Here is a 144,179-nt window from a genome sequence, read left to right as displayed (position 1 = left end):
TAAGGATATTAATTATTATTATGTGTAACGTTTTTTAGCATGCGAATTCTAAATGATCAGTGTTTTATATTTTACTTATGTAGCTAATAACGCTTTTATTTTTCTTAATTTCGCTTCTTAATCCGCCACTGGTCTGTCGCCACATATGCGGAAAGCAAAATACTGCATAGAGCGTGCCAAAACAAACAAATACTACGAGTATAAAGGGCCTATTCCGTCTATTGGCGCGGAGAAATGCAAACGAAAACACTCGCGCTGAGCCTGTCAGATCCATTGCGCCAAACGAAAGGTTAAAATAATAAAAAAGACTACGCACAATGGAGTAACACTCCCCAGATTGAATCTCTAACATATCCATCGATCGGTTGAAATGAGATAACTGTCTACCTCTGCCGCCTGGGAAGGTGGCCGTTTTACTGCATAAGAATTTCATCGCGTGGAATGTAAGATGTGTAAGATTTCGCCAGCTAGTATTACTACCGCTTATATTTATCTGCTTAGAAACTAAGCCCCATTATTTACCTCCAGCGCTGTAGTTGGGCCGGTACGGCGTACCCCCTAAAATGCAAACTCCATATAAGCGTACCGGTTATAATACCTTCGCGGCCGGATGTATAATACATGTTCAGCTGTTGGAATTTTTGGTGAGTACCGCCTAATTTTTTTTCCAACTACAGCACAGCACCTCTCTCGCGAAATGAGCCCTGAGAAGAGGACGGATGCAATGAAATCAAATGTGAGGGTGGAGGCAATCGTGCTTAGAATGTCGTTAGATGATATTTTCATGCGCCGATACCAATGCGAAGAAATTATTGCATTTGTGAGCGTCGCAATATTTACCAGTAAATCGGTTTATTACCAGCCATTTGCGATGAAACTTTAACTGTGTGAATTGAAACATATGAACGTAGAAATCCTATCGCTTTTATGAATTTTCTTAGCAGTTAATACGCTATGTTTACTTCCCGAGTGAAATGAAACAATGCGGGCTGAGGGGAACACGGCAATAAACTAATCTGCGATGGGGACGGAGGAATCGTGTGCAGAAATGCGGGAGAAGAAATCTTCGTTGGACAGTGTGTAATCCTCTGGAGTGTGGCTTGGGGGCAGGAGTGGCGACATGGACCTCATGCATTGAGAGATGTGCATGGGAGAGATGAGATAATTTTATTTATGTACATTATGTTATACAAAGTTAACAAAGTATTTTCGAACAAGAATTAGGTCCGTATTCATAGTCGACCCTGTAGGGCCAACCGACCCTGGATACGTCATCAGCCCCTACATAAACCGATCTCGCCCTACATATGGCCGATTTTGGAACTAAACGAGCCCTACTTGATGTAGGGTACCCGAACCAGCCCTACACCCTACAAAAACATGGCGTCCAAATTCGTCAGCTGATAACTTTGATTAAAGAATCTACGTTGTAATGCATACTAAGCGAGACGAGCTCACCCGAAATATTTTAAAATGTGCGGAAACATAGCAGAAAGGTAATAACACTACCACATTACAGCCACCAAGTTAAATAAATTATAAAATTGACTTACCTAACACGAAAAACACAGCGGTATACATGAACCTTGTTTCTACGAATACATAATAATATTTTTCACGTTTGGCACTTGGTATACTTTTGGGAAACAAATACTTCGTTTATGTATAACCGTAGAAAACTTATTTTCATGCCACTATTAGCCACATAATGAATTTAACTACGGAAGGTGAAAGCGAATGACGAACCTTGATGATGCAACGTAAGTTCCCACGTCAATATTTGCTCCGTACTTATTACTATTTTGTACAAACCGCTTTTAAAGTAATTTAAAGACAATAAGGTTCTACTTTTGGCTCGATATGAGCGTATTCGTAGCGATAATTAAGGTACCGACACGACCTGACGGACGACACTGGTTGTTTATTTACCTTGATCCGTTGCCCTAACAATGCGCCCGAAAATTATGGGACGTCTTTTCTTATAATTAGTTTCATAGTTATATGAAGGGTCGACTGAGAAACGCATATAGGGGCCTTTTTTATGTAGGGTAGACTAAGAATACGGACCTTAAGCATGAATAGCATTAATAAGCATTTAAATCACAATTGATGTCGAAAAAACAGCAAACATATAGTGGTCAGCTGATATTGCTGAAGATATGTTGACTCCAACCGGAGGAGATGCTGGAAGAGACGGCGCGCCGTTTGGAGGAACCTATAGTAAGAGAGTTGCAGATGTCGACAGGGAGCTCGTTCCATAAATAATCCGTAGAGAGTTGGAAAGATTGCCGATAGGTGTCAGTACGAAACTGGGGGATGTTAAGGCGTCGTGTCACAATAGGGTAGTTTCCTTCATCAAAAAAAACGAAAGGCATTGATGGCGATTCGTCACCCACCGGTAAGGTATTCATAATATACAAATTATTTCGTTTTATAAATCCCAGTTTAGACGAATGGCAATGGTTAATTTTATCCTCATTTGAAAAAGGCCAGATAGGCGCCCATGCGATGTCACTCCGCGTGACGTCACAGGGACCTAGTTTATATGCGAGTAGACATGAGTTTTACAGCGTCTGAGATTACCAATGAATGCATGAGGCACAGGGCTCAGGGAATCATCTCTTAATAATCACCTATTAAAACTGCCTACGGTCGGAAAGTTTTCTTCGTTTGATAAGGTATTAATAATCCTTATTTAAGCCAAGCGCTACCAGCTAGCACGGCACTCTGCTACCTGCTAGCATCCTGCTTCGGATCAGCGCTCAAAGCCTCACCCCAATGTCACCTCACTTGCGGCAGCGGGAACCAGAACGACGTCACACGGGGTTTTCGCAGAATTCATACTTAGCCGTCGCGTTTTCGCGCGCTTGAAATTTTTCACTCTTCATGTAATCGCGAAAAATAGATATCGTCATTAAAAAATCTAAAAGCGTGAAATACGTACTTCAGGAGTAACGATCTTTCGATTTAAGCAATAAAAAAATAATAGGAAACCACCCTACTCGCTGCGGGCGCTCAGTGTGATGAGAGCTGAAGTGATTGGCCAGATAGGGGGGGTCCATCCCCCGCATTAATCTTGCAGAGCAGGCAGCAGCACATGTATTTACGACGACTATAAGGAGTGAGCCAGCTAAGCCGATCTCTGTAGGGCGACATTCTTTCATCTAAGAGGCAGCGAACGGAGAGAGGGAATCCGATACAGCGTTCTTTATCGGGAGCAATCGCGTTCCACGGTGATTCATGGGCTGCCCACTAGGGCGGATCGGAAAAATCGACATTTTTCTAATCCACCTGGCCCAATGAAAAAAAATTGTGGGACCGATCAAAAATAAGGCCTGAAAATTTTGAGATCTCTATGTGAACCCCTGACCCTCGCTCAAATGCAATTTAAGGGGGAAGGGTCAAAATTAAAAAAAATATAATATTTGATGGTCATTATAGATTTTGCCGAGATACTGCCCTTGTAAAACGCAAATTTCGTGTATTTTGACGTATCTGCCACCGTTTAGCCACATATTGCCTAACTTGAGTCAATGAAGAAAATATTCACAAGCCCACGCAGCGTCGCGGATACAAGAGTGGCAGGCAGATCCCGTTCCCTCCCCGCTCGCTTCTCCCCCTCCCACGCCTCGAGTATAGCAAAATTCATCCCGCGTGTGCTGCTAGGAGGGCGTTCATCTTTGATTATATAAATCGGAAGATGTGTCTCGGTAATTTCCGACCGCTAATCACCACTCTCACCCGCAATCCTTTCATTACAGATGCAGGAAATAATGAGAAAAGAGTGCACGTGAAATAAAATATACTCTGCCCGTCCACACTGAGCGTTTACAAAGGCTATAATCGCAGCGGAATTGGGGACTGCTCACGTGAACGCGATTCATCTTTCGTGCTAACCTTTCTTGCCCTACAGCGAGTTATTGAATTTTATCGCTGAAATCCTGAGATCAACAGGGTGGGATCCTAGTTCTCTCATAATCTAATAGCAGATTAAACATAACGATGGTTAATTTCTAACAACACGTATCTCAAAAATGGTAGCTTTTCAGGAGAGCAAAACAACTATTTTTTTACTTGTACACTGAAATTAAAAAACCAAAAGTTAATAAAACTGAAGAAGAAGCATTCACTTGCAGACAAAGAGTTTTATTTTGCTTGTATTTTATTTTTTTAATGTTATTACACTTTGTTTAAGATACCTGTCTCAAACCGACCGAATTTGAGATACGTGTTGTTAGAACTTAGCCATCGATAAAATGATTTTACTGAGAGATAAAATGATAGTGCTGTGCGAATAGGCCAGAAGTATAGCATAAAGGATTAGGATTATGGAACATACTGCAAGCGTTATAATAAAGCTCCACTGTGACGCAGGGATACGGGTGGCTAGCTTCAGAACACGCTTGATGCTTAAGTCTCGGGCAGCATTCTCAGATAATCTGAGCCGCTGGCGACCTAAATGACCTTTTGAGTGGCGGCCCGTAGCGCATATGGATCAGCCACTTGCCCTGATGGCGTCTTTCACGGTGAGCTTGCGAAGGGACGAGGAGGAAAGGCAAGGGGCACTATCCCGACTACGGGTGGCGGAACGGGTGGATGACCCGTGGATAAAGGCCTTCCACAACCGATCCTCCGAAGATTGATGTCTCTCATTTACGGTCAGCGTGGGCGTGTGGAGACGAGGGATGTGCCAGGGTGTGGGTGCGGTGATTGGTGCGGGGGTTGTCCGATTCAGTGGCGCAGCGAGGGGGTGGTTTTGGGGGTTAACCCCCCCCCCCCCCAGAGCTCGGAGAAATTGTTATGTTTTATCCATTTTACTTAATTGGATTGATATTACTAATAGAATAGTGTAAGGATTAATAAAATATCCTTCAGAAAGCCGTAAAACTCACCATTTTGAACCATTCATCTTAAAATTCTGCAATTTATTAATCTCGCACCTACCGCTTATCCTGGTGGGTAGTCCATACCCTCACACACCCCGGTATTAGTTGCACCTAACCCCCCCCAGCCTTAATTCCTAGCTGCACCCCCGGTCCCATTCACCCTCAGACGACACATTTTCCTCCATTACCGCTCCTTCCCCCGCGTCGCAATACATTTCTCTCCTTCCGCATCACCCGACCACACCTCACGCACCCCCATATTCTCCCGTGTTCTCATTCATTTTGAAAGTAACTTGTGTTACTCCAGAGAGTAACCTATTGATTTATTCCGTCACGAGGAATCGATAGGGAAGTTTCCTTTATCAAAGAAAACGAAAGGTATTGATTGCGATTCGTTACCCACCTTTAGTGTAATCATAACATACAAATTATTTCGTTTTAGAAATCCCAGTTTAGACGAATGGCAATGGTCAATTTAACCGCATTTGAAAAAGCCAGATTGGCGCCCATGCGATGCCACTCCACGTGACGTCACAGGGACCTAGTTTCTATACGAGTAGATAGGAGTTTTACATCGTCTGAGATTACCAATGCATGCATGAGGCACAGAGCTCAGGGAAACATGTCACAATAATCACCAATTAAAACTGCCTATGGTCGGAAAGTTTCCTTCGTTTGACAAGGTATTAACAGTCCTTATTTAATACAAGCGCTACCTGCCAGTAGCCTGCATCGGCGCATATATATCCTCGCCCAAAGGTCACCTCACACAGCGACCGCAGGCACCATAATGACGTCACACGGGCTTTTGCCGGCATTCATACTTAGCCGTAGCGTTTTCGCGCGCTAGAATATTTTCACTCTACATTTAATCGCGAAAAATAGATACCGTCATTTAAAACTGTAAAAGCGTGAAGTGCGTAATCCAGGGGTAATAATCTTTCCATTTAGGCAATAAAAAATAATAGGAAACCACGCTATTCAAAAAGTAAGAAAGTCAGGCATAGGCGCGAAGTAACTTTAGGAGATGTTCCCCTGCTGTAAATTCTACGTATTAAGTGCTTCGGAGATGAAATGAAGCAATTTTTACAAGGCTATGATGAAAGGTAGAAAGAGTGGAAGTTCAATATATGACCAGCGATATGAGGGCAAATAAAATCGGAAATGCTGGTAAAGATTAAATTCTATCTGGAAGTAGACAGGGCTATATACATTAGAAAGCTCGTCACCAGGTGATTCGCTAATAATTCCAGTGTAGCATTTTTATTGCAAAGTTTATAGCATGAATGTAATTTTAAACCGTTACTATCATCATTCGTCACATTCTTCCATATGTAATAATTTCTCAAAAAGAGATCTAAATCTAGCACCATTCCTATTCAATGTTGCTACCTGGAGGCATTGTGCATACCTACGCGTGTTTGATAGCAGTAAGTGCACGTCTTAATGCTGTAAAATTTTTTAAAAATCCAAAAACTCCAAATCATTCAAAGAGAAAACAATAGAGTTATGATACAAAGCACCATGAAGTACTCTGAGCCATGTTATTTTTTAATGTTTAACTTTACTCACTTTCTAAGACATGAAAAAAATAGATAAGTAACTTCTTTATTCCAATTCGCAGAGGTATGTGGAATAAAATGGATGATTTAGTGATATTATTGTGGCTGAAGCGAAGATAATTTCAAAAAATATTTGAAGAAAATAAGGGGTGAGGATGTAATGAGTAATTAGGGGTAAAGAGGGTGATCAAGAGAAATTTGAGACTTGGAACAAGACGGGAAAGAATTCGGTGTTTAGGGCATGATGGCGGGAGAGATATGTTGTGAATCAGATGTAAAGGGCATTCAATTTTGGTATTTAATACTTGAACATTGTTTTTCAAATCATTTACCTAAATCGGTAGAATACTGTCAGTTGTAATAACAAATAACGTGAAATTTTATTTTCACAAAACCTGAGGACAAAATTATTTCTAATGACTTGCCATTGCCGCGGTGTTGAAAGCAAAGAACAGCATTGAATGCTTAGTCCTTAAAACTAACAGTTACTACGTTGTAATTACCATACCTTTTCGTAAGGTAAAATCTATGGTCCTAGCAAAATGGAAGATTATTTACCGTTATTTTTCAACACATCGATCATACTTAGAACACGTTTCTTAATGCCAAAAATAGGTGTGTATATTATGAGCAATGATATCGCTTCTTGTGAGTGATGCATCAATGTCCTGGTGTGCAATCATATGATGGTGGTCTTATCATGCTTTTCTTGTAGCAGAGCTCTGAACAAATAAAGACAAACTTGGGAACATAGAATAAACACGCCCGAATGAGATATTACGGAGAGGAAATTGTTAATTTACCTAATTAAGACCTGAAAGCATCTGCTTACTTTACGCGGACGCCATAGAAACCCGATACGGCCGCTATGGCAATCGTGGAGTTCCGGTGGTAACGCTATCCTCACCACCCCTTTTCCTCACCCAACTAATTCGGCTAATTATCTCCCGAGAAGACACTCCGCCCTTGCATTTCGACGTCAACTTGTTGGTCGAGGAGAAAGGGGACGGGCGAGGACATTCGGATACGAGAGGGAGAGAGTAATGCCGAGGCGTTCATTGACGTAATGGAGACTACTACAATATCTTCAAGGATTACCGACAATTATTGACAAAGCAAAATCGGCCCCCTGTTGTTCATTAAACACATTAATGATCTCTGCTCCCGCATTAGCAGTAAAATACGTTTATTTTCTGACGACGCTTTCATCTTTCGCGAAATTAGTGATCACTCTGACTATGAAATTCTATCATCAGACTTAAACAACGTTCACCTGTGGAGCCAAGAGTGGGGACTCGAACTTAATCCAAGCAAATGCATGACGGTACATTTATAGCGGAATTCGTCCAACTCTAACCATGTTTATGCAGTGGATGGTATTAGCATAAGGCAACAGACGAAGTGAAGTACCTGGGAGTTACGATAGCCTCGAACCTCACGTGGGGAACACACATAAAGAATATTTGCGGCATAGCCCTGAAGAAATCAGGATTCGTCAAGCATATTGTGGGAAGATTTTCGGATGAGAAAGTAAAAGGAAGGTGCTATTTCGCACTCGTCCGACCGCACCTTGAATTTGCAGCGAGCGTATGGGATCCGGTGCAGAAATACTTAACCCGCGAACTGAATAAAATACAGCGTTAATTTCGCTCAGTCACTGGAAAGAAAGCGAGAGTGGCAAACGAGTGTGGAAGGAATCAAGGATGAGCAGGTGACGAGAAAGACGAGAAAAATCCGTTTTAATGTTATTCCATGGGACTGGTTGTTTTAATTGCTAGCTGCGTTCATGCAAGAAGACCCTTCAAATTTTTACGAGCATATTTTACAGAAACCATGGGCGTACCCAGCGAGGGGCAGCTGCCCCCCTAGAAGCAAAAATTGCATAAGTCTTTAAGCAAAATCAGCACTGAATTGAAACGATAGTATTCAACAAATTTTCATTAAACACACGAAAAATGATATGTATTAGTATAAGAAATGTAACTAAAATATTATAAATTAAAATGAAATGTATTAGTATAATTTAAGTAACATAAAACTTATTTCAAGTAAATAATATCATAAACTAACAAAGCGCTGCTATAATTTTCCTTAAATGTTGGTTTCATTCACCATTTCCATGCTAATATGTCACAACTTGGCTTGACCCCTCCACCCTAGACCATGGCATGCTCCCCCTAGACCATGGCTTTCCCTCCCCCCAGTTATGATCCTGAGTACGTCCTTGACATCAACGAAAGGCATGCACGCTAAGGTGAGCCAACAAATGACTTTTTTCAAGATCAAATTTGCCCTATACGGTAAAGTTTCCAACTTATATCAGGGTCTCACAATCAGATTCGATTTTTTTCAAAATTGAATTTTGTTAACCACTGCCGCCCGAGCCCTGCAGTATAAGAATTTGCTAAAATTCAGGCTGAATTTCGAGACTAACCCCTATGAACAAAAAGTGACCACAAGTAAGCTCCTTTTACCGATGAGCAATGGTGAATACAACATTCAAGATTATTTTTCCGTCGAATTACAGAAGACATGTATTCGTTATTATATGAACTTAAGACGATAAAAAGCCATATTCAATTTTCTTTCTATGGCCATACAAGCAAGTACAACAGTATGAAAACTATTACTACATTCTTTATATACACAAGGCCGACGAAATCAAACGCGAAATAAAATTTCAGCGGAATTCGAATTGTATTCTTGAGTCGAATTATGTCACCAGATTTGACAACAATTCTCACTACCACACCAGTGGCGCAGCGAGGGGGGGGGGGGTTTTGGGGGACAAAGCCCCCCTCACAGCCCAGAGAAACTTTTATACCTAATCCATCTTCTATATTATTTCTACTGTATATATACCTTTTTCTCAACTTATACGCAACCAAACTCTACAAATGATGTACCAAAATGAACAGAATTTATCAGAGAACATCCGACGGCATATCTTACTTCCTAAATATTACTATTGTTTCCTAAAATTGGTTTTTAAATAATTAAAAAAGCAAAAGAAACCGATATATATTCCTGAAGTTAACGGCGCAAAAACTGATACAATTGTTCATTTGCAACAATATCTCGCATTCTTTAAATAACTTTTATCAAAATGCGGCTGATTCCACATTCAAGTCTCCTGTTGATACGTAAGTATGAGTCATCATGTGCGTTTAACAGAGGATAGTGTAATTACTTCCAATGTTGTGTTTAAAGACCTCCAACCTCAATTTGTACATGAACATTCCAATTAAATTTGTACATAAGACCCTGCCTTTTTTTCTACATTTTAAAACTATCCCTCTGTGGACCAGCATTGAAAAGAGCGGGGGAAGCCCGCTGGGAGCGGGCGCAGCACGCTCGTTTTACTAAATTTGATTAATATACTTTTAGAAGAGTCTAAGGATTAATAAAATATCCCTCAGAAATCCATAAAACTCACCATTTTGAACCATTCATCTTAAGCATTTTCTGGGAGAGGGGCCTCACACCTCCCGCTTATCCTGGCGGATATACCCCACACCCAAGGTCTTGTTGTGCCTAAAAACCCCCATGGCTTAATCTCTAGCTGCGCCCCTGTACCACACAATAGACTAGAAATTTCCTCATAAGAGATTTATTTAACGAGAGATTAGGATATAGTATGGGGTGAGGAATTAGAGATAAGAAATGGAAAAAAGGAGATATTCGAACGCCAGTATTGATTTATTCATAGGTCTCCGTTCGTGCGTTATGTTTTTCCATTAATTACCTTTTGGGCGAATATAAATTGCGCAATAAGTCACCTGATATCCTTTTGTTTTCAATCGCAAACAAACTGGTTATTTTAATCACAACTAAAATACAACCATTGGCATGCAATTCTCACTTAAATTATTCTTTTTGTTCACTTAGATACTCATGCATAGGCCGTTTGCTGGCCCTTCATGGAGAAGATGTTCTGAGTAATCTCTTGATATTACATCGATCTCGTGATGCACTTTCAGAGTGTATACTCCTATGGGAATGGACCACTTGCACAACGTCACACTCCAGACCTGTCAGCGGGGCTGTGAGTGAAGAGCGGCGGCGAAGAAATTAGATCTTCAGCGGAGACAATGGGAGAGCAGGCCATTCCGATTGTCTTGGATGAAGGAGAGATGCGGGAGATATCGGCCGTCGCAGTTGGGAATTGGGGAAGCGGGGGGTGGAAATGTTATTACGTGGGATTGTGGTGGGGTAGGGGATGATATGGGTGAGTGGCAGTGGAGTAACTATGGGGAGGGGGGGATGATGGGGATAGATCCCCCCCAAAGCTTCATAAAATTTTACGGTACACTAACGGTTTTCCTGCTGTGATGATTTCCAGCAGAATTACGAGTTAAACTCAAATTTTAAGCGCCAAAATGATGTAAAATGTTTCTCCAGGCATGTCAGTTTTCAAAAATTTTCCCTTCGCCTGGGGAGAGGATGGGGGTAGCATCCCTCCCCAGACCCATCTATCCTCCCCCCCCCCCCCCAGGATATTCCTAGTTACGCCACTGGTGAGTGGGGTTGGTCGGACGTAGACGGAACAGTTGGCTCCTTCGAGAGGAGGGTGGAAATGCTATTGGAAGGCTTTTGTGTGGAAGGTGGTGGGGGATGGAGAGGATTGCTGTGCTTTGTGCGGCGCGGCGGCGAGGAGTATTGTATGCCCCCAAACCACCTACACTTTCCCAGGAAGCCGAATTCCTTTTCTCGTCGAAGAGAGTGAGATGGAAAAGAAAAAAAAGGAGCTGATGCACGAGCACTCTGCCCCACTTTGTGAATGATTCCAAGATATTCCCAGAAAAGTTTAGCAAAACTTTACGTTTAAGATAAGACTGAGCTCTTGGGCGGTAAGGCCGATCTCATACATTTTTGCGTGTTTTTCCGAAGAAGTGGACTTCTAAGCAAACTCAATCAACTCACGAATGCATAAACCGGAGAGGGAGAGAGAGAAAGAGAGAATTTCTTGCGGGTTCTCCCGATGCTTAAACTATTTCTTGGGGGTTCGATCCCCTTGCATCCTCGTATACATCGGCCTCGATGAGAAGCTATGTTTCCTTGGAATACTATAATTAACTTCATGACCACGAATTTTTCTTAATCTCCCTATTGAGTGTTTTCCCCTGAATTAAATACAATTTTATATTGGATAGCGACAATACCACAAAGATAAATGGTTTTCTCCGGCCTGAAGGAGAGCAAAGATCCCTCAAATTTGCCTAATCGGCTCTCATCAATCATCAAAGCTCAGGATCATTAAGCTCATCTGCCGATCGGGGTTTTGGTTGATTTAGAAAAAAAGCTATTTAATGGTAATGGAGAAAACCTGAGGATTATTTGTATGAAATCAATTGCTCACGAACAGTATCCTTGTCGAACAAAAATCCAGAGCTGATGACCATCGGAATACAGCGGGAATCAGCCAGATTCTGAGATCATCTGGCTGATAGACTGGGATCCCAAAATACCCAAAGCGAGCAAAAAAACTGCATATTGCTACACTGCTCCATAAAATAAAGGCAAGCCAATTTTTAAAAGACACTTTATTACATTGATCATTTTATACAATGATCGCATTTTATATGATGAGTTATATAATGATTTATTTCAGAATTTCGCTAATATGAATTTGTGGGTATGTACTTCAGTTTCCAACTCTTTACATTTTCTAAATTCACCATGCACTTGGGCGTTTTCCATTTTCATCTGAGCTTTTCGTAGCGGAGCAACTACCTTAAGCACTCTCGCTTGTGTTTACACCGAGTTGTATTCTGCATCACATTCCACATACCATGCACAATGTTAATGGGATATATATGCATGTTTTGGTTTAACAGTCCAAGAGCGAGCCACTATCACTAAATAGGAAAAACAACTGGCTAAGCATGACTCACATTCTGATTGAGATGCTGAGAAAGAAGCTTTTGACTGCTGAAAGTTCCAGAAAATTTTCCCGTGTGAGCGTTTCTTTTTATAATTTCCCTATTTAGTGATAGTATAGGGTAAGTATATAGTAATATACTTACTCTATGGTGAAAATAACTCGCTCTTTTATTGGACTATTGGTAACTGGACTATTATTACGTGCTACACGCATCATTCTTAGATATTATGGTTCATATTTTTGGGTGCATATTCGACCTATCCTGGCCACTTCCTACACAGCATGTATCCCCATCAAAAGTCCCTCCTACAATGCTTCATCTACTGAGGTCGATAGGGTCATCCTCTAGAGAGGTCTGAAGAGATGGATAGAAACACGAGGAATGGAGGGACGACGAGGAAATGCCACTGCATTACCCTGCCTTCCTCTGACCCTTGTTCTGGAAAGGGGAAGGCTGATACGAGATCGGCCCTCCAGAGCTCATGCCTCAATCGTCCTAGGACTGCCGAGATCGGGAGGAGGGGGGCGTCGCCATGGGGATTTGGGAGCATAACATGACATCCCAAACAGGGGGAGTTTTCTGCTGACCGAAAATTGCAACGCATCCGTAAAATGCAGCCGTTCGACCGAAGCCCCTCCCCCACTCTGAGACATACGAGTCTGATCCTTGCAGTTTTTCTACCCCATCCAAATTGTCACTCCAGCTTCAGATGCATTGTTGAGTTAACTTCTCGGTCTACCAGGATGTTTCTGCGTCAGAAGGCGTAAAGTGAGCACATAGCCTCGATTCGATCGTCTATTCGTTGTGACGCATTACTCGTCCAAAACTTAAGCAATTATTTCATGTGATGAAACTCTTTGAACTCATCTCTCTGGGTCTAGGCCGGGTGAGTGACTATAGTGCTGAATTTTGGCACCACTAAAGTCACTCAACCGGTGAAGAGCCTGGGATGAGTTCATCACTGCATTTCTCCGGGTTAGCAATAAATTTTACTTAATTACACTTTCAGCGAAATTGATTAGACCCTTTTCAACAAATTCTAACAATCCCAGCTTTTTACGTTATTTTCATCATGCAAAATTTCTTCCTATTTCACAGATTCGCTGTAATTTTTTAAAAATATTTTATAAATACCGTGAAAATTTCTTGTCGATAGTTTTGGTTTCAAATAATAAATACTTCACAAAAATGACGAAGCACAACCGATTCAGTGGAAGCCATGCGTTCTTTCTATCGATTTTCTCCCACTTAGAATGCTTTCGAAATGTTTTAATGCGCAATTATGATGTTTACTGGTGATGGAGTCCATGCTGAAGCTTCCTCAAACAATAAAAAATCTTTTTCGTGTATTTTTGGATGTCATCCACAATCCACGACGTTTTGGTTACAAGGAATGAGATTATAATTATTGATAGTTAATTAGTATTTATGAAAATTTAACCATTGATAGGATTGCTTTTTATGTAAATAAACATTCTTTTTGTCATGTTATTTTAAAAAATTGGGCTATGTCGCCGCGTCATTTTTCTGATGGCCCCAACAGTTCCCGACCGATGCTGGTCGCTTTTACGAGGGAATCTGATGAAGTAGGAATTTTTAATCATATATTAATGAAGTACCTGCGAAAGTTTTAACGAATGATTCATTATGCCTTTTCTCACAATAATGAGTTGCGAAAATTGTGCATTAAAGTTTACACAATGGAAAAAAGCTTGGAGAAAAACAATAAATTGAAAAATACTAAATTATGAGTTTTTTAATTGATGGCATGTGCAGCCGGTGTATAGCAACTAGGGTTTTTTCTCCACAATTACAAAATATATTGCTAATGAAATATCGTTTTATAATGTTACCCATATTTCTACTTAATATTTTAAACCCCGAAACACCTATGAGCCATACTCTTTACACACGTCAGAGCAGACGTAGAACGTTGAGAATTTATGAAAATAGGCCTAAAAAAACCTACGTGATACGCCGTATGCAAGAGACATGCGATTGACAATAATATTCTCCCCTCCATCTGCATCTCCCTGTCAATGTCGTTTCTAGATCCAACTTGATTGGGCATATAGCAATGCGCCCCTCTTTCCTCTTTCCCCCAGCTTTAGTCGTTTATTCGAAAGCCTTCAGGGAATTCCCCAATAACATCCTGCAATTTCCCCTTTTACTCGTCTCCCCATACAATGAAAATTTTTATTCCTTTTGCAACAATTAACACCTTTTCTGTCATGCCAGAACGTTTATCCAATCGAAGGCAGTGCAGGAGCGTGGTATGTATACAAGGAAAGATTGCTTTTCACGGATTATTAAAGAAAAATTCTGTCAACATTCCATCAGGTTTGACAGAATGAACGACAAAATTGTATTTCCAGCGAAAGAAAGTACCCCTACCACGAAGAATTTGAAGGTGGGATTGTGTGTAGCAATTTTCCGCGTCCTCTTTCGATCAATGAGAATTGATAAATCAAATTTAAGCACCTACTCTCTGAACAGGAAATCGATGATATAAATCAATATCCCAAATAATAAAAGACTAAAAGATTCACCTTATTCATAATTTACTACTCACTTGTATATGCATACGTATGCACTCATATACACATATTAATTTTATATGCTCATTCAGGTATCTTTAATTTGGACCGATAAAATTTTTTGTATTCTTCATTGCCAATAAAAAAATCTGTGATTCACCATTACAATGCAGCTACAGGGGAGCATTGTCCAATTTTCTCGTTGAATCGCTTTGGATTAATTCAATTTTATTCTCTGCCATGATGTATCACCATGACAAATAAGTATTAGAACTATACAAATTTAGAAGCAGGGAGGTAGCATACTCTACGTAATAGTTAGTTAGGAACTATCTATGTATTAGAGTATGTCCAATCACTTTGATTCATTTCTTTTCAACAAAATAAATTAAAAATAATAATGCATTTACTCTGGCGATATTGAGACTAAATTCCACTTCACCTTCAGATGGGCTCTCAGTCGATGCCTTTGCAAGGCCTTAAAAAATCCGACAAGTGCGATGTGACCTATGCAAAATAATTTCCACGCGTACCCTGAAAGAGCGAAATTCACTCGTTTTTCGGCCTACTATAGAATATGATCTACCTTCAATAATACAAACAAATTTCCGTTTTGAATCTCCGAGATGATGGGGTTTTCCCTGGACTTCTACCCTGAACATATGAAGGGTGAAGCCAATGGGCACATTGATTTTTAAGAAAGTTACGTCCAGAAAAATTGGGTGAATAAAGAAATACACAAAATCATGGTGGCCAACGGATAAGAGTGAGCCTCTGTATCGCGCTGACACCGATTGGAAAATCAAGTGCACTATTAAATACCGTCTAGTTGATCTCGTTCGCTCTCATTCCCTCATTTTCGTACTGGGCCAGAAAAAATCACATGTACCCTTCTTTGGCTTTTCAACCCCTCGTTTGAAATTCCCATGTATGTGGCTTAATCTCTATCCTACCAAATATCCAACCAAACTTTGAGTTAAAAAAACTGGGTTAGAACTACGGAGAAATTTCATTTTGAAACAATGAGAGAAGCAACTGATTATTACAATTTTACATTTTACGTTCTCCTCGCTACCGAATAGCGGCCCCTTACCCATTCCCCCTTTATTACTGCCTTATCGGAATACAACTCGAGAGCAATGTGAGTGAAAGGGAGTAGGCCGTATTTATTTATAAAAGGGAGCACTGTGAAGGGAAGGGACACTTCCAAAATACCTCATGTAAACCTACCTGAAACGGTAGAATACTTCAAAAATAACTTCAATCATCCTCACTAATAAAATGGTCGATAGCCTTGATCGACAGCTGATAGCCAAATAAATGTCTATGATGATCTAAGGACATCTATATTTACTTTTCCATTCTTACAAACGAAGAGAGTGACACCATGGTGGTCCGTGAACTCCACCCAATACTTCTGCAGTGACCCTCTTGACCTCATTCAAGCCGTTGGAGGTCGACTGGCAACTGGCAACATCGTCCATAACTTTGGCAACCTAAAATCCTTTGGTTAGTTATGACGGTTGTCCAGATAGTGAGGAAAAAACCGCGTAGAAATTAGACCCACGCATGACGCCATAGTTATGACGCTGAAAATACAGGTATGCGGACAGTACTATTGACTTAATTTTTCAAAACAAACAAGATTGATAAAATTTTATTTATGCTCCCAGATGATGGGATCAAAAATATTAACCTTTCTGCTATGCTATATTTCTTACCAATAAAAACTGTTCAAATAATCGTACAGTGTCGATATTTTCCACCAAAGCCATCAACATGAATGCATAAAAATTTGTTGCAGCCATTGCAATCATGGAAGAACAATTGAAAAATGGTACAATGATACTTAAATGGCTCAGATGGATCAGTGCTTGGGAGACACGCTCAGACTGGTAAATAATAACAGCGTTGAAGAAAAGTCGTCAGCAAAAAATAAATGGAAAAAGCGCAGTACCTACTTCAGATCTTTAATGTTGAACACTAATTCTGCATTTACTTAGAGAAAGGGAGACACAGGAAGGTAATATAAACATAATGTTATAATACAGCACATAGACACATAAATCATGAAAATAATCCACAACCAAAAAAAACTCAGGTTTAAAAAATTGTTTCAATAATTATATTCTATTGGTAAGTAAATTTGGAAGTATCCATTTATTTTAAACATAGTATCACATGCCATTATCATATGATTGAATAAAGTTTTTGAGAGCAGTTAAATTAACATGTGACTGAAACTTCCATTTGAATACCATTCCATTGATAGTGAAAAATAAATATGGTAGATACATTTCAAATTATAAAAGTCTATAAAAAAGCAATACCTTTTATTCGCCTGCTAATGGTAATAAGAAAATATTTTACAACAAAAAAATTTTAATGCCAAAATTGGAGCATACATAGGAACTGTAAAAGCCAGGAAAAAAAGTACAAAACTGAACAATTGAAATAATCATAAAACGTGTATCAAGCATAATAACTAAAATAATACACAAGGCAAACGATCCAAAAGGAAACATTAAAACAGAAAAAAAAAACAAAATCAAAATTAAAAATAAAAAGTACTTAGAACATGCATAGAATTAGACTAAAAAACTGTGACTATAGACCAACATATACTTTCAGATGACACTAAGATACCACACTGCTTTAGCCAGAAGAAAGTCTACTATCACCAATCAAGATACTAACAGCAATAAACAATTCATTCATATTAAAAATGGTATGGTATAGACTTTCCTCTGTTACTCCCCCTCCCCACGTAGAGGGAGCAGTTTGGATTTGAGGGGGAGGGAGGGTGGGTAGGGATTGATAGTGGAGGAAGGGACAGTTAGTGTTAGCACCACTACTAACACTACTACTACTACAGCTACTACTAATAAAGCAAGCACACAATTCACTCACTCACTCACACCAAGCAACATTCACACACCTACGGTGTACCCCATGATAATCGGAAGAACCCAACCATCGCAGCAGCCCCTCTAAGGTCGAAAACACTACGAACCTGAACTACGCATGGCGACGACCTAAGTGCTGAGTCAGTACAAATATTTTCCTGATAGATAAGCTACGCATATAGACGACCTACGAATCCTGACAGATTCTTTCCTACTCTCCTGCCTAAATCTCCCATAAAGCTGTAAAAAAAACAACACATTACAATAAATAAATACAATCAAGCACAAAGCAATAAAATAGCACACACGCAAACAGTTCTTAGTCCACTGATGAAAAGAACACCACTCCAGGCCATCTGCTTCTTCAATTTCTTCAATCTTCGGCTCTTGAGATGAAGTTCCATGCACCTCTTCTCCAGTGCAACGTAGCCTTCACCAATATCACCTGTTGCAATGAAAAGCATCACTTTTACTCACGATGACACCATGTCGTCGAGGTTTTTCCTCGGCATAAATGTTAAAAATTATAATATCTCACGGAAGACAAGATTAGCAAGAACTGGATGAAGCTATTCAAATCAATTCATTCACTAATTAGTATACGCAAAATGATATATTTGAAGGTGACTGGAATTAATTGTACCTTAATTGAATTGAAAAGAATTTACGAATTTAATAATTTGTAGCTCAATTATCCAACTCAAATATTTTTTACATGTCCTTACATTAAAAAATGCCCAGTGATAATCTAGAGTTTGACTACAGAGTAGTAGTAGAGTAAGCAGTTGCGTTGCATTACATGATTGCTTTTATGATTGAGAGAACCTTTTGTCTGGGGGTAGGCCAGATTTCATATTAATGTCACACCAAAAAATTGCCAACAAATTATTCATAAAATTGACACATTTATAAATAGTGCATGAAATGAAGGAACTGTAAATGTTAATTTAATGTGATGTAAATCGAGAAAGAAGAAAGAATAGCATGATAATATAATCTCAATGAATATTTACAATATATTACAATGGACCTATTCGGAAACAAAAATGATTAACAATTTGTTTCATGATCAATTTCTGAAAAAGAAAATAACTCCTCACTTAGGAGTAGAAAACTTTTTAATGGTAGGCAATTCCATAATGAACATTTTACGATTACTGGCTCATAAGTTTTTACATCGAATATGAAAGGCAGTTAGCAAAGCAGCAATTAATCAAAACGCAATAATTTATACAAATTCAAAATCACATTTTTCCAACAATTGGTTTATTTTGCTATACTTTTGAAGGGAATAGTATTTTCTGCATCCATTTAAAGGCTCAAAATGTGTGTATTAGTTGAAAAGGAAATAAATTAATTCCTACCATGAAGTAATTCCGTTGAATCCGTTCTGAAGTCTTTCTAATCCAGAGCAGATCCGTTTTCTTCCGAATCAATTCCAGGAATGAGAATATAGTTGCAATTCAAACTGTGAAGAGAAAAATGCGTATGTTAACAGAAAATCCGCATTGCAAACGAGAAAAGACTGAACTAATAGTATTAAAAATCAAGTGAATGAGGCAGTTTCTTTAAAAAAATATGATAGATATATACAAGAGTTTGATATGGGAACTCAAGACAATTCCTCAAATACGCAAATATGATTACAAATTTTATTAATTTATCAAGATTCATCACTGTCTATTGACCTTGAATTGTGAAAATATGTTTCAAATATCGTCACTTTAACGTTAAAAACAAGCTTGAAATCCAAAGTAAAAAAGAAAACGTTTGCTCAAAATTAAACTACTTTCAGTTGAAAATTACTCGTTTATATAATTGATTTTATCCCATAAATGAGGTTTTTAATTTCACTGTGAGGTCTTACAACATATGAATGTGATTGAGAGTGGAATGTAATCTTACTGCAACGTGATGGCGCCATGAACGTATACGCAGATGCATGCTCTATGTCCTCTTCGACCGTCTTCTGCGTTCTCCTCGCCAAATCCGGGACTGACTTGTGCCTAGGGAGAGGTAGGATTAGTATGCACATACAAAAAAATAAAACCCTTGCCTAGCCTTACGTTACGTAAAACATTCGGCCCTAGAGGCCCAAATCAAAGCTAACGCTCTCATCATCTTCATGCTGTGGTCCTCTTCGAGCCCGTCTTCTGGCTTCTTTTCTTCAAATCCAGAGATACTTGGCTGTCTTCATTATCTTGTCCTCTTCTACTGTTTTCTTCTGCTCTTCAAAACCTGGGGAGAGGTAGGATTAGTAGGCACATACAAAAATAAAAAAACCCTTGCACTAAAAATCCCCAAAGCTTCGCATGCACTCCACGACAACATACAGGGGGTATCTTTGCACTCAAACTGAGTGAAAGACCCACTCCTGTACGCTGCAATGGATTAGCGTGCATGACAAAACCTTGGTTCAAAAGACTAAAATTAACGCACGCACGCAATCGCCTAGCCTTACGTTACGCAAGTTATTCGGCCCAAACAGCCTAAATCAAAGCTAACGCTCGCATTTTCTTCTTGTCTTGGTCTTCGTCGTTGTCTGGTCTTCCGTCTTCTCTTCTTCAAATCCAGAGGTGACTTTGCTGTCTTCTTTGCCTTGTCCCCTTCTACTGTTGTCTTCTGATCTTCAAACCTGGGGAGAGGTAGGATTAGTAGGCACATACAAAAATAAAAAAACCCTTGCACTAAAAATCCCCAAAGCCTCGCATGCACTCCACGACAACATACAGGGGGTATCTTTGCACTCAAACCGAGTGAAAGACCCACTTCTGTACGCTGCAATGGAATAGCGTGCATGACAAAACCTTGGTTCAAAAGACTAAAATTAACGCACGCACGCAATCGCCTAGCCTTACGTTACGCAAGTTATTCGGCCCAAACAGCCCAAATCAAAGCTAACACTCGCATTTTCTTCTTTTCTTGGTCTTCGTCGGTGTCCTCCGTCTTCTATTCTTCAAATCCAGAGGTGAGTTCGCTGTCTTCATTATCTTGTCCTCTTCTACTGCTGTCTTCTGCTCTTCAAAACCTGGGGAGAGGTAGGATTAGTAGGCACATACAAAAATAAAAAAAACCCTTGCACTAAAAATCCCCAAAGCCTCGCATACACACCACTACAACATACAGGGGGCACCTTTGCACTTAAACCAAGTGAAAGTCCCATTCCTGTACGCTGCAATGGATTAGCGTGGATACAAAACTTTGGTTCAAAAGGCTAAAATTAACGCACGCACGCAATCGCCTAGGCTTATGTTACGCAAATTATTCGGCCCAAACAGCCCAAATCAAAGCTAACACACGCATTATCCTCTTGTCTTGGTCCTCTTCGACCGTTGTCTTCTTTTCTTCAAATCCAGCGATGACTTGAATCTGTGGAGAGGTAGGATTAGTATGCACATACAAAAATATACACAACACTTCCCTCCCAACCCTCCCCAAACACAACCGAAATGCAAAGGGCAAAACACAAAAAAGGGACCATTCACATGTACACACGCACGCACTCACACACCCCTACCTATTTTTTGAGCTCATTATCTAAATAAACCATACTATGGTTTATAAATACCATTTCATTGATGATTTTGGATCCATACCTCTAGCGCTATTTTCATCATTTTCTCAACCTTTTTTCTTGGCCAATGGGACTTGGGGATCTTTGGGACTTTAGTTCACGTGATTTGGTACCAGTTATCATAACCTTTCATTAGTTGCAACCATTTAACCATTCTTTACTCTTCGAGTCATTTTTGACTCTTTGTGTTCGTTTGATTGACGTGATCACTCATGGATATTTTATGTGCACTCATACCTTGATTCATACCATGTGTCGTTTGTGTGTAAACGTGAATAAATGTGTTAAAGACGCTCGCACGAAAGTATCACTCATTTGCCGAAAACGCCTAGCGAAGAACAGCCTAACTTCAAACCCCCGCCCCCTCATTGACGCCTTATCCCTGCCTTCTTCATCTATGCAGCTGATGACTTGAATTTCTTCATTTGGTGGTTTCACTCTTCCTTGTTCCGTAGACATTTTTACAACGCTTTCATTCTGTAAAGAAGAGAGAAGAGAATTCAAGTTAGATCGTAAATCACAAATTATCATTCACAAAATGTCTACATTACATTCGAACACAGTCTATTTCTCAAAAGATAAAGAATATGAATACATAGGAACCAAAATTTATGGATTGAGATAAATTATATTTATCCTGAAATTTAAAGAAAAATGCCCAAGATATAAATAAGGTATTTTACACATTAATTGAAATTAGGTCAATATTTAATCAATAGATGAAGTTTCATTCCCTCCGGTACAGTTCAAAGTTAATAACATAAAACGTCCTGTTCTCTTAATATTCCCGAGCATCGATCTTCTTTTCTCCGATAGGCAAAATTACCAATATTCAAGCCATATCCCATTACCACATCCCAATGGCCCGGTTTACATTCAAATTTGCTTTAATATCTGTATTATAGACAGTTCACCGCTGTCCTTTTGCGTAGGCTTGGTAATTATTTCCTTCAACATAGATATTAGGGCATAGAAAATTACTCTTCTTACGATATTCGAAAAAGATGGATATCACATCCAAAATTAATAAAAAAAGAAATGAGGAGTGTGGAGTAGTAAACCAAAAAATCATTATTTTGCGTTGGCGTCAGAAAAATTGCTGTTACGCCTACGGGCCGAGAGAAAAGTGAAGCGTTCAACAATTTACAATGAGAGGAAACTTGAGAATAACTAGAATTTGCAAGGTGCTCCTATTCTTCACTTTTATAAAGGCTTCTGTTATGAGCATGCTGAGGTAAACGATAACTCCATAGTCAAAAAAAATATTATTTTCAAATTATGATACGCGAAAAATTAATTAAATGATAATTAAATCATATCATTATTGTTGAGCCTCATTCAGTTTATCTATTCATGCACTTACTTTATGTCCGCGGATGACTTGATTTCTATGTTTTTTAAGCTTCTTTACTTATTCATGCTTCTTGTGGCATTTTCTCCGATGACCTTTGAAGAATGAGTTTAACTGTCGCAAATGTGTGTGAGAATGGGAATAATATGCTCAAAATTTTCGATCCGTTAATAGGAGAATTAGCAAATCCAGCTTCAAGTTTAAAGGAGGTTCATCGCGGAAATGCATGCGCTACTATGTCCAGGACGTCTTAAAATTATAAAACATTTCATTTATAAATTTATATTTTTCAATTATATAATCAACACCTTTCGCGGATGAGCTTAAAGCCACCGAGTGCGTCCACCGGGTTGCGGATGGTGGATCGACCTTTAGATACAGAGGTTAGCTGCGAGATAAGCTAGTTCTCTCGTCGAATAAGCATTCGTGGACAAAAAGCGGCGGTGTTGAGGGGGTATTGGGCTAGCTTTGGGTAAGGTAGACCATTTAAATGATACCAAAACCTGTGAAGATACCGTGACTTGGCTATGAAATTTGACTAAAAAACACTGCACAGCCTCATGCACAAACCCACAGGGAATGCAAAATTTATCGTGCAACGCCGTGAATAACTATTATGCATGGAAAAATAAATCCAATTTCAATTCTAAAATATCGGAACTTCAGAGTGAGGGAAACATTACCAGTTGAAAGATTTGAAACTGCATGCTCTGTGCTTCACGGGAATAAGCAGAATCTGAAAGATTGATCAGGCAACACTGAAAAGTAGGAAGACATTGCTTAATTTCTCTGGGATCGTCGAATGTCATGAAGTGGCCAGCAACTTACATTCGTCAAACTCAATAACGAAGTTTCTATTCACGTTGCAAATTAACCCAGAAAAAAAACTTCAATATCAATTTCAAAGAGACATAGTAGTTAATCGACTTCTTTACATGGCACTACCTCCCATTTGGTATGCCCCAACCTACTATCGCAGGAATAAAAAAAAACAAGTTTTTGTTTTGAAGAAGGGGAAATCTCTACACTCTGATTCTCAACTGAAAGGGGGAATGCAAAATGACAGTAGCAGAGAGACAAGGGTAGAGGCTCTCGAAATGTGGTGCATCGAAAGAATATTGACGATCAAATGCATCGGAGTGAGCGATACTGATGCCCTAAACGGAGTAGCAGAGAATGGTCACGTAAACCATGATGAGAAAGCGAAAAAACAGCAATGCCTTGAGAAATGATGGCCTGACTATCACAATCGTCGAGGGACTGGTAGATGGCAATGCCGGGAAAGGAAGACCTCGAATGAAATATATGGAACAAGCAAAAAGGTGAAAAAAAAATAGCTGATAGGTCCATTGAGTGGAGAGCTGCGTCAAACCAATCGTAAGATTGTTGACCAGTGATGATAATTTGGCTCTAATCGTAAAGTGAAACAATATGTGACTCAATAAAAATCGGTGGATTCACGAAATATTAACTTTAATATGATTAGAATATTTATTAATTAGCATTATAAATATATTATGAAATGAAACGCAGATAGACGGCTCGAAGAGCCTGTTCACCTGGCAATCAACTTTCCTGCTCACAAACGTGTGTGTCGTTACAATTACTGATCCGTATGGTATATTAAATTATAATTACCTGCGGATATATGCCTTCAGTGATAAAAAAAGAGTGATGAATAGGAACATAAAAATATTAGGTGCGTAACTACCGCGAATTATCTTCTCTTACATGAATAAAATTGATACAATGTTATTTATTGTTTATAATTTGGGAATGGGCTATTTTTTACCATACAAACTGCCTCTACGATGCTTCGAAGGTCGCACTAGAGTTGGGTGGGGAAACAAGCCAGCAGATCTTTCTCAAATAATAGTTACCATTTGTTGTTAGGCATTTGTTTCCAGGGAGGCGGACAAGGAGTCGAAAAATCTAAAACAAAACGGATCTTCCGCTAATTTTTCAGCCAATCGAAACGCACGGCCGCTAACAGCGATTGTGTGGCATTCAGAAAATTGTTGGTCGGGCGATCAGTGGATGCACAATAAGAAGTGCAAGGATAAGGTGCACAATTGATAGTAAAATACCTCTACATTTGATACTATATGACGATTACTTTTTGGTAAGTAAATAATGCGGAGTGAGAGCCGGCAGTGGCGCCGACTCCATGGGGCCCGAGGGGGCCCAACCCCCCTGAAAAATTGTGTGAGGAAAAAATGTGCCAGGCTTATCGATTTTCCCCGGAGTGTCCAGATCTCGATATTCGAGTTAACAGGGTTCTAATGTTGATCATATGACTCTTCTAAAATGCTTAAAAAACTTAAAACTCACTAATTATAAAATTTCGAGGGGCAAGATCCCCGGATTGGGCCCCCCCAATATTTTTTGTAAGTTGGCGTCCCTGAGAGCCTGTAATACCAATGAACTAGATCAATGAGTGGATTCACCATCTATATATTAAGCATTACAAATATTCATTAGAATTCCAACTTATGAGGCCTGTTAAGAAACTAAAACGTTACTCATGAGAGAAAAAATTTACACGTTCAAACACGCCGCGGGAAAAATTTCTATGGTAACCAAGATAAAAGGAAGCCTACCAAGTAGTGGAAAAAGGTAATTTATTCCTCCCTATTTAAGAGGCATAATTAATTCGTGCTTTTGGAAAAACGGACAGCTACCTTATGAAGGCCATAGAGGAATGTCTATATAATCCAAATAGTCCGTAGGAAAGGTGAGAAGGTGCAAAAACGATAAAGGTAAAACGAAAAAGGTAACGTCGTTGCACTTTTCACGCTCAGCATGCATCATTATGGAGTCAAGAGACTAGCTATCGTAATGGCTTTTTTTTCAGAATCATATATGCGCTATGAGGGATAGTTGCCAACTGATATCGGGGTCTTAGATCGGAATTTTTTCAAAATCTGTTATTTTTAACCACTGCCTAAGAGTCCTTAAGTTTTACATTTCTCAAAAATTCAGGCTGAATTTCGCGACCAATGCCTGTGGACAATTACTCGGTTAAGCTTCTTTTACCAGTATGCAATGATAAATACAGCATTCAAGATTATTTTGACGAAGTTTAAAGTTTATCTAAGGAATTATATGTTTATGCGATGGGTGAGAATGACTAACAAGTTTTGAGTGCATGCAACCTCTGTCCCACCAAAATGTCTGACTGCTTGTGGGCACTTTTGCCTTTTGGAAGCCTAATTTGCGATAAATTTATTACTTATTCAAATATTGTCCCTCTTTTAAATGTATCAATGATCCTTCATAGAGCAATAATAGCCTTAATGTAGCACAAAATTACGAAAGAAATAGTACGAGGCATATTCATAGAGTAAGTCGAGTTCAAGTTATTCTTGAATGCAAAAGGGTTGTCAGATGCTCAAATTCAGAAACAAAACAGCAATCGATGCAGTGGCGACGCTCATTTTCACCAAAACCGAAAATGTTACAGGAAACTCAGTACACATGTCGAAAATTGATGGCTGCCGTTTCAAGGAACATAAAAGGTGTTTAGTGAATTTTAAGGAACTTGGGAAAACAATTACAGCTGATGTGTACTGCAAAACAAACAGAGACGTGCGATTCAAAACAAACGACGCGAGAACCTGCTATCTTGCGTAATTCTCCTCCACGATAACGCGCGTCCTCACAATGCAGTCAAAACCAACAAGAAAATTCAAGATCTTTGGGAACTCTTTGACCACCCAACGTATAGTCGTGACATTGTACCAAACGACTACTAACTCTTCTTGCACATGAAACAGTGGCTCGGTGAACAATATTTCTATACCGAAGAGGAACCCAAGAACGGCGTTCCCAACTGGTTCAACTCTCAGGCGGCGAGTTTGTATGCAGAGGGGCTAGAGAAGCTGGTGCAGCGATAACAAAAATGCTTTTAAGTGAACGGCGATTATCTTGACAAGTGAACTAGGTTTGTAGCTAACTAAAAGTGCCAATGAAATGTGTTTCGTATCGGTATATTTTTTCCTGTGACCAAACGGCCTTTACTTTATAAATATGCCTTGTACAACTAAAATGTAAATTTCGGCAAACAAATGCATATGACAGGATTTATTCAGACTAAAAAATATTTCTCTCACTAAATTACTGCATAAAACGTATCTGCTGCTCTAACAGCTCTAGCACGCCTTAACATCAGTTCACTAGTTTTGTTAATATTCACGCGCTTACTTGAGGAAATTCAACTCCCATCAAGCATAACCATTTGGGCAGTTTACTGTAGAGTGAAATTCGACTATTCGACTGATTTGACCTTTTCCGCGTGATCCAACCACGCTTTACAGCCCCAAAACATTAGCTCGAAGCGCGATTACAAACAGCCAATGCTTCCTCCCACATTCCAAGCAAAATCTCCGCTAAGTTCGGCAGAGCTGAGGGAAGGGAAGTGTAGAGTCACCCGATCTCTTTCAATCTTGAAACTTTAGGCGTCTGAGTGTGTATTTCATCAGAAACATTGAGCAAATGATTCGGTTAACAGAAATATTGACCTATAATAGATTACCTCAAAATTTTCATTGTAAATCAGTAAGATTTGAAGTATTCCATTATCATCAAGGACCCGACGTTATTTCGAAGTCTTATAAATACTTGACCGTAGACTTTCTGCTGTAGCCCTACTTTCAGATTGTTATGATTCGTTACACTCGACCGATTTCATGCGAGAAAATATACCAATTTATTACATCTACAGTAAATTTTGGTCATTTTAAGTAGAAAATACTTTTTCAGATCAAGAAAGAGTTTTTCACTAGCCCGTGAATTATAGTGTTTGTCGATTATTGCCATTACATTTTGCAATATACATTTCCAATTAGCCGCCAGATTTTTACCGAAAATATGCGTCATAGAGAGAAAAATAATTCTCCAAACCGCTTTTTCTAGGCATTTACTTACGTAATTGATACTTCATTGAAATTAGCATTGAAACTTGCAGGAGGGCTAGTGTAGCAAACGATGTAGACAGAAAATAAAAGCAAATGATCCTAATTGTCGATAATAAATTCTTAGGAAGTACTTTGGGTTTGGAAAAGAAAGCTATCATCAAAGATTGCATTTAATCTAGATAAAATTCCGCTTAAATAGGTAACGGAAAATGTTCCAAAAAACAAGAGATGTATTCTAACATTAACATGGAAAATGTATCAGTCCATGAGACGAACCAAAGTTCATCTAGGATATTATATTTAGGATTATCTAGGATAGGATATTATATTTCAATAAACACGAAAAAAATCCAAGAAATAAAATTTATCCTCTCTTATTAACTAATAGAGCCGATTTCACTCAAGCTACTTTCCACCCCATTACATTTATGTAATCTTCAAAGTTCCAACAGAAAAAAATCATGATTAACAATTTTCCTGATTCTCAATTTTTGTGAGGCGTAGAATTTAAGAGAAATTTAAAGCTGAGCTCACATGCAACTATTTTAATTTTAACCATTATAACAATAATTATTAATTGACGGCTCCCCGTTTCCTTACAACTGAAGTATGTTAAGTGATTCCAATTCAATCAACGAGAAGCTAGTCCAAGAATTAAGATGTTGAGTAGGCCGTTGCAGTTCTGAATACACAACCAAAAATTAATTTCTGTAAAGTTTAAAGGTGGCTGAAAAATCCACTTGGCTTTGAGGAATTCTTAGGTGATATACATGTAAATGAGAGAGGAAGCATAGGCCGAGATTAATGACAGGTATGGGTATACCGAAAGAGGGGCTGGACGACGCGGAAAAGGTGTCCAGATGGCAATAAGAGATAATAGTTCGGCAATTAAATAAGTTCTTAAGAATCCAATAGTCATCCGGCATCCTCCGGACCTCATACGAGCCTACAATTAGTGAAAGTTCAAAGATAAGAAACATGTCCTCATAGCGTGTACACAACGAATCCTCCGCCTCTATGATTCGATCCGTAGAACTATTATACTACATAACAAACTACGTAGCATGATAGTTGAACCAATACATCACCGGAACTGTAGTGCCCTTGGGCGTTTCCATTCCCAAAATGTCGACTTTGTGTGAAAAAACCCCATGAGAGTAACCTCTATTCAAGGCGAGACGTGGGCGAAGCATTCTTCGGAGAATATGAGGAAGCATTTCGAAGTTGGGTCTATTACGTGATATCAAAACACGAGATTTATAATTACTTTCTCCGTCACATGGGGTTTGTGGTGAAGAAGAGTACAAAATGTTGGAAGACGAAAGCATTCAAGCAGTTCCAGAGAGTTTCAGACGATATTGAGATTTGTGTTAGGTATTTTTTTCTGCCAATGTAGCCGATCAAATGCGATACATTTTCACAAAAGGATGGAAACATGAAATGTGAGATCGCTTCGAACTTGCACAAAGCCAGAAAACTTAATTGAAATTCGAAGGATGATCCTCGAGGCATTAAGAATCAGCGAAATAAAATGGCATGAAATGGTAGAAGGAAATGAGTGGATGCTTCAGGATTATAAACGCAGGGTCGCCAAACGGTTACGCAAAAAATAAAGAAGGGATGATTAAAAATCAAATACTGTTCAATGAAGGGTTAGTTAAGGTGAACACAGGAACCAAAACCCAAAATTACTGCAAGCCTAAAACAAACTTTTAAAAGATTCAGAAGACCTCACCCTCCTGTGTGCTTGGCCTGAGTCCGGCAAGCGAGCGCGCGTGTTGATAATGGATAGGATGAGAGCTGCATGCTTGGTTTGAAATAACCCCCTGCTAAACACCACCCCCCCCCCCCTGGTGGTGTCTTGCACGGTACCACGTGTACGCAATATTAGCATACCACAGCCGAAGAAAACTCACTTAAGAGAAATTCCAGTGGACATAAGATAATTACATATATTGAATATATTCTACCAAAATAAATGAAAAGAAAAGACGAAAAAAGTATAAGCGACGACACATGCTATAACGTAATAGTAAGGTAGTGTCAACTAAAATAAAAAACTGATGAAAGCAGCAAAAAGCATTTAGCAAATAGAAATATTGAAGAAAACACGGTATCAAGTTGAATTTCTGGAGGCAGGGAATAATAAATTTGCACAGAATGTGACCGAGAAATGAGAGGAAGAGAATTAGGAATTTTGAGCACCTTTGGCTAAAAGAAGCAGCTAAAGAACTTATTGAGAGAAGGAAAATCGTCTTTGAAAAACTTAAAATGGATCACGCAGTCTTCGATCTCATTTAAGACACTACTAAGCACAAGTACACGAAAACTGAGGAATGTAAAAGGATAATAAGGAACGAGATTTGTCGTGAAGCCTGGGAGGCCAGAGAAACGTGGACTAGGAATACGAGGGTAGCCTTTTAATTGTCGGGTATAGAACGTTCCGTATCAACTAGCAACTATAAATGGTGTTTATAAACAACTTTTTGAGTTGGTTAATGCCCATGCAAAGTTTCATTAAGACCAGCAGATAGTTTTAAAACGGTGGCGTGTCGAAGTTCCCAAGTCGCTGGAAGAGATGGAATTTAGTCATGAACAGTACCGCAGTATAAGTTTCTATAACTTTCGATGAAGCTCCACCCAGCAAGAATGCGTAACTGAACTTTTTGTTGTGTTTGGCGAAGAAGCACCATCAAAGACAACCGTTTATCGCTGGTATGCAGAGTTTCAGCGAGGACGCTCTAGCCTCAGTGACGAACCGCGTGAAGGGCGACTAAAAACCGCCGTCACTCAAAAAAATGTGGATGCTGTGCGTAACATGATTATGGAAGATAATCATGTTACATACCATGAGATGTAGGCGTCATTGGACATCTCAGGGACCTCAGTTCAAAAGATCACAATTTAAGAACGGAGTGAGACGAAGTTGTATTATTTATCCCTTAATTTCAAAGTTAACAACTTGAAAAGACATTGATGAAATCAAATAAAAGCCGTCATGAGTCTTAAAGGCGAATATTTCATTCATGAGTAAAATTTAGCCGAGACTAAACAAAATTTAAAAAGTAAAGAGTATAGGACAAGGACCAATGTCATCTGGAAATCATAATCAAATATTAGAGTGTAGCAAAAGATAGGATGTCAAGAATAGCATAAATATTAGGAAACAAACATTGGAAGATGCCGACCAGTTATACTATTTGTGAAGCCCAATAACCAGCGATAGAAGAAGCAAGAAATAAATAATCAGTAGAATAGCCCAGGGGAAGAGATCTTATCAGAAAAATAATAGATCTACATTCTTGTAAGATCAGGATATTTGTTTGCCTATATGATATTAGCTTCATTATTAAATAAGGAAACGATTCATCTGAACTTAATATTGGGGTATGTTTCCCTATGGTACCTTGTGAATAAAGGACAACATCAGACGAGGAGAAACTGATGGCTTTCGGCTATTTGAAAATTCATCTACATCTACATCGAAATCTACATAAAAATTAAATGGATCGACCCAGTGTGAGGACTGTGGAATTCCTTGGAAGAGTGTGGTAGAATAGAAACCGTTTGAAAACGTAGTACAAGATAGACCAATATAATCGGACATAACTTGAAGCATTAATCTTGATGGCCTGATGAATTCAATGTAATATAGTTGTCAACATAGCTAGTTTATTTGCATGGTAGATGTTTGTGTCCTTAGCACTCTCCTAATTCCTGGTCATAAAGCATCTGTCCTGTGTCCGGCAAGCGAGCGCGTGTCTGGTCAAGGCTAAGAGGAGTATTACCTGCCAAGTATGGACCCACCCCGTGTCACACACCGTAGTAATGACTTGCACGATATAACGCGGTGGTAGATGAATCCAGTCAACGAAAGACAACTGGATGACAAAAGATCGGGATCGGATAACGTATTTAAGGAATCAGAAAGGAAGGGTATACGACCAAATTTGAGAGATTCTACCCCTGTCCACATTACATCACAAAATATTAAAATATATTCACTCAAAATTTAAGTGAGCTATATAACACTACCGTTTTTAATTTCTCCTAATTGCCTTCGTAGGCACCATAGCCACGTAGGATCAAACTAGTAAATCAGGTGAGTATTCGTAGAATAGAACACCTAAAAAATTGTAAAAAATGAAGTACCGTCCACTTAAAATAATATCACATTCTTGATAAGTTTTACGAACTGCATCGGTTTTCGATAACATGTAGCGACTAAGAGAGACAAGAGATACTCTACAAGATACAAGAGAAGATCTATGCAAGGGAATATTTGAAGATTTATCAAATAATTTCCATTAAGTGAATGGCATTTACTCACCGTATTCCGTTCGGCTTCCTCTTCTTCGCAACCGCATCGCAATGACTCATTGAACCCCTCCCTTATCACGAAATTGACCCGCTACCCCAAAATTACTCGTGCACCTGAAAAGCGAAAGTTCACATTAAAGGCTGGTAATACCTAAGAATTAAACGGTTACAGTTAACAGAGGGTAACTAAAGGATGGTGGTGAAGGTAAAGGCTAGAAAAAAATATCATACTAACGACCTCAAGGGTGAAATATGTGGAAAAATTCAATGCTAAATGAAGTGCTGTAAATCCAATTCCGATCGCCAATATTTTCTCTCTCATAGAAAACATATGGCCAACTACAACGGAGGTGTTTCTGAATGGTAGCAATATATCTGAATGAAATGAGTCGATTGCAGTTTCCTAGGCTGAAATATCAAGGCCTTTCTAAAATGCCTTTAGATACTATAAATACGTCAAAGATTAGCAACTCGCGATTCACGTAGCCACACTATAGCAATTTTAAAAGACGAATAAGGGTTGATAACTGGCAAACTAAGTTATCACAGATAGGATTGATTGATTTTTTTAATTTCAGGTTGTCTCATAGTCAATAGCAAAGCAGTGTGGCTGGCATGAAATGCACTGTTCCGAGTTTAATGTTACTTTTACATTGTAAAAAAATATCTAAGAACCGGAGAACTGGAAGTTAGCTACCGCAAAGATCATAATTCCTGTAATCAAACCGATTTTTATGATGTTCTTAGAAACACGATAAATGTCGAGTTGAACTTATATCAAAGGTCGACACACCATCACAGAATGCAATTTTCAGAAGTTAGACATATTACACTCGTAAATGAATACATGTGTATTCAGTCAAGGGGGCCAAACGAGTTGAATAATGGAGTATTCGTCAATTAAAATCGCGTTGGCGGCAATTAAAGAATGGCATTTAGTCCATTGTCGATATAATTTTCACAAAAGAAATTCACTTACTTCACTACAATACTTCGAAATTCACTGGGCAGAGAGTAAATACTTTCGACTTTAATCGGAGAGGATGCTTCCCTATCACTAGCGTTCTTTAAAAATCTACTCTAAAAGAAATTTTAACCAAGAGCCACATTCCTCAAATGTCATTAAAAGTTCGAGCTTTGACACTAAAGAAGTAATAAAAATCGTTAACTCAAAATAATAGTCACTCTGGTCACGATTACTTCATGAAGTTGAAGAAATAGTACTAGCAAATTATCCTCCAATTCAAAGAATTGAAAAGGCATTGAATATTATACAAAAATGCTTCACCAAAAGAATAGCGTAGGTACTCACCTCTTCACCCCAAGAGAGCTTGCCGCGAAGTGAAGTCCAGAGGAAGAGCGGGAACTTCCGACTCCGTCGGATGCATGACGAATGCCTGTGACGTCACGATATTTTCGAATCGATTTCTTTTTGAGACAATAAGAAAATCTAGGAACCGCTAAATACCTTAGAATTTAAGATTAATTTAAATTTTATCAATTTAAATCCATCCAGATTATATAAATTAATATGAAAAACAATATCGCGCGGAAAATCAATAATCGGCTTAACCAATGAGATTTGTTCCTAAGGAGGCGATGTAATGCAAAAATTGCGCCAAATTTCTTTAACGGGCAACGCCCACAACACACGTGGAACAATATTCTAGAATTTTCTCGTCTTCTGCGAAGGTCAGTACGACTACAGAATACGTCATCGCTTTACGAAAAAAGATAGATCGGACGAAACATTTCTCAACGGTCGGCATTCAACTGTCGTTTCCAATCCAACACCCCCTCCCCCTTTCCCTACTTACGAAGAAAACACAACACATCCCAGTCCCTCACTAGCCTTCCTTTCGGTAGTATCACATTTTTGCATATTTGAACTCTTCAAATTAATTTTCTAAACTTTTTCAGCCGTTTCTCTTGTTCGTTGAAGTCACCGTCTCATTCCGGGGAAGGAGGATGGAGAGCGTTAACCACAAGCTATCAACAGAAGTACAAAGAAGAAATTCAACAGTGTAGGCTGAGGTAAGTGAGAACATGTAATAGTATAGTGAACAGATATGGTAATTGTAATTTTGGTCAATTCACGTTTGTGCAAAAGCATTATCATGTCACTGATATAACTCATCACGTAAAATTATTGCATATAAGAGTGAGTAGCGGATATAGGCAGCGAATTGAGAATGCGGAGTTCGTGAGTGAAAAGCAGGGCCGGCCTTAGGGCGGGGCGACCGCCCCGGGCCCCGCGCTTTGGGGGACCCCGCGTTCGTGAAAAAAAATATACGATAGTTTTTAAAACGCAATTTCAACTATTACTGTATTGTTAAGTCCGTGCTAGACAAAAAATAATATTATGAAAAAGGAATAATAATGCAGTAATTTTTATTGTGCAATTGCGTTTGTCAGTACAGTACTGTGTCATGTGAGTGATAACAACGAGTGAGAGAACTTGACATGAGTGAGAGCGGGCACGGCTAGGGAGTTTGTAGATGGGGTATAGAGTTTAATATTTTAAGTGAAGGGCCCCGCACTGAAGGTTCGCCCCTAGCCCCGCACCTGCTAGGGCCGACCCTGGTGAAAAGAACATATTAATCCCATCATGCGATAATTGCATAAGTGAGAAGAATAACTTTGTTCGCATTAGTGCATAAAATGCTCCCCTTCACAATTCACTTCATAACCATTGATGCATCAAATTTATTTACGTTAGCATTATGAATACCTTACAAGTGAATGAAAGCCACCACATTGAGCATAAGTAGCCTACATTCAATTCAAGGATCGTAATCATCGCTTAGGAATCATACGGGCCAATTCTACGTCGGATCTATGCATTATTTCTGCAGTAAAGATACTATGAAACGGATATATTCAATCGATCTCCCAGCTTTATTCCAGCTGCGCTTGAGTTTTTTTCTATTTTCTCATAAGTGCTGCGCTAGGTTCGATCGCAGGTAAACTATCAAATGATATAAACGTATTATTTTTTTATCCTGTTAATTGGTCAAGCATTGAGGGTAAAACCGATACTGTGCCAAAATAGAACTTTCCGTACCAATAAAGATCTCCAATCTTCGAAAGGATGAATTCTATTAAATTCAATCAGCAATGTGATCATCTTCTTCTATTTTGCCTTACGTAACGCTAAGATTGCTAAGACCTATTCCATTTGTTCATTTGTAATAGCGTTAGTTAGGAGCTAGAAAACCTTTCTTGGTCTAAATAAAGAGTCATTAATCCTGAATAATTAAGCCATTAGTATTTCATCTAAACGTCGACGGAAGGGAAAACTCTTGAATGCAATATGAAATTGATGTAGTAGTATTAACTTTTTCTATTCATTTGCAGATCCGCTGCCCAGATACCCATGCCCGGGTGAGATAGTCCGATGCCGTCTTTGTTATGGATAAGGGATTGCTGAATGATTCATTGCAAGCAACAGTGGAGCCTCTATTACCGACTGAAGATATAATTTACCTGCGAAAGCTACTACTTCAAGGAAAATTTAAGGAGCGACCTATGGAATTGACTTCTTTCCGTGAAGACAGTCCAAATTCTTGGTCTTCATCGTCGAATCTTACAGTAGAGGTAAGTAATTTTATTATAATTTCATCATTAGAGTTGGTCATTTTGTCACGACTAACATTAAAAATCGTTAATTTTGTTAGCTGGATCAGTGAACTATAGTTTTGAAAAGGCATCTTGAGTAGGCTAAAACATGTTTTTAATAATTATAAATTTTTATTTGGTTTGTTTACTACTCTTTAACTATTATCAGTCACAATTAATTGTGCACTTTAAAACCCTCTAAGAAGTATGCCTATGAGAGGTTCATAGATTTTAATCAACGCGTTTTGTATGAAAATGTTTATGGATGTTTCACCGAAAATTCATACTGCCAAGTTTTCTTGTCAGTGTTGTGTAATTCAGTAATATTGGTCGTAGTCAACTAAAGTTGAAGTGAGAGCCTTTGTCCGCCGATATTTTCGAACCGATTTCTTTTTAAGACGACAAATTAAAAAATAGATACCGCTAAAGATCGTACAGTAGAGGTAATTTCATTTAAACTTTATCCATTAAATTACATTAATAAGTACGATGATATTAAATAGTATATAAAACTATATCGCGCGGAAAAACAATAGTTGGCTTAACCAATAAGATTCATTCATGAGAAGGCGTGATATTTCGATATTCGAAATATTTTGAGACCTTTAAGGTTGAGAGACGCTGACTAAATATTCGCCGAATACTTGAATATTCTGATGACAGTCACGATGAGTTTTAGAAATAACCTTGAAAGTTTTCTCATACTTACTTCAGCTCTAAAACGGCTTTGAAATTTACAATTACTTTGGACTACGTGAAAAAGCTAAAAAAATTGAGAGAGTCTTTGATAAACAAATTAAAGAAAAATATAGGGCAGGAATCTTGAGTTAACATTATATATGGCTCGTGTTGCCGGTGTACGGTTGACTGTATACAAAGGATCTATCGAAGGTGAATTCAATTAACAATTCAAGGGAATGCTTGATATGAATGGTGAAGCCTGATACTTGTGGAAGTATATTGTAGGATATGAAGTAAAGATAAATATTTGGATTCCTGAATCCCTGAAGACGATGGGCGAGTTGTTCATCGAAACGTTGGAAGGAGAAATGGAGGACCTGACCCGGTGTGAAACCCGAGAAAACTTCACTGCAAGATAAATATTTATTTATTACACTTTTCCACATACATATTGATTTAAAAATGAGTCAACATGTTTCACTGCACGTCAGTATCATCGGTTACTATGGGTACAGTGAATTACGTTGACTCAATTTCAAATTTACGTGGAAAAGTGCAAATTATCTTTACTTCATACCCTGAAAAAGAAAAGCTTCAGATTTTAGCAAGTAATATGTCGGGAAAGAGGTACAACCACGATTATAACCATAATCTACAAATTATATATTCGGACGAGCGTTATTGGCACGTCATTGTCCAAGTCATGTCATTCAGGTGAGAGGTAGATATTGGTGGTGACATCGCATAAAGTAGCGGTCAAATAGGGTCCTGCCCGCCGCGATCACTGCTTCACGTAAGTTTGAACGTTCATGTGTCAACATCGCATTGGGAAGGGGAAAAAGCTTATCCACTGCCGAAGACCAAATGCGTTTCTCACTCCAACCCGCTTCTTCCACGTGGTGACTCAGTTATTCTCATCTCTATCTCTCTAATTCCGCTCAATACATACTTCCTGAATAATTTTGCCAGCACATCAATTCGGAAAATCATAGCGATTGAAGGGCAAACCTAAGATCAAATCTTTTGCGAAAATTTCAGGTAGAATAATATTTGCCTGATGTTCAAGATATTTTAAGAAAGCCTAATTATTATAGTAGAAATGATCACTAGGATAAGATTAGGGACATAGACTACAAAACCGATAGATATAAGATGTCGTTTTTTCCGCGTAATACCTGCGACAGTTTAGCTCTATGTTACATTGATGTGGACTAGATAAATTAGGCTATGTATTTTAGATAACAATTTCCTATATTTCTTAATACTAGCTATCTGCATGCATTTCTTGGCATGTTACAATTCGTGCATGACTCTTTTATTAAGCTTACTTTTGGTTCTCTATTGTTGGCGTCACCCCGTGCCACACACCCTCGGGGTGGCTTGCACGGTACCTCTTTTGTTAGATGTAGATTTAACTAACATTTTATTGGAGTTTAAACTGAATAACGCATGATTATTGAACCGTGTAAGGTGTGAAATTGAAAGTATTATAATCTAGCTTAAGTCGAGCTTGTTAAAATTGGTGGGAGTGTCACAGGATAGTAAATGTGCAATAATTGTATTTAATATCTATTGACCTAATCTGAAAATCGTTTATTTTATTTATCCTGCTAACACTAGAATTGCATATAACAATAGAACCAGCATGCAAAAAAACTGTGGATTTTCAAAAAGACGCCACCCTGGATCAATGAATTCTCGTTCTCAACATAAAATTGGGAGCTAAAACTAAATTGTTTTAAATAATTTTCAACAAAAACGTTTTAGCTTAATATAGATCAAACTGCAAGAAGAGAAGACTCCCTACCTTTTATTTGCTCCCGGGTCCATGGACGGCAGAGCTCAGCTTTACAACAGCGATTCTCCAAAATACTTATATTCACCAACACTTCACATAGAACACGCAACTGACAAGGACTTTTTATGAACTATTGACACTTTCACTTCACCGCACAGCTGGATGATCTCTCGCAACAGGCGTTGAGTAACATAGCATGTAGCTTCTCATTACTTCCATGAGACATGCATACTTTGAGCAGTATGACCGATGATGATACTCCAAAGGTCAAGCCAAAAGCATGAAAGGGATCGTTGAAAGCTTGATGTTAGGCTTGTACTTTCATTTAATGGATTAAATGGATTATTCACCACACCTTTTGTAAGCTCTAAAATAAAAAAAAAACAAGAAATACCCTATAAGTTATAACACAAAAAATTATATTAAGGACACCTTTATTCACATGACAAGAAGGAAAAGTGACAGCGGAAATGCATGCAATGCACACCTATTTAAGCCATTTTTAAAGACCTAATTTCATTGCACTGTAACTGGTGCAAGTTCATGTAAATTTCCGCAAATGTTCTAATTGAACGAAAAATATGTGAATGCGTGAACCAAATTCTTGCGTTCATATACTAACTTGTTCGTGATAATATATCGCGTAACCAGACCTTGTTCCTGGAACCAGATATTGAAAATAGTTAACAAAACACGAAAAGTCTAAAACCAAGTAATAAACTATGATTTGATGCATAGAAATAGCATGGAATATTAGGTTATTAACAAGCGTTTAACTTACCAGTACTCTTCAGCGACAGATCGTCCACCTCTCGACGCTAACCGAACTACTGTGAGGCTAAGACTTCGCATGACAGAATGAGGAATGAGGGGATAAAGCCAAAGTGACGCACTTCTTCTTACTTACAGCACTGGAGGGGTGATGGAGGGTGAGGAGACACTAAGGATCGCAGGTTAGGTTGCCTAGCACAAATATCCCAAAGCAAAGTCAAAATTTTTGGCATGATTTTGAGTCATCATGAAGGCGGTCTGGACAGGTTCGGTTTGCGCGTCGCTGGGTGGAGTTGTGGTGAGGGGGAGGTACTCAAGAGCGTCGGGGAAGTGGGGAGGGGGAGGGAGAAGATACTAAGGGCCCTAAACACCTCTCGAGACGTCACATACCTACGTATTCTGCATTGTTCACTAATAAAGGTCACTTGCTCCACAGCAAATTTCATCATAAAAATAAAATAAGAGATAGACAGTAGAACAGATAGACACTAGTGAGACTGATCGAGCAGAGTTAGGGCTTATTGATAGGTTTGTAGACTTTAGCCTGGCCTGAATGATGATACATCTGTATAATACCCTGTGAACCACTTCAGTGGTGTTCGGCTGGGGTTGAGTATACGCCAACATGCAGCATGCGATGCACTACGTCTTCGTGGTCGTCTAAAGCGGTACTAACGTGGCTGTCTGTGCGGTTACTACGATAGATCAGATCATAAAAATAAATGAAAAGCTATGGAATGTACAACAGTTAGATTCATAATGTTGTTTTTTACGCGATCGATAAGAGACTACAATGACAGCGTTAGAACTTACTAATAGGTTAGTTTAGTTGTAATGTAGCCTACTAACATGTGTATTCAAAATGCATGTTTCTGAATTTGTTTAGTACCTCTCACAGTATGTTTTGCGTGATCTAGCTGACTGCCTTTAAATTAGTTGTCAAGTTTTGCCTTTCCATGAATATGTTAGTATAATTTGTTGGTATGCGTGACGTTTTTACGACCGAGTGGTGTTCATGTGTGAATCCTCTTGCATGCTTCAGGATTTCAGGATGATCGACCTCTCATTATGTTCGAGACTCCAACCATCCCCCTACCCACGGAAAATCTAAGAGAAAATAAATGTTCTTACGCGCGAGATGACTTCGACACCGCTTGAAATTCCTCCACCCAAACGCCTTTAATCGAAAGCGTACTTTTACTGCCTCGCTCGTTCCTCTCATGTAAAAGCACCCTTTCCACTCTAAAGGCACCACCCACACACCCTCTACCCCCCTGCTGCGGGATCGCTCCCCATCGTCCCTACCCTTCGCCAGGAGACCACCGCGCAATCCACTTCATTTGTTTTTCATCTGCCGTACTACGAGCGTAATGGGAGTGGGGGGGATGAAAGGGAAAGTTTGCCAGTTCGAGGGCGAGGGTACAGTTTCCACGGCGGGTGTCGGTGATCGAGCCACAGATTGAGCGGCTAATTAAGTTGTCGCGGGGCATTTTTGGATGGGGTGAAATGAGGAGTCAAGGGGAGAAAATGAGCATATGGAAGAAGTGTAGGGAATGGAAAAGCGAGGGATTCATAAGAGCAGGGGCGCAGCCAGGAATTGAGGCTGGGGGGGGGGGGTTAGATGCAACTAATACCGGTGTGTGTGGGGGTATGGAATACCCACCAGTGTAAGCAATAGGTGCGAGATAAATAAATTGCGGAATTTTAAGATAAATGGTTCAAAATGGTGAGTTATACGGCTTTCTGAGGGATAATTTATTAACCCGAAGAGCTTAGACTATTTTATTAGTACTTAATATCAATCCAATTAAGTAAAATGGATTAAATTTTCTGGGCTGTGGGGGGAGGGAGGTTTATCCCCCAAAGCCCCCCTCGCTGCGCCACTGCATAACTGCGCCACTGGGGGTGTGGGGAGATTTAAAACAAGAAGGAATAGGAGGGGAAGGTCAACTTCATCCCATTAAACAGTGTTTACCTTGCAATTACCGCCAGACTCCAGGGGTATAGAGCGGCACACTTCCATGAACAGTGGCACGTAGTCAGGTAGAGCTTGGTCATGCTACAGTCACTTCGTGGGGATCAACTTTTGAAAGTGACTATAACATATCAATGGCAAAGTCCTGACAACACGTATCTCAAATTCGGCCGGTTTAAGACAGGTATCCTAAACAAAGTGTAATAACATCAAAAAATAAAATATAAGCAAAGAACAACTCTTTATTTGCAAATGAACGCTTCTTTTTCAGTTTTATGAATTTTTGGTTGTTAATTTCAGTGTGCAAGTAAAAGAAATTAATCGTTTTTTTCCTCTCCTGAAAAGTTGCTATTTTTGAGATACGTGTTGTTAGGGTTATGTTACGTGTTGTTATTTGGGTATCATCGCAGGAAAATGAATTGCCTATGGCAGGGGAAATGATTTTTCGAGTCTACAATAGCAGCGGGGAGATAATAGTGCCCTTTATGCAAACACAATGCCCAGGGCCGGAGTTATGTCAGAGGGGGCAAATATCAGTCTGCCGCCCCCCTCCCCTGATCCCCCCTCGCTTCCTCCCTCCCCCACCACTTAAATATAATACATCTGTAAGGTATTTTTTGGAGATGCGGTAGTTAAAATTACACACACCGTATGTTCGCTATAAAGAAGTATTATTAATATTATTGTTTAATAATATATAAAATAATGATTATTGCTTAATAATTCGTTTAAACCTTTTGAGTACCAACCGATTTTCTTGGTACTGCCGTGAAGGTGCCAAGGCATTTTTGCTGATTTTGCAGTAGGTTAGGGAAAAAATTAGGTCTCAGAATAAAGGTATATGTTCAAAAACTTTAGGAAATCTTAATTATAAGTGGTTTTACCATTTTAATGTATTATTTGACCAATTTTTGGTAATATGAGTTAATTTTTATAATTTGAAGTAAATATTTAATGTTAAAATAAAATGAATATTTGCAATTGTATGATTAGTTAATTATCAGCATCTAAGAGTGACATTGCACGGCACTTCTCGCGAGAGATAGGAGGAGCGCGATAGCTGACGTTGTCCAGCTCTTTCCACAATTCCTTGTATTTTACTGAATTTTTATTACTTGTTTTTCCAGCCATTCACTTTCCACTTATTTATCCACTCTGTTATAATATAAAGACTATCCGTATTTAAATTAATATTACAAGAATATTTCAATACTTTTACCAAATTGATCACCGCTGTTAACTCCATTTTATTATTTGTGGTATTTTCTTCTCTACCACAATTGTCTTTTCTATAATCTTGAAATAATATGATAGGTGCCCATCCTCCCGCTCCGAGATCACCAGACCCCCTCCCCACCCGTGTATAATGTCACTTCTTTCTTACTCAAGGGTTAAAAATGATATAACTTTTTATAAATAACTTAATAAACCTGTGCCGCCACCTGAAATCTGCCGCCCGGGGCACGTGCCCCCTCTGCCCCACCCTGGCCTGACCAATGTTCAGGCCCAGAACTAGCCACCCCAGCCCATTCCAGCGTAATGCGACCAGCCCACATCGAAATTTCGATACCCATTCGCTCGGATTTCATATAATTTAGAAGGGCGAAATTACGTGTAAAACAATATCAAATCACTTAGCTGCTTGTTCATTGGGTTATTGCCTATCTGTCATCGTTATTGAAGCCGATTGGAACGTAGAAAGTTCATTGCGGTACTCCAAAAGTGTTCCGTAAAATAGTCAGAAAACTGTACCATGCTTAGAGAACAAGAAGCTTTCTTCATGGTACGGGGCCTCAGACGAATTCCCCCTCTCACTGAGAGGGATTGTGGGGGAATGCATCCGAAAAATAACTACAGAAATAAAATTATACTCACCGCCATCGACTGGAGACTATTTTTGGGGAGGTTTAGGAATTTCTCATGTCCTTATCTGCTTCGATGAATAACTCCCCGAAGAACAATGCACCTCAGTAGTCCTCCAATGAAGTTCCAACCATATATATATATATAAGAGTTCTCATTATCCCAACTCGCGAAGACGACGACACTGGAGAACGGCGCAGAGAAATAACGGGTGGGATTGACTACCTCGAAACCCATCCTCAGGCGAGAAAAAAATCTAGGAAATAAATGGCATTCCAACGTTCACTGGATCAAGCTACAACACACGAATATTCCAATTCTCACATCTCCTCACACCTTCTCGGTCACATTTAGAGGGGGGGGGGCTAGATGGCAATTTCCAAGTTATTCGAGAGTTCACTCACTGTCAGTTGACGTCTACCGTACCACTTCAAGGCCGTGGCGAATAGGGTGGGGTCTAGGGGTTCAGTCCAACCCCCCCGAAATGTTTGGGAGATAACAGTTTTAAAGGGTGCCAAAACCAACTAAATAATCCCCCAAATCCGTCTCAGGTTAGCCCCCCTAAATTTTTCGACTACGCCGTGGCTCTGCCCCCTTATCCTTACATCGCTTCGACAGTACGGACAGCACTGACTACGGTTCGGGCGCCCAGCGCATGTCAATCACTCGAGTAGAAATCGAACAGGTCCTCCATTCGCGTTAGCCGGCGCCGGTTAACTCGCGGGCAGTGTTACGCCGTCATGCCATGCCCCAGGCGTGGAATACCTTATCGCCTTGAGCATTACACACCGGGTTGGGCCAGAGCCACCTGGATATAGAAGGTCGCTGGCATGTGCCGTCACTGAATTTAGAGCCCTAGAGCATGGTGGAACTGTAGTAGCCGGGGTGCTGTCTGCGACGCTTGTTACGTCGCCGTAGTGCATGGATAACATAATACGAGGGTCGTTCAATAAGTCCTTGGAATCTCCAAGAAATTACTCTTCTAATATAAAAAATTAATTGACTAGAAAGTAGCACTCGTGACTTGTCAGCTGTTAAAGTTGCAGCTGTATCCATCCCATAGTTTCATTTCTGCTGCCGATTGTAGTGAACAACTTTCATTTGTTTTTAAAAATGGATAAAATTGAGTTTTATGCGGTGTTCAAACGCTTGATTTTGAAAGGGTTAACGCCGAAAGATATCAAAGCTAACTTGAATGAAGCTTATGGAAGATCTGCTCCTGTGTTTGAAACTATTTAAAATTGGGTAAAATAGTGAAAACGTGGCCGTACCTCCAAAAAATTTAGCATTGTTCCGGACGCTCTGTGGAAGTGTCTACTCCTAAAATGATTGACAAAATTCAAGACATGGTTTTAAGCGCTAGACGTATCAAAGTGCGCGATATAGGTAAGGCCACAGGCATATCGAAATGCACAATGGAATTAATTTTGCGCGGAAATGTGTGAAAAAAATATTGTCAAGATTGCTGCCGCGTTTTCTTACATCATTGAATAAACCAATCGTTTGGTTAACTCAAAGGCTGTTTTGGCGCCTTTCCTTCGCATCCTGAGGATTTCCGCACTAATTCATAAATTTTGATGAAATATGGATTCATCACTACAATACAGAGTCAAAATAACAGGCAAACAATGGAATTTTGAGGATCAACGGGCTCTTAAGCAGGCGAAGATGTTGAAATGGGCCGGTCAGGTAATAGCAACGATATTTTGGAATTTATGCGGATCATCAACAGCGATTAGTTGGAAAAGGGAAAAACGATAGCAGGAGAGTATTAGGCGTCGTTATTGGACCGGTTGATGTTTGCAATCAAGAGAAGCGCACTCATTTGAAGCAAAACAAATTCTTCCTTCAACAAGACAATGCACGGTTGCACTCCTGTTCAGAGTTAATAGCCAAAATTACAGATTTAAAGTTTCAATAGGGTAGTTTCCTTCATCAAAGAAAACGAAAGGCATTGATTGCGATTCGTTACCCAGCATTAGTGTATTCATAGTATACAAATTATATGGTTTTAGAAATTCCGGTTTAGACGAATGGCAATGGTCAATAGAGTGTTTGCATGGGTGAGGAATAAGCATGAAACCCTTTCCATTTAGTGCATACATGTTTGAAGTTCTCATATGGTTAATGAAAATTCCATGTGTTTTGTTATTAATTTATTATTTAAGTTTTAATAACCTTTGTTTTAGCATCGAAATTCTGGAGGGTAAAACGACCTGTAATTGGCTATTCGTTACGTGACGTCATCTCCCATATTATAGTTGCAAGCAGACGGGAGCATTGACGAATAACTAATATTTCACATATTTTACGTGATATTTCTTCATTTTTCTGCAAGTAAATTTGCAAAATGGAACCTGTTTTCGTTAAGGCTTCTTCAAATAACCTCACAGACGTTGACTCCTTCGTGATCGGTGTATACTGGTGTATACCTAGGGCCTATCTTCGTTTTTGTAAGGTCTGTAACTTCATTTTCTCCCGAGTTGGGAGAAAATAGACTCGTGAAGCGTTTAATCCAACAATTAAGTCTCTAACTCGATTGCATATAGACGATGAAGTAAAGAGTGAAGTGAGTTGTGAATGTAACATCTTCGAGGAATTTATTTCTTCCATGCTGGTTCAACCAACCGTACGCATTTCGATCAAAGGTATCTGACTATTGCGAAGGGGATATGTTTCATATTTGGACTAGTTGTGCATTAGGGATACATCGAACGCGTATTAATTTGCATTCGTTTGTTCGCTTCTAAGTTCTGTTTGATTTTATTACGTATTAAGCCTATTGCCAATTCATTTTGAGATTTAGCCTGTGCTTGTGCCTGTGTTTACTTTTCACGCATATTCGTTGCGCTTTTGTTCGTTATTGTTTTGGTCATATTTTGGTTACGGTAGGAGTGATAGTGAAATTCTAAGTTATTTGATGTTACAATAACTGGTTTAGCAATTTGTTTCAGACTATTCATTTAATTGTCTTCGCAATGTTAACGTGAAATAACGTAAACTGATTCTAAGTTGTTAGTGATGTGTGGGAAGTGAGATGTGAAGAATCCTTACGAATTTCAAGGAGTGCAAATTCTTTTAGTGTGGTGTGCCGAGTTATTGGAAAACCGATAATTATGCTTTATTAGTGTTACATAATAGTGTTTTATATTTATTGTGAGCCAAGTTCTTCATTGAAACAGTTGATTCGGCATATACTGATTATAAGTATCAAAAAGACAGCTCGTGAAATGTGTGCGTGGCAGTGCTATTTGTGAGATGATGAGCAATAAATAAGTACAAGTAAGGGTAGTTTTGCATAGTTTTTTATTCATTAACACCTCTAGTAAACTATTTTTCCCTATGTTTCCGCACTTTTATGCTGTCAATATTTGAAAATTTAAATGTAGGGAGGCAGGTTGTTGTGTTTCCTCAACTATAACATTTTAGGAGTAAACATATGTTACTAATTGCTCGCATGTAGGTATTTGCAATGCATCAAATTTGTACCATTTATACATTTACCGTAACGTTATTTTCTTTGCGATTCTTTACTGCATTGTAAATTCTTTAAATTTTCCTTTTCCACTCCAACATTGTTTATATCTGCTTTTCGAGTATAAATGCTTACAATACTGACGTTACCAATTATGTTTTTCCATAGTCATCAAGCATACATAATGAAAGTAAGCATCCGAAGTGAAAAAATATGCAATGTATATCATCAATGAATACACGGCCGTTTGTATACAAGAATAACTGCATCTCAAACATACATATGCTTCGGTATTACGCATTAGTCTCTCCTTTCTGAATGGAATAATAAACTCTTTTGTGTGTAATAATGGCATCGACTTAAGATCCCTCCTGGCGGCCAATAACCATTTCCGTCGTAGTTCAGGCTTATCGGGAACATCCACAAAAATCTTTTTCGGTGTAGAAACACGGGTGCTCCCACGTATCGGAACAAAACAATATTCATTCCGGAATTTTGTCCTACAAGCAATTAATCTATCTTCGCTCATGGCTACGAACTTAAAGAATTATTGTACGAAATATACCACTAATTTATAGTAGGACAGATGGTTTATTCCGTCAGATTCACCTCAGTGTTCGTAAACAACAATAAACAAGGTTTCCATTAATCGCAGGTGATCGGAGGAACTGCGGAACTGCAGTCAGTTGAGTATGGGGATTGACGTCACAAGCCGTCTAACATGGCGGCGGAGTGTTTTAAGCGCAACATTGATTTTGCAATGTTTATTTGTTAATAACAAATTCGCCCATGGTCGTACGACTGTAGGAATTGGAATTTTGCTTAATTAAACCAAACTGATATTTTTAACAGGCCTCACCAAAAACGTGCAAATACTCTATTTTAACCTCATTTGAAAAAGGCCAGATTGGCGCCCATGCGATTCCACTCCGCGTGACGTCACAGGGACCTAGTTTCTACACGATAGGATGGGAGTTTTACATCGTCTGAGATTACCAATGCATGCATGAGTCACAGAGCTCAGGGTAACATCTCTTAATAATCACTTATTAAAATTGTCTCAGGTCGGAAAGTTTCCTTCGTTTGATAAGGTAGTAATAATCCATATTTAAGCCAAGCGCTACCTGCTAGCAGGATACTCTGCTACCTGCTAGCAGCCTGCGTCGTATCAGCGCTCAAGCCTCGCCTCAAGGTCACCTCACAGGGCGGCAGTGGGAACCAGAAATACGTCACACGGACTTTTCCCATCATTCCTATTTAGCCGTCGCGTTTTCGCGCGCTTGAAATTTTTCAATTTTCATTAATCGCGAAAAATAGATATCGTCATTCGAAAATCTAAGAGCGTGAAATGCGTACTTCAGGAGTAATAATCATTCGATTTAGGCAATAAAACAAAAGGAAACCACCCTATTATTACAAAATCCACTGCATTCACAAGATTTTTGCCTCCGGCGACTTTTAATAATTTAAAAACTTGAAGAAATGGCTTTGCGGACAAAGGTTTGCGTCTAAGAAGGAAGTCATCGTCCGAATCAATGCCTTTTTTGAGGTTATCCCGAAATTCTACGTTTTGGACGGCTAAAAATGCTTGGAAAAATGCTTGAAAGATTTTATACTGCTAAAAGAAGACTGGGATGAAAAATATAAAACAATTAACAAAATATAATTTGTTTTTATAACTTTTTCTAAAGACTTGTTGAACGACCATCGTAGGTAGTGTAGATCCAGAGAGGGACTAAGGGGGTTACAGCCCACACCTTCGGGTATCCAATTAACTCTAGATAAAATCGTAATTTTGTTCGTAACCCCACTACCTCTGGGAGGTCACACCTCAGGCCTCCCCGGTCTCTGTCCGATCGAAATGGAAATTTTAGAACTTATAATTGGCCGAATAAATGAAATTCCTATGAAATGGTACGAGGTATGAAAAGCTTTTCGCAGTGCTAAAGAGATGCGAACGAGTAAGCCAAAACTTTTGGTACTTACCCCCTGATAGGATGCAGGATTTTTTCTGTGGTGGGGGAGGGGGCGCAAGGGTCTTAAGGCCGTATTACACGGTACACGGAATTGCGAAGGCGCAATCAAAATTGTGTCGTGTAAAGCGGTGAATTGCTAGAACACATGCGAGAATGCGTGGATGCGAGACGGATAAATAGCCCCTATTCTAATTTCGTTCATGCATTCGCGCAATTCCTGCCATTTCAGAAATTAATGCAGCTCTTACCTGCGCAATTCCGTGCTCCGTGTAAAACGGTTTTTAGAGACGTTTGGTCTTCTAATTTTTGGGACTAAAAACGACATGCAGCGATTAATGTACGAGATATAGTCTTTATTTTAATATAAAAGTTTCCACATTATTCACCTATTAAATCTTTCCTTTTCCCTCCCCACTTCGTCCCAGTAAATAAACGCATAAAAGACTATGGATGCCACGAGGCCCGCATGAAGCAGTTCGTTATGTGAATTTTTATCCTTCGGTTCATTTTGGGCCGCGAAATGTCACTGTTTCGTATATGTGAAGTATTAAAAGATCCCATCTTATGTTGAGATCCCATTATTATGTGTGAAGTCTAAACATATAGCTATGCTCCCTAAATGTATCGGGAGGGCCTTCTATCATGCACATTCGTCAGTAACTTAGTGAATACGTCTCCTCGATAAACAACTTTATCTGTTAAAAAAAATGGAATAATGACATCATCATATTAAACTCTGATCGTATTTATATAACTAAAAAGAAATATCCTATCTTGTCTTTATATAATTTAACTAAAGAACTTTATATACTAAATTATGATCCAACAATTATTACACCGGTATTGCATTTAACCATATTAATGACAACAAAGTCTTTTATATTGGGTGGTATTAGTGAATTAAGAGTCCTTAACCACACATAAGAAATATACACATTCTTTGAGCTTGCCTAACGCCATCTCTTTATGAAAAATAAAACAAAGTTCTCTTCCCAATGAATTGCATATCACTCTTACTCATCATAAGTCATCTCGAATAAAAATTTCACATCAACCGAACCTTCATAGTAAATAACTTTCTCTCGTGAAAGGAAATATTTGTAAAATGGAAATTAAGAGTTTAATAAACTTTTTTTTACACCTAATATTTTCGGTACATCAGAATTTAAAATCGACTTTCCCGATGCATGGATGACAAATTGACTTCAATGGTCGCGTCAACTTTGGCGTGGATATCGCGATTTGAGATGATAGACTCTAATTTACACAAGCAAGTTACCTCAATAAGATGAGTTTAAATAAGCGATCGTCGTATTTTACGAAACTTCAGATCACATGAAACGCACAAGAAAAAAAAACAGCAGAGGCATCACCAAATCATCATGAATCTCACGTATGTAATATGATTGCAGACACATTTACATCCTCCTCCGAGTGATATTTATCAAATGTTCTCAACATGATAGCGAATTATATTTAGAGAGCTATAGAAAGTGTAGAACAAATATTGTTATAAAATATTGACGTAAATGAGTTATGAATACCATTTTAGTTGTTATTTTTCATGTACGCACTTAAGCTTTGTTAACATAGATTACCAAGGTAACAAAAAATGAGCTACACTATATGTAAAGCATAATGTATTATTATTTTGGATGGTAGCCCCAAACAGGTTATCCTTCAAAGCTACCTAAAATTACTCAATTTTGCTGTTGTTATGTAATTTGTGTGTGGAGTAATAAAATCATTATTATCATTAATTTAACCCCATGAAATATCCCACATTGAAGCGGCACTAACCCAGAAGAGAATCCCAGAGTAATATCAACTTTACAAATGTTATAAAAGAAAATTGTCCAATGAAAGTAATTAGAATAGGAGCGATTTGTAGAATATTATATTATTATTAAGTTATTCGAGGGAGAGGCGGATTGAAGAAATTACGTCTAGGATAATTGAAGCAAAAAAAGGAAAAATTATTGAATTTTTTGCCATACCCCGAGCACTTCGCGACAAACGAAACAGCACCAAGCTCATATTTTGCTAGCCGTCGGACGCGGCATTCTTTAAAAATCAATTTTCTCAGGACGTTCGCCGAATTCCTTGTTTTTTTTCTAGGAGACTACAATCCTCCAAGTATCCCAGATATTCCCCGTTCTCTCGGTTTGTCTACACCCTGTTGATTGTTTCGTCACCGTCGGGGGACTGAAATGGAAAGGAAAAAGCGAGGCCGTTAATTGTATGATATACAGACCAGGACGCACGTAATCTCCACTCTCAGACGGATTACGCAAAGCGCAGGAAATGCTCTTTCAATGATTATCTTACGGGACAGGTCAATCGAGTTAAACTTTTATAATATTTTACACGCCTTATTTTAGGTGCAAATCGATTTCATTTGAAAAATCCATGCGCTCTGGAAAGCGTTAGTGTTATTTAAGACAGTTATTACCAGAATATAAATATTAAACGTCTTCGCTTTCTGCAAATTTCTTGTGAGGGAGTTGGAGAATAAATAACAATTAAACGTATTCGCACGGCTTGTTTATGGGCCACTGCTCTTTCATAAAAATATAAATTTAAATTCTATTCCAAAGGTAAAAATAACCGAGTAATGACATTTAAAAATCGTTCCGATGGGAGTATTTATTCGAACGACATGCTAATAAATTGGTTTAAATTACATACTACGCTTTGTGAGTCATTATTAGTAATTACATGATAGCTATGGTATTTTTTATGCAAAAACTTTAGATGCTAACAAAATATTAGCAGCCCAAATTACGTTCAATAAAAAAATCCCCAACTAGTATCCTCATAAGGATCCACACAAAAACAGGCGCACTAATTTAAAACAGGTGACAATCGAAATTCGGTTGTTCCGCCTAACACTTCTCGGATGCTAAGGGGAAAAAGGGAGCCTGTGAAATGTAACTACCTTCCTTAGCTCTTTGTTTCCATGCACTATTTTTCCATTTCCTTCATTTTTGAGAAGAATCACGTCTTCCTTCATGACATGAAATATTAAAAAAAAATAAAGGTGACGGTTATATCGAGGAATTTAAGCTCGACGATTTCCATGTGTAGCAATGATATGTAGTCTGATGCAGGGGCGCAGCTAAGAGTTAAGGCTAGGGGGGGGTTTTAGGCGCAACTAATATTAAGGGGTGTGGGGGTATTGCATATCCGCCAGGGTAAGCGGAATTTGCGGTGACCCTCCTTCAGAAAAAATTTAAGTTTGATGGTTCAAAATGGTGAGTTTTACGGCTTTCTGAGGGATACTTGCTGAATCCTTACACTATTCCATAAGTAATCCTAATCCAATTAGGTATTTCTCTAAGCTCTGGGGGGAGGGGTTTATCCCCCAAACCTCCCCCTTCGCTGAGCCATAGGTTTGATGCATCTTCTGTCACTTTCAGCGCCAGCCGCCAGGGAGCGTGGGAACCATCCAGCTTGGGTATTCTCACGAGAGAGCGGAATGAGGGGGTGGGGTGAGGGGTGCGCCTCGATGACAGTAACAGCCTAAATTCCTTGAGTAGGAGTGGTGGCTGTGTAGGGAGGCTGGATGAGGGGGGGTGGCGGCCGTTGACCTGAGGGGTGTGTCTCCGTAACAGCAACAGCCAGGATTCATTTTGCTGGCTTTGAAGGAGAGTAGGGAGATTAGGGGGGGTCTCGAGTGGCTCGGGGGGTGCCTCGGTAACAGTAACAGCAATAATTCCTTGAGCGGAGGGTTTGGGGCAGCATTGGGAGGGCTTCTCTAGAGATAAGCGAAATCGTTCTTTCCATGGATTCGATCTTTATTATTCAAGTCACTTGGGTGATTCCATTAACTGACTCAATCATTTCGATCGTTCAATCATTTTAATTGTTGAGATTTGATAGATTGAAATCCCTGATTTAATCAAGGAATCAAGCTGGGTTCACATGGATGCGGAAAGCGGACTGCGGAAAGACACCCAGCCAATCACAGGCGGTGGGCGGAGCTAGCTGAGATAGCTGTCCGCAAGAGGCGGAGCCATAGAGCATCTAGAGCAGCAGATGCTCTATGGGCGGAGCTAACCCTGCGGTACCATGCGGATAAAATTATTTGATATTTTCCTCGTTCCGCATGCGGAAGGTGATGTCATAAACAGTAGAAAGACGCCATCCGTCACAGTCAGCGCTCTTGGAAACACAAACAAGCGGTAAATTTCAAATGGAGGCAACTATGACGTTCGAAGAAAATTCCAATGAGCTCTTGGCTCAGCTGGTTGGAGAGATAAGGTGCTTGTGGGACCTGCAAGACCCAAAGCACCATGATATGTCCCACGTTAGGAAGGTGTGGCTTGAGTTTCTAACTAGAAGCATTTCTAACTCCTCCTCCATATCCTAAATATGAAATAATTCCACAAAAGAAACAAGCTTTAGAAGGCGTTTATGTGTACTGGGGCCGTATTCTGTAACTCCAAACCGATCGGTGCGGCACCGATTCGTCGGGTGCGACGTCACACCGACTCCCGGTAAGAAGTCGTGCGATTCTGTACGAACCCGATCGGTGCGGCACCGACGTGAGGGCGAGAGATCGTCGGTAGCCTTACCGACAGCAAAAAGGTGTCGGTACGGCCACCGACTAGTGGGTTTCATGAACGGTGGGTGCGCATTGTACGTTTTATTTTGTTTTTACCTCATCACCGAGTAAATAATGAGGTTTTCTGCAATGTTATATTTTTCTGCCCCTTCGAATACGCCTCTATGATTCACTGTGTCATCATCTATATTGATTACCTTGACAGAAATATAAGATAATGGTTAATAAACATGAGGTTTGCTAACATATAATGACTTTCTCTCATTTATGTTACCACTTTCACTCGCTTGTAATAGGCTTTATTTCTCTCTATCATCATTTTTTTGCTCCTTTGACATAAAAAATATATTTTTGATTAAATATGAGTTTTGCCGCAATGTTATCACTTTATATCACTCTGAATAGGCGACTGTTATTTCACTCAATCATCAATTGGCGTTTCTCTCTGCATAGAAATAAGATATTTTTATTTCAGTATGAAGTTTGCCACAACGGTATCAATTTCTTTCATTTGTAACAGGAAACTATATTTCATTTCATCGTCAGCCATTGATTCCCTTGACGATAAAAGAAGATATTTGTTAATAAGTATGAGATTTACCGCAATATTATCATTTTCTCTCACTTGGAATGCGCACTTATACATATGTATTTCACCCAATCACAATTTATTTACTTCCTCGTCATTACACTTCTTTTAATTACACCCAGCTCCATATTTTTATAACAATTTCCTAACTTGTTCCTCTAATATTACATTTGCATTTGAATCCTACGTTCACGTTCCATGGTATGTTATTTTCGTCTGCTACGGTGCCAATGGCATAACCTTCCGTTGATAACATTTAGACGGAACTTACATAATGGCAACTATATTACCAAATCAAGAATAAATAGCATTATACGGAACCAATATTTAAAAAAAGAAACTACGATCTCAAGGATAGTTTCAATAATTCATTCCAGCAACAACAATCTCCATCACATACAACTTTATTGTGATGTTGTAATATTGTTTCCTTCGATTCTGTAGGTACAGCATTACTACCACACATTATATAAGCATTGTTAACGACTTATCCAATATCGTTTATCTTAATCTAGCAATAAGTCGTAATTTCCGCAAATAAAAAGATTGAGAATGACGACAACAAACTGTGCCAATGAGTCTTCACTTGTTTTTACCCTTCTTTCATTGGTGGAGACACGTGAAACTTCGGATATATTCGGATTTTCCCTGTTTGGGAAGGAAGGGGAACCGTACCGACTGGTTTGATACCGACGACCATACTGAATCGCTGAATTAGCCATCGTCGATATGGAAACCGTCGTCGGTACGGAATGATGTGCTGTCGGTGGGCTGGGAAGGGAAACCGACCGGTGCGGTACCGACGAAATACAGAATACGGCCCCAGGTTACAGTACCTAAAAGACGTTGTTATGAATCCCATGGTCTTTTTTGTGCTTCAAAGATTGGGTAAGTTATGCAATATTGCAAAATTAATGCATGCACTAATGGGCCTCATTTAGTTTCACGTTAATTACGGCATAAGACGACTTTTTGACGAATAGTATCAAGTCTCAAATATCTCAAATACTATGATACAATTTGATTTCATATTGTAATACCTACCTTTTAGATTATAATCCTTCCAAAAAAAGGGCAGAGTTGACAGTGGTCAATTATGTTCCGTATACAGAAAAATCGTCGTCCAATAAATTGCAGAGTTAAAATAAACGTAATGAGATCGAACGGCAACCAACTAATTATTATATCAAATAGAGTAAATCCAAGAATGCAGGGTCGAAAATAGAGAGACTGAATTGCAGAATAGAATACTTATCGTCAGCGTTTCACGGCTTCAGAATCAAGTTTCCCGCAAATATGTTTCCGCACTCCGCAACCTTTCCGTGTCCATGTGAACTGCCGTCCGCTTTTCCGCAGCCTCCCCCACCCCCAGACCATTTTCCGCAGCGTTTCCGCTGTCCGCTTTCCGCACGCTTTCCGCTGCATGTGAACCCAGCTTCAGAAGAATGAATCCATTAAACCAATCTACACCGATCATAGACGGATGGTGACCTATCGACTGAAGTAAATGGGATGACTCTAGCCAATTATGATCGAGAGATTGCAGAAACTGATGCCAATAAACATCAGTAAACACACCATAGAAACTGTAATCACCTGCTAATTTTAAATATATCATCGCCTGAAACTAAGTGACGTAGGGAATTGATATTTATAAGACGCTGACATTTTTTAGTTGATATTTTTTTGGGGAGATAAACGAATTTAGTGAGAAATATGTTCTATGAAAACATTCATTCTTGAATTTGTAAAAGTATGTATGAGCAAAAAGTAATCAGATTTTGGATTTAGCATACCAAATTCAGTCAGTACAGTAGCGTAACTAGGGATAGGATGGCCGAGTGTGGCGACCACCCACCCCCAAGCAACGGGGTCCGGGAAAATTTTTGAAAAATGACATTTCTGGAAATACATTTCACATCATTTTGGCACGTAAGACTTAACTTCAAGCAGATGCAGTTATTGCATGACAAAAACAGATGATATTTTCAAATAATTTTTAAATTTCTGTGAGGCCTTGGGGGAGGGGGGGATCTATCTCCTTATCCCCCCCATAGTTACGCCACTGAATCCAATTGATTCGCCGCTAATACAGAACGGATACAAAAAATATATTGGGAACTGGGTGAACAAATGAAGCCTTTACCAATGAGCGGGTTTGGAAAGAAATAGGTCTTAAGCTGGACTCACCCTGCTACTTAGGAAGGAGAGATCATAATTTCAAAATTAATTAAAAAAAAAACAGAAAACTAAAATTTTGAAAAAATCATTCCTACATAGAGGAATAAAGGAGTGGGACGACCTAACTGAAGTTAATTTTAAGATCTTCCCTGCAAATGCGAATATGTTTACGAAGAAGTCATCACTTACGTAGTGGTTTAAAAGGGAGAGTGTGAAATTGGGTTAGTCGGGTCAATTTTCATTTGTTAGTTGTATTAAATTAGAATTAAAGTATTTAATGGATTGTTTGAAATTGGTATATTGGGACAATGTTAAATTCTTAGTAGTGTGAGATTAGAATTAATGTATTCTTTTTTACCATGGGCGTCTTTTCGGTTTCTAAACTTTGTGTTAGAGAGGTACATTTGTTATTTATGTGTATACATCTAATGCTGCAACTAGGCAATAGTTTACTTGCTGCAATGTGTCATAATAATAATAAGATATTATCTAGGATTATACGGAGGAACACATCACTTGACTCAATGAAAGCACAACGCCAGACATTTTCACACAAATTAATAAATACTAAGTATCAATCACTAAATAAACAGGAAGTCTGGCTGTTTTGATGATTGATGAAAACACCGAGTACAACGTAAGTAGCACTGATGGATGATCGAATTTTTTTGCGCAATTAATCATTAGCCATTTGATTCACTCGGTGATTCATTAATTTTGGCACTCTACCGGGGGGTTATAATTTTATAATATTTCGTGTATTTTATTAAGTTCTTACGGCAATCTAGGAATGAAATTTTGCGATGCCATATGTTCCGTTTTTTTCAACAATAATACCTAGTTTTCCTAATAAAGCTTGATTAATAAATACTAAATGCAGTAGACTCTCGGTCATACTTAGTTATACGATCGGCTTAGTCCGGACTCTCGATTATACTGATCAATGATCTTGAAGAATAAAAATTTATTTGCTGCGATATTTTGCAAATACAAACGAAAATACGTAACTTTAGGTTTTAGCGCCTACATTCTTCGTGCGGATATGCCCGCAATACACTTATGTTGTTCGTTTTGCAATCATAATGCGTTATTTGTCAAATCTAATCAACATTTGCAATGATTTAGGTAGCAATGACACTTGTTACACCTGAGGAGGGAGGGGAGTGTCACTGACTTCCACTAGGCAACAAACACTACTAGAATGCGCGCGCTTTGCTATTGCAGATGTAAACTTTGACTGCGGTGTTCGCGTTGCTTCTTGAATACAGTATGATTTAAAAATCAATAATTAAACATTTCTCACACATTTTAACAAAATCTGAAATACTCACATGCCTTTAGTTATATTGCAGAAGTCCATCCTTCTTTCCTTTTGTCCAGCAAAGTGATCAATTACACGTTCGTTGAAATCAGCGCCGGACAACAATTACTTTCCGATTAAACACATGGCAAGGGCACTAGTCTATAAATAAACAAGGGACTTAATAAACAAGGGACGACTCAAAATGGGCCGACGAAAAATACGACCAAAAAGAACAAGGTGCCTGGACAGAGAATTGGGATAATTTTTCCCTATATTTCCCTAAAACAAAAACGAGCACTGTTGATTAATACAAAATTGTCTTCTTGAATGTACACACAGCACTAAGAAACTTCTTAATCTGCAATTACGCATAGTTAACTCCTCGAAAATGATGTCTGAACTCATTTCACTCCGTTCTTTACGAGAGTCTTGCCGTTACCATAAGGACCTTAAGGACGACTCAAGGGAGATAGAAGTCGTGGTCCACTAATGCTGATTCAGCTGAGGGACGAATTTAAGGTCAGCAAAGCATTCAAGCAAGCAAAAGACGTCACGGACCATCTCCTTGAGTCTGAGATTCATATGTGGTAAACACACGAAACGCCAACGGGTCGCACTTGGAAGAACTATGTCTTCGTAATCACTGCCATGATATAATAGAATATAAATTCTACATCGTAAAAGAAGACGACTCTGAACCACAGATAGGAGCTGTAAGGATCTCCGCACTGATATGAACTCTTCGAAGCCACTTAAATCAGACCCAAGTGGACATTTTCCGTCAGGCAGCTACCGCTCTGCCGCTGAGGAATTAGGTGAACATGAACTAATAGAACGAGGACGGCTAGAAAAATGATGAACCTACACACAAAAGGTGCATTGTACGCGGAACTTCTTGACACTCATTAAATGACTCCATTTAAAGTCACGTTTTACGGTTTAAATCACGGGTAAAATGTTTAATCCTTCTCCCTATCACGCACGCACCTATTTCTTTAATTATAAATCAGTGGGGAATGTTAACTGATTTTTCCAACACTTTCGATGTATGCGACTGAAAAACACTTAGATTAATTAGATGTATAATTATAAATTAATGGACATTAATTTTTTTACTTTTTCAAATTTTTTGGAGGGGCGGCGTCCGAGAGTCCTTATGAGCAAGCCGCCACTGAAGTCTACTTACTTATAAGGTCTAAGACACTGGTAATTTTTTGAGGAGGTGGTTTGTTCCAACGTGGATAAAAAATTAATTCTATGGCCATTGACCGAAGTGGACTCTTATAAAAGGATACATTTGGATTTTCTTTCAACAATGGTCTGGAGGCAGACGCTGGAGAGCTTCGAAATAAGTGAAGAGCGAAAATCACGAAGGAGAAGAAGCAGAAGAATTTTTACACGATTTGTACCGTACAATAATTACAATATTCGTGAATTCTGCATGTTATTAATAGAGTGAGGACTGTTTGGCTGTGGCTTAGTATGGGGTGAACTATACCCTCACCTAACCGAACCAACCTTCGGGTCGAATCGCTGAGTGAGTGAAAAAGCGCTGTAAGTCTTGTAAGTTCCTTTCGGGAAATGCTGCGTGGAAAAAAATCATTTCCCGAAAGAAACTTAACGAGATAGATAGGAGAAGCTGCGAAAATCTTTAAACAAAAAAAGTACATCAGACAGTAATGTTTACTGAACGTCGCCCATCATTTTTCTGTAGAACAACCAACAAACTTCCGCGCACATAATGCTGAAATTCAGTGGTTTCTTAGCTCCTTCGTCGTCTCTTCCTACCCCTCCTGCTCCCCCATCCATCAGTCATTCTCCACTCTTTCCAACGTTTACGTCAAGGGTCTCCAACTCACGACCCGTCGCGTGGGTTGGAGACTCTTGACCTCTTGAAGTAAACCGTACATAAACCTTGACGTAAACATTGGAAAGAGTGGAGGATGACTGAGGGATGGAGAGCAGGGGAGGTAGGGAGAGACCCTTTCCTTCAAATCTTTGCTTTCTTTGCTGCGCCGGGATCTCGGAAGGGGAGAGAGGGTGGTGGGGGTCGCTGTTTCCTCCCCCTCCTCCACTGCTGAGCTCACCGCTGTCATAATTCTAGCGATTCTGGATATGAGTAGATCGCGAGTAAAGTAATATTTCGTATTCTCAATCGCTAGTCTATTCTGGCCATCCCAGAAAAAAGGAATACATATTAATTATCCACAAAGAAATCTAGCAGGATGAAAAAAGTCCACAAGATTATTATTTTAAATCCTATCGTAGAAATATCAATGCCTTTCCCTTGTAATAAAATTGTTTTTCTGCAGTGGGCCGATATTTTGACCTCGAAATCACATACAACGCACAATGAGCCATCAGTGGCATTTACCTGATAATTACAGTATTTACTGTGAAATAACTTACGTTACTAACCAAATATTAGCAGCTCAAATTAGGTTGATTAAGAAAATTTAATAGAATTCCCACAAGGATCCACTCAAAACAGGCGTACTAATTTCAAACAGATGACAGTCAAAATTCGGATGTCCCGGCCTGCGCAGCTCGGAGGCTAGGCTAGAAGGGAGCGTGCGAAATGTATATTCGGATACTGGATCTATACTTTTGACGCTAGTTATTGAATTCTTTCGTGAGAAGAATGACTTTATCCATTATAGGCCTGATTACACGGTACATTAACACGTTCGAGTATATGTCTAAATGTATGAACTCGAGAATGAACCCGAAAATGTATCGTGTGACCACCTGATTTGAACGAATGCATGAACGGAAAATAAAACCTGTTCTAATTTGGTTCATGCATTCGTACATGCAAGGGGGTAGGTATCCAGGATTTGTTTCTGGGGCACCAAGGTCTGACAGGCAAACGGTCTTCTTATATTCGGGATTGAACACAATATGCAAAAATTACTATGAGGAATATACTCTTGAATTTAATATAAAAGTTATTGATATGTATATATTTTTAACTTTTACATTAAAATATATTTTTTAACCCCCGAGCGGGCGCGCCTGATATTTTTACCCACGACCGGGCGCCTGGCGTGCTTTGTCCACGATATAGAATTTATATGATAACATTCGATTTTTGTTAAAATTTATCTTTATTTGTGGAAATTAGTTCAAGCTTCTACATTTATAGGTTTTACAGATATAAAGGTACATAGGCGGATCTAAGGGGGGAGCCTAGGGGTACGTGCTCCCCCCCCCCCCCCCAGACCCCTAAAAAAATACGCAAGATTTTTAATACGGTCCAATTATCATTGCGTTCGTTTTGTATTACGAGGTATCCTTGTAAGCTCCCCTGAACAAAATCCTGGATACGGCCTTGCTTGTGCCCCCCCCCCCCTCAGAAAGAAATCCTGGATCCGCCCCTCGGTACATAGGTAGTACAGGCGGTACACTGCTGGTCGCGCGGTGTAATTTATGCGCCATGGATGTCGATTTCCTCTTGAAGATCTAATAAAAATTTGCTACAATACTTTGTGCGTTAAAAACTATCCCCCTAGACAGTCCAAATGACATTGTAAAAATACACGAGGCCATTCAAGAAAAGCGAAGCACAGCCGCGCGGCGTACTTTGTATGCCACGATGTCGGTTCCTCTTGCCGATCTAAAAATAAATTAGGTACAATATATATTCGAGCTTTGAAAACTAGCACTATAGACATTCAAAGGACATTGTAAGAATACACGTGGCCCTTTTAGACTCGCATGTGCGTACAATGTTAAAACCCTTGGTTTTCGAAGGTTGGCGTACTTTATACGCCAGAGCGCCCGCTCGAGGGTTAAATATTTGTTTTTTTAAACTCAACTATTTCGATACGTACCAAAAACAATGTGTCCCAATGCACATCTGTCAAGGTGGCATTAATCTGCATTTCTGTCAAGGTGGCATCACTTTCCTTGCTCTTCGCCAGGAACCCCAGGAAAGGAGGGAACTGGTGGGAACCATCCAACTCGAGCATTCCCACGAGAGGAAGGAATGGGGGAGGGGGTGGGGAGTTTGCCGTTCACGTTAGGGGTGCGCCTCGGTAACAGTAACAGCCAAAATTCCCAGAGTGGGGGGTCGGCCAGTGATCACTCCATTGGTAGAATTTATCTTCGTCATCCCCCAATCCACCAATCGCCTCATTGCATCTGAATACCTCATGCGTTTACCGCCAACCCGCCAACAGAAGTCAGTTGGATGCTGGGTTGGCAACCACGTCGGCGTTTGGTCACAAAGTCAAATTTGCTGTGAGTTGTTTAAAATCTTATTACATCTAATGAGAGTTAGTGGCTGTGCATTTGTATTCCTGTCGATCAAGCGTGTACCACTTCATAGCTTCTGCGACCACCAGTGAGTTATCGTCTGCTGCTTCTCTTTCACGGAGAGAATCTATCTGCACGGAAGGCCTAAGTATTTTACCGAAATTATATTTGATCGATTGACATTTAGATAGGCTAGTATTTTTTATTAGAAGGTTCTTATGCTGCTGAAATTCTTTATTTTGAATATCTTAGTTTCTTAGCTTTTTTTTGGTCGATTCGTGTGTGATTTGGGCAGTTTGTGTCAGAGTGCGTAGTGTCTGGTTGCTTATCGTAGGCACCTGCTAATTAATTCTCAGCGTGACCTTCGGGCAGTAATGGAGAAATTCTAATGTAATATACTGGGATTTATCTATCTTAACGTAGGAAGTTCGAGTATGAGTAATTAATTTATTATTTTTGACTGCCAACAACTTCTGTTGACACGCGTGCCGCGCCTTTTATTTTATTTTCGGTTACGCGTAAACTGCGTTATTTTTCAAGTATTAATTCCTTGCATTTCTTACTTATTCATATCAGTTGACGTTCCCTTGCAGCAAACATTGCAGAGGGTTGATCGTGCTCAGGATGATCTTGGCGCCGTTGGCTTCGCCGATCATCTCGAATGAAATCCTTAGTTGTGAAGGTAAGTTCTTTCAGTGAACAGTTGTGTTAATCTCAGATTAATTTTAATTTTTATAGTATTCTGTGGTCTCAACACGGGGAAGTCATCATTGTATTGAAATATCTTACTGTATTGTTTACTCGTAGTTACGGTGTAATTATACATTTTTCATGCTATTGTGAACTGATACTAATTCAATTGTCAGTTTATCACCCGCGGTGATATATTGAGAATATCACGCATATGGCATATAGCGCTTTACAATTGCTATGTATTAATGTGCAGGGCTGTGCCATACATGATGTGACAGTGATCGTCGTGGCAAAATCAGCAGTGCTAGGACACACTTACCGTATTTTTTCATCAGGGAGATATTAGTGTTTTTTTTTATTATAAGTCTTATATGTTATTACAGATGTTTTTGGTTTGGTCACCAATTTAAACAAATGAAATTTTGTGGCATCAAAATTGATAGAAATTGTTTTTGACTATCATATCTGTTGTTAACTAGTGCCGTAACGGCGTTCCGGCACCACTGGCGCCATATATTATTGGTAGCAGTGGCGTATCTAGGTCCTATGTGTTGGGGGGGAATGGGATAGCCTGGGTTGGCGATCTCTCACCCCCGTTGAGGAAAATTGTTGAAATATAACATACCTGGAAATACATTTCATATAATTTTCGCTTTAAAAATTAACCTTATGCAGACGAAGTTATTAAATGTGTTAACTGCAGACAATAGTTTAAAATATTTTTTCTATTTCTCTGAGGCTTTGGGAGGGGGGAGATCCATTTCTCTCATCCCCCCCCCCCCATAGTTACGCCTCCTAAGTGATTGCAAATACACATGATGTTTGTGATGCTAATAGCTCACGTTTTTCCACTTAAGTAATCATGTCCTCTCTTGCAGACATCGGAGACGGTCGATCATTCGCAGCATTTAGTGTGATACCAGTGACTACGAGGCACCGCAGTACATGTGACGCGCGTCATCCCAACTGAGCAATTGCTTCGGAGTTGTGAAGGTAGGAAGGCTCCATTTAAAAGTGCTTGCATGAGTGTCAGTTTCTTATGAATTTATCGGTGGTTTATCTATGTAGAAGATGGATTATTATTTATGTCTGGGCTGGGCACTGAGAATGCTGGCCCAAGGTAACTCCCCACTAAAAGGATTTCGGGTAGCATTTGGGAGTGTTACGCCGACGGTTGTAGCTATTAAATAACTGAAATTAAGGCTAAATAAAGGTACAGCTCTGTGTAGGACGAGACGGCTTCCATGAAGGGGAAGAAAATTATTCGAACCGCGTCTCTTTTAGATTTGTTAGCTTAGACCAGCGGTTCCCAAAGTGGGGGTCGCGATCCCCAAGGGGGTCGTAGGCCGTTCGGAAAGGGGTCGCGAGATACTAATAATATGGTGAACAACGTACTTAAACTTGGACGACCATTTTTAGGGGGTCGCGGCTAAAAAGAATGAGCTAAAATGGGTCGCGGAAAGAAAAAGTTTGGGAACCGCTGGCTTAGACCAATGTTGCAATCCTGTAAATTGGTCCAGAATTTCTGTCCAGGATGTTGATAAAACAACTCTTCAGAAAAATGCTGGTTAGGGCAAAATTCTGGCCTTGTTAGGAAATTCAATGATTAGTATATGTAGTAAATTATCAATTTGTAAGCAGGAACGTCAAAACTTCAGAATAATGAGGACTTAAAGGCTTTGATATAGGCGTTCAATGTAATGTTGATTTATATTACATAAGGTCATGAAAGAGTGGATATTAATTTTGTATCAGCCTCAGCAGGTACTCAGCTAGGAATTAAGGCCGGGGGAGGGGGTAAAGAGCAACATAAACTGGGGGATATGGAATAAGGGAGACGAGGGTGGCCTTCCCCCTAAATTTTTTATGGTAAATATTTCTAAATGGTGAGTTTTACAGCTTTCTGAGGGATATTTTATGGATTCTTACACTATTCTATTTGTAATATTTATACATTAAAGTAAAAGGGATTGAAATTTAAAATTTCTCCGTGGTCTGAGGGGAGGGGTTCATTCCCCAAACACCCTCCCCCCCCTTCGCTGCACCACTGAGCCTTAGACCTCCCACTCAAACTTGAAAATCGTGGACAAGCCGCAAATTTAGTCTGCCGTGGTAAAACCTGGAAAAAGCCGCGAATTTAGCCTTGAAATGTTTAAAAATCTCTCATACTCGATAGTGAAATAACGATTGACAGATGAAAGCAAAAATCGATATGTTGATCATGATTCAAGGTCAGTCTCTGGCAGACACTGGGCCGGATGAATAAAAGTTGAGCAAGTGCTCATGAGCTTAAGCTTCAAGCATGATAGAATGATGATGAAGCAGGAGCATTAGCTTGAATCAGGTCAAATCCCTACTACCTACCTACTGACTAGTGATTAACGTGAAAATGACAGCATAGTGAAGGTTATAAGAAAGAAAAATCAGGGTCAACATTTATCGCTGAAAATGTCATTCCATGTATGTAATTGCAGCTGCATTAACCGGGTAACGCCTGATTTAAAAAGTTTCGGCGATTTTTGTGATAACAATATAATTTTTTAATACCAATGGAATTCTGAGTCACTCAGTGCAAATTTTATTCTTTTAGCACTAATAGTTACGGAGATACAGCCTAGTACAGTAAACTCTTGATTTTACGAAGCAGGATTTTACGAAGTTTTCGATTATACGAAGTGATATTGCGGTCCCGGTGAAAAGCCTATGCTAAATACATGGCGCTATTCGATTATACGAAGTTTCGATTATACGAAATTTTTTGAATTTACGAACCTCGGCTCGGTCCCTAGGAGCAAATGGCATTCGTTTATACGAACTACGGCGAAAAATTTGTCAACAAAACTAGTTACGCCGGCGTAAGTAGCTAAAAAATCAACGCTTCCAACTGTGGTCCATCAAAACTGCGAAATCATAATTGATAATGCAACTTTGGAGAGAAATGGGTCGCCAAAAACCTCACTGTGGGAATTTAGGGGGAGTAGGAGTTAAGTTAAAATATCGCGGCTGACATTATGCCCCTATTTACGTGCCTGTTCGTAAACATAGCATCGACAATAATTCGTAGTTTAACATGTCAGGAAGGTCGCGCGGAGTATTTCGTACACCCCTAATTAACCCTTTGCACTGCTGTGAACGTACTTCGAAGACTACTTGACTACTTTTCGCCGAAGCACTTCGAAGGGTCCCTAATCCGGGACCCTTTCCTCGACGAGCTCACCCTCGCTGGCCCCTGAAACTGGGCTATTTTTTAATGCATTACCTGACGCAACCCTGGGTTTCAAAGGGCAAAGCTGCCATGGGGGGAAAAAGAGTAAAGTGCGTGTTACTGTGGGCCTGTGCGTCAACCAAACGGGCACGGACAAAATAAGCCCGTTGTCATTGGGAAATTTGAAAGGCCACGGTGCTTAAAACATGTAAAATTGGAAGCCCTCCCCGTTTTTTACCATGCAAATAAAAACAGCTGGATGACCCGAGAAATTTTCCAGCAAACGGTTATACGTCTACAGAGAAAAATTGCTGGAGAGAACAGCAAATTTTTTTAAATAATGGATAATGCCACCGTTCATAAATACGAGGAAGATCTAAAATTGGCTAATGTTTTAGTCCTCTTTTTACCCCCGAACTCGACTATCAAGTCCCAGCCCTTGGACCAAGGCATTATCCAGAATTTTAAAGTCCTATACCGGAAGAAGCTTGAGCGGTATTACTTGCGATGGATCGGTATGTATGCATTCATCTATTTTGCTCATGTGCGTTTGGATATCGATTTAGATATTTTTTTTCATGATTATCATTCTTTCAAATTTATTTGCTACTTTTATAAATGGGAACAGAAATTAATAACATCCCGAAATGGACGTTGATACATGCAATCCGCGCCATAATATCTTTTCGTGTATATATTGGCCTTTGTGAATGAACAACTTAAATATCTTAAGTATGTACTGGGCTCTATTTACCGCCAATTTATATTTCAGGCTTCTCGTAATGAAGACGCACTTCCAAGTCTAACCATGAACTTTCTTCTCACGCGCTTCCCCGTTCTCCCATGCTGGGGTTGTCTTTCCAAAGCCGTCCCTTCCCTCCTGCCGCCTTTGGCTGATCTTGCTGATACCCACCTTACGCATCCCAAACCCTTCCTTCCCCAGCATTTCCCATTCACTCCCTCCCTAAGGAGACTGAGCTTGTGTGCGTCGCAAAAAAATACGGCCCCCAAAAGTAGACTGAGGCAGATCTTGAAGGCCATTTCCCCACCCTTCTTTGTCCTGCCCCCTTCACCAGTCCTTGTGCTGACCACACTTCTTCCCTCAGGTAATCCCCATCCCACTCTTATTTACCCCACCCACTGGGAACGTTCCCCGATTGTGGAGAAGGGCATGGTTCATCTTTACCTGCAACGGGGGGAAGTTATTAACCGGAGAGAGGCGGAAGAAGTATCTTCCACTATCGGGAAAATGGTGCCGCGCTTATAATTGTCTCTCTTCTTCTCAGCTGACTTTTCAATTGAAATTAATTTCTTTGCTCTTTCCACACTATATTTATTTACGATTATGGCGCGACTATTTTTTAGTGCTAAAACTAAGAAAATCTGTTCTCTATGTCAATGATCTTTTGCCTAACTTTCAATATGGCGGAGAAAGGAACACGAGAACTAAATGAGGTGACGGTACAGGTTTTTGCGTGTCATTTTTTGGGAATTCACGCTAGCGAACCAATACTTAACCACGTTGAGAAATGATACAACGTCTCCTGTAGGAAAACAATCAATGTGGATAATAACGTTTCTATATATATTTCTCCGATACTGTAAGATGTTTCTCCTGTCGTAGTCCGGTTGGAACCTTGCTCCTGTCGGCATAAAAGGAGAGAAACATACTATATGAACAGGTCACCTCACACCCGGTATGAAGAATACAGTCCTGATGGAGAATTAAGTCTTTTATGGCAACGTCTGCGAAGATGATGGAACACAGTAGTCGGACGGAGAACTCAAACAGAATTTACTTCAAATATTCGCCAGAAGATAATCACATCCTACGTTATTTATGATCGTAATTGAATCTCAGTGAAAATAGAGCACATTCTGCTGAAAATACGAAGTAACTCGAAATATTAACTTACGAAGGTTATTTTGGAATCGGGCTAAGACCCTTGTTTTTCTTTTTTTCTCGTCACTGAGCGATAGAGGGCGACATAAATGGCGGTTAGGCCGGCTGCCGCTAAAATTCCGTGGGTTTCAGAAACAAATATCTATCTTTTGCATACTTAATAGTAGCTATTGGCTCCTAATCACAAATTTATAACTGTTAATTCTTATAATAAACATTGCAATTCATTATTTGGTTAAGTTTTCTAAACTGGTCGGGAATTTCTTTAGCGATCGTTGATGTTGAAGTATGATCAAGAAATGGGAATTTTATGGTGGTATAATTATTTAACGATTTTTCACATCATAAATCGATAGAAAAAAGCCTTTTCTATGAATTATACCGAGAATGACCACCGAAAACATTTAAATAAGACCACTAAAGACAAAAAACGGCGGAAGAAACAAAAGCGAACATTTTTTTCGTGACTTATGAAAAAGGTTTGAATTTACGAAACTCGATTTTACGAAGTGCCAATTTTCCGGTCCCACTGACTTCGTAAAATCAAGAGTTTACTGTACCGTGTGGGGGGGTGTTTCCGAGTCTCGTAGGATTCACGGTGTCGGAAATGGATTCAATTCGAGTCGATCTGGAACCTGTCCTACACTTGTCTCCCGTGCATTTCACGCATACTATCGGAAAGTGTTCCGCATTTGGTATGACGTCAACAGTCATCCTAAACCTTAGACCATTTAACCCCTCAACGCCGTCATGCGTACCCAGTACGCGCCCTTTAAATTTCTTATGCCGCCGTCATGCGTACCCAGTATGCTTCCTGACCTACTGTATATATTAATTTTTTCTCCGCCAGATATTGTATTTTAAATTCGAACTAATTGCACTATCTTTTGAATAAATGTTTTTCCTCGCCAATAAAATATTCATAGCGACTTTATGCCTTCAGGATTTATTTAAATGTTTCGATGAAGTTCCGTTTTAAACCAGCGCGTTCACGAATTCAACCCAAAAACTCAACGCCTTCCTTCAACTGTACAGTCTTGAAAACTGCCGCCTATTGTGCTTGTGATGCATCTAGAAGGGTCAGCTACTTTAGCTTGAGATACGGTTATCTTCTAAGCTTACTGCCTTCTCTCAGTCCTCTTGTGTGTCGTCACCTCGAGCCCCAAGTTTGTTTGGTCCGCCTCCTTAGTCCTAAGCGTCCTAAGCGAAGGGGCCATGTGCTTCGCTCTGCATTTATTTTTTATATTTTTTTTTCTGGACAGTAGTCAACGAAGATAAGATTCCTTCTAAACAGTCAGCGTATATCAGGACCCCTTCGAGATATTTTCTCGTCTCTTGATGGAGCTTCGCGCGCGCTTCAGTCTACTAGAGTCGTTCATGCTGAGTGGTGTTCCTTCAGGCAGGGCGTTGAAATTCTCATCGGGTGTACTTCCTGTGTGTGGTATTTTTATTTAAAATTGGGGATCCTACGAAATGGGCAGAGTATTGAAAGACACAAAAGAGACTCGGAAGTCTGTTTGTGTGTTAGGTTATAATAATTTCATTGGTGGGGTGAATTTCAAGGACCTGCTATTGCATTCGTAACTAATGGAAATAAAACGCCATTTAAAGTGGTGTATGAAGTTATTTAGGAGACTATTGAATGCGGCAGTCCTAAATTCATATGTTGATCATAGGAAAAACACTTAAAAAAATTTGACTTATCATTTTCGCGCCATTGGTCGAGGTAATATTTTTGAAATATCCAACGTCATACGAACTGTTTGGACATGGCCATCACTCATTACACAATTAAGTACCAAGACTCACAGAAATACATTTCCTAAAGACAATTCCTGCTGCTGGGAAGAAATCAAAGTCTCAAAGGAGGTGTGCAGTTTGTGCCTAATGTGGGAAATGAAGAGACTGCGTGTACTGGTGCGAAAAATGTGCATTGGGAATATGTTTGGATTGCTTCAAATTAAGTCACACGAAGCAGATTTTCTAAGGTAAAATCATTTAAATATAAACATATTGACGTTCGAAACATTAGCACGTGATAACCTATATGAAATGATACGGTAATAATGGAACAAAGTCGGAGAAATGGGCGGAGTGATAAATTTTCAAGTAGGCGAAACGGGTAATCCTATTGAGGGTATCCAATCTGTTATGAAATTTTCGACCCAAAATAACTAAAATACATCATGTAATTGTATTTTAAAAATATATGGAATGTTAGATATCTCAGAGCTCATTCGAATCGAAATTTAAATATTTCAAAACTGAAATTTTATTCATTAGTTCATAGAAGGAGATACATAAAACAGTAAATACAGTGGAACCTGTTTAGTACGTTTCTGAAGGGACCACAAGAAATGAACGTACTAACCAGGAAAACGTGCTAACGAGGAAAGTAAAAAATAGCTGTCGGGGTTATTGCAATCTGTGGAAAAGTCGTCATAATTACAATTACTATTGGTAGTTCTCGTAGGATCGCCTTCCTGAACTCTTTTCACCTTTGAAATAAAGAAAATGGGCGCTACATTGAAAAACAATACCATGTGAATAAAAAATCACAATGTTTCATTGATATCCCGAAGACAATTACATGAAAACGGCGTCTTTCTCCCGTGATTTATCCTATATGTATTTATAGAAAGAGGACAAGTACAGAGAAGTCATTTCTTTTTTGTCACAGCATACTCGGAGAATATAAAAACAACCCTGAGCATGTGAACGGGTTGTTTTTAACCCTTTGCACTCGGAATTTTTCAGCCCCTATACCAGTAGTCTACTCGGAATTATATTGTTAAAAGCCCCTGAATTTGAGGATGAGAATATCTTATGAAATGAAGTTTTATATTTCTCTAAAATGAAGTGTTTTTTAGACAAATTAGGCTTTCAGATATAGTAATAAGCATCAAGTATTCATTATTCTCTAAATTTTTGCAAACAGTGATACCTTCTAAAACATTCCCCCAATGAAGCCCTGGGTGGTTTTCACATGTTTCGCAAAAGTAAATTGTCTCTCTTCTTCCTCCTCTAACGTTTCTTTTTGAACAAACTACACAGTCCTTGTGTTTTCTTTCAGGATGTGGCATGATGATATGGAGTTATCCATTCAACCTTTGTAGAGGGTCTGATGGTTTTGGTCGGCCCCTGGGAGATGTACCACCCATCCTGAAATCTCCAACAAGTTCTTCAACTAACTCCCTAATGAATTTCACATGCGAAATACACTTTTCACCTTTCATTTTTTTCACTCTTTGTATAAAATGTACGAATTTACTGCACTAACTTCTAAGCCCCAGAAAAATAGCTTTCGCCACCATTTCATTGTCTTTCTTATGAAACAATAGGTACTTGTATAGTGATCAGCAGTGTCCACGCCACCCATAAATTTGGTGTAGTTCACAACGACTTTCGGCTTGACTACTCTCTGAATTTCAGCACTACCTCGAACCCTCCTTTCCACTACCTCCGTTTCAGAAGTGTCCCAGGTGCTTAGTAATGTAACCACTCTTTTGTCCTTCCATGAGAGGAGTAATGTGTCCCTGTCTCTATAGGCAACCAACTCTCCTTTTTTCATCCTGGGAGTTTTTATTAGGGCTGGGTTGTCTTTCCTGTTGGGCATCAGAGTTCCTGTCAAGTGGCTCTTATATTTTAGCAACTCCTTAGCAAGTGTTGCACTTGTGTAGAACCTATCAGTAAATATATGAAATCCCTGAGCTTCAGGAAGAGATGGCTTCAATCTGCCATAAAGTTCTAGTACAATTTTTGAAGTAAATGGTAGATCAGATCTAGCAAGGGAGTCAGATATTACAGAACCGAAGTAAGGAACAAAAGAATAGATGTAACCACATCGGGAATCTGCGAGGACGTAGATACGAATTCCCCATTTGGTGGTTTTTTTGGGGTTGTACGTAATGAAGCGCACCTTGCCCTTGAAACCCACAACAGACTCATCAATGGCTATCTCGCGCCCTGGACAGAATTTCTCTCTGAACTTCATATCTAAATAATTCAAAAACGAGCTGACCTTCTCTTTTCTGGTTCTTGTATCATTTATCCCCGCTTTTTCATTTTTTAGATGTAGCATCCAAAATATTTGCAAAAACCTTTCCCTTGTGAAGACTGCACGAAAAAATGGTAGGTACATGAGAGACAAACTCTAACGACCAATAATCCTGTATATTTGGTTGATGAATAATGCCCATGTTCAATATAATCCCGAGAAATGCCTTCATTTCCTTAGCGGTGACGTCAGTCCAACTATTCCAAGTTGATCTCTTGGCTAGTATCCTATTGTGAAGTTTACTCTTAGCATAGATATTTGTTTCACAGGCTATGCTTTCTATCAAGGCGTCTGTAAAAACCAACTGAAAAAATTCAATGGGCTTCACACAGTCACCGGGAACCTGTGGACCAACGCACACTTGTCCAGTGGAGAAGGGATACCTTTTCGGAGATTGGTCATTCACACTGACATCAATCCATTTTGGCGTTAGTTTTTCACTTTGAATGTCAACGTCATCGCTTTTGGACTCATCTACACTGTCACTAGAATAAACAATTCTTTGTAGTTTTTTAAGTTTTTTATGTGCAACTTGGGTGTCACTTTCACTGTCACTTTTTGTCAGTTCCTGCTGATGAAATCGGCAATTCCTCCTTTTTGCAGGTTTACTAGGACCGGCTACAGGTTCAACTTGTGTAGATTTATGACTGTTGGATAATCCACCTTCATCACTAGAACTACTTCCGGATATATCTTCACTTCCATAGTAAAACTCACTGTCACTGCTTTCACAAAGAATTTCATCAACTTTTCCATGGCCAACAGGGCGTTGAGTTCTGGGATAGGAACTACAAACGACTACCTCCGTGAAGGATTCAGTTCCCATTTATAAGGTGTCATAAAGGGAGTGTGTTGAAATAGTAACGAAACAAATGTGAAAAATGTATACAAAATAATCAAGTAATAGAAATGAGTCATTCATGCAGCGAGCGTATCGTATTCGGTGTGCTCTCGGAATAATATGCAGGCAAACAAAAAGTATCTATTTCAGCTCCGCTCGGGGGGGCACGTAATAAAAAAATCTGATTCAGCAAAGCTCGCCGTCACTCCGAATAGCGATTACCTTTTGCACTTTGTGTCAGTATCACACCTTATGTACACATGTGGCTTGCTCAGAAATATATGATAGTAAGAGATACGATACAATTGATATATGAATAAAAAATACAACAAAATAGAAGAAGGCACACATCCCGATACATGATAATGGTATAAGTAACATTGGAATTATGCACTACAGTAAATATGCTTATTTTTCGGGCTATTTCCGGGCGATTTGAAGGATAAAGAGAACGATCAGCGTGTGTACGAAAATTAGAACCGAGGCCCTCCATGGCCAAGAATCCTCATGGCTGATGGTGTAAAGAAAATATGATATTCTGAAAAATATTACGATTTATACTCTAAACTTACTGCCCAATCAAGGTGTACATTATCAAAAATGTATTAACATTTATATACAAATAAAATGAGAACGTAACAAATTAAAATAATGGAAAATAGCGCGTGTCGAGTGACACTCGACACGCGAGTTGGTAGTGAGCTAGGCTATGTCGGGTGTCACTCGACACCCGAGTGGAAAAGGTTAAACATCATAAAAGTTGGACAAAATTATATTAACCTTAAATTACGGCAACAGCCGTACACATTTGCGCTTTTGGAATAAAGCCATATCGATTGTTATAGCGATTGATATATCGAATAATAACACGCAAGATTATTAGATTACGAGGTAATTACAAGATTTTATATTATACAGTTGAAATTTACTTTTAAAATTTGTTTGATGTCGTCTGCTTTCGTGCCGAGATCAAGTATTTTTAAGCTAAGCTTCGCGTGGAGATCCAGAGCATCGTCTGCTCCCACAGCAGTAGTCAAATACGCACGTACCACGTAGCATTGACGTCGTGCAGTACTGCTTTAGATAAAGAGGGAATTGGATAAGACTCATTTCTTCATCATGATAACTCGTGCAATAGCAACAATTGCCCACTCGTAAAATTTGTGCGCAGTGGGCACTCCAGAGGCAACAGAAGGTGAGGAGCTCGGGGTGGGGAAAATTGCGGCTTCTCATTGGCTGCAGTTTTGCATAGTCAGACATTCCTGATAAATGGCCATATTTTATTATTCATCGCGTCATAACAATTGTAAAATGCATTTGGATAAATCACGGTCGAAGAAAGATATGAGGAATGAATGCAAGAATTTTAATGGCTAGTAATAATAAATTAAATCATGAATTCGGAGCTTTACGACCCTTAAGGATATACTGGAGAACGAATTGCGGGTTGCGTCACGGCTAGCAATTGAGCGTACTAACCAGGAAAGCGCAATTTTTTCAAACGTACTAACCAAATACTTTTACCTGTATTTTGTTCCGATGGTAACGGGACCGAGAGAAATCGTCGTACTAAGGAGGAAAACGTACTAAGGAGGAACGTACTAACCAAGTTCCACTGTATTTATTCAAATCGCTCGAAAAATTATTATGTAGTAGCGCATTATATTACGCAAGTTTACAAAAATTTTCAACGATACTGATTGTATATTATGAAAGATTTAAATTATTGAATGATAGTATGCCAAAAAGGCGAAGTCATTTAAATCTCATCCGGCCGCTGGGACGGGATTTAATTAAATGCCCGCCGCGCTTGAGGGGTTAAGTAAGTAGACCTGCTGTTCGGGCGGAACGCTGTGGCCAACATCGCACGGCGGGGAAGTAAGTGGGATGAGGGAGCGTGACGTCACGGTTGGGACCGCAGACGATATTCCGTATGCGCGCTTGAGATATTTTAACGCTCATTCGCTGCAAAGTCGCTGAAAAGTGACGATATTGGGCACGCAAAATGATTATACACTTAATAAATATATTTTTACGATGAACTAAGTCATTTTATAGCCTTGACTCTTCGATAAAAACTAAATAAATCAAGATAAAGCGAGAAGCGATCGTATAAAATAAATTGATTATAAAATGTCATATGTAAACATGGGCGTACCCAGCGAGGGGCAGGGGGAGCAGCTGCCCCCCTGGAGGCAAATATCGCAAAAGTCTTTTAGCAAAATCAGTACTGAATTGAAACGAAAGTATTCAACAAATTTTCTTCAAACCATCGAAAAATGATATGCATTAGTATAAGATAAGTAACTGAAATAAAACTATTTTTTCAAGGAAATAATCTCATGAACCAATAATGCGCTGTTATAATTTTCTTATAATGTTGGTTTCATTCATCTTTTCCTTGCTAAAATGTCACAACTCCGCTTGCCCCACCCCCCTCCTAGATCATGGCTTCCTCCCCTAGACCATGGCTTCCCCCCTTCCAGGTAAAAAGAAGGGGTCCAGACAAGTATCACGTAAATTTTTCTGCAAAAACCAGTTTCTTGCGATCTCTGTAATCTTCAATAAAAATAATTAAACAAATCGTTTTATTTATAAACCCAACACAATGAAGCCTAGATCAACGTATTTACACTGAAAATATGCATTTTGAAAAATCGTACGTGAGATTAGAAAGAAGAAGTGGAACAAAATCCCACGATATTTCACAAAGGGTGAAGGGAGGGGTCCATAAAAAGGCAAAATTACTTAAGAAATATCACTTATTTACTAAAAGATTAACCTAACAGAGACATTCCTAGAAAATGAATATAAAGACTGTCCCAACGGTCGTGTGTCATTTTTAACCCGTAATTTTAGTAACTTTACATCGAGCAATATTCATGAAAATTGGCACAATATGGGAAAAGGTCCTAAGTTTTGTTGAGTGTAAGCAAAATTTTACAATTTTGACCTTTTGACCTCACAATGTGGGTCCAAACCAAAACTTTTAATTTGCCGTATGTGGTTTTAATATAAAAAAATCGAGATAGAAAAAAGTCTACATTTCATTGACCAATTTGTCAATTCTCAGGTTTTCGGACCCGAGAAACCCGGAAAAAAAAAAAACACTTTCATTTACGAAAATTCAACCGTTGACCCAGTAAGGTCACCGTCAAGGTCATAAGGGTGGCAAAAAGAAAAGCATACCAACAAAGGTGTCGATCCATGGGTTTTATAGGGCACCCAAGCCATTGGTATTGTCCAAATACCCGTGTTATTCACTAATTGACCTCCAAGGTTAATACGGAGGTCAAAGGTCATAGAGGTAAACGTCCGGCCATCGTGACAACTAGGTTTCGAACCATTTGTTTTGAAGGGTGCCAAAGTCGATTTTTCAGTTTATAGATCCGTATTGTTGATTTTTTGACCACCGAGGTCTCAATGGGGGTCAAAGGTCATAGAGTTAAATGCCTGGCCATCATGACAACCAACGTATCAAACCATAGGTTTTAAAGGGTGCCAAAGTCTGTTACACAGTTCATTCATCCGTACAACAATTTATTTTGACCTCCGAAAGTCATAATGGGGGTCAAAGGTCACAGAGATTTTATTCGACCGCTTTGACTTTCTGACCGCTTTTGATTCAGATATTTTAAACTTCATTCGCTACTTCGATTACCAAAATTTTATCACCCTCAATAACTTCAATAGCCTTTTAAAAAAAGGCGATTGATTGTTTTTAAACTCTTGCTAAATTTGAGGATTCTTTTTCAAAACTCTCTTTACAATTCTAGGACACTAAGCCTGATATAGAAAGTAGGAATTCATGGTGTGGTATAATTTAAAAATTCTATCTACAGCTGATGAAAGAGGTAACTAGCGCGTTTTACAGTAACCAAGTATTTTCTTATACATGCGACTTATGCAGTTTCACAAAATTCTTTCAGCATTTGAAGACGCACAGTGTAATGTAGAAATATATTTTAATGGCAATATTTTCCACACCTGTGGGCAACAAAACAGCAGCTGTTTGAACGGCGTTGTGTATCATGTGCGCTGCAAAACCGATTTGATAACTTGTGATGTACAGGCCTTAGATCTGAAGGAATGACTATGAAAAATAGCATGGAAAGACATCCTTCTGCTAATGCTAGTTTCTTTTCTTCGTCTCCATAAATTGTTTTTACTAAAAATTTCTGTATTTTGGAGGAAGATGCCGCAGTATTTAAATATCTTTTATGCTCTTGCGTCTCCAAGTGCTTCGAAATGTCATACTGCCGTGAAAAATATAAAATTATCCGTTACATTCCACACATTTGACAGAGTAATCGCTTCTGGATTTTTTATTAAAATGAAATTCACTTCTTAGATGATCTTTGAATCCGCATTCTCTTTTCTTACGTATTGTGACAAGAATGTAAAAAATTAAATTATGTCGTGAATTGTTTGAAAACTTTAATTGAAAACTCTGTAAGTGCATACGTACAACGTTACATGCAAATATTAAAGAAGTTATTCAATTTATTAAATATAATTGATTGTTATAAAGCAAATTTATTTTTAAAATTATTTTAATCCCATCCTCTATTTCTTTCTAATTATAAATATGTTAATAGGTATTATTTATTCCCAGAATTTTCCGTAGCATACGTAAATCGTAGGTGTCACTTGCAAAGCCGGCGCTAGACCTTTTTCCACCATCGCAAAATATAAATAACACGAGAGCTGTCTGCTAAGTAAAAAATTAAGCATTTATGAAATAACTAAATTACTTACCTAAATAATATGAATGCTGATTTGTTGACATCCCTTTTTAATAGCACTATCGCACAGTTCAATTTGCATCGCATAATTGACCGTTTAAAAATTACTATATGCGAAGGCGTTGCCGCGTTACTTCGTGGACGACCGGCAAATTCTTTACACCATGACCCTTTTCCTCTCTAAAATTCCCCCCGTTTACAACTTTTGTGCAAGATTTCACGTTTTTATAACGATGTTCCGAATGATGCTAGATCGCTAACGGGATAAGAAACAAATCTGCGGAAGTTTACAAAGGGCTTTGTCTTCATTTTACTGCCACAATATTTTTTCGTCGCTGCCAATGCCGAAAAATGCCACTGTTCATTAATTGTAAGTTCACCAATCCAACCATGGCTGAGAGAATACTTCTCTTACATAATGCAATTAATATTAGTACTTTTAATTGAAAAATCGCGAAGAAAATGGTCAAAATACCGCAGTGATACAGTGAATCCCCATTCGTAGCCATGCACTATGACGATGAGCGTCCCAACCAGCCCCCTCCAACTCCCGGCCGCTAGGTGGCCCCAAAAGCTCCGTGCGAGGGAATCTCCGATAGATGGTGCTAGTGGGTGTTTGCGCGTCCAGCATTACGAAATTGCATTGAACCAAATACAATACTTGATCGCTGGAACAACGAATTTAAAATGCCTTTAACTGAATTGAACACTAAGAAGCAATTTAATAGCCTTTTAATTTCATTGACAGCCAGTTAGAAAGTCCATGTACAAAAAACATTGCCTTTACAAGAAATTGAAAATGAGATGTTGTCGTCTGCTAGCAGTCGTATTTTATTAGCTCTACTTCGTAAAAAAGAAGTTATTTGCGTCCTGATCATCATATATTTATCGCTAACGGCATACTGCCTGACATATAATTATCAAGGTATCGGTCCCCCTAAAAAAAATTGGCGATACAGACAGTCGAGTCGGCGTTTCCTCCTCCAAGGAACTCCAGCGCAATTATGCTGAATGGGGAAATAAGTTTTGGCTGCAGAAATCTCCTTTAAACTCTCATTAGGTCACCTTAAACAGGCAATCCTAAACTGGTAGCTACGAGGATACGGTTATCTCCGATTCAGAAATTACAAGATCCGCAATGAGAAAAACTGGCCCAAAATTAATTACTGAAAGCTTCACATAACGACTCATATTAAGATTAGATTAAGACCTAATGGTTATTCTGAAATGGAAAATGTACGTTTGGGAACCCTAATTAAGACTTTAGGCACAACAAAAACACCTTGCTAAATTCTTAACCCAAGAAAGTCACAGAAATACACATCACAAGATCAACCGAAACAGCAACCAATGTAAAGGAAAAGGGGACGTCTGGGAACGGTAGTTGAAGGAAGTGATTGTTGTTAAATTTAAAATGCATTTATTCATGAAAGCACAAGCACTATCATTAACACTGTACAGACGAGCTTAAAGGATAAGGGCAAAGGTTGGAAGTGTGAAAAATGTAAATAAATCTCGAAGTTCATGAAGATTTGAGGGTTTTCCACGGTTGTGGCAGTATCACTTCCACCAAAAGATCTGGAGATGAATGACCGCCTAGAAATAGAAATTTTTCAAAATTAGGCAAAATTTAAAAAAATATATTTAAAAAATGAGTAGCAATCCTAGGTCGTATCAGTTATAAATGTGGAATGACAGTACTTTTACCACGAAAAATCTCCACAGTTAGCTAATAATGGTGTTACAAGAGGTTATGTCACACCAAAAATGTGAGGCTTTGAGGCACGAGAAAAATATCATAATGAAAGGGTGGGGCCAAATTTTCGATTGCAAATATCAAGAGCTAAATTCATCCTTTCAATTCTTAATATAACCACCATTTACTCTATTCTCATGACTTCCTTTTTTATTCTTCCTTTTTTATTACCCCTGCCCCTTCTCAGCAAAAAATATCCTGACCACATTACTGTTGTTGCACTTTGTTTACAACTACAACAATTTCTAAACTGCAATGGCAGCAAATCCACAGAAGTAAAAAAATATGAAATTATTTATATCTCAACATCCGTAGGCGGATCACCGTTAGTCCGTGTATATTATTGTCCGCTAAACAACATCAATACTTGCATAAAATGAGCATGGATGCAAGTATAACTATCGCTAGGGCGCCATAAATCTTATCCCACCAAATAACAGAAGCTACCATTATAATTTCACTGTCATTAAGTCCTAAAACTAGAGTAGGATGCACATTAACACTTTCACCATGATCATAAAAACATAAATTCACTGCACAACTGTATCTAATAGGAATGAAATAATACAAGTTTTCAATTCGTGGTGGAGCGATATTTTTCCTCCTCTTTCTGTACTGACACAAAATTCTTCACTAAATATCTAAAGCCATCAATTAATTGCAGAGCAAGCTACGAAACCACCTAGGTTATACAATTGTAATTAAGTACAATAACACAATTAGTAAAAACTGATTGAACTATGCCTCCACGGCAACATGGCATGATATTATTTCGGTATTATGTGAAAAACATGAACCAATGATTTCCCGCGAAGATAAAAATAAAAATTTCCGTAAATAAATATCGGATGCTTTGCCATATCCTCTTTAAAAACAAGAGAAAGGACATGCATAGAAGAGTAAACAAAGCCGCCATTGCAGATACCGCAGTATTTCCGCTATCTATTTGCACCGCTAATTTATTCTTAGCGAATAACACATATTTTCAACTAAAAAAAGAGGTCACTTAGATCTAAAACCACGAAAAAATTACCAAATTAATGATAACAGAGCCATAAAACTAACATCGGTAACCCACCGCATTTTGAGTACTTACCACTGCTTTGAAAAAACTTTTATTTTCAGCTCAGCATTCCTTCCTGGTTTTCCTGTATCTTGTAGAATTATTAGACACATATCAAAAGCGCGATGCACGAACCATCTTCAAATTTAATAGCTTTTCAGCAATATAACACATCTTCCAAGTGATGAGCTTCGCTGGTTCACCATTGAAATGAATGTAACAGCAACGCGATACTGGGCGCGCGACAGGCTCGCAGCGCCACTCTGTAATGAACTAAAAAAATTGAATAACGTGGGAGGATTTTGGGACCAGCCAACCAGCAGCGTAACAGCCGAGTTGGAGGGGGCTGGTCCCAACCATGACGTCACGCCGCTTTAAAAGTGGGTGGGGAAGGAAGGGAGCAGAGGGGAGATGTTGGCCACACGGCGAGACATGGGTAGGGGTGGGGAATGGTGGGTACATGGCGGGAACACCATCAATAGTTTAACAAAATTGTCATATTTTTATTCAGTATCTCAATTAAATATGAATATTGACCATCATAAATGATGTTATGGCCTTCATGATATGCCGTAAACCTCTCACAAATTTTCCGTAGAAGTGGAGGTACTCTGGAAGGAAATAATGCTATTAAATTAGGTTAATAGTGTCCATTATTACTTATGGCTGGAGTTATGTACGTTAAGTAACGCAAAATAATGTTAGTTTGTTATCTGTTTTGCAAGTACTCAGTTATTTTTATAACTCCATTATATTTGGTAAGGGAATGACAAACAGTTCCTAATGTTGTACCTTTAAATAAATCTTCTAAATTATATTTCAGTGTGCGATAATTCTACAGATAAAAAATAATCATTGCATCAGAGAATTGAACCCTTTTCCTTAACCTCACTGCCTATTGCCTTAACCCATGGTCAAGTCGATCTATTTATAATCCTTTTTAAAATCCTCAGTTTAGTTTTTTAACACTAGAAGGACGGCAGGGGTCATTTGACCCATTTTCAGAATTCAAATTTATTTTTCTCTTATTAAAATATTTTTTTAAATTTTGAAACTTTTTGATTTTGTTCATTTTGGTCTATATTTTGATAAATTAGTGAAAATTCAACAATAATGTTTTGTTTTAAATTATTATGACGTGTTATACCTAGAAGGACGGCTAGGGGTCATTTGACCCACAACTCTTTTTCGCGCTATTTTCTTGCCTGTGGGCACTTTAGTGCCATGTATATCATATAATCAACAAGAGGCTAGTGTGGTAGATGATTTGCTTCATTTTGAATCTGGAAGTACCCGGTTCAATGCCAGTTTCGTCCCAAAGGCTCCTATCTGTATTCGAAAACCTAGGCATAGCGACTTGTTGTGCACAATCTTCCGTTGTTTTTTGGGCAGCAAAGCCCAAACCTTTTCAATCCTTGATATGCGTAAATTCATGTAATTATGATATTTTAATTTTGTTTTATTTATTGTTCAATGATTATTGTATTACTCACACCGGAAAATCGTCACGTATCCCAAGAATTGTTTACCGTCGTCCAAGATTCAGAGCTCTTAGAGACATTATTTTCAATATCGACTCATCGGGTTTACGAATAACTTTCATTTTTCTGGCCTGACGGTACTGTCACTTGATCTAGCCCCTTTGCCGTGTGTCCAGCATTAGTGCCGCCTGACCCCGTCGGGGTTTGGGGCGGGTTGACTGTACGCTTCGTCCTGGGGAAAAATCCTGTCTCTTTTTGAGAGAGCGGAGGAATTGGGTGGACTGTAAAATTCTACTGTAAATCCTACCCTTGGAATCCGCACGTAGGTCGAAGAAGAAGCATTCCTGCAAGTTCCTGGAAGATACGAATCAGGATACGGTAGGCGGTTGAGTCCCTGCCTTTCGAACGGCAATTAGCGTTACTTCTGAAAATTTTGTCCTTTTGTATGAATTTATAATGCTATCCAGCTCTCTATACCTCCAATGCAACTAGAGAAGATTCTACCATAATGTGCTTTCGTTTGTAGATTTTTTCGCATGCATATCAGTAGGGAGTTGAGGAAGAAAGTAAGAAGTCGAGAAATATATCAAGAGAAGAGAATCGTCGCGAATCAAATAGCTGTAGGGAATATTGAAGATCAGTCTGGAAGTGAATCGTAAACATCAGTTCAAGGACATTCTGACCAATCCATCAACATCTGCGTGTGATGGATGCGACAAAGTCCAAGATAGTGAATCCGATGGCGACTTTGGCGTGATAGCAAATGCACAGCTCTATCCAACAAAATGCAACTGTCCTTTTATGAGGTAAATTCCAAGTAAACCAGACAAATATGGAATCGAGTTCTTGGTTTTGTGAAATGAAAATACAGCCTAAATGAATTTCCATATTGTGGCAAAGATGATGATTGGCCATCAAATCAAGCGTTGGGGAAATAAATAGTTACTAAAGTGACCGTAAAATAAAAGAATTCAGGAATAAATGTTACTTGTAACAATTATTTTCCATCCATCCTGCTGGCAGGAAGTCATAAAAAAATGGAAAACTTCTCTTGCATGGACGATCTGAAAAAAACAGGCGTGGCGCACAAATATTCATGGCCCCTAAAATAGCCATGTAATCCATTCAACGCGAGTGTTCAAAAATACCTTAGGCCATACTCATTCGTAGAATCAGGCAAACTAGAACAATAATGTACTTTCACTCAGCAGCAAGATCTCAGACGACACTATTTCCAAAACAAATAAAAGAATACCAGAGACCATCTTATTTCATAATAAAAACAAAGCGGGAGTAGATATGATGGATAGCATGTATCAATTTATTTACATGTCTCCAAATCCAACAGCCACATCTCCACGGGCACAAAAAAAGAAAAAGGTGCCAAATACCATCAAATTGAATCATTGCACCAATTTCCTTTCCATTTTCCAAATTCCTTTTCATGTGCAAATGGCTGTTGTCCTAACACCCCCTGCCACTTGCTTTTAAGCGGCTTGCGGGTTAGTATATAGATTTAGATGTAGATGAATAAATCGTCCAATGAACGCATTCAACGCAAAATAATATTTTGTGGAAACAGCGCTGAAAAAATACTGTCTGAGATTTACAACAAAGTAATAAGTTTTAAAAATTTTAAAGCAAATTTTGTAAACCCAGTACCCCTATTGTTTAAACATGTAACGAAACTTTTGTATTGAGTGTATGCATTTTCATTATTTGATTTGCAATCGACTACTACATACGGTTTAATTCATGATTCTTTAAAATAATTGTTATTAACTTTTGACGATGGAAATAATATTTAATAATGTTAAATAGTGTTTTTAATGACCTGATTCAACAATTAATACGATTAAACTGAATATTAGTTGGAAATTAGGTGTTTTATTCCAAAATACATTTTAGGGGTCAAATGACCCCTCGCCGTCCTTCTAGGTAGCGCGAAACTCCCGTCCTCCTAGTGTTAAGTCAATGAAGACTATTATCCATGCTTTAAGTGACGATTTTCAAGACTAATGTCTGAAAAAACTTGAAAAATCGGCCTCAGTTACCGAGCCTCAAGAGTTCCGTGGCGTGTAGCTCAGTCTTGATACGTGATTGAAAAATCGCACTTATTTCCTTCGTCGCAAACTTTTTTCCTCGATTTCAAATTAGTACTCTTTAGAAATCTCTACTATATGTTGTGGTTCAAATTTTCCGCATTATATTTTTCGTAAACGAAAGATAATGTCTACTGTATGTCAAATTTCACGTGAAAAACAGGTCGGCCATTTCGAGTTGTAAAACCAGACAGATGATGGCCAAAATCTTCAAAAGTCATTGGAAGTAAAGGCAAAGCACCAGGTCAAAGGAATATTGCATTTTTTATAACATAAAACTCATACAAACTCAAAACGACCTGGATAAATTCAAAGATTTTTTGAGGAAAAACGATATCTCGCGTGCCATTGAAAAATTGGTCATGTTCGACCTTTGTATCTCACTAAATGTTCGTATATATGTAAAATGGCATATAAATCTATATCTGGTAATGATTTATGAGTATTTACGCCAATTTTCAAGTCTCTATCTCCACAAAGGTCAATTTGGACTTTATTCCAGCTTTTTCCGAATTCGGACCAGTGTGCGCTGGGCAAAGAAGACGATCGGCCGCCGGGGCTGGCGTGAAGGTATTCAGCGCCCACGTCGACAACTATAGTGTATTCGGAAAGCTGAAACTACCAGGCCAAGGCATTAGAATGATTTATTGGCTTTAAAAACTGCATTATTACATGACTTTCATGATAGTGCTTCTTTCGAAAGCTCTGAAACCTTAACTACTCGACTCGCCATTCGTAATGCTATCTACTCGAAACGCTCGAGTCGAGTACCAACTACTCGACTCGATTTGAATTTTCGAGTACTGGCACATCCCTAGAAGATATGTGTTTTGTTATTACGATTACGAGGCGCGAAAATTCAAATGACTGTTGGAAACGCGGTGTTATATAAATTTGTGGTTTAAGTACTACTGGAATCGGAATCGATTTTTCACCTTCGCAAGTACTCGTTATCGATTCCGATTCTTGGTCGAGAATCGAGGAATCGAACCGACCCATCACTAATATTTATTTTTTTCCACAAAATGCATGTTTTCATCCAAAATTATGCTAAAATATCGATAATATATAATTAATTATTAAATATCAGTGATTGTAAAATAGAAATTATGTACTTGTATAAGATGTAGAAATCAAGAAAAACACGATTTTAGAGCTTCACTCAGTCGATGCCGCACCAGGCAAAGGCAAAGCAGTCAATGTATAACTCTACATTGTATTTCAAGCATTCTGTTCTTATTATACTTGTTCAGTTTTCAGTAGCACACAGTCCCCGCTTCTCTATCTGATTTACCTATAGCAGTGTAATCACAGCAATGAATAAACCTACGAATTCGTAGAAATCTGTCACGTCTCATTGTGTAATAAACAAGACTATTTCTGGCATTTAATGCTGCCTCACAACAGTGCCTTTTACTGGGAGTCTTATATACTATTATATTTGGTTGGTATAATATTATACCAATTTATAAAAAGAACTGCAACAAACATTTTCAGTACCTCATATGTTATATTTGGTTCACAACAGTTGCAGAATTGTACATGCCTATTCGACTCTAACACTTACAAGGGGAGACCACGAACCTTGCTACGCCTTTTTCAATGCCATATTTTTTTTGGCGTTAGGGATGCCGAACGGTTCTCGGAACTGGAAGTCGTTCCGTTGAATGGGCCTTAGTTTAGCAGTAATTAATTGTTTTTCACATGGTACTTTGAACATGACGAATATGTCTCAGAAACAGCACAGCTCCCTCCAGTATTGGGGCTGGTGTAGTGGTTAGCGTCGTTGGCTTCCATTCTAAGGGTCATGCGTTCGCGGCCCGAAGGTGGAAGTTTTTTTTTCGCTTTCTATCTGATCATTATCGTTCTATTTCGATTTAATTTCAATTACAGCAAGCCTTGGCAGAATGATAAATTTTTTATCGCTGTTGTGGCTTTTACATATTTAAACATTGTTACCCCAAACGCGGACATGGGAAGAATACTAGGAAGGGTTTGTTTTCGCTCTTACTTTAATGTTTTGGCTACCTTACACTGTTCGACTTACAAATCAAAAATGAAAAGAACTTATTGCGAGTCCACTTAACATTAAAGATAGTGGTGAGCAGCAGCATGCATACAATTGTAATAAGGAAGAACTCAAAACGAATATTAATTACCTTATCTCTCAAACACTCTCGCAATCAAAAACAAGTCGAACTCGGTGTAATTTGCTCGAACACCTTTTCACTTCCGTAATATTCCACTTGTCACTAGAAAAAGAGAATTACTCACAAAACACGTCGTGACCACACAAGAACTGAACAGGAGCGGATGCAAACCCGAAGTGAGTTCGCCCAAAGCAAAGCCTCATGTTTAATTCATGTACACCTTCAGCAACGATATTGCACGAAATATCACCCGAATTCTGTTTGTCTTTTGTCTTTTTTGAATAACATGCGAAATATACGCGATCACGAATGTCACCTGCCAAATGTCGAATTTTGGTGTAAAAATTAGAAGGTATTCAGAGTGCGGGTTCAACAACTACATTTTGTTATGCTTCTTGATATGTCTTTTTATTTATAGTGGACGTAATAAGTGGAATGTCAAACTAAACGCCGAGAGGAAGTTTCACTCGAAAGCCAACCGAGTTCTTGTTTTTTAAACTTTTATTTGCTTTTTCTGCGTATTTTCAAAAGAAATTAGATGATTTGAGGAGTTTTATTAACATATTATTAAAATTAAGTCAATTGAAATGAATTCCGTGAAAAAAAAGGTTGTTCTACGTATATTCCGCTCTTTTGGAACGCAACCCCTAATTAGTATGGAAGTCAATGGTTCGACTTTCGTACATTCGACTTTCGTACAAGTTTTTGGGAACGCATTGTGTACGAAAGTCGGGGACCGCCTGTATCTACTTCTTTGCGCTCTTATTCGAAAATTAATGTAATCACCTGAAATACGGTCATCACTTAAGTACAGATTTACATTCGAGACATACATAACTTAGAGGATGCCTGTTTTACTGAATAATTTGATTTTTCAAAACATTTTACACATTTTTAGTGTTGTTTGTTTTACATTCAGTATCACCATCAAGCATTTTGCCATCGATTTGTTAGTGTAATAGGAAACAATGCAGAGGTCACATTATTTACTTGTTCTTTTATTTTTTCCTTTCTTGTGGGCTGTTTGAACTTTGAGTAGCTTATTGTGCCAATCGGGAGATGAAAGTCAGAGGTCCTCCTAATTATCAAGCAACTACATTGTTGGTGTGTTTTTTTTTTGTGAGGCGTGGAAGGGGAAATTTATTAGCTGATCTTAACCCTGCCTTTATTGGCCACACTTGCTATTTAACAGGCGATCGGTCGTGTTCCACGAGTGACTGACAGCAATTTCACATGGATTGACCAGAGATTAACAGTGAAGTCTTGGTGGGAGATAGCCACTTTGTGAGTTTGACGTCTCTATTCTGGTGCACTGTCTTGAGAAAGGTAAGAGAATTTTTTCTCTATTTAACAAATCCTTCATACAATGTAATTTTATATGCTTAATGCTTCATACGCTTATAGGTTGTCCTGCGGTCAGTGGTCGATTGGGCCAGAGCACGACAGAATTCTGGAGGGCTTTGCTTGATGTTGGACGCTTTCCCTGCCTTGTGATGTTATTAATGGGGTCGAACGACCTGAGGAGGGACCTAAGATTAAGGCAACTGAGGAGTAATTACCATTGAAGACTCTTGAAGCTTAAGTGTCTAATATTGAAAGTTGTCTTATTGACGATGATACCTGCCCCAGTACTATGGAGGAAGACGTTTTATTGGAGTGATTTAGGAGCACTCACCGGCTGGCTGCTCAAGAAAAGAGAGAGTAAGACATCAACGTTTTCACTCACTTGATTCATAATTATGTCAACTTAACATTTGTGTTACTATTGCCATTACATTCATAGATTAACATGACATTCATTCTGATCCGTAGGTGGATTTCATGTGATTGACGTCAACCCTCCTTTTCGAAAGGACTGTAGGGTGAGAGAAGTGTTTTTTAAATGGTATGCTCAGAAATGTGTTACTAATATTCAGGTGGTCCTCGACTTTCGTACACTCGACTTTCGTACAATTCGCACTTTCGTACGTTAAAAATTGACACCTTTTACTTGACTTTCGTACGCTAAATTCGGACCTTCGGACGTTGGTCTGTATTTTTTTTTTAAATCCCCGCGATGTTTATTGCGCATCCCAACGTTCAATTGTTTCAAATGGCAGTATATGCGAACAACACGAATGTATATAATGAAGGGAATTGTTGGTAGTTGACTCTAATCTAGGTTATTTATTTGGGAGAGAGACTGCCTGCTATAGGCTCCTTTATCAAGAGAAGAAGAAAGCCTTCATTGGAGATATTTTTCAAAAGAAGTTGACTAGACATCATCAAATAACTTTCAATAAAACTAGTAAGATCTTCTTTCTGTGTTAGTGCTGTTTAATTCATGTACACCTTCAGCAACGATATTGCACGAAATATCAGCCGCATTCTTTTTGTCTATTGTCTTTTTTGAATAACATGCGAAATATACGCGATCACGAATGTCACCTGCCGAATGTCGAATTTTGGTGTAAAAGGTATCCAGAGTGCGGGTTCAACAACTACATTTTGTTATGCTTCTTGATATGTCTTTTTATTTATAGTGAACGTAATAAGTGGATTGTCAGCTTTAACGCCAAGAGGAAGTTTCACTCGATAGCCAACGGAGTTCTTGTTTTTTAAACTTTTATTTGCATTTTCAGCTTTTTTTCGAAAGAAATTAGATGATTTGAGGATTTTATTGACATATTATTAAAATTAAGTCAATTGAAATAAAATCCGTGGAAAAAAAGGTTTTAGTACGTATATTCCGCTCTTTTGGAACGTAACCCCTAATTAGTATGGAAGTCAATGGTTCAACTTTCGTATATTCGACTTTCGTACAAATTTTCGGGAACGCATTGTGTACGGAAGTCGGGGACCGCCTGTAATTACTAATTGGGCCATTGTTCATGCATTAAAAAAATCCGTAATTTGTAGGTGGATGGATCGCAGAGACTGGAGAGGGCCAGATGGGATTCAAATAAAGTACGAAGGCATGAGCCTTCTCCTCAGTATTTTACGGGAGGAGCTGGAGAACCCGTAAAAATACGGTTTTTAGTAGTAGGCCTGTAAAAGGGGATTTCTTTTCTGTTGGGGTACTTCCCTAAAAAAGATGAAAACATATTTGCCTGGTAACCTCAATAGGTAATGTGCAATAACCAGGGAATAGGTGGCAAAATATGCTGTTGGCAGGAGAGGTAAGTTATTCAAATTTTTTTTAACTATATATGTATGTTGCACGGGGTTTCGCAACTTGAAGAAAAAATGTATTTTCATACCCAATGCAAAAGCTTACCTTTCAATAATTTCATTGTCCATACGTATCACTACGTTGTACCAATTAAGCGTTTGCATTTTTTTCCGTGGTTATTTAACTTCAAGAAATGACTGATATTACTGTCCATGGCGATTCTTAGAAAAATATCTCATCCCCACGGTGTTCTGTTTTTGGCCGATGTGACCATAGCTTCTTCTCCATTGAAGACACTGTAAATATATCGGCTATTAATATGTTAGTGGTCATGACATTTCAGTCACTTTTTCTTTTGTATTTAGTAGTGATGGGTCGATTCCAAATTTTTATTGATTCCGATCCAGATTCCGATTCTGATATTTCGATTCCGATTCTACCGATACCGATTCCATCGATTCTGATGCCTTAGGCTCCAAGAAAAATATGACTTCATTCCAGGTAACAAGAAAATCACTTAAAAAAATATTACTCTGTAAAAGAGTCAGTTGACAAAAGCATCTTTCATATCACCACTATGTAATTAAAATATAATATCTAAATTTCAAAACAGAAAATACCTGAAAAGTGGTGTTACATGATAGGTATTACTTTGGAATATTGGCACTCATAATATGTCTATAGAGCGTTCCACATTTAGTTGACAGTATGGGCTCTTATGGAGAATCGTTTCCCATGTTAATCTCCATAAGGCCAGGAGCGTGGTGTTGTCAGTAACAGTGAGAAAATTAATGTTGCGTTTTGCACTTATTAAAAATTGCATTCTAATGTAGAAAAAGGTGCTGCATTCATTGGTGCCAATAGTTTTTCGATAAAAATTATAACAAAAGCTATAAAAAACATTTCCGTAAATTTCCGTCAACAACGTGTATTTTTTTACTTTATCTTCTTCTCGCAATTTATACCTGACCGTTGTCTGTATTGCATTGAATTTTGTGCAAAAAATTCTTAACACTATTTTCTCCTTGAAAGTCTTCACCAATTGCACAAATATTGAGTTTTAATGTTGTTATGCCGACGTAACACACTTTAGGACAAGAAAATTTTTATTTTTGCAAGGTTAAAAGTAATCGCCTACTAACTTACGTTTCTTACGTTGTAGGTCCCTATATGCTGCGTATCAAATGTTAAGAAAACAATAAGGTTATTTTTGGTGAAAAAATCATTAACTTACATCAATTCTGTAGCGAGTTACAAGGTTTTTATCTTAAGAAAAAATATTACGGTGCTGCTGGGCCGGGCTTCTTGCTTTTTCTTGCGTGCAGAGGGAAAATTCTCGGGCGGAAAAGGAGTTTTTTGTCAATGCGTACTATGGAATGTATTTATCTGTTCGTTTGATATCCTAAACAGAGAATACCTACTCGTACGTCGTAACAGCAGTGTTTTTATCTGAATACATTACTTCACGAAAGTAAGCAAGCGGCTTGGAACTAAGACTCTTTCGCCTTGGGTGTTTAGGTCACATCGTGGAAACCAAGAAAAAGAATATCTCATAATCTGTACCAAACACTACCCCATCCAGTGCACGCATTTACAAAAGGGGGCTTAGGTTTTTTCTGAGTTCCTGTCATAGGGTACCGTAAAACCTGCCCCAAAAGCGACCCAGGCCGAAGGGGCCGAGGGAAGAATTTACGAAGGCGTTCAGTTTGTCATTGCATTTTTTTGGAGTGAACAAGTGTTGTGTGGTCAGCTGAATTTGAGAATTGTTAAGTGTGTTTTACACTTATCTTTACTGTAATACGCCCAATCAATATGTCCGATACAAAGAAGAGGAGAAAAGGTGAGAAGCTCATAAGCCGCGAAAGACGGTTGGTGCTCAAAGTCTTTTCGTACTTAATTAAGGAAATCTCTCAGCATTAGTGAGGCCTGCCGAGAAACTTCGATCGCTACTGGGTGCTCGGAGTCCACTGTTTACAGAATGAGAAAGGAAAGCTCCCGTGGTCCATTGGTAACTCATTCAAAAACTAAAGAAATTAGACAGCCTTACAAAAATTCGAGGGCAGTGATTTTCGACGGTTTGGTGAGATCGGGAATTAGAAGGAAGGTACATGAATCCTTCGTGAAAATTATTCCTCCGACTTTAAAATCCATCTGAAACCCGGTGAATATGGATAGTATTCTCCCAGATTACAAAAGGACAACACTATATCGTCTTCTTTTGGACATAGGCTTCGTGTACGAACGCAGGGGGAAAAGAATCATCCTTATCGAAAGGGATGATATTATTAGTTGGTGGCACAATTAATTATCTAAGGTAGCTAAAAAAATGTCATCGCGAACACAGGACGAGTGTACACCCATGTCTCGTATAGCGCAATTTCGATTAGCGCAATTTCGATATAGCGCAAATACGTTCCTCGGGGAAACATTGCAATGCAGTGTAGCCTAATCAAAACTCTTTAATGCTCTCGTGATAAAACGTGAACTTGCGCGAAGTACAAACGAAATTTCTATCATTTTACGCATATTAATGTTATTGCTTGCCTCAAAGCTTCTTTTTTGTTTATATATTAATCGAAATCTATTGCTGTGCAATGGCCAAAAGTATTACTCGTCATTGGTACCAGATAGCCGGCTTACCGAAGTACCGTATAAGCTTGTGTAAGAGGCGCACACGTGTAAGTGGCGCACCCCTATTTTGAGGATCGAAGCTATAAAGAAAAAAAATTTGCGACATTTTTTTTATCCTATCGTGCGGTGTTGCAGTCGTATGCCTGGAATTTCGACAGTTATCGAAATGTCCTCTTTCAGTACTATTTGAAAGAGGAAATTTTGATAACAGCGGCGGCATAAGAGGGAGTAGAAAGAGTTCCGATCCTCTCTTTGCATACGCCATCGCTCTACGTTGCTTGTCCTACTCACGAACAATTTTGTTTAAAAGCTCTCGCAGGAGTATTGCAATAGAATTGCAGCCGTGGAAAATTTTAAGGCAAAACACGACAGGCAAATGGCATGAGCTTTCCCAAGAGATTGAACAACAATCGGGGCAATCTCAGCGCCGTAGGATAATAACCACGTCGTAGATTTAAGGCCCCTTGCACACGCACCGATTTTGGACGGCCGGTAAAATATCGGCCGTCCACATTCCAATAGTGAACAATGGGAGAGCATTGGAGCTTGCACACGTACCGACCACACGCCGGCACCGGCAAAATGCCGGGTTGCTGCCGGCTATTGTCACTGTGGATCGCCGATGCCGGCTCAAAAACTTTGCAACGTATCGTTTGACCGGTAAAAATCCGGCGTGTGTGCAAGCATCGCTTCGCCGGTAAAATATCGGCCAATATTTTACCGGCCGTCCAAAATCGGTGTGTGTGCAAGGGGCCTAACGGAACTACACTCGGCTCTCCATCAGCTAATGCCTCTGCCGTTATTTTCCTTTCCGAGACTCCACAGGAAAGTATCAAGTTACAGGGGAACAATGGAAACGTGTTTCATCCCTACCCCATTCCACCAACTGACCTTTTTCGGTCTACCAGGTTCAAATCCCCGAGTTTCTGGAGGTCAAATGCTACGTGAGTCACCTTCTGAGCTCGAAGATATCTCGATATCTTTCAGCAATTGTATGACACGCACGAGGTTCTAAAAAGAATTAGACCTAACGCGACGTATATCTTACAGCATTTAAGTTTTTTGAGCTCTAATTGATTGACACAAAGATTTATAGCTAAAATAAGGCTACTAATATTCAAATTGGTCCAAACAGCACAATTTCGGAAGAAACAAGCGTAGCATAAGCGCATTCAAACAAGACGAGACGGACTGGAAACTCAGGCAACGCAAACTGCGTATATCACATTGCTGTGCCTTCGCCCCTTCGCTTTAAAGGCAACGACGTCACATGCAAGATCGGACGTGTTCTTCCCTTGCTCCTTCGCTCGTAGCGTTAAATACGGAGGGGAGGGAGCCCTCTTCCCCTCGACCTCTCCTTCAGCGCTCTTCACTTATAAGCATTTCCGATTTCTTCTATCCACCATTAAGTCCAGCAATGAGCACACTCGTTCGAATTTTTTCAACCGCAGGTTTTGACACCAATATTACTATATGCAGTATAAATGCCGCGGGATGCCCCCTCGTGACAATAAATTTAGCGCGCGCTCCGGAGCGAATCACCTCGCGCGATCTTTTCAATGTTCACCTCTGGGGTACCGACGTGACGGCGCGATGCTTGCAAGAAATTCAAACAGGAGCATTTTAAAAATACGTCACTAAGGGAGAAACTCCCCTGCCTGCCGCTTGATTTTGACCCAGGGTTTCAGATGACTGACTCACGCTGAAAACCAAGGCCACTCAGTTCCCCTTGAACTTGCAACCGGTGAAGGGGAGGGGGAGAAGATAAGAAGTTTGTGTAAGAGGCGCACCCCTATTTTCGGCTGCAATATCTGGGGAAAAAGGTGCGCCTCTTACACGCGCTTATACGGTAATTTATCTCGTCTCCTTAACCCTCCGGAACTCGCGCTGAGCCTGACAGGCTCACATGGTTGATATTTTCTTAATAGTTCTTGACAAATTCTAAATAATGCGCTTAGATTTTCTCTACCTTTTCCTTACTCTTTTGGCTACGTTTTACATGCGCAGAATATCCCGTTCAACCTATAATAAGGTTGGAATATGATACTTTTGCTTCGTATGCACGCGGTGTGAGCCCCTCAGGCTCAACGCGAGTGCTCGCGTTACCTTTTTGATTCTCACCCTTGGCCCATTCTTTTTCTCTGATTGCCTGTATAGACACAATGTAGGTTGTTATGGATAACCTCTAACACTATACTCCTGGTAAAGGTTCTTTTTCTGCCAAATCGGCTTGATATTTTGAAAGTCAAAACTATTTACATGGGAGTATGTCTGAGAAGCCAATGTTGCTCTTCCTACTGTAATTACAAGCAATTACTATAGTTGACACAAAGTAAGCTACTTGTATTGATTTCACACAATGTTATAAGTTACCGCTCGTTATAATTACACCTCTTTTCGAAAAGTGTATTCACTTCACCACTCGGCGGCCATAAAATTCGGAGGACACGGTCATTCTGACTAGAGAGTGCACAGATATTGGCGGTGCTCTTCTCGCTGAAGTTTCAACTGCGCCAGTTCCTCCACAAAACCGTGAGTATTCTGTTTCAGCATGCTGGCAGTGATTTTTTGCTTGCGAAAATTATAGAAAATACAAATAATAACAGCAAAGAAGACAAAAAATGATAGGATATCTGTTTTCATGAGATATTTGAAAAATTTGACAATCGTAAAAGTTCTTACATTATTGGTGAATACACAACCATTTATGAGAAAATTGTGAATTTTCGAGGTTTTTTCGCATTCCAGCAATAAATCCCAAGTATGCCCAACAAATACGGGATAAAAAAATTTTGCTTTGCTAGGTAGTTGCTAGAATATTTTGTGCTTAGAACTTTGAAGTGTATGCTGGTAAACCACCTGATGGATTGTTTTCGGTCAACAACAGCCCTTCTGATATCATGAAGAGGTTATGCTCCCCATAAGCAGTACTGGTGAAAATATTTCGATTGACAATTTATTTGCCAGTTTTTGTGTAGTAAATGAACTCTTGAAATTCCGACGTGCCGTTATTGGAACAATCCGGAAAAATAAACGGGAATTGCCTACTTTTTCTCGTTGAAACAAAAAATAAGAAATTCCAGTTCATTTGATTTCTGCAAGAACTGTTTTTTTGCGTCAAACACTCCAAGAAAGAATAAATTTGTGTGTATGATATCAACCATGAAATATAACAAAAAAATTATGAATGTAGTGGAGTTGAAAGAAAGCCAGAAATGATACCTTTTTATGACATGACACAATCGGGAGTAGATACACTAGATCAGTTATGCATGGCATACAATGTATCAAGAAATGCACGGCGTTGTCCTAAGCCAAGTATTTACGTTATGCTAAATATTGCTGTGGTAAATTCCTACATTTTCTTTACCTCGGAAACAAAAACTTAGAAGTGAAATCTCGGAGAGCGTTCTTTAGGCAATTGTCAGCTGGGCTCGTAGATGGACACGCGTAAAGAATCGCGCAATTGCTCCCCAAAGAGTTAGGGCTAATAATAAGACGAGCCTATCAAGACTAACAGAATAGATTAACCAAAGGCAACTAAAAAAACAGAAAACCCAAACTTCACTGAAATTTGAAAAATGTGTGCAGACTGTGGATACACGAAAAATATATTTACCGGGTATGTCTGCGAAAATAGTGGACACATAACACATTTATTGTATGGTGCATGCTTGCAGAATAATGATCATAGCTAATTTTGCCTTATAATATTCTTTCTGTCCTAATATTAACACTGTATAGTGGTTTTACGAGTCAATAAATCAATAACCAGTAAAGGTAATCTATTTTATATCACACTCAATGTGAATAAATAATTACATATTTTATCAGACGTAAATGGACTTGATTTTCATGAAATGGACCATTTCAGCATTATTAGTTAGATTTAAACAAAAGAAGAGGGAAAAAAATCTACTTTAATAGGTGAGGACTTGAAAAAGAAAATTGAGCCTGACAGGCTCAGCGCGAGTACTCGCGTTCCAAAAAGGGGCGAGAGTCCTGCAGGGTTAACAGAATGATAATAAATAATTTAGATCGTTAATTAAGCGTGAGGCTAGTGGAAATGATTTTTTTTCAGCAATACGGTTTGAGACGTATTTTTGCCATCATAGGTTATCGGGCGATTGACTTCCAGGTAGAGCGTCTACGCTAAAGCCTTTAAGGTCATCGGTATTCACGGGGGAGAAATGGAGCGGTGGCCGAGTTGCGCATGAATAGCATCAACACATAAAAGGGTCCGCTATAGAGCCTCAAACACAATGGCTTCGTTCCCTCCCCGCAGTCTCAGGCCTTCTGCGTCTCAGGAATACAGTTCAGCAATGGAAGGTGATTTAGATAGAGCCATACAGAGTAAAAACCAAGAGAATATGGCAAAAAATAGGAATGCGTGTAGAAAAATCAAGAATTTATCAATAAAAACTATAAACCTAGAAGAGGAATTGAAAGAGGTCAATTGCTTTGAAAATGGAGAGCGTCAAAGCGATATTGCGCGCAAGTTTAAACGTACGATGCCTTATTCAGAATAAAGACGAAGTTAAAACATCAGTGACCTCAGCCGCACCAACTTCAACCAAGCGGTCTACATAGAGAATCATAGAGAAAGGTTCATAGAGAATCAGTACAAAAAGACGGGAGTGGTAATCGCTCAGAGACATTTAGTGAAAGCTCCGGTTGGTTCCAGCATTTAAACGGCAAGCAGGTATTTTCAGTGCGGCGATATCAGGTGAATATGCAAGTGTTGATAGTGCAGTCACCGCAACATTTTCTGATGAACTCCAAGCTGTGATTGAAAGTGGCTCCTTTCCCCCTCAACCAGTTTTTAGTGTTGACGAGACGATATTGTTTTGGAAAAGAATGCAATCTCGTTCATTCATTTTCAGGGAAGAAAAACCTGGGTCAGGTTTCAAGGCATTTAATGACTTTCACGTAGCTGCTAATGACTCGGAGGACTTCAAATTAAAATGATTTATCATTCATAAACTCCGCTAGCTATGAAATGGCATTCGAAGTAGCATTTTTCTGTCATTTCGATGAGCGACAAAAGGGCCTGGGTGACACAATAGTTGTTTTTAGACTAGTTTGAAAAATCGTCAACTGCCGGCAACGCATTACGATCCCCTGAGATAGAAGATGTTATCCCACCCGCACGACAGGAGGGAATTTCAAAAGCACGTAAGAATTTTTTTTAACGTGAATAAAAGTCTTTGAATGCGTGCATACTATCTTTAAAGATGTTTTAAACTATAAAAAATTATATAAATAATGTTTTCTAAGGCTTTTTATGGGAATATAGATGTTTTAGAGGAAATTCAATGCCCAAGACCTATCCTACCAGGAACGCATCCCTATCTTCCCAATGATAAAACGCTCTCGTATAACGCAAATTCGTATAGCGCAAAGACCCCGAGGAACGCATCCCTTGCGCTATACGAGACATGGGTGTATTTACAGGCGAAAGTTGGATTAATGTTGGACAAATAGTGAACATTAGTTTGCGAAACAAGCAATTAGAAAATCCGCGTCAAGCTTTCCTTGCTGGACTTAATACTGGGCTCGGCCCCCACTTCCCGAGGAGGACGATTTGCAATTATACACGCAGGAACGGAAAATGGGTTAATAAAAGGAGCATCGCATGTGTTTCTGTACAAAAAGAACTCAATGGATGAGCATGAAGAAGTGGGTGGCGAGTGTTACGAGAGATTGTTTGAGCACTCACTTCTTGCAAACTTGCATTATCTACCACTATAATTGATCCTTCGGACTAGATAATGCCTCTTATTACTCAAGGAAATTGGAATCCTTGCCTACTACAAGGTGGAGGAAAGAGAACATTAAGGAAATTAGCTTTGAAGAGAGATCTTTAATTTACAATAAACCAGGTACGGGAAAATTTTGAAAAAGTAAAGATTGATGATGTCTTATAGAACATCGCCTTTCATGTAATACTAGCTAGAGCCAAAAAATATTGCATAAAAGGAAGGAAAAGAAATTTTGCCTCATTCAGGAGCGGCTATAATTTTTATTATCCTTCAATTTATTGTTATTATTTACATTACAGATTATTCATTATTCAGCTTGTGCATTGAATAAGTACGTACATGAAATAACAAAAGACTTTTCCCTTTATATTGCAGCAAAGGTATTGTAATTTACGCTAAAAAATTCGTTAATTTACGTCGTCTTTCGAGTGATCCCTAACTCCTTTTTGAACTAAACCATTTTGGCGCTCTATTATGTGTGGTTGCATACGCTGTTAGGATGCCTGCTGGCGGAGCGGAGGTTTAGCAACACTGTTATCCATAAGGCCCGTACTGTCAACTAAATGTGGAACGCTCTATACTATATATATGTATCCAAGCTACAATGGAGAGCCCTGAGTACAGAAATTTTCATAGCTGTAATAAAGATTACATACTACATTTATGAATCATGTAATATTTGGCCCTTTCAAATTCTCAAGCAGAAAAATCGATTATTCTACATGTTCAGCCAGCAGGTTTTGACGTCTCCATGTTACAGTATTACTGCCTGCAGAAAATTGCCTTTTGCTACACACTTGTGTGATTGGGCAAGTACTTTCCTACCAAAATTGCAAGATTATGGAGACTTTGGAATTTCTATTAAAAATTATATCCACGATTTTTTTGGATCTTGAATCTTCATGGAATTCAAGTGGATGAAGCGAACGAACTATAGAACCAAACTTTAGTTTTGTAGAGCCAAAAAATTTCTACACTTCTCACGTCATTTAATCAACCTTAAAATCTTTTGCTTTTTTTAAGTTCAAGAAAGAATCTAAACACTACAAATTAATATCACATTGGATGGACGTAGTAATAAAAAAAGCTAAAGGAGCCTTGTGGTGTGAAAACTCCCCCTTCCGGGCGACTCACCTCGACGAAGGTGGAAAGGGAAGAAGGGTATCCGGTTGTTGCCTTTCACGGAAACAGTTCATTATTCTCTCTCTTAAGCATGCTGACTTAATCTCTTCACTTAACTTCAACACCCGAGGCATATTTCTTATGCGTGGTATAGTTCCGAAAAATATCCAATCCTTAGTATTTTCACTCGAGTAATGCGCTAAGTGTTCAAGTCGATCTGTACATAATCCTTTTTAGCATCCTCAGTTAAGTGTTTTAAGTCAATGAAGACTATTATCCATGCTTTAAATAACGATTTTCAAGACTAATGTTTTAAAAACTTGAAAAATCTGCCTCAGTTACCGAGCCTCAGAGTTCTGCGGCGTGAAGCTGATCCTTGACGTGCGATTGAAAAATCGCTCTTGTTTCCTTCGTCGCAGACTTTTTTCCAAGATTTCTAATTAGTACTCTTTAGAAATCTCTACTTTATATTGTGGTTCAAATTTTCCTGGTTATATTTTTCGTAAACAAAAGATAATGTCTACTATATGTCAAATTTCACGTGAAAAACGGGTCAGCCATTTTGCATCGTAAAACCAGACAGATGAGAGCCAAAATCTTCAAAAGTCATTGAAAGTATAGGCAAAGTGCCAGATCAAAGGAATATTGCATTTTTTATAACATAAAACTCATACAAACTCAAAACGACCTGGATAAATTCAAAGATGTTTTGAGGAAAAACGATATCTCGCGTGCCATTGAAAAATTGGTCGTGTTTGGACCTTTGTATCTCACTAAATGTTCGTATATATGTAAAATGGCATATAAATCTATATCTGGTAATGATTTATGATTATTTACGCTAAGTTTCAAGTCTCTATCCCCAAAAAGGTCAATTTGGACTTTATTCCAGCTTTTTCCGATTTCGAACCAGTGTGCGCCGGGTAGGAAGATGATCGGCTGCCGCGGCTGGCGTACAGGTATTCGGCACCCACGTCGACAACTATAGTGTATTCGGCAAGCTGAAACTACCTGGCCAAGGCATTAGAATGAATTATTGGCTTTAAAAACTGCATTATTACATGAGTTTCATGATAGCACTTCCTGTTGGCAGATTGCTGGACCTACTAGCCTCGAAAGCTCTGTAACCTTAACTACTCGACTCGACATTCGTAATGCTACTCGAAACGCTAGAGTCAAGTACCAACTACTCGATCGACTTGAATTTTCGAGTACTCGCACATCCCTAGGAGAAACGTGTTTTGTCATTACGATTACGTGGCGCAAAAATTCAAATGACTGTTGGAAATGTGGTCGTATATTTTGTTGTTTGAAGTAGTACTGGAATCTGAATCGATTTTTCACCTTGGCAAGTACTCGTTTTTCGATTCCGGTTCTTGGTCGAGAATGGAGGAATCGAACCGACCCATCACTAATATTTAGTGAACTTTCCATATTTTATTTTGCTAAAATTTTATTCAGTTACTGATGTATTGTTTGAGGTCTAGTTCTGTATTGACTGGAAGCTATTTTGATTGTTATATTTTGGGGTTTATTTACTATTGAGTTATATAGTTGAGGGTTAAATTGTTGAGTTGAAGTTATTGTTGCAATGTGCAAGATAATTTTTTTTTTTCGAATTTAATGTATCTGTTGAATGTCTTTGGAAATTATTATTATGTCTTTTTATTTTCTAATTAGTGATAAAGTCAAATTTTCATCTATGTGTAGTGTGTAGGACCCTTAGGGTCAATGAAAATAAATCCTTATATGTAATTATGATCATCATTATTAATTTCAACAGGGAGGACAGCTAATTGCTCTCGAGTGCCCGGAAGGATCTCTTCCACAAACCTTCGTATCAGGATTCATATGGCCTAATCCGAGGCATAGATAAGACAAAAAACTTGCATCCGACACTTAAAACCTGAAGATGCCTGCTGCTACACCGGTGTAACTGTTTCACAAAGATGCATCAGAGTACAACCCGGAAGTCAATCTGTGCCTATTGGTTCCAGAGGTGATATGCAATCGACATCACTACACAGTGAGAGTTTACAAGCAGATTCAGGTGTGTTGGAGTATTCTAATTTTTATTTTACGAGTTAACCCTTTCATTGCGTAACATTTTCTCAGAGTTGTTTCACATTGGCGGAGAATTTTTTTTCACTGCATTCACTTTGTTTTTCGAAAATATGAAAACAATTTCAATAAAAAAGGGATTTTTATATTAATTTGACAATTTATTAAACAATTTGTTAATGGCATCACAGTGATGCCATCCGCACCCATGTGATAAATGCTCCGGATATTTATGCAACCCGTTACACAAACATTTGAAACGACGGACAACATATTTTTACATAGCAACTAAGAAGCTTGAAATAATTTCTGAAATGATGGTGGAATCGAATTATAAAATAAGATAAATAATTTTTCAGATGTCATCCACTATCCATGCATCGAATTTTGGGTAAATAAAAGTTTTCGAATTTTAATTTTCACATCTAAATTTTTACATTTACTAGTAACTTAGATTTGGATGCAAACATATGAAAGTTATTTTATCTTTTTGCCATTTTCTTTTGCGTTAATGCTGGAAATATTAACTAATAATTGTGAAATTCTTTGAAAAAAGGGTTCAAAAACAGCCCTGGAACATCTGCACATCATACACCATCAGAGTTATACTGATTCGCCACTTTAGTCGTTCTAAGGACGCGAGGAGGATTATTTCTTCTGTTTGTCCTTAGAGTTTCAGTGGTGTGTCTTTTTGAGTAACTCAATAGATATTTGAACAGATTATTATAATTTTTATGATGATTATAATTTTCCATGCATAAACTCAGTAGAGCAGCCAAGGGAGGGGGGGTTATGGGTAACAACCCCCGTTGAGGTGCCAAAAACGGGTAAAATGGCCCTCGCACCCCCCAGAAGGGCCCTCAAACCTCCGGCAAAAACCCCCCATTTCAAAATCGTGGCTACGCGACTGTATAAACTGAGCCCACTGAGGATAAATCTATCGATTAATTTTCGCACGACTTTGTTTGCATGTCCCCTGCCTCCAACATCAGAATCCTTTGCCCCAGTGTAAATTATAGCATCTTGCACGAGGCCATTAGGCTCAGAAAGCATATATAATGTTATGCCGCGTTTGTGACGCCAAATCAACATGGACATGAGTTCTTTAAACGCGTAATAAATTTCTTTCATTCTTTGAGTGAATAATTCAAAAGGGGTAGAATTTTATGCAAGGGGTCTCTTGGTATCGGATCATCTACACCCAGGGTTCCTGCCAAACTGCATGCAACGGAAAATTAGTTGAAATCGGTCTCGGGAAAAAGTGCTGTGAAGGAGGGAAAAATCGAAGATATTTTCCTACCTTTTCCAATAATCTGGAATGGATGGCCATCTTACAATACTTCTTACAATCATACATTAGGTATATCGGACCAAAAATGTCTCCCATACCCCACGAGTAAGATTCCTATGCTCGGTTATCCTTGAAGAACTGCATGTTGAGAGGCATTGGCAATATGGACCAAAGCCTTTCAGACGACAATATTTCCTCCAGCTCCACATACTTGCATCCTCAACGTAAACCTCAGTTAACACCTATAAAATATACTACAATAAAATACATTACACTTACAAAATGCACAAGACTGATGAGGTTGCTCTTTTGCAGTCAGAAAGAGATGTAAGCGTTAAAGTTTAGAAACGACGTACAAGAAATATCTAAACGTGAATGCTCCAGATAAAACGGCAACGTATAATAATCCAAAAATAATTGTTTCTTTGCACATAGAAATTTTGCTGACTTTCTTCTCTGATTATAATAGCTCTATTTGGTCGAAGTAAAATATGTAAATTGCTTCAAAGTTAAAAAAAAAAACCTTCGCGGAGAAGACCCAATGCAGTGTTCCATGCATACACTTGAGTAAATTGTGCCAGAGGAAGTTTTATTGCGAGGAGATATTCTAAGCCTAGTTGACCAAAGGCTGATACATAAACGGTCTTTGGGGTTTTGAAAATAGGAATAAAGTTAAAAATGAAGATGTCTCCCTTATTATCTCCACGTAAGTGGCTAAATATATGTAAAATACCAAAATGTCCAATGGAAAAAGGCCATACGGTAATATTAGAAAAAAAATCTATAGAGGAGTGAAAATGCACGCAATCGAAAGATGTCCGAAGGAGAGACTGTACTAATAACGAGAGTCGCAAAAACTGGGAAGGAAGAGCTGACCTTTTCTACGACATGCACACAACAGAATAGTTGCATGGATTTCTAATAAGAATGGCAAAAATACTTCTAAAAATAGAGATAACAGGCGACACAGAGCGACTTGTAGTCTATTCCGCGGTGACGGAAAACGACTTTTTTATTTGAGCCCCGAAATTCGATCATTTTTTCCCCAATTCTAATTTCTCCTTCAAAATGGAAAAAATATAAGTTTCCCTAGAACCTCCATTATTTCCCGTGAAAAACGAATTGTTGGTCGTAATTATTCCCACCCAGTAACTTTAATAAACTCAAACGAAATAAATGAGAAAAAGTCGAAAACTCTATTTCTTCTTCCGTAGCCAATATAATCAGACCCCTATTGAAAGGATCGTTCAGAAAATGAGTGGCAAATATATTATGGAAGAAAGTTAGGAGTTATAACGGCATTATGTAAATATTAAGTTTAAACATTAATAAAAACAGCAACAGATTATTCAACTGTGTTTAGCGTGTGTAAGTATAGTGACCGTAATTTGAAATACGAAAATATTTTTCGTCAATGAGATGAAAGGAAATATTGTTTGAAAAATTTTAATAGGACTAAAACGAAAATAATAACCTTCAAATGTGGCAACACTTAGTACAAATATTCAGAAAAGTAAAGAAAATATCACATTTAAATTTTTTTGCAATGGCGAAAAATCTTACAAATAAAAAAGTACTCCATAAATGTAAAAAAAGTTTACTCAAAAAATATAAACTATTTTTCAAAAACGGAAGGCATATGCAGGTAGCCTAATCCATTTTATGTGCGGGAAACCATCATGAGAGTAGATAGAACAGAGCGGAGGAGCGTAGGGAGCGATTGAAGGACATAGACCGGCGTGGCATCACTGTGATGCCACCCGCCCGTTGGCAGGACCTACGCTGGGCATCAATGCTATGCCATCCGCACTCAAAGGGTTAAGAAAATACCGACTTGCACTGTGTTTCGAGTTGACATGCTGTTATTTCTTCTCCCCATAGCCACGTCTAGTTTTTAATTTGTTTTGTTTATTTATTTTAATTTTTGGTTCCTTAAATTTTCAATATATTTCGCCTAATGCAAATAAAGAAAAGAAAAACCATTTGCTTTTGTAAAACCTGCAGCGATAGGGGTCCAGATATCAGTGGCAGTTCTTCATTCAAGGACCTAGAGAGCAGGACAAAAGTGGGAGTTCTCGATTATTTGATAAAGAAAGACACTACTCTGCACATGCAGTAACATAAATAGAGGAGTCTGGGTACCTGCTCCCAGATTTCGAAGGTGCGGCCTAAGTCTCGCTTTGTTGGATCCCGAAACTATGACTTCACTAACTTGTGACTATCATACAAGGGCGAGAGCAAGGAAACTTATATTTTTGGCATTCGATTGCCTGCATAGAAAAATCATCAATGAAAAGCTCCGGCTTCTCCATCTAATTTAATGGATTTGTGCGTAATTTTGTGTCTGAAGAATTTTTATTCGTAAAATCTGACCTGAAAGTTTTAGGGGCCCGCTTTGCTGACCAGGAGGTAGGGAAGCGGACCAATGGCTGCTCCACAACGGCTTCTCCGGCAAATCAAAATCCATTGTGCAACAAGATTTCGATAAATATATAAACAATCGAGGAGATTTCAGGCAAGCAATACTATTGATATGCTTATAATGATACCAATTTCGTGTGTATGTAGCACTAGTTTGCATTTTATCAGGAGAGCAGTTTTTCGATTAGGCAACACTGCATTGCGATATTTCCCCAAGGAACAAATTTGCGTTGTAGCAAATTTGCACTATATCAAAATTGCGCAATACATGGCATGGGTGTACTGGTATTATGCTTTGTATCTTCATCAGCTGGTCGCTTGCTGTTGTTGATATTTTTCTATTTATGGTTTTTTATGGTATGGTATAGGTTGCCGCGAGTCTGTTATCTGTTGTTAAGCTCTGATAAAGACTCACTTAATTTCACTGCTAGGCTTTAAATTTATGTGGAGATGAGCAATGTAGCATGTGTAGTACGCTGTTCAGTCACCTTTGGTGCTCCAACAGAAGTGACTTACGTTGTCTGGTGGCATTCCTAACCCGTTCCTCCCTAAATCTTACCCTTGCCTTGTATAGGCCCCTTAGATTACGCTGCATCTCAATTTTTTCCATAAGAAAACGATAAGAGACATATTTGAGCTACATGGGTCCACTCTATAGGTCGTTAATGTGAACCCTCGGAAGGTCGAAGCATAACGGATTGGACCTGGTACTCAACCGTGAAAACCTTAAAACCGTGAAGGAGCCGTGAATTTTGTCTGCTGTGGAAAAAACTGGGAAAAGCCGTGAATTTTGTCTTAAAACCTTAAAAATCTGTCAAAATTGATAACTATGATTGACAGATCAAAAGAAAAATGGATATGTTGATCATTTTTCAAGGTCACACGCAGGCACTGCCCTCGCATTTACCTGCTCACTTATATTTGAAGTGCAATCATTGGTCCGAGTGCCACGACGACATATTAACCTTGAGCCTGTATCATAGTCTGAATAGGGTGGTTTCCTATTATTTTTTTATTGCCTTTATCGGAAGATTATTACTCCTGGAGTATGTATTTCAAGCTTTTAGATTTTTAAATGACGATATCTATTTTTCGCAATTAAATGAAAAGTGAAAATTTTCAAGCGCGCGAAAACGCGACGGGTAAGGAATTCTCTCTGTGTGACGTATTTCTGGTTCCCCCTCCCGCCTAGTGAGGTGACCTTGATCGAGGCTCTGAGCGCTGATAGGATGCAGGATGCTAGAGGGTAGTTGAGTACCTTGCTGGCTGGTAGCGCTTGGCTTAAAAAAGGTTTATTAATACCTTATCAAACGAAGAAAACTTTCCGACCTTAGCCAGTTTTAATAGGTGATTATTTAGACATGTTTCCCTGAGCTCTGCGCCTCATGCATGCATTGGTAATCTCAGACGATGTATAACTCCTATCTTCCCCTATAGAAACTAGGTCCCTGTGACGTCACGTGGACTGGCATCGCATGGGCGCCAATCTGGCCCTTTTCAAATGAGGATAAAAATGGACCATGGCCATTCGTCTAAACCGGTATTTCTAAAACGAAATAATTTGTATATTATGAATACTGTAATGGTGGGTAACAAATAGCATTCAATGCCTTTCGGTTTCTTTGATGAAGGAAACTACCCTATTCTGGTTACCAAAGTGTTCATTAACTCTTGCAAAAATTCAAGACTTCTTAATTTCCCTGGATGCACCCTGGTCCCTCCATTTTCCCGCTCACAACCTTTAGCTGGAGCTGAATTTTGCAAATGATAAGTGACGTTGGGAGAGATGGCACTTTCATTCCTGCATTTGCATTTATAGCATCTGTTGCATTTGTTAAATTTTTAGTTGATGGGCGACCGGTGATTGCTACATGTTCAATGTTTCTGCCTAAAATGGCTAATCAACAAACTGTGAATTGGACGACATTTGGACCATGAAAACGTGGAAAAAACTGTGAACTTTATGATTAAGTATAATTAATTCTCACTGAAAGTACTTTCAGTGAGAACCCTGTGGTACACTCTTCCTGCAGTTTTAATTCCTACTTACTAGGGAAAGAAGTACCTGCAAATGCAAAACACTGCATTTTCTCCTCAATAATATGTTCTAGAGGGGCTCGTACTTAATTTAGGGCTCAAGCGCAGACTTCGTTGTTGGGAGTTCTCATTAGCAGAGAGGTTCGTTATGGGAGGTTTTTCATGTATGCATGAATTGTCCATTGGCCGGGTCAGGGACCAGGCCGATGACTTCGAATGTAGAGGTTTCCTCTAAAATAATGTTGTATCAGGGTTCATTTTATAGAGGATTTACGGTACAGATTTACAGACAGATTCAGTACAGAGAGTGATTTAAGATAATATTGGATAATTTAAAGTAATTAAATGGTTTTTTCTTTGTTCAGTGCACTACTTCCACTGTTCATTACTTTCATTAATAGTGTTATTCTCTACTTTCAGTTTCCATGCCAAGTGTGCGGAGCCCTTGCTGGATAAATACCATGTGTTTCCATGGCAGACCAATTGAATTTAAGGACGGAGGACTTGTACACGAATGCCCCAATGTACCTGTGATGGCTTACTACTGTGGATCCATGAAATGGTGTACAGTTTGTTTCCAGTTGTTCTAAGGTTCGGTCTCTTTTGAGGAAGAATTTAATTGGGAGGAGGCCAACTTAATTAATTTTGTAAGCCTGTTAATGGATCCTGTTGGAAGTGTACCTGGATATTAACTGGACTGTTAACTTGATCACACCAGCTTTGGGTTTTTTTCTAGATTCAAATGCAATGTTTACATTTGTTTCTTCAAGTATTGACTTAGCTAATTTTTCTGTCTTTGTTGATTTGATTTTTTGCTAAATGTTTTAGCATTGCCTCGCCTGCAATAAACCTCTCCAGTGGTCACTTAATTTTTTCTGTCATTCCTGCTGGGTGGATTTGTAAATCGTTTGGCTTAGAAATGCAATTAAAAGTGAAATTAAACTCGCACAAATGTATTGAAGGATGCTATAAACCTATCAATGTTGTTGTTTTGAAAAAGGCAGATCATACTGTCATACAGTAGAAATTTAAGTATCCAACGATCCATAATTTGCATAAATACAAGTGTAAAATCTACTGCTTTGATTTTGTGTAGAATGTTTCAAATCATTTTTTGGGGTAAAATGGAATATTCCTGCAATGTGTAGACTCCTACCTCATTTCTTACCTTCTGGGACAAACTCGACATACTCGACTGAGACTTTTTTTATGTGGCTGGGATTTGCTGTGGGAAATTCAGTCAGTAAGATGAACAGATATGTTGACTTTTGGAGGACCTTCTCTCTTCCACGATTTTCTTTTTAATGCATACATCCAGAAAAGCCCGCAAATGACTTTGTCTTAACTGCAGGAGCGAGCACATTTTTCTGCCACTTTTCCATACACTATATGAGCATTTACAAACGTGATATCCATCAGATGGAAGAACATCACCTTTCTATAAGTTTCATCACCACCTCTTTTGTCTTCTTGTCTAATTTTCCTGTCTATCATCCTTTTCCTCTGTGAAATGCTGGTATCATCATAATATATAATTTTTCATTCTAAGATAACAAATCACCAACTGACGAAAGCAAATCAGCAGTTAAAAGTTTGAATTCATTCTATGCATTGTTCCACAGTCTAATCCTCAAATTTGTACCTACACCTGAATTATTCCTGCGGCAAAGTGTATCTATTTGTCTGCAAGAAATGTCTGGCTTTGTGAAATTTTGCTATCTAAGGTTGTAAAAAGATCAGGTTGTGTTAATTTTTTTTTGTGCTAAAATGATAGATGTGCTCTAATGCTATAGACTTTTGTCACAAGACAAAGGGAATAGCTTATGTATATGTTTAATATCAGTACGTTATTGTATAGGGGCTACTAGGTTGCATGTCTTTCCTGCTGATATAAAGTAAACAATGTAAGTCCTTGGAATTTATGTATTTGCCATGCCACTTGCATATTATTTCTTTCATATTAAATTTATTTCCAAATCTCTTTGACTCTTATTTTGTTTTGGGCAACATTGGAGGCTGAGCTGGGACTTCTTTATGAAGGTAAGATAAGCTCACATGTGTTGAAGCAACTATATCAATAGCCAGTTAATGGGGAAATTCGCTAAAACTTAGTACCTAGGTAACCAGAAAATTGCTAAACAGATTTACAGAGTTCATAAGTAATGAAAGGGTACCAAACCAATTTTCTTCTAATAACCAACTGAAAATTGCTGCTTATATTCTTGAACTTCCTGACTTATGGCAAACCAGGAAATAGTTATGTTATAGTCGCAGTTATAAATATTTAAGTATCTGAAAGAAATGTTTCTTTTCACACCCCTGTGGGTAGGGGGATTCAGAATACTCCCATAGTATCCCTGCTTGTCGTAAAAGGCGACTAAAAGGGTTGTTACTTCTTTGAGCTGCCAGGGCTTTATGTGAAGTTTATAATAGGGTTGAGAAATATATACACTTGAGTTGTTTTTCTGCAATTCTGCTTTTCTTCAGATTGACTAAATTTTACATTTAATTCAAATGTGCCCTGTTGCCTCGTTGAGCTTGTTACCTCGGTCATTAGAGGATGATAATTTTTATGAGGTAAACATAGCCTGTCTGTTGATGATAAAATAAGACAGCCAATGCATTTTTGCAAATTTGCACTGGTCGTACACTTAACCATTGTAGGCATGCAGTTTGTCTTGCATGGTAACCCTACTTGAGTGAACCCTATTGAATTCGTGGTTAAATGTTTTAGAGAGGTCTCTTAATATTTTGATAGGATTGAGTCCGCAACTTGGTAGAAATAGCTCTTCCTTAAGCCTGTCTCGAAAAAGTTAATAATTGTTATTCGATGGAGCTGTGGAGTGCCTGTTGCAGAAGAATCAGACTGGAATAATGGCTGAATCTTCTAGAAGAGGTATATTGTCTGTAGGAAAACTCAGTGCGGTGGAGCATCGATTCGGTCTCTTATTCTGACATTTCAATCGGCCAACGGACAGCCCCGATGACGCATTTCTCCCGAGCAGGACCAAAGGTTTTGAAATCTTAACTTTTCTAATTAACATAGTGGAGAATGTTCACTGCCTCAAGAATGCTCTTTGGGCTAACATAGTACTCAGCCAGAAAATTAGGGGAATCACCATAGATCGCCTTATCTTTAAAAGTTGAACCATTGGCTTCTCAATTCATGTATGTCCTGAGCATATAACATCCAGAGTATATCGGGGGAAAGATTCTTAAAACACTAAAAGTGGTAACAGCGATAGCAATCGAAAACGAATTTGAGAAGACTGCCGCCCGCTGGTAACTGAACGAATATCGTTCAGTCATTCCTTGAGAACAAATTGAAGTATTGTTCACTTGCTCCACTTGCGTACGAAGAAAATCACACATTGGCATATAGATAAAATAGTTATTTCGGAACCTAGTCTGTCCTTACTACAAAGTGTGCATGATTTCTGATAAATCGTGAATCCAAGACGAAAATAGTAGGCGTTAAAAAAATTAAGGTCTGGGTCTTAAGTGACTGACTATATGGAGACACTTTGATATCTTGTCGCTCGCACGAAATGGACAGATCTTCTGGTACGTTGTAATGTAAGCAGGAATCGTGACATTCTCTCAGACGTTGAGAAAATTTGTCTGATTTTGTAGTTTTAATTTTTCCTGGATGTACACAATTACTTATACCACTTTTTAATATATAAGAGCGCGACCCGGGTTTCAATTAATAATCATGATAAGGCGCTAATTATGATTTATCCAATTGTTATCTAGTTACTCGATGAATTTTAAAACTGACGCCAGAATAGGGGAAAAGGATGGGTAGAGATATTCATTTATAAGAGTACTGTCTTGACTTAAATAATATTTTAAAATTTCCAACTGTCCCCTAGAATCCAGTTCACGGCGGTCATTGCTAAAATTTAAAATATTCATTTTATAATCTCTTCTTTTTTTCATCTTTGTTATGTTTGTGCTGTCATTCCGATGGTCTTGGATGAAGGAGATGCGAGAGATATTGGCCGTCGCAGGTGTGAATAGGGTAGTGTCCTTCATCAAAGAAAAAGTAAAGCATTGTTTGCGATTCGTTACCCACCATTAGTGTATTCATAATATGCAAATTGTTTGGTATTAGAAATCACAGTTCAGACGATTGGCAATGGTCAAGTTTAACTGCCTTTGAAAAAGGCCAGATTGGCGCCCATGCGATGCCACTCCCACGTGACGTCACAGGGACCTAGTTTCTTAACGAGTAGGTAGTTTTACATCGTCGGACATCACCAATGCATGCATGAGGCACAGAGCTCAGGGAAACATATCTTAATAATCACCTGCCTATTAACACATTCAATGCGGATGATATTTTCACCGAAACCTCCAGTGACGGAAGGTTGATTTTGCTTCATAACGGTGGTCTTGGAAGTAATACAACAGAATTTGCAATTTTTTTTGTTTCTATTTCAAGCAATTAGTAAAAAACCCTAATGACATACATGTATGCCACCCGTCACCAGTAATTGACAATTCACGCAACCCGCATTACACACATGCAATTTTCCTTGTATGAAGGAGTGAACTTTTCATATTTCCGTTTATAATACTTCTTCTACCATTGATTCCTTAGGTTAATGGCGGAAATATCTTGGAATTAGTCTTTACGTGTATTTTTTTGTTTCAACGGCCGTAGATTTAATTTTTTCAAGTCACAGAAGTAGAACACACAATGAACGGCAAGAAAAATATAAATTTATGGGATAAACATTTTTTTAAATCTATGTTACCTCAGAGTTATTGCAAAATTGAAACATTTCAATAAAAATTCTCACAAATGTTTATGATATATTTGAAAGCAAGGCCTTGGTTGACCTTCACATTCTGGGCAAATTGCAGTCACTGTCCTTCGGATGCCTTCACGGTTAGCGGAGAAATGAAGAGCCTGCATCATTCCTAAAAACCTATCACGGCACATTTTCTCTCGAATATCGGTACTCACACTAATTCTGACCTCCAATAGTTAAAAATCGTGTTAACCCTAATTGCGCCCATGTGGAGAAGAAGGCCCAGCCAAGTTTCCAGTTCTCCCTGTCTAACAGCTTCCAATCCATTATGCCCTTAGTGAAGGCCCTTGGTGAAGGATTTTGGAGGAAAATGCTTACAGCATTTTTCTCCGTCTATGAGAGGATTATTTCAAAGAAAATATCATTTGCAAGTTGAAATAATCTCTGGGAGTGCCGCTGGTAGGGAGGGACTCCAACCTTGAGCCTTAAAAATTATCCAGCAAAATAGTACAATTTGTGTAATGGAGTGTTGCATATGTGATTAATACCTTAGTTTTTATGAAAATTAAGACTGTATCTGTACCTAACACTAGAATGTATTAATGACCTACAAAATGAAAACACCATAATGATCAGAGGACAAGTAATTGATGCGGAGCAATGACTGAGAAAATATGCCGTAAAATTAGGAAAAAAACCCAAATTATGTAAAAAAACGTAATTTGCAATAATTATTTTAAAATTATTAATAAAGTATAAAATACGACCTTTTGGACCGCATGGAAACATTTTTGAATAAAATAGTAAGTTTTGAGACGGGAATACACGTTATTAACAAAAACTAAGTCTGATAATATTTTTTGTGGTTGTACATAAGATATGAATAAATTAAAAAATAAGATAAAAATACTATTTCAAGGGAATAAATAATGGTAAAATGCCGTAATGCTTAAAATACCTCTGAGTCTATTTTTTTCCGCAATTTCGTTTACAAAGCTAAGGAAACAAATAAACAAGTAAAAAAATACAGACCAATACTGTATATAATGTAATGCAGTGTTGCATACGCCATTAATATGTTATTTTTTATGAAAAGGAAGAAAATCCGCAACAAACCCAACACGTATGAATAACTCAGAAAATGAAATAAAATAGAAATGAATAGAGGATTGGTAATTGACCTAGGGAAACGAATGAGAAAATATGCAGTAAAAGTAGGAAAAAGACCCAAAGAAAATCACCCAGGATAAACGTAATTTGCATTAATAAAAAATGTTCCTAGCAAAAGAAATTCAAATATAACATCATTAACTGAAGCACCGCACTAAGATCATTTTTTTTATAATGTAGTGAGTATGAAACGGGGATAAATATCTTCAATAAAAAAGTTAGTCTAATCATAATTTTTGTGATAGCACATAAAATATGAATAAATTAAAAATAAAGGTAAAAAAAAAGCAAATTTAAAAGAATAATCCATATGTAAGACATGATAATGATATTTACGATAAGAATGATGAAAAAGAGACGAAGGAAATGAAAAGAAAAATCTCAACCTGCCAAATTGTTCCAAAAACAGCAGTAAAGTAAACAAAAAAACACTAAAAATGAAGGAACACGTAGAACTAGAAACGGACACTTCCGCAATGGTGTAGGGTCAATCCCGAACTGCGGGAGGGTGAAAAAGTAACGCTAGGCACGCTCGGAGCACCCTAGTGACCAGCGGAAAAACGTACTCCCGAAGACATACATTTATGTCATCCGCCTGAGTGGAAAAGCCCTCATGACATATATATATGTCATCCGCACTGAATGTGTTAAATAGTAAAACTTAAACTTAAAAACTAAAACACCTAATATTAAAACTGTCTAAGGTCGTAAAGTTTTCTTCGTTTGAAAGGGTATTAATAATCCTTAAGCCAAGCGCTACCTGCTAGCAGCCTGCATTGTATTAGCGATCAAAGCCTCGCCCCAAGGTCGCCTCACAATTCGGCAGCGGGATGGAAATTGACGTCACACGGGCTTTTCCCATCATTCATACTTAGCCGACGCGTTTTCGCGCTTGAAAATTTTCACTTCTCATTTAATCGCGAAAAATAGATATCGTCATTTAAAGATCTAAGAATGTTAAATGCGTACTCCAGGAGTAATAATCTTTCGATTCAGGCAATGAAAAATATCAGGAGACCACCCTATTCGTGGAATGGAAAAGGTGGTAGCCGCAGGGGACACGAAGCTTGGGGAGCGGGAACCCAAGGTTTATTGCCTTCCGCAGGCAGTTTCCGCGCTGAGACACAAGGGTTAAACTGCCAGGAGAGGGTATGTGCCGTAAAGGCATCGCAAATAATAAATAGTCGAGTTCAATGCGCTCAAAATTAAGGAAAATTCCGTCTCTTTAACTAGCTGCTCCGCGTATCACGCAGAGTTCCCGAGTCCCGACATTCCGACATTCTGATTTTCCATGAATAAATCGGAAGGGTGCAAGATAGTGCAAGATTTTTGTTTTGTTTTGACAATTCATACTTCAATCTCGCACGTGGCGTAAATATCTGAGGCGCGTTAAGCTGCGGTAACTACTTCCATCCCTTTCTTAAGTAAAACGTAACCGAAAGGCGGTGATCATTTGAACAACTCTTTGAGTTAATGAAAAAGACTTTGCATACATCTGCATCATGAGTATTGCACATAATTAACGAAAAAATAATAATTAGTGCCCTTACCGATTATATTCGATTGCTTCGAACAAACATTCTAATTCTTCCCATCGGGCGGTTAGACACTGACACACAACTTGACAGGAAAGATGAAGTGGCAGGTTGGAGATTGATATTTCTTTTGATAATTGAAGTTGACACATCGTTTAGCAATGTGGTGTTGAAAAAGGGAGCACAGTGAAAAACCAAATTTTCCTTTACACGATGTGAAATAAAGGGCATTTTAATTGTTAAATAAAAATAAATAAACACTATGAGATTGTAAATTTTTACTACAACACATTCTAAAAATGTGAACTTTAATCATGGCATGCTTTTAATGAAAGCATTATAAACAAAAAGCAATTGCATACAAAACTTAAGCCAATTTTCTTAAAAAATTGAGATGATGGGATATTAATTTGACAGACGTGTCCTGCTCTACATACATTATTTAAAGATAAAATATTTCGGTAATGTGTTCACTCATTATTTTGTAATGAGGAAATATAAGTTTCTTCCAAAATATTAAGTGATAAAAAAACATTTTTGGCCAGATCTTTTCGATTTCAACCCACTGTACAACCGTGAAAGAGATCAAGACCCCAAGTTCTTACTTGGGAAAAACTTTCGCGAGGAAAGAACGATTTTATCGCACGCAGTAACAAAAGCGTCTATTCCGTCCAACATTGTTTTGCGACGTGTTTAACAGTCCTCAAACTTGTGTGGAGCCTAGCATTGTCATGTCGAATCAAAACATCTCCTGGGTTTTTATGGCGCCGAAGTCGCTGGAAACGCGCCTAGTCTAAGTGTTAACGTATGATTCCGAATTTATGGTACCGTCTATTTGCAATACGACAATGAGAATCACACCTTCGCTGATTCACGAAATAGTGTTCATGGCCATATCAGCGGATGCAATAGGGAAGTGCACTAATTTTTTTTTATTGCTGAATTTGAAAGTTTAGCCTAAAAAAGAAACATTAGTATAGTCACTTTTATTTTCTGCAACTGGGGTATGCACTTTAAAACGTTTTGAAAGTCGGAAAATTTCATGTTGCGCTAAAACACAGTGCCTCCATCTTGATTGAGATGTGACGTCACAAGGCAGTAGTCACTAGTGGAGTATCGCTGTATTCCGTCGCCTTCTTTAGCGCGGCGAGAGTTTCCGGGAATCGGTGGAGTTTGCTTCCTAAAAATGTCGTCTAGTACCGAAAACATGAATTCAAAATAGAATTATAAATGATTTTTTGTTCCAAATTTCATCTCGACGTCGAAACAAAAGCCTGGAGAAGATATTCATTCCCGTGCCTTAAGCACAAGCTATACGGAATAAATGGTTCAAGGCTGCTCCTGACTCTTACCTATCGATGATATTCTGTTTTGAAGATCATTTGAAGGTATTGTAAGATCAAATTGATATTCATATTATAATAATTTACTTAATAGGTACCTCAGTCACATCAGAAAGTGTGTTGAGTCAAAATATAGCATCTTCCGCGTAGACCTACGTAATTTATAAACTGAAAGTAGTTTGGTTAAAGAATTATGGCGCGACTGTTTTTTTACACGACCGGGCAAAATGCGTACTTTGCCCATGATATGTGCATATATGATAACAAACGATTTTTGTTAAATTTAATCTTTATTTGTTGAAATTAGCACATTTATAGGTGATACAGATATAAAGGTACACGGCAGGTCGCGCGGCGTAATTTGTACTCCACTGGTGACGGGTTCATCTTGCTGATCTAAAAAATTAGCTACAATACCTCGAACTTTGAAAACTCGCAATATAGGCAGTCAGAGTACATTGTAAGAATACACGAGACCATTATAGCCCAGAATGTACGTACAATGTCGAAATCCTTGGTTTTCAAAGATTGACGTATTTTATACGCCAGCGGGCTCGGTCCAGGGTTATCAACTTTTATTTCATCCTATTTGTTAGTTGAAATTATGTTTCAGAATGGTTCTTTTAGCACTGCTACTGAGGTAAACTGGTAGGTACTGAGTACAAGGTACTGAGGTATGTACTGAGTAAGTAAACTCCCTTTGGAGTAATGTGAATTACAAGTGTTCGAGATATATGGCATTTTATATTCGCTTTGTGTTCTTATTAATTATGCCTGTACGCATATTGTTGCTTGCCGCGAGCCTTTATAAGCAGAGAAAAAATTAACATTTTAGCGCACACCAACTCTTGTAGTCGTCGTATCTCTGCGTTTGTAATGACATTGCTAAAATACCTAAACGCCATTATGATGATAAAAAAATTGTCTCATGTCTATTTTGCTGCAATTATAATTAATGATAAACTTGATGCCGTATGATCACAATGAAGACAACAAAAAATAATGCCATGACGTAGTCTTGAACCACGGTCCTTCGGGTGAGATCTTTCCTATGAATCGTGCACGCTACCACTACCCCAAGCGACCCAGTAAAAATTGAGGATATTTTGGATTTATATATATAACTTGTAAAAAGTAACGCATGAAAATTAATTAATTACAGCCTAACTAACGCCCTAATTGAAAAAGATGCAGCAAGGTACGCGGTCTCCCCTTGTTAGCCTTAACGTCTCGCATTTCTATGGAGCGTTGAACCTGTCCTCCTCATTCAAAAATTCAGTAACCATAAATACATCAAAGTTTGGTATACCATTTATAAATCGTTGGAATTTTCCTTCTCCCAACCAAGATTACCTCTTCTTGAACCCATCCTGGACAGCGAACCATTGCAACAACCAGCCAGCTCGGAAATAAGGCTATCATCCCATGATTCTAGTTGCGAAGGGCGAACGTTCCGGCCGGCGTGAATACATACGCAACGAATAAGTCTTGCAGCAAACGTCTGAAATAGGTTTATTAGTTTGACTCGGTTCTTACAAAAAAAGTTTTGGCATGATAAACGGCATTGTGCCAAAATATACCCAGCGAAAAATAATGCCATCATGCATTTATTAAAGATTCAATGTGCTATTCGTACTACTCTTTCCAAACTTGAAGTTGACACGTAAATGAATATTAATATATTACGCAATGATGAAGTCGTTTACTCAAAAGAGAAGCAGCCACATATATATTCTGAAGATATTTTATGACAGCAAAAAACGGATACCCTCAAATTCTGTAATTTTTCTATGCAATAATAGTGGTAGAACTAAACGGTGTAGAAGCTGCCTTCTGCTACTGCCTTGTGACGTCACGGCCAATATTCAACATGGACACCCGTTTTCGCGGCCTTTGAATTTTTCCATATTTCAGACGGTCATCTCGAATCAAGTATTCACTATTAGGATTTAAACTGGTTTTACGACATTATGTTATTCTGAACTCTAATTTAAAAAATGTGTTTGGTGCATTTGAAACACTAGTGCACTTCCCTATTGCTTTGAAAAAAATTTTTGCGGGGGGGATAATACCATTCCATCGATTGCTTTGTTTCGGGCAGAAAATGGTGGACCCAGGTTTCATCATCAGTCACAATCTGGATCAAGAAGGCGTCCCCTTCAGCTTCAAAACGTTTCAACAAATCAGAATAAATGTTTTTCTGGTGAGACTTGTGATCCACCGTTAGGCATCGCGGAACTCATCTTGCACACTCTTAAAGTGCGGATTATGTTATCAGCACTTTCTTTGCTGCTTGACAGATGCAGAGTCAAGTTGAAGTTAGGATCCAGCAAATGCGTTTTGATATTTTCCAGGGAACTATCCGTACGTAAGAGAAATCCCCTTTACCAGGCCTACAATGAAACAGTTAAAAACCATAGTGTTACGGATTCCCCAACTCGTCCCGTCAAATACTTGGGAGATAGCGCATGGCTTCGCGGTGTAGGTGGATCCCGTCCGGCCTCCTGCGGCCTCCACGACTCGTTCATCTACTAATCACGAAGTTAATGAATGCAGGAATGCCCGATAAGTGACCGTTTAAAAAACTTTCTCACCCTACTGTTCCGTAGAAAAGGAGCCTCCCCTGGCTGGTGGTCTGCCACATTCTTTTCTTCACGCTCCTCAACTAGCTCCGAGTGCGCTAATGTACCACCCGTTGAGGCAGGGACGTCAGGTGGAATTAGTAGAATGGGGACACTGGGTGGTCTTCTGGTGATTCGTCAGGCCACGCTCAGACAGGCATGTGAAGTCTGATAAGTAGGAATTGAGCGGTATCTTCGCCAAAGCTAGGCCCGGTCCAAGTAACGAGAATTTAGGGGTTACAATGTATTTTGTCCATGGGGAGAGATCATATTTTATTCGATAGCCCTTGGGTTGTTTAGGAATCAGGAAGCACCGGAAATTTCACGCGTATCGGAATCTTACTGCGACGGGGTCCTGGATGGGCTTGGACCGTAGGCAGGGGTGGCGGGACGGCTTACGGCCCACGATCTGCTTATCGCAGAACGTGCACCAATTGATGGCTCGCAGTCCCTCAATTCCGTGAACGGACTTACAGGTGCCTGTCGAGCGACATCTTCATGGCCATCCATGCCGTCGCTTTAAAGAAAGGTCGCAGCCGTCCTTCGTGCACAAGAGGTGATTATAAAGGGGAAACGTAATGACCAGCCCCACCGTCCCTATATCTCAATGGTAATGAGCTTCCTTACGTTGAGAACGCCCGATTTCTGGGTATGACATTGGACCGGCGCCTGAATTGGCGCAATCATTTCCGAACTCTAAGAGACAATTGCTTCAAAGTTCTGAACATTTGACGGTTTCTGTCACATTCGACATGGGGCGCGGATCGTACCTCAATGCTAATGCTGTATCGAGCATTAGTACGTTCAAGGCTAGACTACGGATCGATTGTGTACTCATCCGCCCGTGAGACCTGCATGAAACCGCTCTCGACGGTTCATAATACTGGACTGCGTTTAGCAACCGGTGCCTTCAGGACCTCCCCTGTCTTGAGCATTTACGCCGATACAGGAGAGCCTCCCCTAGTCAATCGTAGAGAGACATTGATGTGCAATTATGCCACAAAAATTTTATCTGCGCCGAACCACCCCTGTTTTAACATTATTTCTCACCCACTGCTTTTAGACCGAAAGACAATATCCACTTAACCTCTTAAGTGTTCGCTTTAGAAACCTAATCGCAGAACGAAATTTTACCTTGCCCGCCACGTACCCCACTGGGTACAGTAACGTGCCGCCGTGGTCAATTCCCCGGCCAGCTTTGAGACTTGATCTTACTCGTTGCTCTTAATCTACTACTATGCCGGGAGAATACCAACAACTTTTCAAGGAATTCCGCGCCGAAAACTCCGAATTTACGTTCGTATACACTGACGGTTCCAAATCGGATACCGCCTGAGGGTGCGCTGTGGTATCCACATATCATGGAGTCCTTAAGGCAAAATTGCATCCGTACTGTTCCATTTTTACGGCTGAGCTCACTGCCATTAGGATTGCTCTCCGATCCATTAAAAACAGTGTTGCGTCATTTATGATCTGCTCAGATTCATACAGTGCTCTCCAATCCATATCTCTTTATTCTCCTTGTCACCCCATTGTTTAGGATATAGAAAGCACTCTGTTATCCCTGAGTAAAAAAGGGACTACTATAAACTTCGCTTGGGTCCCTGGACATGTGGGCATACCAGGGAATGAGAAAGCAGATTCTGCAGCCAAAGATGCGCTCAGTTCTCCGGATACAGATTTTCAGTTAATGCCAGCGGAAGATTTAGGGAATGCCATGAGGGGTATGATTAGACAAAATTGGAAGACGCAATGGCTCGAAATCCAAAATAACAAACTTCGGGAAATTAAGCCCGTAATAACTGCGTGGCAGACATCTATAAGAAATGTCCGCAGGGAGGAAGTGGTTTTAACACGCTTAAGAATTGGTCACTGCTTATTAACCCATTCATACCTCTTCACCGAAGAGAGAATACAGCCCCAATGCTTAAATTGCGATTGTCCACTAACAGTGCGACATATCCTGACGGACTGTGCAAGATATCGTACTGCACGGGTGAATCACAACCTCGGAGTCAACCTAGCTGAGGTACTAGGAGACACTCCCGAAAACATTTCCCGACTGATGGCATTCCTACACTCAACTCGACTTTTCAATAAAATATAAATGATACCTCTAGTAAATTATTGACACGTTAATTTCAGAACGGGCCTAATCCCCTTTATCAATACCAGTCAGTGAGTGGTGCAAAATGGCCTTAGCCGCCGACGAACCCAGTAAAAGAAACACTACTACTACAAATTACGAAGTTAATGAATGCAGGAACAATCGCCCGATAAGTGAATAGTGATGAGTGAGCTTGCCGTTCAAAAAACTCCTCTCTCACCCTACTGTCCCGTAGAAAAGGAGCCTCCCCTGGGTGGTGGCCTGCCACATTCTCTTCTTCACGCTCCTCAACTAGCTCCGAGTGCGCTTGTGTACCACCCGTTGAGTCCGGGACGTCAGGTGGAATTTGGAGAATGGGGACACTGGGTGGTCTTCTGGTGATTCGTCAGCCCAAGCTTAGACGGACACGCGAAGTCACTAGCGTAACGGAATCTGACTGCGACGGGGTCATGGATGGGCTTAGACCGTAGGCAGGGGTGGCAGGATGGCTTACGGCCCACGATCTGCTTATCGCAGATCGTGCACCAATTGATAGCTCGCAGTCCCTCAAGCCCGTGAACGACTTACAGGTGCCTGTCGAGCGACATCTTCATGGCCATCCATGCCGTCGATTTAAAGAAACGTCGTAGCCGTCCTTTGTGCTCAACAGTTGATTATGAATGGGAAACGTAATCACCAAGATTTAGTCGTGATTTTGGCTAAAATATTGGTTGGAAAATTCACGGGGGTGGAGTCAGTCTGAGGGTGGGTGTCTTCGGAGGGGAATACGGTGGTAAATACTCCTCAGGTGAACAAATCTGAGGTTCCTCCTCAATTCGTTTGATCCTATTAATTTTATCACAGGGCAGGGAAAGCGTCCAACATCGAGCAAAACCCTCTGCGATTCCGTCGTGCTCTGGCACTAAACGCGTAGACCAATGGCCGCAGGACGTCCTATTAGTGTATTAAGCGTAAAGCATATAAAATAACAAAGGATGAAGGATTCGTTAGAAACAGAAAGTTCTCATATCTCTTTCAATGTGATACCCCACGAAGGATGCCAAACGCACGAAATGGCTATAACCTACCATGACGTGATCGAAAATCTGTGGTTGATCCATTGCTTCACACAAACTATCACACAGGTGGGAAGTAAGTCAAGTGGTCATTTGGACTATCTGACGATTTGATCGTTGGATTATTCTTCCTCATAGAATAATCCTCCAAGGTCGTTAGAATATTAATAGCGTAAGCCTGGCTTCGATAATAGTAGGGCCCGCCCGCCTCTGTGACGGTGCGGGATTCCTCGTCCCTTCCCCTCCTTCCCTTTCCTTCCCCTGGAGGTGTCGTCGGGCTCTCATCGCGGCGATGCCTCCTTTCCTTCATCCCTCCCGTCCTTCCCCTTCTGGTGGTAGAGGAGAAAAGCTAACGCTTACAGTCCCTGCCCCAGGAGTGCACCCCGCGAGACCTTCCTAAGGGTTTCGTTCCACCTGGTCATTTGGACTCTCAAGGAAGTGATGGGTCGCTCACGAACGACCCGTTCAAAAAGGACGATTCGCAGAGCGAAACAAAAGAAATAAATAATTCAGGAAGAATGAATGTAACTCTCAATTAATTACCAATTGCTTATTACGACTGAGTTTTTTTCTGAAATAGTTCAACAAGTACTTACTGAATTAAGAAATTTAAAGCACCGCAGCACATTGAATGTAAAAACTTTCTTCGATGATAAAAGCACAATAAAGAGCGGCTGCGATAGAGTGAAATTCATAATTAAAGAGAAACAGCTTTGAGATTAAGTCATAGCAAAGGATGACTATTTTCAACTCATCTAATGAGGATGCTGAGTATAACTGCTGGGGGTATTCGTATCCTGTGTATATTAACCATGGGATTGGGATCGACACAGTTTCTTTTGATAAGTTTTGAATCTTAAACTTTTCTTGTTTTGCAAATCAACGTTCCTAAGTTAAGAATACCAATAATTACCTAAAGGAATAGTATTTTTTAATGATACATGATCAAACCGGTTACGTCAATGTGGCCCTCTTCTGTTGGGAGGAATCGTAGGGAGGAAGTCATCATTACCACACTGTGAATCGGTCATTGAGCCCTAACACATTCCTATTTCTTCACCGAAGAGAAGATCCCACCTCGGTGTGGCTATTGTGGCTGTCCCCTGACTGTGAGACGCCTCTTGACGGAGTGTGATGAGCATCAGTTTACGCGAGACCGGACAGGCGTCAGGGGCAACCTAGAATGTGTTCTGGGCGATGACCCTGGCCGCCTATGCCGCGTCATAGAATTCGTTAAGAAAACTGGGCTTGTGAATTCGATTTGATTGGCTTGACGTTCACATCAATATCGTCAACAGTGGCGCACTAAACTGAAATTATAGCATATGCTAACGACGTAATTTGATTGCGCGTGGTGCTAATGACCTTAGCTGTCGACGCACCCGTAACCCCAAACCTACTACTAGTGCACAAAGGCTAAGAAAACACTTAGCTGTTTCACAAAATAAAATATATTGCGACCGGTTTCGATACAGCGTATCATCATCTGGCGATGATGATGATAGTGTTTTCTTAACCTTTGTGCATCAAGAAGGAGTTTCACCATGTTACGCCAACCACCATCGCATCCTACTACTAGTATTTTTTAAATGGTATTCCCGATGCCGTTTGTTAGCAAACATTCGATCATTTATTTTACATAGGTGCTTCGATTAGTTTATTCCTTCCCCCTGTTCGATCAGCGAATAATGCTTTGGATCCATCCCCGCACGGGGGGAGGAGAGTTATCTCTTCCTTTGGGGAGTCGCGCCCCCACGGACCCGAGCCCACCGAGGAGACAAGCTCGTAAAAAAACCCCGTCGCTCGCTCGGATAGTGTCCAGACAGCATGTGACTCTGCTGCTCTGAGTAGCCGTAAGATCTGGCGTCCAGAATCACCCACGTGTTTGCCGTGCGTGGAGACCCGTACGTGGGGGAGAAGGGGATCCTGGTGGGTGAGCTCTCCGGCACCCAGCTGGGCGTCGGATACCCGGTATGGGCCGGAGTTCAACACCCCACTTCGGCCCTGGATTCCCCGCAAAACGGGCGGCCGAGAAGAGCCCAGCTCGGTCAATCGGCTCCTGGCGGCTGGGGAGCTTGGCGGCTCCTTCCGAGCGTACGCCAGGACGGGTTAGTGCTGGAGATATGGGGGTCTCCGTAGGGCGGCCGAAGGCGTGTGGGATCGGAGGGCCCCCGCGCTGGAGGTTCTAACCCGAAAGAGACCCCCTTTCGAAGGTTCCTATGTCCCTTGGGTAGCCCTGGCGACCACACCGAATCTCGGTGTGGCGTCCCGAATGTGTGGCTCCGTGGTGGGTGGGGAGCCCAGGGGATGAAATATAACGTAGTATGGAGTCTGAAATTCTTCCTCCACCAAAGAGATCCCGCCCGGACACGGGCGGAGGAGAACAGTTATTCGAAAGAGCAAAACGGTTTCTGTCATTGAAATGCTCCAAGGACGGCGAAAATTTGAAAAAGGTTTCTCCCTTCTTCATTAAAAAAGCACTTAAAGCCATCATTCCAGGAGAGCCAAACTCAGTAAAGAAACTTAGAGATGGTTCCCTATTAATCGAAACAGCCAATAACGTACAAGCCGAAAAATTGTTAAAAGTAGAAAAGTTGCACGATATACCAATCAATGTCGAGATCCACCGTACTCTAAATACATCTAGGGGTGTGATCAGTCACTACGACCTACTATATGTCGAACCAGACGAAATTAAGAAGGAGATGGCTTCCCAGGGTGTCATTGATTGTCGACGACTTACAACGAAGCGTAACGGTGAAGTGATTAATACTACCTCGGTAATCCTCACGTTCGGTTTGGATAAAATCCCGAGCAAAGTGTACCTAGGCTATGAATCGGTACCTGTGAGACCTTTCTTTCCCAACCCGATGCGTTGCTTTCAATGCCAAAAATTCGGCCACATCGCACCGCGATGTGAGGGCAAGAACACCTGCCCGCGCTGTGGCAAGGACAAGCATGACGGTGAGAAATGTTCATCGGAGCCTTTCTGCGTCAACTGCGAGGGCACGCATCCATCGTACTCCCGAGATTGTCCCGTCATGAAAGATGAAAGGAGGATAATGGAAATAAAGACCCTGGAAAGAATCCCCTATTCCGAGGCACGAATGAAATACCGGTCACAGATGGCCCCAACATTTTCAAAATCGTATTCGCAAATAGTGGCAACCACCACTAAAAAAACTACATGTACCATCTCTACTCAGACTTATAATGATTTTCGCATTGAGAGCACGAAGATGCCCATACGAGAACCAAAAAAAACAGAAAAGCAAATTAATAAAGTCACAGACAGGAAAAGTCATTCTAAGGCGGCTTCCCCTAAGAAAAACCCAAAATCTACTTCTGAGGATGCTGGGAATAAGCGGGATAAAACACCCCCACCCACATCCTCTAAAGATGCACAATATGATGCCATGGAAGAAGACCTCTGTGTCTCGGACACAGAAGTGTTCCAGGCCAGGATAAAGCAGAGGAAACAGCGGTTAAAACGTTGATCCTCCGCTCACTGTGTACATACGTACATTTCCAGATTTTAACCTATTTATTTATTTATTTTAACAATTTAAACCATGTATTTTATTCTACAATGGAATATGAATGGTTTTTATAGGCACAAGGAGGAGCTGGTTGTTTTAATTAGAGACTATAACCCCGTCTGCATATGCCTGCAAGAGACGCATTTTAAGCTGACAGACAAGACCGTTTTAAAAGGTTTTAAATTTTTTAGACTTGACGACACCAGTGGTCAGCGAGCCCAGGGTGGAGTGGCAATTGCTATTCGGGAGGCCCTATACACCTCACGAGTGCAATTGGACACTCCGCTGCAGGCAATTGCAGTGACAGTACACGCACCCGAGGCAATTACTCTCTGCAACGTATATCTGCCGGAAGGTGCACCTGTGAGTCGAGTTAATTTAGAATCCCTCGTTCGTCAGTTACCTCGGCCCTATGTTTTAATGGGTGACTTCAACGCACACGACACCCTATGGGGTAGCACAAGAACTCAGTGCAATCAAAGGGGACACATAGTCACAAATTTTATCAATGACCTTAACTTGTTTTTACTAAACACCGGTGAAAAAACTCGATTCAACAGCTTCAACGGTACCTTCTCGTGTATCGACTTAAGTATTTCGACAGGTGGCCTAATGCGTAGGCTTGAGTGGTCCGTACATAAAGATTTATGCGGTAGCGACCACTACCCTATTTTAATTACTAAAGGTGGCGGTTTTATCCACCGTCCGACTCAACCAAGCAATTGGGTTGTCCGCAAGGCCAATTGGTCTCTTTTTAAAAGAAATTTTTATTTTAACCACGACGACAATGTGAATGGTGTGGGGAACATAAAAGTACTCACAGATAACATTCTAGAAGCCGCAAATTCCACCGTACCCCGTTCTAAATGCAAATCTCACAGGCCCACAGTTCCTTGGTGGAACGAGGAGTGCGCAAAAGCTATACAGGTGCGAAAGAGGGCACTCCGAATCTTTAGCAAATATCCTACGGCGACAAATCTCACCGCCTTCCGGCGCCTCAGAGCGAAAGCTCGGCAAGTGGTTAAGGAGGCCAAGAAAGCTTCATGGGAGGAGTTTGTGTGTTCTATAAACCACAGGACTCCCATATCCAACATCTGGAGGAAGATTAAAAGCATCTCTGGCTCTAACCACAACCCTGCAATTTCATCCCTGAAGGAGACTGACCGAGTTCTGACGACACCTCCCGAAATAAGCGAGTGCTTCGGACGTCGACTTGCGGAGACGAGTTGTAACGGCAGCTACGACGAACCATTTAGAACACTGAAAGAGCAGAATGAGACGATACCTCTTACCTTTAACCCGAGAGACTCTGGCGAGGTTTACAACGAACCCTTTTCTCTGTGGGAGTTGACCTCCGCCATCCTCGAATCCCGTGACGGCTCACCAGGAATAGATAAGGTGCATAACGCTTTTCTAAGAAATCTTCCCAAAGAAGCACTCCCCCATATGCTGCGATCCCTTAACCAAATTTGGTCAGAGGGTAGTTTTCCAGACCCTTGGAGGGAGTCCATAGTCGTACCCATCCTTAAACAAGGAAAAGATGGATCGGACCCAAACAACTATAGACCGATATCTCTCACCAGCTGCGTATGCAAGGTGATGGAAAGAATGGTCAACCGTCGTCTCGTTTGGTGGTTGGAGCGGCGGAACCTTCTTTCGGATATCCAGTGCGGCTTTCGACGGGGTAGGTCAACCTCCGACCATCTCGTCAGGACTGACAGTCTCATTCAGGAAGCATTTCTCTTGCGGCAAAACGTAATTGGCGTGTTCTTCGACTTAGAGAAAGCGTATGACCGTGTTTGGCGGTACAAAATTCTGAAGACACTTGATAAATGGGGGTTTAAAGGAAATCTACCTATTTTCATTAAAAATTTTCTGTATGCCCGAGTTTTTAAAGTTAGAATAGGTGAATATCTATCTACCTTATATCCACAAGAAAATGGAGTACCCCAGGGGTCCGTACTGAGCGTGACCCTATTTGCCATTGCGATAAACGATGTGACCGAGTGTATCCGCTCCCCAGTTATGGGCTCCTTGTTTGTTGATGACCTCGCTATTTTCTGCAGGTCATCAAAATTAACGAATGCCTCTAGGCTGATCCAGCTGACTCTGAATAAGCTCTCCGTTTGGTCTCAGAGGAATGGATTCCGTTTCTCTACTGAGAAAACGAAATGCATTCACTTTTACCGAGGACGGGGTGTACAAGCCCCACCGTCCCTATATCTCAATGGTAATGAGATTCCTTACGTTGAGAACGCCCGATTTCTGGGTATGACATTGGACCGGCGCCTGAATTGGCGCGAACATTTCCGAGCTCTAAGAGACAAATGCTTCAAAGTTCTGAACATTTTACGGTTTCTGTCACATTCGACATGGGGCGCGGATCGTACCTCAATGCTTATGCTGTATCGAGCATTAGTACGTTCAAGGCTAGACTACGGATCGATTGTGTACTCATCCGCCCGTGAGACCTACATGAAACCGCTCTCGACGGTTCATAATACGGGACTGCGTTTAGCAACCGGTGCCTTCAGGACCTCCCCTGTCTTGAGCATTTACGCCGATACAGGAGAGCCTCCCCTAGTCAATCGCAGAGAGACGTTGATGTGCAATTATGCCACAAAAATTTTATCCGCGCCGAACCACCCCTGTTTTAACATTATTTCTCACCCACTGCTTTTAGACCTTTTTAACCGAAAGACAAGATCCACTAAACCTCTAAGTGTTCGCTTCAGAAACCTAATCGCAGAACGCAATTTTACCTTGCCCGCCACGTACCCCACTGGGTACAGCAACGTGCCGCCGTGGTTAATCCCCCGGCCAGCTTTGAGACTTGATCTTACTCGCTGCTCTAAATCTACTACTATGCCGGGAGAATACCAACAACTTTTCAAGGAATTCCGCGCCGAAAACTCCGAATCTACGTTCGTATACACTGACGGTTCGAAATCGGATACCGCCTGTGGGTGCGCTGTGGTATCCCCATATCATGGAGTCCTTAAGGCAAAATTGCATCCGTACTGTTCCATTTTTACGGCTGAGCTCACTGCCATTAGGATTGCTCTCCGATCCATTAAAAACAGTGTTGCGTCATTTATGATCTGTACAGATTCTTACAGTGCTCTCCAATCCATATCTCGTTATTCTCCTTGTCACCCCATTGTTCAGGACATACAAAGCACTCTGTTATCCCTGAGTAAAAAAGGGACCACTATAAGCTTCGCTTGGGTCCCTGGACATGTGGGCATACCAGGGAATGAGAAAGCAGACTCTGCAGCCAAAGATGCGCTCAGGTCTCCGGATACAGATTTTCAGTTAATGCTAGCGGAAGATTTAGGGAATGCCATGAGGGGTATGATTAGACAAAATTGGAAGACGCAATGGCTCGAAATCCAAAATAACAAACTTCGGGAAATTAAGCCCGTAATAACTGCGTGGCAGACCTCTATAAGAAATGTCCGCAGGGAGGAAGTGGTTTTAACACGCTTAAGAATTGGTCACTGCTTATTAACCCATTCATACCTCTTCACCGAAGAGAGAATACAGCCCCAATGCTTAAATTGCGATTGTCCACTAACAGTGCGACATATCCTGACGGACTGTGCAAGATATCGTACTGCACGGGTGAATCACAACCTCGGAGTCAACCTAGCTGAGGTACTAGGAGACACTCCCGAAAACATTTCCCGACTGATAGCATTCCTACACTCAACTCGACTTTTCAATAAAATATAAATGATACCTCTTGTAAATTATTGACACGTTAATTTCAGAACGGGCCTAATCCCCTTTATCAATACCAGTCAGTGAGTGGTGCAAAATGGCCTTAGCCGCCGACGCACCCTATAAAATAAACACTACTACTACTTTGGATTCATTGATAGGTCAAGGCATGAAGGAAATCGTTAGAATATAATGACTGAATCCCCATGTAAATCCCACGTTACACCTAGGTGGTAGAAACCTCCCATTTGTGGAATCAGTCCGTTTTCTGGGGATGACCCTCGACCACAAACTCAACTGGAAGGAGCACATTAATTCTGTCAAGGTAAACTGTTTTTAAGTCTTTGAACATTTTAAAGTTTTTAAGCCACGCATCTTGGGGAGCAGACCGCACCACCTTAATTTTACTTTACCGCACACTGGTTCGGTCGAAATTAGACTACGGCTCATTCGTGTATGCGTCCGCTCGCGAGACGTATTTGAAAGCACTTAATTCAGTGCACAACGCAGGTCTGCGACTATGCACTGGGGCGTTTAGGACCAGCCCGATTCCCAGTATATATACCGACGCAGGCGAGCCTCCTCTATGCTACCGAAGGACCTGGCTTCTTTGTAGCTACGTTTCCAAAATTTTAGCAATGACGAGTCACCCATGTTATAGTTTACTTTTTAAACCCCGTTTTATTAATGTTTTTAACCGAAGGACTAAAGCAACCAGACCAGTAAGCGTTCGTTTTAACGATTTTATTCGCGGATGCGAATTCACGCTACCTGAAGTGTATCCTGTTTCATTCTCGGAACACCCTCCTTGGATCACTCCCACTCCGGTGGTGAATATTCTTTCACGATCTCGACCGAAGTCTTCCACAACTCCCTCGGAGTACCAGCGTTTGTTTGCCATGTTCCGATGGAATCACCCCAACCTTACCCCCGTTTACACTGACGGTTCGAAAGATAACTCTGCTTGTGCATGTGCAGTGTTCTCCCCTATCCACGGGAACATCAGAGCAAAGCTTCACCCGATGTGCAGTGTGTACACGGCGGAGCTTTATGCCATAAGGACAGCTCTAGAAGCCCTAGGTGACCACGGCGGCTCCTTTGTCATATGCACTGACTCCAGGAGCTCGCTACAAGCCATCTCTGGCTTCTCACCCGTGCACCCGATCGTGCAAGAAATACACTCTCCTGCTGACCCTTTCGAGAAAGGGTTTGAATATCCATTTTCTGTGGGTACCGGGACATGAGGGGATAGCCGGGAATGAGATAGCAGACGCTATGGCCAAGGAAGCTCTGAATAACGAAGTTCTTGTCTCAACGCTGGTTCCCCACGAGGACTTACGAGCATCTCTAAGAAACGTGGTATTTGGAAAATGGAGGGAGTCATGGAGGATTCTAAATAATAACAAGCTCCGTGGCATCAAGGACATGGTAGCAGCGTGGCCCTCCTCAGCTCGTAGTAATCGGAGAGAGGAAGTAGTACTTACACGATTGAGGATAGGGCACAGCCCCCTGACCCATGCGTATCTCTTTACTGAAGAGAAGGAACCTCCCCAATGTGGGGATTGTAAATGTCCATTAAGTATTAGACACATCATGCTAGATTGTGTTAAGTACCGCGAAGCGCGAAGACGAAATAATCTAGGGGGAAACCTAAAAACCCTTTTAGGAGACCACCCTACCAACTTAATCTGTACATTTCGGTTTCTCAGAGAAATAAACATTTTTAATAAAGTCTAATTATGTACACTTTCAACGAAGACATCAGATGCAGTAGATTACTTTATACATAACTTTTGTAATTAAATAGCACAGTAGTGGTGCAAAATGACCTAGCCGTCGACGCACCCTAAATCCAAATACTACTACTACTACTACTACTACTACTACTACTACTACTACTACTATAACTACTATAATGACTGAAATGCTCTAGCGACAATGCACCATAGAAGAAGGTACTTTCTACGTCGAGGTATACGGACATTAAAGGCGGAGAGGAATACTTTCACGAGGTGGTTGCGGTGGATGCGCGTGGAACCGAGTGTCGGCATGCAATCTCTTTTCCGAGGGTAGAATCATTTTACCGCTAGTTCACGCGCTCACAGCTTGTTGTCATATCATGAATTGTAATGGAGTACAGCGATTTCACGCGGGTGCATTCAGATGTACGATCGCGGTCGTTGCGGCATTGACCTCGACGTAGAGCTCATTTAATTTATTCCACCTTCCTTCCGGATGACTCGCAATGACTTAAATGCTCCGTCTTAACATTCAATCTCAAATATGCAAGGACGAGGGTTTTCTGTGAAATTAATGGCATGTATGTGTGGCGATACGTGTTTAAAACTTGGAAATTTGTAACGTAAGCCCAGACACGGGGAACTCCGATCGTCTGTCACTAACTGGACGAGGGAAAGACTCCACCGAAACAAGAATAATCAGCAGTCGGAGAAACAATTGTGTCAATATTACTAGTCGTGTTCAATCAAATAGTATTCCAATGCAGAAATACTCATCATCAGTAGTAATGCAATAACCAAGAGTGAACTAATAATCTCAAAACGAAAACATTACCAATAAGAAAATTATAACTAATAATCTCAAAACGAAATCTTTGCCAATAAGAAAAACAAAGTACAAAGCTGTTTTGCCTGTCTGCACCAAAAATGAGTGGAGAATGTCGACAAAAGCATTGAAAACATGATAAAAAACCTAAACACAAAAAACATACACTTAACTTCAATCCCAGAAACAAACTGCTGGGCCAAAAAAATCCGCATGCCAATTATTCCGATGCTCCTTCCTTGTTCTGTGAGGCTGCACTCTTTCAGTCTTCGCTGTCCTCTTGCGGTGCCCGCTTGCGGCTGCCTGGTCATCCCAGGAGGCTGGCTAGATTGGGTCTAATTCCCTGGTAGATTGAATTCGCTGCTCGATTACTTCGGTCAGGGCCTGCATAGGAAACAGTCCGGACTGCAAAACAGCGTTGGACTGGACGAATCTTAGGCAAGTGTTAAAAAGTGTCGCTATAATCTGGGTAGCTCTGGATCTTGTTGTGGGCAAAATGCGGCGACTTGGCCAGGGCGCTCTTACCGAGGATGTTGATGACGCAGGACCCTAGTCTCCCCATGACGTCTACAGCGGCGCTTTCCTCGGTGACAGCCACTTCCATAGCACACAGGTATCACCTAACAACGTGGTTGGCAGCTGGGTTTTGTTCTATGACAGCCCACCTCTCAACCATCCGTCATGTCTGTGGGTGCCAGCAGTCCAAGAGTCAGCCGCATCATTATGTCCCTGCCGTGCAAAAAATAGTCCTCGCCAACGTAGTTGACCGGAAAAAATCATGGTGCATCAGATAATTATTTTTTAAGGCATCACTTGTTATCACTCACAACAAGATTAAGCATATGGGCAAAGCTGGTCTCGTGTTTGATTTTAAGTAATCCTGCTGCTGCTATCATATTTGAGCCACTGGCTGTTACGATGCAGACTACCTTTGACAAAATTCCCCCTTCTTCTAAATTTAAACGTACATCTCCTGCGATGGCTTCTGCTGACCAGGCCACTCGGGGCATCACGGAGGGCGGGGGTGGGGCGGGAGCTCGCATCGGTGCAGGTACGCACCGCAACCGCAGTTGTGCTGCTCGGGCCGGCCGCGGTTGTGGCGGAGATGGTGCCGAGGGAGGAGGAATTACGTCACTATTTCCCCCTCTCCTCCTCTAGCTCCCCCCCACTCTTTCCCTCTCCGGAAGACCGTTGGCTGCCGCCCTCCGACGGAAGCGCGGCGGTAGCTCTCGTTTCCATCGGTGGTTCTCATGGGCAACGTGGAAATCCGGGGAGGGAGCACCACGCGCTGCTACTCCGAAGAAGTTCGCGCAACTGCGCCACTTGACTCGGGTAGAACAGGGGCACTGGGGCGACGGGACGGGGTCGAGCTCCCTGGCGGGGCGCAAGTCTTGACTCCGCTACCGCTTAGGGGCCAGGGGAGGAGGGGCAGGGAGGGGTTGAAGGCGATGAATGGGAGGTGGTGGGGGACGGTGGCTGGCTCCCGCGCCGTCTGCTCCTCGCGACGTCGCCTCTTCCTCCTCTCCTTCCTCTCCCGATTCCTCCGCCGACTTTCCTCGGAGGGAACGCTGAACTGTTCCCACGATGCACCGCGTACGTGGGAACGGCCGCGCTCCTCTTCCGAGAAGGGAGTGTCGGAGATCGGGCTTAGATATCCGACGGGGGGAGGGGACGGAAAGGGAATATGGGACGAGGGACACTGCGGGATCCGCCAATGAACACTCCGGGCTTTGCACTGCGACCGTGTCCGACCACGGAGTGCTCTCACTTGCCCCACACGCAACACTTGCGGAGGCAGATGGCTCGTCGGTCTGTGTGCCGACAGACCGATACCGCCAACTGTCCACCACCACAAACCGCTGCGTTGCGTCACAATATCTTGTCGGCGACACCAGGCCGCCCGACAACGCCCCCTGGGGCGGGACCGATCCGTCCTCCAGGGAGCCACCACACCGGGGAGGGGGAACACGCGGCGACACCGGGCCGTCCTGCGCTTCGTCTCGGCGCGGCTGCGCACCGTCCTCCGAGACGACACTCACACGCTCACACTCGCTCAGACGAGGCGACGCCAGGCCGTCCATCGCAGACGCAGCTGGGGATGACTGCGGAGCACTGGGAGTGGGGGAGACGCTGGAGGGGGAGGGAGATTGCGTCGGGAGGAACACAATCTCCGGGGATGATGCACGGACGCTAGGGCAACGTTCCGTGACACCAGGGGCCAGGGGGAGGAGGCGGGGCAACACTAGGTCGTTGACAGCGGGGGCACTGTCAATGTCGACACGGAGGTCGTCCGACGCGTCACTAGCATTGGCGGATCCCGAGGGAGCACTAATGGGGGAGTGGAGGCGCACACGTGGGTAGGCGAGGAAGGCGGGAGAACGAATCGGGGCCGAGGAGAGGTCTTTTGGGTCCCACGAACCGCCACTCCACTCCTCTTCAAGTACCTTCCGCCACGACCGTGTAATACTCCCGGCGGAATCCATGGCGGGAAGCAGCGACGGGGAGGACTGGGAGTCGGGGGGGGCGTAGGGAACGTCACGAGGGCGATGCACTCCCCTCTCCTTCGCTGGGGAGGGGACCGAAGGGGAATAGGGGACGAGGAACACTTCAGGATCCACCATCGTGTACATCCGGCCACGCACTTCGTCCGTGTCCGACACCGGAGCACACTCACTCGCCCCACACGACACTTGCGGAGGCAGATGGCTCGCCGGTCTGTGTGCCGACAGTCCAATACCGCCACCTGTCCACCACCACAAACCGCAGCGATGCGTCGCAAAATCTTGTCTGCGACACCAGGCCGTCCGACAACGCCCCCTGGGGCGAAACTGATCCGCCCTCCAGGGAGCCACTACACCGGGGAGGGGAAATACGCTGCGACACCGGGCCGTCGTGCGCTTCGTCTCGGCAAGGCTGCGCACCGTCCTCCGAGACAGAACTCAATTGAATTATGACTTCAATAGTTATTCAGATAAAAATAAATGTTATAACCTGAACATTTAAAATAAATAAGATGAAAAGAAAATTACCTCAGATGAATTCAAATGAAAGACATGTTAGAAAATATAGTTATGCTCTTAGAAAACATGTTATGCCCTAACTGAATATTTAAGTCAAAGTCAGTGGATCTAATACTTCAATAACAATTCTGATGAAAGAAATTTAATTGAAACAATTGAAATAAATAAAATTACCTCGAATAAATTCAAATTAGAGACATGTAAAAACAATAGTTATGTTATTAATAATAATACTCTTTCAGCTGGCACTGACGTTGCAGGCATTAACAAATATTTTTGGCGATGTCTGCTAACTCTTTATTACTGTTGTCTTGCCAAAACTGAAGCACATTTTCTTCATAGTAAATAACTTTGTTCTAAGTGTACCGACGTACAATTATTATCGCACTCCACTCAACTCGACTTTTCAATAAAATATAAATGATACCTCTTGTAAATTATTGACACGTTAATTTCAGAACGGGCCTAATCCCCTCTATCAATACCAGTCAGTGAGTGGTGCAAAATGGCCTTAGCCGCCGGCGCACCCTATAAAAGAAACACTACTACTACTATTATTATCGCATCTGTGGTAGTTGGAGTTTGGAGTTCAGCTGCAAGTTTATGTACATAGCCTAGAAGATTAATCTTTTTTTTTCTTCGTTGGGGATTCTTCACTTACAGCTACAGCAGAGGTCGAGACAGAGGCTTGTGAGGGAGGTGGTTGTATCTTATTAACTTTGACAGCTGATGTAATCTCTGAGGTTAATAATTTTACAGCGTTGTTGACATTTGTAGGCCGTCGAAATCCAAATGTTTTATATCTAGGGTCTGAAAGAGTTGCTAAGGACCGGACTGTTGTTGTTTCACAAGGAAATAGCCGTTGATTCACACAACTTATCAAACTATGCAGTAGGATATTTCCTTCTTCTGTAGGCATTGTCATCTCGACTTCTGAAGGTTGGTTACACAAACCAATGACCAAAGGGTTTATCAAACTGGCCGTCACGTATTAGTCACCTGATATTTGTTCTGTTGCTTCTTCAAATGGTGACCGCTTCAACCATGTCTTCTGCTGAGAACTGAGGTGGAGAGTTCTTCAAGGAGCTCATTGCTAGAACAAGACTATCTCCAACTTCTAAGATACGTCTTATCATAGATAGTGTAGTTCCAACGTGTTGGGGTGTAATTTATCAGTTTAAGAATCTTCTCGGATAAACTAGTTTGAGTCTCTCTTACTTTATCTGAAGCCGAAGTTTTGCTCCGGAAATAAGTAACAATGGCTTTCACCTTCTTTATAGCATTTGCTACTTAATTATTTTTCAAGGCATCACTCACAACAAGATTAAGCATATGGGCAAAGCAGGGCAGGTGTTGGATCGTAAGTAAACCTATTGCAGCTATCATAATTGAGCCACTGTATTTTACGACAAAGCTACCTTAGACGAAATTCCCCATTATTGTAGATTTAAACGTACATCACCTGAGATGGCTTCTGCTGTATGACTTCCTGTAAGACAAGATGTTTTCAGCACAGCAAAACAGAAAGAGGCTGAATGAATAAAATGACGCGTTATAGTTAAGTATCGCTTTGTAGAGGGAGATGTCCACACGTCACAAGTGATTGCAACATACTTAACTTCATTAAGAAGTGTTTTCAACTTTTCTTCTAACTGGTTATGATGTTGTGGGAAGAAATAATTTTTAAGATGAGTTTTTCTCGGTAGTCCGTATTATAAATCATTTACAAAAACTAAATTTCGATGTCCCTCTCTTTCAACCATTGTGAATGGTTCAAGATCTGTAGCAATCATGTTTTGATTAGTGCTTCGTCTACTTTCCGTTTTTTATCACTTTTATTATCATACTTTTTCCCACGGTCTTAAGTATTGTTTTATTCCATTATTAATTCCTTTCGATGGTCTAACATTTTTCTTATTTGAGGTTTCTGATAAACTACAACTTGCAACGTTACTTGAACTAAGCCCTTCTTCAATGAGACATAAATCATCTTCAACATATTCATCGGTAGAATTAGTTTTTGAAGAGGGATGAAGTCTGTTAAGGTGACCTTTCAAATTTGAAGTATTGGCATTTGCCATATACTCCTTTTTGCATGTTGCAAAAGAAGGATTTTTCTCGTCTCGTTTAAAATGCTGCCAAACTGATGATTTGGTTCTTCCCGCCATCAGGACTGTGTACTACCTGAAAATACGCAGTCCTGTCTCAAAACATAGTATACTTTTTTTTTCAAGAATCATTGACAAATTACGCCTGTATAGTAGTATTTCCTTTGATAACGGACCAAGTGCTTTCCGAACCAGGGGCCGTATTCTGTAACTCCAAACCGATCGGTGCGGCACCGATTCGTCGGGTGCAACGTCACACCGACTCCCGGTAAGAAGTCGTGCGATTCTGTACGAACCCGATCGGTGCGGCACCGACGAGAGGACGGGAGACCGTCGGTAGCCGTACCGACAGCAAAAAGGTGTCGATACGGCCACCGACTAGTGGGTTTCATGAACTCCCCGGTGCGCATTGTACGTTTTATTTTGTTTTTACCTCATCAGCCAGTAAATAATGAGCTTTTCTGCAATGTTATCTTTTTCTGCCCCTTCGAATACGCCTCTATAATGCACTGTGTCATCATCTATATTAATTACCTTGACAGAAATATAAGATAATGGTTAATCAACATGAGGTTTGCTAACATATAATGACTTTCTCTCATTTATGTTACCACTTAAGTGAAATTTCACTCGATTGTAATAGGCTTTATTTCTCTCTATCATCAATTATTTGCTCCTTTGACATAAAAAAGATATTTTTGATTAAATATGAGTTTTGCCGCAATGTTATCACTTTATCTCACTCTGAATAGGCGACTGTTATTTCACTCAATCATCAATTTGGCGTTTCTCTCGGCATAGAAATAAGATCTTTTTATTTAAGTATGAAGTTTGCCACAACGGTATCAGTTTCATTCATTTGTAACAGGCAACTCTATTTCATTTCATCGTCAGACATTGATTCCCTTGACGATAAAAGAAGATATTTGTTAATAAGTATGAGGTTTACCGCAATATTATCATTTTCTCTCACTTGGAATGCGCAACTTATACATATGTATTTCACCCAATCACAATTTATTTACTTCCTCGTCATTACACTTATTTTAATTACACCCAGCTCCATATTTTTATAACAATGTCCTAACTTGTTCCTCTAATATGACATTTACATTTGCATTTGAAAGAAAGAAACCTTTCAGTGCACCTCTTGCAGTGCCCAGCGATTGCATAATGAGAGTCATTCGTAGCAATATTTATTAATTTCACTTTCTAGTGATTATTTTCTGTCACTAATATATCTGTTATCCACTCACAAAAGTGAATGAGACCATATTGCATCCACCCGCTTGCCGCGTCGCCGTACTCTCCGCCGCCGCCGCCGGCCAGAACCGGAGTCGTCCGTGCGTTCGAAAAAACGATTTTAAATTCGGGGTTGCAAATTGGTGCAAGGTTTGACTTTAGATTCACAATATAGAAGCTTCAAAGAACGACATGATATAAGTTACTTAGTGTAAGCCGGTGACAATGTCTACTTTTTTCTACGTTTATGTGAAAAAATGGGTTGAAAACAGGCTCCGCCATTTTGTTATGTATCTATGGTTATTGATGAAACAAAATCTTTAAAAACCCTTCAAATGAAAGAATAAGAAGTGTCAATTAAGACGGTATAAAAGTTTTGTCGATAAAACTATTTATAAAACCACTGCACGAGGATAAAGTCGGCAATTTTCATAAAAAATCGAGGGTGGTCGTTTTTCGCTAAATTTGCTCAACTTTGACCTCACATATATTGTTAAAGTGAAAACACAGGACCAAAATAATCTAGGTAGTAATGCACAATTTATTTAAGAATGTGTATGCGAAGTTTCAACTTCCTAGCTCAAAAAAATCGATTTTGAGGTTTTGGCCAGCTTTTTTCGATTCTAGCCCACTGTGCGTCGTCGTGGTTTCGGGAGCGCTCTTCAAACACGCCTGCTCTCTACACTGTGATCTGAGCCTTAAGGCATAAGGTTTCTTCCAATTGTCTTTACAATGAATTCACAAACACTTCTTCCAGACTCAAATTTCCTTTCAAACTCATATATCAAACTTCCAGGACTCAAAGAATACGTGAGTGCCATCACCTTTGGGTTGAAGACATTAGACCTACACATGATTTTAAGTAGCTCTTGGTTTACTGCACAATCAGGTTATCGAAAGAGTTCTTTGAGTTGGTAATTTTTTCCGAATCCGCGTAGGATAGGAGATAACTGGCCTCTAATCTAACTGGCCTCTTAAATCAGTGTAAAGAACGCTGGTGTTCCCAAACGGGGAACAAACTCCGTAGCGTGAAACCTGACGTGTCAGAGTGGGCCTCTTCGGTCAGGAATACTCGGAGAGAGGAGGTAGTCATCACACGACTGAGGATACGGCACTGCGCCATGACTCACTCCTATCTATTCACAGAAGAGAAAATCCCGCCTCATTGTGAGGAATGTGACTATAATCAGTGTGAGACATATCCTGACGGAATGTGACCTATATCGGGTATTGCGATATAGGATGAACCTTGTTGGAGGACTAAATGACATGCTTCGTGACGACCCTGAACGTCTTAGTCGGGTAATAAAATTTCTGAAAACTATTGGTCTGCTGAATGAAATCTAACCTCGTTACACAATTTGCATTCACGCACACACCTTTCTCACCTATTATTTTATATTCCGAGGAAATAAATATCCAGATAACTTCAGGTTAACGTTTATGACATGATCCTCCCAAAATGAATCTTTGCGAATGGAATGATGCGGTGCAAAATGACCTAAGATGTCGACGCACCCTAAAAACAATAATAACTAACTACATCGGAGACCATCAGCTTCATCGTGAAGGCGGAATGTCCTCCATAAAATGCTCCGTACCACGAGAAAGGAGTTATTTGCGGCTCAGTACAGCAGTCATGGTAAAAACTACTAAGACTAAAACTCGTCTCTAACTAAGCCGTCTTGAAAGGGTTAAAGGAGGAGGTTTATCGGTCTTGACACTGATGGCTTCTGGGTTGTAGGAGGGAAAGATGGTCCCCCTGGCGTGCACCACTTGTCAAGGCGATGGAATCCGTGACTCCACCCGCAGCAGCTACCGTCATCGTAGAGCCACGGATCATGACCTCGATCACCGCGACGCACTTCACCGGGAGGCCGATCTCGCGGAGCACTCGCAAAATGTGGTCATGGGGCACCGGCGGAAAAGCGTCGGCCAAGTCGAGCCACGTGACGGCCACCTGTCCGAAACTCGCCCTCGCGTGCTCTATGGCCGACTGGAGCACAAAGTTGTGCTCCATGCAGCCCTCCGTGGCGGGGATGAAGCCCTTTTGGGTGGGGAAGGAAAGGCGCTTCCCACGGAGGGCCCTGGGGAGCATCCGGTCCGCCAGTACGCCCATGAACACTTTGGCCAACGTGTTGGCCAATGAGATCGGCCTCCAATTACGCACTTCGTGCTCACTCCCCCCCCCTTGTGCAGCAGGGTGACCCGCGTCTCCTTCCACTGCGGGGGCACCCTCCCTAACTCCACACACCGGTTGAAAATGGCGGCCAGCACCTCACCATTAAAGTCAACACGCCGGTATGCTGAGTAGGGCACGCCGTCAGGTCGGCTCTTCCGGTGTGATCGTAGAGATGATCTCCCGCTCGCCGCTCCCTCGACGTCCTTGAGGGAACTCCGGGATGAAAGCTGGCCATGGCTGCGTCGGATCGTAGGGGGGGGGGGAGGGACGAGTGAAGTGGGCCTTCAAGGATGCCAGGGGGATTTCACGAAGCTTACGGGGCGCAAATCCGCCGGAAAGCTCTCCCTTTCCCGCTGCGGTAGTTTTTGGAGGTCGGCAGCGGGTAAAGGGCGGGGGTTGGGGCGGGGGGTCATCGTAGGGAGCCTGGGAGGGGGGCTGAGTGCAGCGGCCGCCGCTGTGACCTCGCTTACGACGCGACGGTAAAGAATGAGTCCTCGTCGTTTTCCGTCTGGAGTTCATGCAACCGCTTCTCCATTCTTTCACTTCACAGCCCCTCCCCTTTGTCGCCTAAGGGTGTGGGTAGGGGCATTAACACGGGCTGGGGTTCTGGTGACCCATGTACTGTGGACCAGTAGTGGGCCGGGGGACTCACTGCCCACTGCTGTGGAGGGCCTTGGAACAATGATAGTGGTTGGAAGGGGCCGCCTGCGTCCAGCTTTGGGTCTCCATCCCGCAGTGGATCGGCCACTCAGTCCTCTACGGCTCCCAGGGAAAATTGCCCCGGGCGTGCAGGGGCCAGGCAACTCGGGACATCAAGGGGGGCGGGGGGAACGGGACCTCGCATCTGTGCAGGGGTGTGGGGTTGGGGCCGGTCGCGGTTTCGTCGGAGATTGGGCCGAGGAAGGGGGAATTACGTAACCATTATCCCTTCTCCTACCCACTCCTTCCTCCTCCGGACGAGCTGGCTTCCGCGCGCCGACGATAGCGCGGCGGCAGCTCTCATTCCCATCGTCGGTATTCCTTCCTGGGGCACGTGAAGGGCCGGGGGGGGGGGGGGGGGGGGGGGGTAGCACGGTGCGCAAACGCGCTACTCCGGCTGCGCCATTTAACTCTTCGAAAACAGGGGCACTGGGGCGACGGGTGCGAGCTCCCTGTCGGGGCCCAAGTCTTGTAAGTCCGCGGCTGACTTGGGGCCAGAGGACCTTTACCCAAGAAAAGTTTTTAAGAATACTCTCGATACTCGTTACAATTTCATTACTTAATTCTCGATCTTAACTGGTTAAGGTGATTAAATAAGCTTCGATAATAATTTAGATAAAACAAAATATAATCTTAACATTTCAAATTATTAAAACTACCTTTCATAATTCAAATTAAAGGCAAAAACAATAGTTTATTTTATTAATAAAAATGTTATGCCTTACCTGAAAATGAAAGTCAAAGTCTGGTATCAAGACTTCAATAATGATCCCGGTACAACTAAATTATTTAATCTGAAAAATTCAAACTAATAAAATGAAAAGAAAATTACCTCAGATTAATTCAAATTAAAGACGTAAAAATGCTATGCCCAAACTGAAAAATAAAGCCAAAGTCAATGGAATTAAGACTTCAATTATCCTTCAGATAACGCAAAATTATATAATGTTAACAATATTAACAATGAAATAACAATGATTTAATGTTAACAAATCTAATTAGTAAAATGAAAAGAAAATTACCTCGTATGAATTCATATTAAAGGCATGTTAAAAACAATAGTTTACGTTATTCATATAAGTGTTATGCTCAAACTGAGAATGAAAGTCAAAGTCGATGGAAGTAGGACTTAAATAACGATTCAGATAAAAGAAAATTATATAATCTGAACACTTCAAATTAATTAAATGAAAGGAAAATTGCCTTAAATTAATTAAAATTTAAGACATGTAAAAAACAATAGTTAATGTTCTCAATAAACATTATGCCGTAACTGAAAATTAAAGTCAAAAATCAAAAGAAAGACTTAAACTAAAAATTAAAACTTAAGACTTTTGAGAGTCACAAGTTGCATTTGCAACAAATCGACGATATACACCCTTAATGTATAATTGAACTATTCGATGTCCAAATGGATTATGACGACAACTTCTCCTGTCGATATTGGCAATGTTGTCATAGTAAACAATATTTTGCGCAATTGCACTCCTTTGCCTTTGACTGAATGATTTTTGAAAAAGGACAAAATGTGGTCATCTAGCTTCCTTTCCCGAGTGAAGAACATGAAGCGACTTTCTAAAGTAAGGATGGAAAACTCTCTTGCTGTTTAGTTCGCGCTCTTTTGCTTTGAGTTGTATCATGGCCCACTGGGGAGGGATGTTTCCTTGAGTTTACACGACTGAATAGAAGTATCCCACACCCATGACTTCTCGTGGCAGGGCGTCAAGTATCAATCGGGTGTTATTTGTTCCACCGTCCCAGCTTTCACACCACTTGGAGTGCGACCCAATCGAAGAGGTGCCCGTAATCGTCCCGGTGGGGGGTGATTGCCTTATCTTCTAACAATTCTGTCGGGTCAGGGAAGTAATTGAATGTTTTGTAGTGCTTAAAGGTCACCCGAGCCCACTCTGAATCTGGGATACGTCTCATGTACGTATGTAGTGAAATCAGTTTGATAGTATAATGGAGATAACATTCCATACTAATAATACATGAAATAAATTATATTATACTTGAATGAAAGTAGAAGCATATCGGCGAAATGTTGTATACCCTATTTAATAATGTAATATAGTATTAGATGAAATAACTTGATAAGTCGAGCTTAAAAAGGGAGCCAAGCAATAATCCTCTTGAAATTTCTGAATAATACCTGTAGCGGAACAAAGGAGAATAGAAGAAAGACCATTCTTTAAAAATGTTATTTATTCTTCATTCTATGAAGATAATGAAGATATACGTGCTTTTTCTTTAACTAAATAGTGTCATTCTGCATCGGGTCTAAATATTCAGCGAGCTGGTACATAACCCATTCCGATTATATTCCCGTCCCCGTTACAATCCAAATCCTTTTGCTCTTCCTCCTCCTCATCAAGGGAGGGTGTCGCGGTGCTCTCTCTTCTTCCTCCCCCCTCTCTCCTTCTGCCACTTCCTTCTCTCCTGGCCGGCTTACTGTCCGTGATGCTCTTACACTATGCGGCGACGGCCTCCTCAAAGTCTACCTACCCTTCTCTGAGGGCCGCCTCAATCTATTCAATCCACCGATGTTCCTCTGGCAGCCCGTAATGAATGCCACTAATTGTCCGCGCCGAAGACTGCCACCTTTTATACGGGAGCGCCTTCTATGTCAATCGGCTGTCGTCCAACCCGCTCTTCGTCTCCTTCCTGGGGCCTGTTTGTGAGGTTTCAAGTTCGTACCGGCCCCGCACGTCGTCGCCTTCGGGGTGGAGCCACTGTCGGGGACGGGCTATTTAAATCCGTCGTCACCTCGATTTCGCCCGCCCCATCTGCGACTCCTGCAGATGGCAGTCATCGGACAGGCTGCCGTGCCCCGCAGGTGGACTGCGGGGCTTATCCTCCGCCCCCAGCTCTTCTCCGCGACCGCTTTCCTCCCTCACCCGCCACGGGGTACTGTTTCTAGCACTGTTCTTGAACAGCGGCATTATATCCCAAAATGCCCCTTCTTGGAAATTGAGCATCAGTGCCAGCTTGCTGAGCGTATGTTGTTCGTATTGAGGTGTGTCGAAGACTCGAGAAAAGTCTAAAAATGCCCGTAGGACAAGGGAAACAATGAAATTAGACAACTAACTAAAGTCAAGAATAAGTAGAACAAAAACTATGAATGTTTATCTATTCGTATACAAGGGCTTTAGGCTTTCTAGAATTTTCACTGTGAGTTTCCACGGATCGGAAAATCAAGAAGCGGTAATCAATAAATGTTTCCGGGCGTCCGGGACGCTTTTCCGGGAATTTCGCGTCATGAGGTCGGATCCTCCGGCGGTCGTTGGCGGCGAGGGTTTTTGTCGCGAGGAAGAGGCTCGGGAGGGCGATTTCGAGGCGTGAGAATGGCGGAAATGCGCGGGGGTGGAGAATCCGGGAGTTAGGGTATCGTCGGCGGGTCCACGAGAGTCGACTGCGGGCCGCCCTGGTAACAAGCATTTGGCTCTATTAATTTCATATATTTTGTGGCCCCTCATATAGGGGCCAATTTTCACCGCCGGCCTCAAAGGCCGGGTAAAATGTTTAAGTCCATTTACGCATCACTCACTAATCTTCGTTTTTCATGTTTCATTCATTCATACATACGCATATAATATAAATTCATACCATTCATTCAAATTTATTTACAACTCATACATTATAAATTCATAGCATTCACTCCAATTTGTTTACAACTCATTTGTTCTGCACACAAATGCGAGGCGGCCACTTATACTCCGTGGTCGCCCGCTCATTATTCTCCGTCACGACGATCACCTCCCTGTCCGGTCCCTCGTCCCACGCTACCACATCCGGAGGAAGAGGACTCGTCTCTCCGCACCCTCCGGTCTATCCGCAGCCGCCAAGATGATGGAAGTGCCGCCCGCAGTATTTCCACGATGGCATCGTGGCGTCCACGCAGTCCGTCAAGAGTGCGCGAGGCAGTGGTTGATGACACAAAGAGGGGTTTCATCAGCCTGCCCGCACACACTGCACCTCGTGTCTCCCGTTGCTGCTCCTCTGCTCGCGGTTTTCAGCGGCAGCACGTTTAGGCGGGCGCGGTGTATGTAGCGCCAATCGCAAAACCGGATCATTCGCCCCGCCCCGACGAAGTGGATGCTGTAGCGGCACAGGGAAGTCGCCTCCATGACTTTCCCTTGATCCGGCTTCGCGACTAGCCTCCTCCGGAAGGCCTCTCCCACGGCGCGGATGAGGTAGCTGAAGAGGCGCCTCCTCGCTGGCGCCGGCACGACGACTTCTCTGCGGTGCGGCGAAGCAAAAGCAAGAGACACGGCGAGCTCGCGTCTCGCATCGCTTCACCGCCAGGTCACGGGGACGATGTTCGTCAGGTCCCTGTGGCGCGGCGGGTGCTGCTCCACACTGATGCCGCCGCGTTAGTCCCCGTGCCGATGGTCTCGTCGTCAGCGCCGTTGAGGTAGGAGCAGAGGGCGCCTCTTCCGATCGCCCCTTGATTTCCGGTCCATCCGACGCGCCTCTCCACCACGTCGCGCAGAGTATGCCACGCCACGTTCAACATGCTCGAGTCGGGACACGTGAGCATGCGGAAGGCGTGCACCACCGCGAAAACGTCCTTCCGCACCGCGAGCGGCACGTGTCCCCCTCCCCCGCGCCCTCTAGGCATGGCGACGATCTCCCTCGATGCGCGAGTCGGCAGATACATCCACTTCTTCACTGATCGATGCACATGTGCGTCGACTCGCGCGATCGCCGCCTTGGGCACCGGCGTGATGCGGAGCGTGTAGTCCAGGCGTGGCGTGAGGAACGTGTGGACCGCGTCGATCTTCTGCCACGGCGCTAACTCGCTTTCGTCCAGGCGCCGCAGGTCCTCGTGGATGTTGTTGAGGACGCCATGCGGCACCGCGTCGACGCCGTTTCCCACGGGTGAGCCGAGGTACTTGTAAGCCTCACCGCGTGCGAGTGCGCGCATGTCCTCCCCCTGCACTCGGAAGATCGTGGGCTTCACTCCTCTTTCCTCTCTCTGCGTGTCGGAAATCCATGTGGAGCGACCCGCACTTCCTTGCGTTGAAGCGCAGGCCGCACCACGACG

The 144,179-nt window shown here is 40.4% G+C and overlaps 1 long non-coding RNA gene across 4 annotated transcripts; it reads left to right on the top strand.

Annotated features, from left to right (window-relative positions):
• Nucleotides 1-33,796: 33,796 nt before the first annotated feature.
• Nucleotides 33,797-107,442, top strand: LOC124172635. 4 transcript variants are annotated; one of them, XR_006868230.1, is made up of 10 exons: nt 33,797-33,971; nt 35,295-35,534; nt 61,585-61,673; nt 62,563-62,677; nt 86,180-86,313; nt 86,392-86,688; nt 86,800-86,872; nt 87,886-88,145; nt 99,437-99,703; nt 105,884-107,442. It is a non-coding gene; the product is annotated as an uncharacterized LOC124172635 (long non-coding RNA). The 4 variants fall into 4 exon arrangements; XR_006868226.1 differs by lacking the exons at nt 33,797-33,971; nt 35,295-35,534 and adding an exon at nt 60,766-60,976; XR_006868231.1 differs by lacking the exons at nt 33,797-33,971; nt 35,295-35,534; nt 86,392-86,688; nt 86,800-86,872; nt 87,886-88,145 and adding an exon at nt 60,776-60,976.
• Nucleotides 107,443-144,179: the final 36,737 nt, after the last annotated feature.

This window comes from Ischnura elegans, chromosome 1 (assembly GCF_921293095.1).
Source record: "Ischnura elegans chromosome 1, ioIscEleg1.1, whole genome shotgun sequence".
NCBI classification, from domain to species: domain Eukaryota; kingdom Metazoa; phylum Arthropoda; class Insecta; order Odonata; family Coenagrionidae; genus Ischnura; species Ischnura elegans.
Note: the sequence above shows the minus strand (reverse complement) of the source record. Positions and strands in the feature narration are given on the sequence as shown.